A 144,179-nucleotide genomic window follows, 5' to 3' on the forward strand; every position below is an offset into this window, starting at 1 on the left:
AGTGCCCACTTGTCTGCATACCAGCAGTGCTTGCCAGTACCCACCTGTCTGCATACCAGCCGTGCCTGCCAATACCCACCTGCCTGTATGCCAGTCTAACCTGCCTGTTCCTGCATTCCCCGGTGTGGGGCAACAACTGTGACCGGGGTCTGACCTGGAGTAGCACCTGGTCACTCTGCTCGGTTTCTCCTTGGTTCACGGAGTGACTGAGCCGCCGTGTGATCTTGGTCGGAATGGGTTGATACTTAGTTACGCCCCTCCAGGCACTCCTCGGTTCATGGTACAGTGGGATCACTAATCACGCTCACGCCAGTCAGTCAAGGCGCGAGCGTAACAGTAGTTATATTCTTGTACATAGGAGCAGTATTATAGTAGTTATATTCTTGCACATAGGGGGCAGTATTATAGTAGTTATATTCTTGTGCATAGGAGGCAGTATTATAGTAGTTATATTCTTGTACATAAGGGCAGTATTATAGTAGTTATATTCTTGTACATAGGAGCAGTATTATAGTAGTTATATTCTTGTACATAGGAGCAGTATTATAGTAGTTATATTCTTGTGCATAGGAGGCAGTATTATAGTAGTTATATTCTTGTGCATAGGAGGCAGTATTATAGTAGTTATATTCTTGTACATAAGGGCAGTATTATAGTAGTTATATTCTTGTACATAGGGGCAGTATTATAGTAGTTATATTCTTGTACATAGGAGGCAGTATTATAGTAGTTATATTCTTGTACATAGGAGCAGTATTATAGTAGTTATATTCTTGTACATAGGAGCAGTATTATAGTAGTTATATTCTTGTATATAGGGACAGTATTATAGTAGTTATATTCTTGTACATAGGAGCAGTATTATATTATATTCTTGTACATAGGGGGCAGTATTATAGTAGTTATATTCTTGTACATAGGGGTAGTATTATAGTAGTTATATTCTTGTACATAGGAGCAGTATTATAGTGGTTATATTCTTGTACATAGGGGGTAGTATTATAGTAGTTATATTCTTGTACATAAGAGCAGTATTATAGTAGTCATATTCTTGTATATAGGGGCAGAATTATAGTAGTTATATTCTTGTACATAGGGAGCAGTATTATAGTAGTTATATTCTTGTACATAGGAGCAGTATTATAGTAGTTATATTCTTGTATATAAGGGCAGTATTATAGTAGTTATATTCTTGTACATAGGGAGCAGTATTATAGTAGTTATATTCTTGTACATAGGAGCAGTATTATAGTAGTCATATTCTTGTATATAGGGGCAGTATTATAGTAGTTATATTCTTGTACATAGGAGCAGTATTATACTATATTCTTGTACATAGGAGCAGTATTATAGTAGTCATATTCTTGTATATAGGGGCAGTATTATATTAGTTATATTCTTGTACATAGGGAGCAGTATTATAGTAGTTATATTCTTGTACATAGGAGCAGTATTATAGTAGTTATATTCTTGTACATAGGAGCAGTATTATAGTAGTCATATTCTTCTACATAGGAGCAGTATTATAGTAGTTATATTTTTGTACATAGGAGCAGTATTATAGTAGTCATATTCTTGTACATAGGAGCAGTATTATAGTAGTTATATTCTTGCACATAGGAGCAGTATTATAGTAGTTATATTCTTATACATAGGGGGCAGTATTATAGTAGTTATATTCTTGTATATAGGGGCAGTATTATAGCAGTTATATCCTTGTACATAGGGGGCAGTATTATAGTAGTTATATTCTTGTACATAGGGGCAGTATTATAGTAGTTATATTCTTGTACATAGGAGAAGTATTATAGTATATTCTTGTACATAGGGGGCAGTATTATAGTAGTTATATTCTTGTACACAGGGGGCAGTATTATAGTAGTCATATTCTTGTACATATGGGCAGTATTATAGTATATTCTTGTACATAGGGGGCAGTATTATAGTAGTTATATTCTTGTACATAGGAGCAGTATTATAGTAGTCATATTCTTGTACATAGGAGCAGTATTATAGTAGTTATATTCTTGTACATAGGAGCAGTATTATAGTAGTCATATTCTTGCACATAGGAGCAGTATTATAGTAGTTATATTCTTGTACATAGGAGCAGTATTATAGTAGTTATATTCTTGTACATAGGAGCAGTATTATAGTAGTTATATTCTTGTACATAGGGACAGTATTATAGTAGTTATATTCTTGTACATAAGGGCAGTATTATAGTAGTTATATTCTTGTACATAAGGGCAGTATTATAGTAGTTATATTCTTGCACATAGGGGGCAGTATTATAGTAGTTATATTCTTGCACATAGGGGGCAGTATTATAGTAGTTATATTCTTGTGCATAGGAGGCAGTATTATAGTAGTTATATTCTTGTATATAGGGGCAGTATTATAGTAGTTATATTCTTGTACATAAGGGCAGTATTATAGTAGTTATATTCTTGTACATAGGAGCAGTATTATAGTAGTTATATTCTTGTACATAGGAGCAGTATTATAGTAGTTATATTCTTGTATATAGGGACAGTATTATAGTAGTTATATTCTTGTACATAGGAGCAGTATTATACTATATTCTTGTACATAGGGGGCAGTATTATAGTAGTTATATTCTTGTACATAGGGGTAGTATTATAGTAGTTATATTCTTGTACATAGGAGCAGTATTATAGTGGTTATATTCTTGTACATAGGGGGTAGTATTATAGTAGTTATATTCTTGTACATAAGAGCAGTATTATAGTAGTCATATTCTTGTATATAGGGGCAGAATTATAGTAGTTATATTCTTGTACATAGGGAGCAGTATTATAGTAGTTATATTCTTGTACATAGGAGCAGTATTATAGTAGTTATATTCTTGTACATAGGAGCAGTATTATAGTAGTCATATTCTTGTATATAGGGGCAGTATTATAGTAGTTATATTCTTGTACATAGGAGCAGTATTATACTATATTCTTGTACATAGGAGCAGTATTATAGTAGTCATATTCTTGTACATAGGGGCAGTATTATAGTAGTTATATTCTTGTACATAGGGAGCAGTATTATAGTAGTTATATTCTTGTACATAGGAGCAGTCTTATAGTAGTTATATTCTTGTACATAGGAGCAGTATTATAGTAGTCATATTCTTGTACATAGGAGCAGTATTATAGTAGTTATATTTTTGTACATAGGAGCAGTATTATAGTAGTCATATTCTTGTACATAGGAGCAGTATTATAGTAGTTATATTCTTGCACATAGGAGCAGTATTATAGTAGTTATATTCTTATACATAGGGGGCAGTATTATAGTAGTTATATTCTTGTATATAGTGGCAGTATTATAGCAGTTATATCCTTGTACATAGGGGGCAGTATGATAGTAGTTATATTCTTGTACATAGGGGCAGTATTATAGTAGTTATATTCTTGTACATAGGAGCAGTATTATAGTATGTTCTTGTACATAGGGGGCAGTATTATAGTAGTTATATTCTTGTACACAGGAGGCAGTATTATAGTAGTCATATTCTTGTACATATGGGCAGTATTATAGTATATTCTTGTACATAGGGGGCAGTATTATAGTAGTTATATTCTTGTACATAGGAGCAGTATTATAGTAGTCATATTCTTGTACATAGGAGCAGTATTATAGTAGTTATATTCTTGTACATAGGAGCAGTATTATAGTAGTCATATTCTTGCACATAGGAGCAGTATTATAGTAGTTATATTCTTGTACATAGGAGCAGTATTATAGTAGTTATATTCTTATACATAGGGGGCAGTATTATAGTAGTTATATTCTTGTATATAGGGGCAGTATTATAGTAGTTATATCCTTGTACATAGGGGGCAGTATTATAGTAGTTATATTCTTGTACATAGGGGCAGTATTATAGTAGTTATATTCTTGTACATAGGAGCAGTATTATAGTATATTCTTGTACATAGGGGGCAGTATTATAGTAGTTATATTCTTGTACATAGGGAGCAGTATTATAGTTGTTATATTCTTGTACATAGGAGCAGTATTATAGTAGTTATATTCTTGTACATAGGAGCAGTATTATAGTAGTCATATTCTTGTACATAGGAGCAGTATTATAGTAGTTATATTCTTGTACATAGGAGCAGTATTATAGTAGTCTTATTCTTGTACATAGGAGCAGTATTATAGTAGTTATATTCTTGTACATAGGAGCAGTATTATAGTAGTTATATTCTTGTACATAGGAGCAGTATTATAGTAGTTATATTCTTGTATATAGGGACAGTATTATAGTAGTTATATTCTTGTACATAGGAGCAGTATTATATTATATTCTTGTACATAGGGGGCAGTATTATAGTAGTTATATTCTTGTACATAGGGGTAGTATTATAGTAGTTATATTCTTGTACATAGGAGCAGTATTATAGTGGTTATATTCTTGTACATAGGGGGTAGTATTATAGTAGTTATATTCTTGTACATAAGAGCAGTATTATAGTAGTCATATTCTTGTATATAGGGGCAGAATTATAGTAGTTATATTCTTGTACATAGGGAGCAGTATTATAGTAGTTATATTCTTGTACATAGGAGCAGTATTATAGTAGTTATATTCTTGTATATAGGGGCAGTATTATAGTAGTTATATTCTTGTACATAGGGAGCAGTATTATAGTAGTTATATTCTTGTACATAGGAGCAGTATTATAGTAGTCATATTCTTGTATATAGGGGCAGTATTATAGTAGTTATATTCTTGTACATAGGAGCAGTATTATACTATATTCTTGTACATAGGAGCAGTATTATAGTAGTCATATTCTTGTATATAGGGGCAGTATTATATTAGTTATATTCTTGTACATAGGGAGCAGTATTATAGTAGTTATATTCTTGTACATAGGAGCAGTATTATAGTAGTTATATTCTTGTACATAGGAGCAGTATTATAGTAGTCATATTCTTCTACATAGGAGCAGTATTATAGTAGTTATATGTTTGTACATAGGAGCAGTATTATAGTAGTCATATTCTTGTACATAGGAGCAGTATTATAGTAGTTATATTCTTGCACATAGGAGCAGTATTATAGTAGTTATATTCTTATACATAGGGGGCAGTATTATAGTAGTTATATTCTTGTATATAGGGGCAGTATTATAGCAATTATATCCTTGTACATAGGGGGCAGTATTATAGTAGTTATATTCTTGTACATAGGGGCAGTATTATAGTAGTTATATTCTTGTACATAGGAGCAGTATTATAGTATATTCTTGTACATAGGGGGCAGTATTATAGTAGTTATATTCTTGTACACAGGGGGCAGTATTATAGTAGTCATATTCTTGTACATATGGGCAGTATTATAGTATATTCTTGTACATAGGGGGCAGTATTATAGTAGTTATATTCTTGTACATAGGAGCAGTATTATAGTAGTCATATTCTTGTACATAGGAGCAGTATTATAGTAGTTATATTCTTGTACATAGGAGCAGTATTATAGTAGTCATATTCTTGCACATAGGAGCAGTATTATAGTAGTTATATTCTTGTACATAGGAGCAGTATTATAGTAGTTATATTCTTGTACATAGGAGCAGTATTATAGTAGTTATATTCTTGTACATAGGGACAGTATTATAGTAGTTATATTCTTGTACATAAGGGCAGTATTATAGTAGTTATATTCTTGTACATAAGGGCAGTATTATAGTAGTTATATTCTTGCACATAGGGGGCAGTATTATAGTAGTTATATTCTTGCACATAGGGGGCAGTATTATAGTAGTTATATTCTTGTGCATAGGAGGCAGTATTATAGTAGTTATATTCTTGTATATAGGGGCAGTATTATAGTAGTTATATTCTTGTACATAAGGGCAGTATTATAGTAGTTATATTCTTGTACATAGGAGCAGTATTATAGTAGTTATATTCTTGTACATAGGAGCAGTATTATAGTAGTTATATTCTTGTATATAGGGACAGTATTATAGTAGTTATATTCTTGTACATAGGAGCAGTATTATACTATATTCTTGTACATAGGGGGCAGTATTATAGTAGTTATATTCTTGTACATAGGGGTAGTATTATAGTAGTTATATTCTTGTACATAGGAGCAGTATTATAGTGGTTATATTCTTGTACATAGGGGGTAGTATTATAGTAGTTATATTCTTGTACATAAGAGCAGTATTATAGTAGTCATATTCTTGTATATAGGGGCAGAATTATAGTAGTTATATTCTTGTACATAGGGAGCAGTATTATAGTAGTTATATTCTTGTACATAGGAGCAGTATTATAGTAGTTATATTCTTGTACATAGGAGCAGTATTATAGTAGTCATATTCTTGTATATAGGGGCAGTATTACAGTAGTTATATTCTTGTACATAGGAGCAGTATTATACTATATTCTTGTACATAGGAGCAGTATTATAGTAGTCATATTCTTGTATATAGGGGCAGTATTATAGTAGTTATATTCTTGTACATAGGGAGCAGTATTATAGTAGTTATATTCTTGTACATAGGAGCAGTATTATAGTAGTTATATTCTTGTACATAGGAGCAGTATTATAGTAGTCATATTCTTGTACATAGGAGCAGTATTATAGTAGTTATATTTTTGTACATAGGAGCAGTATTATAGTAGTCATATTCTTGTACATAGGAGCAGTATTATAGTAGTTATATTCTTGCACATAGGAGCAGTATTATAGTAGTTATATTCTTATACATAGGGGGCAGTATTATAGTAGTTATATTCTTGTATATAGGGGCAGTATTATAGCAGTTATATCCTTGTACATAGGGGGCAGTATTATAGTAGTTATATTCTTGTACATAGGGGCAGTATTATAGTAGTTATATTCTTGTACATAGGAGCAGTATTATAGTATATTCTTGTACATAGGGGGCAGTATTATAGTAGTTATATTCTTGTACACAGGGGGCAGTATTATAGTAGTCATATTCTTGTACATATGGGCAGTATTATAGTATATTCTTGTACATAGGGGGCAGTATTATAGTAGTTATATTCTTGTACATAGGAGCAGTATTATAGTAGTCATATTCTTGTACATAGGAGCAGTATTATAGTAGTTATATTCTTGTACATAGGAGCAGTATTATAGTAGTCATATTCTTGCACATAGGAGCAGTATTATAGTAGTTATATTCTTGTACATAGGAGCAGTATTATAGTAGTTATATTCTTATACATAGGGGGCAGTATTATAGTAGTTATATTCTTGTATATAGGGGCAGTATTATAGTAGTTATATCCTTGTACATAGGGGGCAGTATTATAGTAGTTATATTCTTGTACATAGGGGCAGTATTATAGTAGTTATATTCTTGTACATAGGAGCAGTATTATAGTATATTCTTGTACATAGGGGGCAGTATTATAGTAGTTATATTCTTGTACATAGGGAGCAGTATTATAGTTGTTATATTCTTGTACATAGGAGCAGTATTATAGTAGTTATATTCTTGTACATAGGAGCAGTATTATAGTAGTCATATTCTTGTACATAGGAGCAGTATTATAGTAGTTATATTCTTGTACATAGGAGCAGTATTATAGTAGTCTTATTCTTGTACATAGGAGCAGTATTATAGTAGTTATATTCTTGTACATAGGAGCAGTATTATAGTAGTTATATTCTTATACATAGGGGGCAGTATTACAGTAGTTATATTCTTGTATATAGGGGCAGTATTATAGTAGTTATATTCTTGTACATAGGGGCAGTATTATAGTAGTTATATTCTTGTACATAGGAGCAGTATTATAGTATATTCTTGTACATAGGGAGCAGTATTATAGTAGTTATATTCTTGTATATAGGGGCAGTATTATAGTAGTTATATTCTTGTATATAGGGGCAGTATTATAGTAGTTATTTTCTTGTATATAGGGGCAGTATTATAGTAGTCATATCCTTGTACATAGGGGGCAGTATTATAGTAGTTATATTCTTGTACATAGGGGCAGTATATTCTTGTTTGTCTCTATGTCCGTACCTTCCCTTTTATTGCAGTGTCTGAACCTGCACCTAACTCCAACTCGTTGTCTCTGTACTTCTGTTTGTGAGTTTTGTGTCCACTCGCTACTTCATAGTAAGTACCTTGTGTGTATCTGGTTCTGCTTGCCCCTTTTCCCTTCCTCCGTATCTACCTCCTGTGTTCTAGCCATCTTCCTGTATTTTCCAGTCTCTTCCATGTGAACAGAGTTCTGTCCTCTCTGCCTGCACCTCCAGCCCCGTTCGGCTCTGCTTGCTCACCGCGCCAGCGGTTTCCCTCTGCTCTGCCTTATCCACCGCTCCGGCGGTTTTGCTCTGCTCTGCCTTGTCCACCGCACCTGCGGTTTCGCTCTGCTCTGCCTTGTCCACCGCTCCGACGGTTTCGCTCTGCTCTGCCTTGTCCACCGCACCTGCGGTTTCGCTCTGCTCTGCCTTGTCCACCGCACCTGCGGTTTCGCTCTGCTCTGCCTTGTCCACCGCACCTGCGGTTTCGCTCTGCTCTGCCTTGTCCACCGCACCTGCGGTTTCACTCTGCTCTGCCTTGTCCACCACACCTGCGGTTTCGCTCTGCTCTGCCTTGTCCACCGCACCGGCGGTTTCGCTCTCCTCTCTGCTCTGCCTTGTCCACCGCTCCGGCGGTTCCGCTCTGCTCTGCCTTGACCACCGCTCCGGCGGTTCCTCTCTGCTCTGCCTTGCCCACCGCACCAGCGGTTCCTCTCTGCTCTGCCTTGTCCTCCGCTCCAGCAGTTTCGCTTTACTCTGCTTGTCTACCGCATCTGCGGCTCTGTTCCTGTCTCCCAGTCTCTACTGGACCCTATCCAGCCTGTGCTCCAACCTGCCAGTATCTCCCTGTCTGCACTCCAGCCGTGCTTGCCAGTGCCCACCTGTCTGCATACCAGCCGTGTTTGCCAGTGCACACCTGTCTGCATACCAGCCGTGCTTGCCAGTACCCACCTGTCTGCATACCAGCCGTGCCTGCCAATACCCACCTGCCTGTATGCCAGTCTAACCTGCCTGTTCCTGCATTCCCCGGTGTGGGGCAACAGCTGTGACCGGGGTCTGACCTGGAGTAGCACCTGGTCACTCTGCTCAGTTCCTCCTTGGTTCACGGAGTGACTGAGCCGCCGTGCGATCTTGGTCGGAATGGGTTGATACTTAGTTACGCCCCTCCAGGCACTCCTCGGTTCATGGTACAGTGGGATCACTAATCACGCTCACGCCAGTCAGTCCAGGCGCGAGCGTAACAGTAGTTATATTCTTGTACATAGGAGAAGTATTATAGTAGTTATATTCTTGTACATAGGGGCAGTATTATAGTAGTTATATTCTTGTACATGGGGCAGTATTATAATAGTTATATTCTTGTACATAGGAGCAGTATTATAGTAGTTATATTCTTGTACATAGGAGCAGTATTATAGTAGTTATATTCTTGTACATAGAGCAGTATTATAGTAGTTGTATTCTTGTACATAGGGGCAGTATTATAGTAGTTATATTCTTGTACATAGAGGGCAGTATAATAGTAGTTATATTCTTGTACATAGGGGTAGTATTATAGTAGTTATATTCTTGTACATAGGGGGCAGTAATATAGTAGTTATATTCTTGTACATAGGGGGCAGTATTATAGTAGTTATATTCTTGTACATAGTGAACAGTATTATAGTAGATATATTCTTGTACATAGGAGCAGTATTATAGTAGTTATATTCTTGTACATAGAGGGCAGTGTTATAGTAGTTATATTCTTGCACATAGGGGGCAGTATTATAGTAGTTATATTCTTGTACATAGGGGGCAGTATTACAGTAGTTATATTCTTGTACATAGGAGCAGTATTACAGTAGTTATATTTTTGCATATAGGGGCAGTATTATAGTGTTTGCATTGAATATTAGAGCCATAGACAGGAGTGTTGCGATGTCTGGATAATACCAGCAGATCCCTGTCTTTATTTCTGGAGATGATACAATCCCGTATATATTGATGATGAGAATCATTCGGTGCGGCCTCCTTCTTTTCTTCGTCCTCCTGTGACTCCTCTGTCATGTTCTGGTCGTTCTTCATGTCTCTGTTTCTGTGTTGCAGTCGCTCGTCCTCTTTCTCCTCTCTCGGTGCAGGACTCTGTAGCATTTCCCCTGCAGCGTGTGGATGGTGTTGGCCTGTTCTCTGCCCTCTTCGTGCGGCTATGCGTCGTCTCCAGACCACAACTGTTCTGTGCAGTAAGGTCATTGGCTTTAAATAGGATCCTGTGCCGTTTCTCAGTGAAACCCAAACCAGTGTTTAAGGGATGTAACGTTCCATCCTAAAATATCCATCCTGGGCCGCCACCGCCCTGACCCCTCCGCCCGGCATCCCACCACTGCCCGAGCTCAGCTGCTCTGAGTGCACAGTTGTAGCAGAGTTGTTCAGGATGAAGGTCGGAGCCGCTTCTCTCGTTGCTGGCTTGATCGGAGGTCTCGGGGTCCTTTTGTTCCTTGTTGCATTCGCAACGGACTATTGGCTCCTGGCGACGGAGAACTGCGGCGTTAGCGGAGGACTCTCATATCTGGCGCAGGTAACAATGTTGCAGCATCGAGGTGATACAAGTTTTGATACAACTTATCACACATGATAGACGGTTTCCTCTTCTTCATGGGACTTCATGGCCGCACTTTTTACATTAATATTCTGTACAAATAATACTTTGGAGCATTTACGACTCCTCGTAGCCGCGGCACATTTACACTTTATAAACCTGTCGACAAAGTTTTAAAAATGGTGTCAAGTGTCAGATTCCCAGGAAAGTTGTGTAGGGAGCTGAGGCCGGCGGCTTGGGAAACTCGCTGCTATCTGGAGTCTGGTGGAGTCCGGAGCTTCCACCTCCTCAGTGCTGGCAACAGGTGCGGCATAATGGGGGTTGTTGTCTTCAGTAGTCATGTAGTAACTCCGCAGATGAAGATGACCACGATTGTGCTCAGATGGTTGAGAAGATGATACCAGTGCCGCAACACACAACACTGAATATACAACAACAATGTAATATACAACACATAACATAGAATATAAAACACAGAACACATAATATACAACACATAATATACAACACGTAATATACAACACACAACACATAATATACAACACACAACACTGAATATACAACAACAATGTAATATACAACACACAACATAGAATATAAAACACACAACACGTAATATACAACACGTAATATACAACACACAACATAGAATATAAAACACACAACACGTAATATACAACACGTAATATACAACACACAACATAGAATATAAAACACACAACACGTAATATACAACAACAATGTAATATACAACACACAACACTGAATATACAACACGTAATATACAACACATAACCTAGAATATAAAACACACAACACTGAATATACAACACGTAATATACAACACATAACATAGAATATAAAACACACAACACTGAATATACAACACGTAATATACAACACATAACATAGAATATAAAACACACAACACATAATATACAACACGTAATATACAACACGTAATATACAACACACAACATAGAATATAAAACACACAACACGTAATATACAACACATAACATAGAATATAAAACACAGAACACATAATATACAACACATAATATACAACACGTAATATACAACACACAATACATAATATACAACACACAACACTGAATATACAACAACAATGTAATATACAACACACAACATAGAATATAAAACACACAACACATAATATACAACACGTAATATAAAACATACAGTATAATATACAACATAAAATATACAACACACAACATGTAATGTACGATTCACAAAATATATCATGTAATATACAATACAGAATGGATAACATACAAGTCATACCACATATAATATGGAAAACCCAACACAAAGTATGTAGTGTAGTATACAACATATCCACTGCGATTGATGAATACATGAACTCCAATATTGCTGCAAACGTTAAAACCATAAAGTACTTGGGAAACCCAACATGAAGCATGTAATATACAATGTACAAAATACGACAAATAACGTGAAACATGTATCATATATCACCATACAATACAATACATACAATACAGCTACACAACAGCCAGGATACAATATACAACAGAAATCAGGCACCAGATAAGGTCATCATTACAAAACTCATCACAATGTGTCTATTAAAGTAACAAACACAGCAGACGACACCCAACATTATATACTGCACCCAAACACCAAGCAACAGAGCACCAGATAATCAGTATAAGGCCACGGCCCCACTATCAGTATTCGGTCAGTATTTTCTCTCAGTAGTGGGAGACAAAACCAGGTGAGGAACAATCAGAGAAAAAGTATAATAGAAACAAGTCACCAATTCTGCATTTATCACCCACTCCTGAGAAAGAATACTGACCGAATACTGATAGTGGGGCCGTGGCTTAAAGGGTCTCTACATAACAGGCAACAAATAACACAGCAAGTGATATACAACATCCAATACACGGGAAGCAACAACATATTACATATACAGCACACAATGAGGAACAGGCAGCTACATGCACTATGGAGAAAAGTATGTGCCCCCCACATCCACCTCCAGGGGCTTCTCTGTCCTCATCTACATCCATAGACATTAATATGGAGAAAAGTATGTGCCCCCCACATCCACCTCCAGGGGCTTCTCTGTCCTCATTTACATCCATAGACATTATATATGGAGAAAGGTATGTGCCCCCCACATCCACCTCCAGGGGCTTCTCTGTCCTCATCTACATTCATATACATTAATATGGAGAAAAGTATGTGCCCCCCACATCCACCTCCAGGGGCTTCTCTGTCCTCATTTACATCCATAGACATTAATATGGAGAAAAGTATGTGCCCCCCACATCCACCTCCAGGGGCTTCTCTGTCCTCATCTACATCCATAGACATTAATATAGAGAAAAGTATGTGCCCCCCACATCCACCTCCAGGGGCTTCTCTGTCCTCATCTACATCCATAGACATTATATATGGAGAAAGGTATGTGCCCCCCACATCCACTTCCGGGGGCTTCTCTGTCCTCATTTACATCCATAGACATTAATATGGAGAAAAGTATGTGCCCCCCACATCCACCTCCAGGGGCTTCTCTGTCCTCATCTACATTCATAGACATTATATATGGAGAAAGGTATGTGCCCCCCACATCCACCTCCAGGGGCTTCTCTGCCCTCATCTACATTCATAGACATTATATATGGAGAAAGGTATGTGCCCCCCACATCCACTTCCAGGGGCTTCTCTGTCCTCATTTACATCCATAGACATTAATATGGAGAAAAGTATGTGCCCCCCACATCCACCTCCAGGGGCTTCTCTGTCCTCATCTACATTCATAGACATTATATATGGAGAAAGGTATGTGCCCCCCACATCCACCTCCAGGGGCTTCTCTGCCCTCATCTACATTCATAGACATTATATATGGAGAAAGGTATGTGCCCCCCACATCCACCTCCGGGGGCTTCTCTGTCCTCATCTACATCCATAGACATTAATATGGAGAAAAGTATGTGCCCCCCACATCCACCTCCAGGGGCTTCTCTGTCCTCATCTACATTCATAGACATTAATATGGAGAAAAGTATGTGCCCCCCACATCCACCTCCGGGGGCTTCTCTGTCCTCATCTACATCCATAGACATTAATATGGAGAAAAGTATGTGCCCCCCACATCCACCTCCAGGGGCTTCTCTGTCCTCATTTACATCCATAGACATTATATATGGAGAAAGGTATGTGCCCCCCACATCCACATCCGGGGGCTTCTCTGTCCTCATCTACATCCATAGACATTAATATGGAGGAAAGTATGTGCCCCCCACATCCACCTCCAGGGGCTTCTCTGTCCTCATCTACATCCATAGACATTAATATGGAGGAAAGTATGTGCCCCCCACATCCACCTCCGGGGGCTTCTCTGTCCTCATCTACATTCATAGACATTAATATGGAGAAAAGTATGTGCCCCCCACATCCACCTCCAGGGGCTTCTCTGTCCTCATCTACATCCATAGACATTAATATGGAGAAAAGTATGTGCCCCCCACATCCACCTCCAGGGGCTTCTCTGTCCTCATCTACATCCATAGACATTATATATGGAGAAAGGTATGTGCCCCCCACATCCACATCCGGGGGCTTCTCTATCCTCATCTACATCCATAGACATTAATATGGAGGAAAGTATGTGCCCCCCACATCCACCTCCAGGGGCTTCTCTGTCCTCATCTACATCCATAGACATTAATATGGAGGAAAGTATGTGCCCCCCACATCCACCTCCAGGGGCTTCTCTGTCCTCATTTACATCCATAGACATTAATATGGAGGAAAGTATGTGCCCCCCACATCCACCTCCGGGGGCTTCTCTGTCCTCATCCACATCCATAGACATTAATATGGAGGAAAGTATGTGCCCCCCACATCCACCTCCAGGGGCTTCTCTGTCCTCATCTACATTCATAGACATTATATATGGAGAAAGGCATGTGCCCCCCACATCCACTTCCGGGGGCTTCTCTGTCCTCATCTACATTCATAGACATTAATATGGAGAAAAGTATGTGCCCCCCACATCCACATCCGGGGGCTTCTCTGTCCTCATCTACATCCATAGACATTAATATGGAGGAAAGTATGTGCCCCCCACATCCACCTCCAGGGGCTTCTCTGTCCTCATCTACATCCATAGACATTAATATGGAGGAAAGTATGTGCCCCCCACATCCACCTCCAGGGGCTTCTCTGTCCTCATCTACATTCATAGACATTATATATGGAGAAAGGTATGTGCCCCCCACATCCACTTCCGGGGGCTTCTCTGCCCTCATCTACATCCATAGACATTAATATAGAGAAAAGTATGTGCCCCCCACATCCACTTACGGGGGCTTCTCTGCCCTCATCTACATCCATAGACATTAATATAGAGAAAAGTATGTGCCCCCCACATCCACCTCCGGGGGCTTCTCTGTCCTCAACTACATCCATAGACATTAAAAATGGAGTTGCCCCTCTGCACATATGTAGCACCCTGAGGACTCGGCTGCTACAGGGGTATTGCACCTCACTCCAGAGGTGTGGTATTCCACTCCCGGGTAAGGATGGAGTGTGGAACTGAGCTCAGTTAGCTGCATACACTACATACATCCCATTTCCGGGGGACAGATCGACGGTACTCCCACTAGTTTATGTGCAGGTACGATAGTGTTTGTCCCTGGCTGGAGTGGGAGGGGGGTGGAACATCCCAGTAGTGTAGGGGCAGATAGGGGGAGCAGTCTGGGTAAGGCTAGGAGCTCATTGGGTGCTGGTCACCTGAGCTCACACATAGAGGGAGTATATAAGGTGGGCACCATCTTAGGACAGGGTCTTTTGTAGAGTGAGTCAGTCTGTCAGAGTTGAGTCAGAGGAGCAGAGCAGAGAAGCTCAGCCAGAAGGGCTGACAGGGAGTTGTGGTTCCGGCTGGGCCCAGCTCCAAGGCCAAGAGAGAGAGAGAGAGGAGTCAGAAGGACCCAGAGAGAAGGAGAAGGAACCCCAAGACCCCAGAATACAAGCAACAGGGTGAAGGGTTGGCACCTAGGGTACCGGATCCCAAGCTGGCAGAGAGAAAAGCACACCTTAGCCAGAGACCGGAGGTCGTGGGCAGGATCTGCCACGACCCTCACCAAATCCACCAGGAAGGCAGACCAAGTATAGGGTCAGGGAACCCAGAAGAGGTGTACCCACCAAGAGACCCGAGGGAGCCGGACATAGGTGGATCCCTGGTGAGAACGGCCAGAAGAGAGGGAAAGTCAGACAGGAGCTCAGGACCACGCTCCAGAACTGCCTGGGGGTTAGCCGAGTCCAGGACCTGGTGGACGCAGCACGGCTCGGGTGGTCGCTTCAGGCCAGAGTGACCATAAGAACACCCGTAAGTAAAAACCCCTGAACTGCACAGCCCGACTCTGAGTCTTCTTGCTTGATCATCCTGCACCTTCACTACCACCACCCTCTACAACTGACCCCCTGAGGCTATACCCCTCCCGTTGGGGGTTATACTACCCGAAGCTGCACACACACCACCAGCCTCAGCGGACCCTTCTGCAGCGGCGGCCTTGTGACCGCAAATCAACGGGTGGCGTAGTCGACATTAAGGACCTTTAACAACATCAGTAAGGACTGCCACACACTGAGTTTGACACCCTGGGCACGGACCGGGTCACCGCCACTCGGAGACTACAACCCCCATCTGATCCGGCTCCGGGTAATCCCCAAACAGCACTGGCCCAGGGGGCGCGTCACATACAACAGCTCCGCTCTTGGGAATTTTCGTCCCTTCATCCAGTAGAGCATTTGTGGGGTCAGGCCCTGATGTTGGGGGTCCGGGCTCACAATCTTCATTATAGGTGTTGGATGAGGCTGAGGTCCAGGCTCTGTGCGGTCGCACATGTTTTTCTACAAACTCCCCCTCCATGTCTTTATGGACCTTGTGCAACAGTCATGGGGAATAGAAAATGGTGTTGCCCAAACTGATGGCTTTACGCTCGGCATTGTGCTTGGTGATGTACGGCTCCATGCAGCTGCTCGGCCATAAAGCTCCCGGTGGGGGGCGCAGTGTTTTTGCTGATACCACAGTGGGTCTGGACTCTGCAGTTATGGGGTCAGCAGAGCGGTGGTGATTTGGTGTTATTTACAGCGGTCACAGGAGAAAAGACAACCGCCATTGTTATGTAAAGAGACTGTAGTCACTGTACAGACCTGGCTGTTTAGTACTGACTGCAGATGTGTGAAGTGAGATGATGGGGGTCTTCATGCTGTCGCTCCATCAGGTGGGGGGGTGACTCTTGTTTAAAAGTGAATTTAGCAATGTCTGTATTTCCTTTGTGCTGTGTCGCTGTCATTCGTATATTACTGCCATATAGTGCAGATATGTATCACCCTAAAGGTGCAGAAGTAGCTGTTCTGTTATACAGCTGATGTCGATGTCTGTATTAATCATTGGGATCTGAGTCTGACACTTTATAACATCACGGAGCTGATAAAAAAAAATGCCAGAGCTCATTACTGATGGTGATGATGGTGGTGTCATGGTCGCACCTGGTGGTGTGGATTGGCTAAGCCTTGGGTCTGGGTGAGCAGTACAGAACGTAGATGGTGATGCATTAGCTGGTGGTGCCGGATGGTACGTGGATGAGCAGAGCTGGAATAGCAGAGCAGAATAGCAGAGCCGAGTGTGCAGACAGCACTGTGGAGCGGCAGAGGGGTTTTTGTCAGGAGACACGCTTGGTACAGCTGCTGCAGAGCCCAGCAATAGCAGAGATGGGTTAGTCAAGTGTTTAGTGCCAGGAATGCACATGATAGCAGAGAGAACTGGTTATAGGGGAAGAGGAACATGGACCGGCGCTGGAGCCAGGACAGGTGAGGAACGGTACGGGAAGATGGCAGCTGACTCTCCCTCTATCTCTGATTGCAGAACAGCACAGACGTCCCCCCCACCCCGGCCGCACCCCTGTACTTTCACCATGAGGGTTTCTTCTGGAGATGTTGGTTCAATGGGGAAGATTTCCGGGAGACAATCTGGAACTTCTGGTTCAGTGAGTAAAGTTCTCTTATCTGTGATCCAGTCCATTCACACATGTTCTTCTCATTGTCATCATCGCCCCCTCCTGGCACCAGGTAACATGGTAATATCCCTGCTCTGGCTGGGGACTTTATAGAGGCTGGAGGGGTCGATCACCATATACAGAGGCCGGAGGGGTGGGTCATTATATACAGAGGCCGGAGGGGTGGGTCATTATATACAGGGACCGGAGGGTGGGTCACTATATACAGAGGCCGGAGGGGTGGGTCATTATATACAGGGACCGGAGGGTGGGTCACTATATACAGAGGCCGGAGAGGTGGGTCACCATATACAGAGGCCGGAGGGGTGGGTCATTATATACAGAGGCCGGAGGGCTGGGTCACTATATACAAAGGCTGGAGGGGTGGGCCACTAAATACAAAGGCTGAAGGGGTGGGCCACTATATACAGAGGCTCAAGGAGTGGGTCATTATATACAGGGGCCGGAGGGTGGGTCACTATATACAGATGCCGGAGGGTGGGTCATTATATACAGAGGCCGGAGGGGTGGGTCACTATATACAAAGGCCGGAGGGGTGAACCACTATATACAGAGGCTGAAGGGGTGGGTCACTATATACAGAGGCCGGAGGATGGGTCATTATATACAGAGGCCGAAGGGGTGGGTCACTATATACAGAGGTCGGAGGGTGGGTCATTATATACAGAGGCCGGAGGGGTGGACCACTATATACAGAAGCTGGAGGGGTGGGTCATTATATACAGAGGCCGGAGGGGTGGGTCACTATATACAGAGGTCGGAGGGTGGGTCATTATATACAGAGGCCGGAGGGGTGGACCACTATATACAGAGGCTGAAGGGGTGGGTCACTATATACAGAGGCCGGAGGGTGGGTTATTATATACAGAGGCCGGAGGGGTGGGTCACTATATACAGAGGTCGGAGGGTGGGTCATTATATACAGAGGCCGGAGGGGTGGACCACTATATACAGAAGCTGGAGGGGTGGGTCACTATATACAGAGGTCGGAGGGTGGGTCATTATATACAGAGGCCGGAGGGGTGGACCACTATATACAGAGGCTGGAGGGGTGGGTCACTATATACAGAGGCCGGAGAGGTGGGTCATTATATACAGAGGCTGGAGGGTGGGTCACTATATACAAAGGCCGGAGGGGTGGGTCACTATATACAGAGTCCAGAGGGTTGGGTCACTATATACAGAGGCCGGAGGAGTGGGTCTCTATATACAGAGGCTGGAGGGGTGGGTCACTATATACTGAGGCCGGAGGGTGGGTCACTATATACAGAGGCCGGAGGGTGGGTCATTATATACAGAGGCTAGAGGGGTGGGTCGTTATATACAGAGGCCGGAGGGGTGGGTCATTATATACAGAAGCCAGAGGGGTGGCTCTTTATATACTGAGGCCAGAGGGGTGGGTCACTATATACAGAGGCCGCAGGGGTGGGTCACTATATACAGAGGCCGGAGAGGTGGGTCATTATATGCTGAGGTCGGAGGGGTGGGCCACTATATACTGAGGCCAGAGCGAATGGTCACTATATATAGAGGCCGGAGGGGTGGGCCACTATATATAGAGGCTGGAGGGGTGGGCCACTATATACAGAGGCCAGAGGGGTGGGTCATTATATAAAGAGGCCAGAGGGGTGGTCATTATATACAGAGGCTGAAGGGGTGGGTCATTATATACAGAGGCCGGAGGGCTGGGTCATTATATACAGAGGCCGGAGGGTTGGGTCACTATATACAAAGGCCGGAGGGGTGGACCACTATATACAGAGGCTGGAGGGGTGGGTCACTATATACAGAGGCTGGAGGGGTGGGTCATTATATACAGAGGCCGGAGAGTGGGTCACTATATACTGAGGCCGGAGAGGTGGGTCATTATATACAGAGGCCGGAGGGGTGGGTCACTATATACAGAGGCCGGAGGGTTGGGTCATTATATACAGAGGCCGGAGGGCTGGGTCATTATATACAGAGGCCGGAGGGTTGGGTCATTATATACAGAGGCCGGAGGGCTGGGTCATTATATACAGAGGCCGGAGGGTTGGGTCACTATATACAAAGGCCGGAGGGGTGGGTCATTATATACAGAGGCTGGAGGGCTGGGTCATTATATACAGAGGCCGGAGGGTTGGGTCACTATATACAAAGGCCGGAGGGGTGGACCACTATATACAGAGGCTGGAGGGGTGGGTCACTATATACAGAGGCTGGAGGGGTGGGTCACTATATACAGAGGCCGGAGGGGTGGGTCATTATATACAGAGGCCGGAGGGTTGGGTCACTATATACAAAGGCCGGAGGGGTGGACCACTATATACAGAGGCTGGAGGGGTGGGTCACTATATACAGAGGCTGGAGGGGTGGGTCACTATATACAGAGGCTGGAGGGGTGGGTCACTATATACAGAGGCTGGATGGGTGGGTCACTATATACAGAGGCCGGAGGGGTGGGTCACTATATACAGAGGCCGGAGGTTTGGGTCATTATATACAGAGGCCGGAGGTTTGGGTCATTATATACAGAGGCCGGAGGGGTGGGTCACTATATACAGAGGCTGGAGGGGTGGGTCACTATATACAGAGGCTGGATGGGTGGGTCACTATATACAGAGGCCGGAGGGGTGGGTCACTATATACAGAGGCCGGAGGTTTGGGTCATTATATACAGAGGCCGGAGGGGTGGGTCATTATATACAGGGGCCGGAGGGGTGGGTCATTATATACAGGGGCCGGAGGGGTGGGTCTCCCCCTGGGGAGACTGGAGTCAGTGTGACTGGGAAGATGGCTTGTGTTTAGATTGTGACCTGTGTGTGTTGTTGAGTTAACCCTTAGCTTGTATCCAATCCCCTCATATACATATTTCACTACAGTGGGTCATTATATACGGAGGCCGGAGGGGTGGGTCATTATATACGGAGGCCGGAGGGGTGGGTCACTATATACTGAGGCCGGAGGGTGGGTCACTATATGCAAAGGCCAGAGGGGTGGGTCATTATATACAGAGGCCCGAGGGGTGGGTCACTATATACAGAGGCCGGAGGGGTGGGTCACTATATACAGAGGCCGGAGGGTGGGTCACTATATGCAAAGGCCAGAGGGGTGGGTCATTATATACAGAGGCCGGAGGGTGGGTCATTATATACTGAGGCCAGAGGGGTGGGTCACTATATACAGAGGCTGGAGGGGTGGGTCACTATATACAGAGGCTGGAGAGGTGGGTCACTATAGGCTGGAGGGGTGGGTCACTATATACAGAGGCTGGAGGGATGGGTCACTATATACAGAGGCCGGAGGGGTGGGTCACTATATACAGAGGCTGGAGAGGTGAGTCCCTATATACAGAGGCCGGAGGGGTGGGTCACTATATACAGAGGCCGGAGGGGTGGGTCACTATATACAGAGGCCGGAGGTTTGGGTCATTATATACAGAGGCCGGAGGGGTGGGTCACTATATACAGAGGCTGCAGGGATGGGTCACTATCTGCAAAGGCCAGAGGGGTGGGTCATTATATACAGAGGCCAGAGGGGTGGGTCACTATATACAGAGGCCGGAGGGGTGGTCAATATATACAGAGGCCGGAGGGGTGGGTCATTATATACAGAGGCCAGAGGGGTGGGTCACTATATACAGAGGCCGCAGGGATGGGTCACTATATGCAAAGGCCTGAGGGGTGGGTCATTATATACAGAGGCTGGAGGGTGGGTCACTATATACAAAGGCCGGAGGGGTGGGTCACTATATACAGAGTCCAGAGGGTTGGGTCACTATATACAGAGGCCGGAGGGGTGGGTCATTATATACAGAGGCCGGAGGGGTGGGTCACTATATACAGAGGCCAGAGGGGTGGGTCATTATATACAGAGGCCGGAGGGGTGGGTCACTATATACAGAGGCCGGAGGGGTGGTCAATATATACAGAGGCCGGAGGGGTGGGTCATTATATACAGAGGCCAGAGGGGTGGGTCACTATATACAGAGGCCGCAGGGATGGGTCACTATATGCAAAGGCCTGAGGGGTGGGTCATTATATACAGAGGCTGGAGGGTGGGTCACTATATACAAAGGCCGGAGGGGTGGGTCACTATATACAGAGTCCAGAGGGTTGGGTCACTATATACAGAGGCCGGAGGGTGGGTCACTATATACTGAGGCCGGAGGGCGGGTCACTATATACAGAGGCCGGAGGGTGGGTCATTATATACAGAGGCTAGAGGGGTGGCTCTTTATATACTGAGGCCAGAGGGGTGGGTCACTATATACAGAGGCCGCAGGGGTGGGTCATTATATACAGAAGCCAGAGGGGTGGCTCTTTATATACTGAGGCCAGAGGGGTGGGTCACTATATACAGAGGCCGCAGGGGTGGGTCACTATATACAGAGGCCGGAGAGGTGGGTCATTATATGCTGAGGTCGGAGGGGTGGGCCACTATATACTGAGGCCAGAGCGGATGGTCACTATATATAGAGGCCGGAGGGGTGGGCCACTATATATAGAGGCTGGAGGGGTGGGCCACTATATACAGAGGCCGGAGGGGTGGGTCATTATATAAAGAGGCCAGAGGGGTGGTCATTATATACAGAGGCTGAAGGGGTGGGTCATTATATACAGAGGCCGGAGGGCTGGGTCATTATATACAGAGGCCGGAGGGTTGGGTCACTATATACAAAGGCCGGAGGGGTGGACCACTATATACAGAGGCTGGAGGGGTGGGTCACTATATACAGAGGCTGGAGGGGTGGGTCATTATATACAGAGGCCGGAGAGTGGGTCACTATATACTGAGGCCGGAGAGGTGGGTCATTATATACAGAGGCCGGAGGGGTGGGTCACTATATACAGAGGCCGGAGGGGTGGGCCACTAAATACAAAGGCTGAAGGGGTGGGTCACTATATACAGAGGCTGGAGGGGTGGCTCATTATATACAGAGGCCGGAGAGGTGGGTCATTATATACAGAGGCCGGAGGGCTGGGTCATTATATACAGAGGCCGGAGGGTTGGGTCACTATATACAAAGGCCAGGGGAGTGGACCACTATATACAGAGGCTGGAGGGGTGGGTCACTATATACAGAGGCTGGAGGGGTGGGTCACTATATACAGAGGCCGGAGGGGTGGGTCACTATATACAGAGGCCGGAGGTTTGGGTCATTATATACAGAGGCCGGAGGGGTGGACCACTATATACAGAGGCTGGAGGGGTGGGTCACTATATACAGAGGCTGGAGGGGTGGGTCACTATATACAGAGGCTGGAGGGGTGGGTCACTATATACAGAGGCCGGAGGGGTGGGTCACTATATACAGAGGCCGGAGGGGTGGGTCATTATATACAGGGGCCGGAGGGGTGGGTCTCCCCCTGGGGAGACTGGAGTCAGTGTGACTGGGAAGATGGCTTGTGCTTAGATTGTGACCTGTGTGTGTTGTTGAGTTAACCCTTAGCTTGTATCCAATCCCCTCATATACATATTTCACTACAGTGGGTCATTATATACGGAGACCGGAGGGGTGGGTCATTATATACGGAGGCCGGAGGGGTGGGTCACTATATACTGAGGCCGGAGGGTGGGTCACTATATGCAAAGGCCAGAGGGGTGGGTCATTATATACAGAGGCCGGAGGGGTGGGTCACTATATACAGAGGCCGGAGGGGTGGGTCACTATATACAGAGGCCGGAGGGTGGGTCACTATATGCAAAGGCCAGAGGGGTGGGTCATTATATACAGAGGCCGGAGGGTGGGTCATTATATACAGAGGCCAGAGGGGTGGGTCACTATATACAGAGGCCGGAGGGATGGGTCACTATATACAGAGGCTGGAGAGGTGAGTCCCTATATACAGAGGCCGGAGGAGTGGGTCACTATATACAGAGGCCGGAGGGGTGGGTCACTATATACAGAGGCCGGAGGTTTGGGTCATTATATACAGAGGCCGGAGGGGTGGGTCACTATATACAGAGGCTGCAGGGATGGGTCACTATATGCAAAGGCCAGAGGGGTGGGTCATTATATACAGAGGCCTGAGGGGTGGGTCATTATATACAGAGGCCGGAGGGGTGGGTCACAATATACAGAGGCCGGAGGGGTGGGTCATTATATACAGAGGCCAGAGGGGTGGGTCACTATATACAGAGGCCGCAGGGATGGGTCACTATATGCAAAGGCCTGAGGGGTGGGTCATTATATACAGAGGCCGGAGGGGTGGGTCATTATATACAGAGGCCGGAGGGTGGGTCATTTTATATAGAGGCCAGAGGGGTGGGTCTCTATATACAGAGACCTCACGGCTGGGTCACCATATACAGGGGCCGGAGGGTGGGTCACTATATACAGAGGCCGGAGGGGTGGGCCACTATATACAGAGGCCGGAGGGGTGGGTCACTATACATAGAGGCCGGAGGGGTGGGGCACTATATACAGAGGCTGGAGGGGTGCATCATTATATACAGAGGCTGGAGGGGTGGGTCACTATGTTCAAAGGCCGGAGGGGTGGGTCATTATATACAGAGGCCGGAGGGGTGGGCCACTATATACAGAGGCCAGAGGGGTGGGTCATTATATGCAGAGGCCGGAGGGGTGGGTCACTATATACAAAGGCCGTAGGGGTGGGTCACTATATACAGAGGCCGGAGGGCTGCTCTTTTTATAAAGAGGCCGGAAGGCTGGGTCATTATATACAGAGGCCGGATAGGTGGGTCACTATATACAGAGGTTGGAGGGGTGGGTCGCTATATACAGAGGCCGGAGGGGTGGGTCACTATATACAGAGGCCGGAGGGGTGGGTCACTATATACAGAGGCCGGAGGGGTGGGCCACTATAAACAGAGGCTGGAGGGTGGGTCATTATATACAAAGGCCGGCGGAGGAGTGGGTCATTATATACAGAGGCCGGATAGGTGGGTCACTATATACAGAGGTTGGAGGGGTGGGTCGCTATATACAGAGGCCGGAGGGGTGGGTCTCTATATACAGAGGCCGGAGGGGTGGGTCACTATATACAGAGGCCGGAGGGGTGGGTCATTATATACAGAGGCCGGAGGGGTGGGTCACTATATACAGGGGCCGGAGGGGTGGGTCATTATATACAGAGGCCGGAGGGGTGGGTCATTATATACAGAGGCCGGAGGGGTGGGTCATTATATACAGAGGCCGGAGTGGTGAGTCCCTATATACAGAGGCCGGAGGGGTGGGTCTCTATATACAGAGGCTGGAGGGGTGGGTCATCATATACAGATGCCGGAGGGGTGGGTCACTATATACAGAGGCCGGAGGGGTGGGTCTCCATATACAGATGCCGGAGGGGTGGGTCACTATATACAGAGGCCGGAGGGGTGGGTCACTATATACAGAGGCTGGAGGGGTGGGTCTCCATATACAGAGGCCGGAGGAGTGGGTCTCCATATACAGAGGCCGGAGGGGTGGGTCATTATATACAGATGCCGGAGGGTGGGTCTCCATATGCAGAGGCTGGAGGGTGGGTCTCCATATACAGAGGCCGGAGGAGTGGGTCTCCATATACAGAGGCCGGAGGGGTGGGTCATTATATACAGATGCCGGAGGGTGGGTCTCCATATGCAGAGGCTGGAGGGTGGGTCTCCATATATAGAGGCCGGAGGAGTGGGTCTCCATATACCGTCCCTATGAGTCCAGTCCAGTCAGACGTTTCCATCCTCCGGCCATGCTGCCTGGTTTGTACTTGCTTGTGTGGGGGCTTTAGTATTAACTCCTGGTGGCCTGGTGAGTATACAAATAGCAGCGCTCACCCACATTTATAAATGCTTTTACACCTTTACTCTAAAATAATTTCCAATCTGCTATGGGACGGATTTATTAAACGTCTGAGCCAGAATTTAGAGTCGTTGGTGCCGTGAACATCGGTGAATACTCCAGATTTGCTGCTTAGATGGAAATCACAGGATTTTAAGCTGACAAAATAGCAAAAAAAGATTCCAATTATTTGCGGTAATGTAACACGGTGTGCACCCCCAGGCCTGGGGAAGGGATGTAAGTCTTCTCTGGATTCCCAGGACATCCATTATCCCTACTAATGCAAATTTTCTAAACTTTCTCTCCAGCCAGTCAAGCACACCCCAAGCACTGCATCCAGGGGTACCTGTTCCCCATGCCGATAGCGCCTGGACCCGTCCCTCATCCGTCTTATGATCCCACAGCAGGTAAGTCGCAGACAAGCCCAGAACATCGCTCTCCCGGGGATTTACGGTACAGTCCTATTTTACAATTGATCTCCGTTGCAATCATAGAATCATAGAATGGTAGAGTTGGAGGGGACCTCCAGGGTCCTCGTGTCCAACCCCCGGCTCAATACAGGAGTCACTAAACCATCTCAGACAGATGTCTGTCCAGCCTCTGTTTGAAGACGTCCATTGAAGGGGAACTCACCACCACTCGTGGCCGCCTGTTCCACTCATTGATCACCCTCACTGTCAAAAAGTTTTTTCTAATATCTAATCTGTATCTTCTCCCTTTCAGTTTTTTTCCATTGCTTCTCGTGTTTCCATGTGTAAATGAGAATAAAGCTGATTCCTCTACACTGTAACAGCCCTTCAGATATTTGTAGACAGCTATTAAGTCTCCTCTCAGTCTTCTTTTTTGCAAGCTAAACATTCCCAGATCCTCTAATTGTTCCTCGTAGGACATAGTTTGCAGACTGGTCATCATTCTGGTCGCTCTTCTCTGAACTTGCTACAGTTTCTTCATGTCTTTTTTAAAATGTGGTGTCCAGAACTGGACACAGTATTCCAGATGAGGCCTGACCAAGGAGGATAAATACTTCACGTGATCTAGACTCTATGTGTCTCTTAATACATCACAGAACTGTATTTGCCTTCTTTGCTGCTGCATCACACTGTTGACTCATGTGCCGTCTGTGATCTATTAGTATACCCAAGTCTTTTTCACACGTGCTGTTGCTTAGTTCTATTCTTCCCATTCTGTAGATGTAATTTTTGTTTTTCTTGCCCAGATGTAGAATCTTGCATGTCTCCCTATTAAATCCCATTCTATTAGTCGCTGACCATTGTTCAAGCTTATTTAGATTCTTCTGAATCCTTTCTCTGCCTTCTCTAGTGTTAGCTATGCCTCCTAGCTTTTTATCGTCTGCAGATTTGATTAGTTTACCTTCAGTTCTCTTATCTAGATCCTTTATAAAAATGTTGAACAACACTGGGGCCAGGACAGAGCCTTGTGGTACCCCACTTGAAACATTTTTCCGATTGTATGTGCAACCATTTATTACCACTCTTTTAGTCACTGAGCCAGTTATGGATCCACTTACCATAGCCTTGTCAATCCCATACTGATTTTTTCAATAAGGATAGTATGAGCTACTTTGTCAAATGCTTTGATGAAGTCGAGATATACTATAAATACCGCATTTCCCTGATCCACCCAGTCAGTGATTCCATCATAGAAGAAAATTAGATTAGTCTGGCGTGACTTGTTTGTTACAAACCCATGCTGGCTCTGTTTAATTACTGTATTCTTAGCCAAGTACTTATATACAGTGAAGGAAATAATTATTTGATCCCTTGCTGTTTTTGTAAGTTTGCCCACTGACAAAGACATGAACAGTCTATAATTTTAAGGGTAGGTTAATTTTAACATTGAGAGATAGAATATCCAAAAAAATCAAGAAAATCACATTGTATAAATTAGATAAATTTACTTGTATTTTGCAGTGAGAAATAAGTATTTGATCCCTCTGGCAAACAACACTTAATACTTGGTGGCAAAACTCTTTTTGGCAAGCACAGCAGTCAGACGTTGTTTGTAGTTGATGATGAGGGTTGCGCACATGTCAGGAGGAGTTTTGGTCCACTTCTCTTTGCAGATCATCTCTAAATCATTAAGATTTTGAGGCTGTCACTTGGCAACTCGGAGCTTTAACTCCCTCCATAAGTTTTCTATGGGATTAAGGTCCTGAGACTGGCTAGGCCACTCCATGACCTTACTGTGCTACTTTTTGAGCCACTCCTTTGTTGCCTTGGCTGTATGTTTTGGGGCATTGTCTTGCTGGAAGACCCAGCGACGACCCATTTTTAATGTCCTGGCGGAGAGAAGGAGGTTGTCACTCAGGATTTTACGGTACATGGCTCCATCCATTCTCCCATTGATGCAGTGAAGTAGTCCTGTGCCCATAGCAGAGAAACACCCCTAAAACATAATGTTTCCACCTCCATGCTTGACAGTGGGGATGGTGTTCTTTGGGTCATAAGCAGCATTTCTCTTCCTCCAAACGTGGCGAGTTGAGTTAATGCCAAAGAGCTAAATTTTTGTCTCATCTGACCACAGCACCTTCTCCCAATAACTCACAGAATCTTCCAGGTGTTAAATGGCAAACTTCAGTCGGGCCTGCACATGTGCCTTCTTGAGCATTGGTTTTCTTGGTGACTGTGGTGCCAGCTCCCTTGAGATCATTAACAATTTTCCCCCGTGTAGTTTTAGGCTGATCTCTCACCTTCCCTATGATCAAGGATACCCCACTTATGGTTTTGTAGCCCATTCCAGCTTTGTGCAGGTCTATGATCTTGTCCCTGACATCCTTAGAAAGCTCTTTGGTCTTGCCCATGTTGTAGAGGTTAGAGTCTGACTGATTAATTGAGTCTGTAGACAGGAGTCTTTATACAGGTGACTATGTAATACAGCTGTCTGTAATGCAGGTAACGAGTTGAAAAGGAGGATCTAACTGGTCTGTAGGAGCCAGAACTCATAATGGTTTGTAGGGGATCAAATACTTATTTTTCACTGCAAAATGCAAATAAATTTATCTAATTTATACAATGTGATTTTCTTGATTTTTTGGGGGGATATTCTATCTCTCAATGTTAAAATTAACCTACCCTTAAAATTATAGTGTTGATGTCTTTGTCAGTGGGCAAACTTACAAAAACAGCAAGGGATCAAATAATTATTTCCTTCACTGTACATGCTGTTTAATAATTTGTTCAAAAATCTTTCCTGGTATAGAAGTAAGGCTCACTGGCCTGTAATTTCCCGACTCCATCTTCTTTCCTTTTTTTGAAGATAGGGACAACATTTGCACTTCTCCACTCTACTGGGACTTTTCCTGTTCTCCAGGATTTTTCAAAGATTCTGGCTAGTGGTTCTGCATTTTCCTCTGCTATCTCCTTAAGTACCCTAGAATGTAATTTCCATTTGATATACATGTCTTTCTTCCTTTTTAACAAGTATTTAAGTTCTGTGTTCATCCATCCTGGTCTCTTTAAATGCTTGAAATTCTTCTTTCTTTTTGGTATTGTTACTGATTGTGCAGTGAGAATTTCATTTAGGAAAATCTCCCATCCTTCTTGGACATTTCTGTCCTTTAGAACATCCGGCTATTGGACCTTTCCAACCCTCTTTCTGAGTCCATTAAAATCTGCCTTTCCGAAGTCCAACCTTAACCCCTTCACCCCAAAGCCTGTTTTCACCTTCCTGACAAGTCCAATTTTTTGAATTCGGACCAGTCCAATTTTTTGAATTCTGACCAGTGTCACTTTATGAGGTATTAACTCTGGAACGCTTCAATGGATCCCGGTGATTCTGAGACTGTTTTTTAATGACGTATTGTACTTCATGATAGTGGTAACATTTCTTTGATACAACTTATGTTTATTTGTGAAAAAAACTGAAATTTGGAAAAAAAAGTCTGAAAATTTTGCAATTTTCAAACTTTTAATTTTTATGCCCTTAAATCAGAGAGTCATGCCACACAAAATAGTGTTTTTTGTTAGGAAGTTATAAGGGTTAAAAGTTGACCTGAGATCTCTAATTTTTACAGCAAAATATACAAAACCATTTTTTTTAGAGACCACATCACACTTGAAGTGACTTGAAAGGGTCTATACGACAGAAAATACACAAATGTGACACCATTCTAAAAAACTGCACCCCTCAAGGTGCTCAAAACCATGTTTAAGAAGTTTATTAACCCTTCAGGTGCTTTACAGGAATTAATGGAATGTGGAAGGAAAAAATAAATATTTAACTTTTTTTCACAAAAATTTTACTTCAGACCCAATATTATTTACTTTTACAAGGGTAACAGGAGAAAATGGACCCAAAATTTGTTGTGCGAATTCTCCTGAGCACACTGATACCCAATATGTGGGGGAAAATAACTGTTTGGGTGCACAGCAGGGTTCGGAAGGGAACGTGCGCCGTTTGACTTTTTGAATGTAAAATTTGCTGGAATAATTAGCGGACGCCATGTTGCGTTTGGAGAGCCCTTGATGTGCCTAAACAGTGGAAACCCCCCACAAGTGACACCATTTTGGAAAATAGACCCCTCAAGGAACTTCTCTAGATGTGTGGTGAGCACTTTCAACCCCCAGGTGCTTTACAGAAGTTTTTAACGTTGAGCCATCAAAATAAAAACAATCACATTTTCCCGCAAGAATGTTTTTTAGCCCCAAATTTTGCATTTTCCCAAAGGTAACAGGAGAAAATGGACCCCAAAATTTGTTGTGAAATTTCTCCTGAGTATGCCAATACCCCATATGTGATTGAAAACTACTTTTGAGGCATAGTGCAAAGCTCAAAAGGGAAGAAACGCCATGTTGGAGTTCAGATTTTGCTGGACGCGTTTGAGGGTGCCATGTCACATTGGTAGGGCACCTGAGGTACCAGGTCAGCCGATTCCCCCCATAAGTGACCCCATTTTACAAACTATACCTCTCAATAAATTCATCTAAGGGTGCAGTGATCATATTGACACCACAAGTGGGACACATCATTTTATACCATTGGGCAGTGAAGAAAAAATAATTACATCTTTACCATCAAAATTTTTTTTTAGCCCCAGATTTTACATTTTCACCCTAGGAAATAGGGAATAATGGCACCAAAATTTGTCTCACAATTTCTGCTGAATGTAGAAATACCCCATATGTGGCTGTACAGTACTGCTTAGCCACATGGTGAGACTCGGGAGAGAATGAGCGCTTTTTGCCTCCTGGAGCACAGATTTTCCTAGAATAGGTTGCGGACTCCATACACAGAGCCCCTACATGCTAGAAGAGCAGAATCCCCCCCCCCCACCAAGCGACCCATTTTGGAAATTATACCTCTTTGTGAATTTATCTACAGGTGTAGTGACGATCTTGACTCCATGGATGAAACAAGCAGCAGTGGATGTTGCTAAGTGAAGATTGTAAACTGCCGTTGTAGTGACCACTACATTGTAGGGACCAGTACGTTGTAGTGACCTGTACGTTATGCCCAGCTCATAATTCTGGAGACACGCACCCGTAAATTAGGCGAGCTGTCATCGCTACAGGAATGCCAAACATGTGGACGCTAACTGTGGTTTAGGCACACTGTGGAGCTCAGAAGGGAGGGGGACATTTGGATTTTGTAGCACAGAATTCGCTGGATTTCTTTTGGAGGGCGAGGACCCATTTAGATTTTCCAGAGTCTTTGTGCTACCAGTAACGAAGCCCCCTATATTTTCGTTAACAGATGACGGACCTGAATGGGAACTTTTTTGTGAATGGAGTTGCAGCTTTTTTATTGGGAACATTTTACATAACATTTGGGATCACATTTATCCTGTGCTCTACGCTGAGCACTTATATCAGGGGTTTCCATCTAAACCTCTGAGTGACATGATTCAGATGAAACCCCCGAGGGATCCATTCACTATAATGAGGCAGCAGAGTTACTCTGGACTCCATCTGGCCTCTGTTCAGAGTCGTCCTTCTTTTCAGAAGTGCACAAACCTGTGGCGAACGGCATTTTTATGCACGCCTAATAAAAAGATGGACACCACTGGATCACAGGCCAGATGGCATCCACGGTGCTTCCACCTGCCTCATTATAGGAAATCTTCCTCCGGGGGGTTCGTTTGACTCGCATATTTCAGAGATTTACATGGAAACCCCGGAATAAGCGCTCAGCGTAGAGTGCAGGATAAATGTGAGCCGAGCCTTACTGCGATCTTTGGGAGGCAGAATGAACAAATCAACAGCAAGTGAAGAATTGATTTTATTTATGTTTTACGCCGTTCCTTGTGCGGTATAAGTGATTAGGTGACTTTCTTCTTTGGGTCGGTGCGATTACAGCGATACCAGATTTATATCGGGTTTTTGTGTTTGGCAGCTGTCACACACTAAAAGACACTTTTTATTGTAAACACAAGTTTTTGCATTGCCATATTCTGAGCTATAATTTTTACATATTTCTGCCTACAGAGTCATGTGATGGCTTGTTTCTTGCGGGACAAGTTGATGTTTTTATTGGTACCATTTCCGGGCTCATGACATCTTTTGATCATTTTCTATTCCATTTTTTGGGAGGCAGAATGAACAAAAAACAGCAATTCAGGAATTGTTTTTTGGGAATTTTTTTCATGCCATTCCCCATGTGGTAAAATTGATAATGCAGGTTTATTCTTCGGGTCAGTACGATTACAGCGATACCACATTTATATTGTTTTGTTATGTTTTGATGCTTTTACACAATAAAAACTTATAGAAAAAATAATTATTTTTGCATTGCCTTATTCTGAGAGCTATAACTTTATTTTTCGGCTGATGGAGCTGTATGGCAGCTTGTTTTTTTGCGGGACAAAATGACGTTTTTTTTATTTACATTCTTTTTGATCGTGTTTTATTTCACTTTTTGTTCAGTGGTAAGATGATAAAGCATAGTTTTTTGCCTTGTTTTTCATTTATTTTTTTACAGTGTTCACTGAAGTGTATAACTAGTGGGGCAGTTTTATAGGTCGGGTCGTTCTGGAAGCGGCGATACCAAATATGTGTACTTTTTTATTTATTTATTTTTTTACACAGATAAATGTATTTATTGGATTAATATATATATATATTTTTTGTTCTTTATTTTGTGATTATTATTTTTTTTTTTTAATAATTTTTCTTACCTTTTTTTTACTGTTTCACATTGTCCCACTATGGGATATCAACTTTCTCTGCCCTGATCTTATACTCTGCAATGCTTCTGCACTGCAGAGCATCAGATCAGGGTCTGACAGGCAGGAAAGAGGAGTCTCAGCTCCTGCTCTCTGAATAGGCACTGACAGGCCACCTTCTTGCAGGAACCTGAAGGCCCCCGTGGCCATCTTGGGACCGGGGGTCACCATGAAGACCATCAGCACAACGTGATCGCATCGCGTTGTGCTGATGGAAGCACAGAGGGAGCTCACTCCCTCTGCGATGCCCTGCTGCGATGCTCACTATTGACAGCAGCATCACAGGGGTTAAATGGCCGCGATTGGCGCTAGCACGTTACTGCAGAGTGTCAGCTCTCACATAGAGCTCACACCCAAACTCGATCGTGGCGGCGCTCAATATGAGCCCACATGAGCGCAGCGCCGTATATATATGGCGCTTTGCTGGAACGGTATACGGCGCATGTTGGGAAGAGGTTAAAGTCCTCACAGGTCTTCCTCCTCTTGTGATCCAAAATTCGAGGACAGCATGAGCTACCTTTACTTCCTCAACCATTTCCTCCCTGTTAGTAAGAATTAGGTCCAAGATGGCAGATCCTCTTGTTCTCTCTTCTACCTTTTGAAAGATAAAGTTGTCTGCAAGAGAAGATAAACATTTTCTGGACCTATTACTTTTGCCTGAGAGAGATTCCCAACAAATATCTGGAGAGTTAAAATCTCCCATGAACACTATGCCATACTTTTTTGAGAACAAAGACATTGGATGTAAAAAGAGTTCATCCATATCTTCAGTCTGTCCGGGTTGCCTACAATAGAGTCCTTTCTGTTCTTCTCTCCTTGTATTTTTCCCCAAACAGTTTCTACAGAGCTACCATTCTCTGAAGCTTGGATCTCTGTTGAGGTATACGCTTTCCTAACATACAATGTAACACCTCCTCCCCTCTTGTTAAGCCTGTTTCTAATAAATAAGTTGTATCCTTCAAACCTTGTATTCCAATCATATGTATCATCCTACCAAGTTCCAGTGATGCCTACTGTCAGGATTGACAGTGACGACACCGGGGAGATCACACGATATCCCACCGCTGCCGTCACTTTGTCAGGGATTCACACGCACACTATCCCGATTGTTCACTACGTAGCTATTGGCAAGTGAGCAGACAGCGTATGGCGTACACACCTCCAGATTCCAACGCATGGAATATGTGTATACGCCCCCGTACAGTCGCTGCCAGCTTCACAATAGCTCGATTACGATTATTCGCTGCCACCACTGATCAATTATAAAATACAATACAGGCCTGATCGGACGCCTGCTTTCTGGTAGTGTATATGGCTTCGGGGGAGGAACGATTACAGCACAAAAGAAACAGGACTATTACATTTTATATTTAATCCAAAAGGGAAGCAGTGCTTAGGAAAAATATACAAAAGGTTTTACAAAGGGAGTCATTACAATACAGAATATACAGTTACACAAATAAAATGGGATTAAAGAAGAACTTACTAAAAAGATCACAGAGACGATACAGTTTAGCTGGAGGGAAGCGCTCCAATGCCCGTTCAGCGAATGTGACCAGTGTTACACATAAATATGTGTTACGCTCGTGCCCGGACTGACTGGCGTGAGCTTGATTAGTGATCCCACTGGACCATGAACCGAGGAGTGTCTGGAGGGGCGTAACTAAGTATCAACTCGGTCCGACCAAGGTCACACAGCGGCTCAGTCGACTCCGTGAACCAGGGAGGAACCGAGCAGAGGGACCAGGTGCTACTCCAGGTCAGACCCCGGTCACAGCTGTTGACCCACACCGGGGAATTTAGGAACAGGCAGGTTAGGCTGGCATACAGAGAGGTGGGTCCTGGCAGGCACGGCTGGCATGCAGACAGGCGGGTACTGGCAGGTAGGAACGCAGGCAGGATAGGGACCAGTACAGACTGGGACACAGGAACGGAGCCGCAGGTGCGGCGGACTAGCAGAGCAGAACTGCAGGCACGGAGGACAAGCAGGGCAGAGCAGAGCGAAACCGCAGGTGCGGTGGACAGCAGAGAAGAGCAAAACCGCTTATGTGGTGAAAAAGCAGAGCTGAGCGAAACCGCCAATGCGGTGAACAACCAGAGCAGAGCGAAACTGCCGGTGCGGTGAACAAGCAGAGCAGAGCAAAACCGCCGGTGCGGTGGACAAGCAGAGCAGAGAGAAACCGCAGGTGCGGTGAACAAGCAGAGCAGAGCAAAACCGCAGATGCGGTAGACAAGCAGAGCAGAGCAAAACCCGCAGATGCGGTAGACAAGCAGAGCAGAGCAAAACACGCAGATGCAGTAGACAAGCAGAGCAGAGCAAGGCCCGCAGGTGCGGTAGACAAGCAGAGCAGAGCAAAGTTCGCAGGTGCGGTAGACAAGCAGAGCAGAGCAACGCCCGCAGGTGTGGTAAACAAGCAGAGCAGAGCAAAACCCGCAGGTGTGGTAAACAAGCAGAGCAGAGCAAAACCCGCAGGTGCGGTAGACAAGCAGAGCAGAGCAAAACCCGCAGGTGTGGTAAACAAGCAGAGCAGAGCAAAACCCGCAGGTGAGGTAGACAATCAGAGCAGAGCAAAACCCGCAGATGCAGTAGACAAGCAGAGCAGAGCAAAACCCGCAAATGCGGTAGACAAGCAGAGCAGAGCAAACCCCGCAGATGCGGTAGACAAGCAGAGCAGCGCAAAACCCGCAGATGCGGTAAACAAGCAGAGCAGAGTAAAACCAGCAGGTGCAGTAAACAAGCAGAGCAGAGCAAATCCCGCAGGTGTGGTGAACAAGCTGAGCAGAGTGAAACCGCAGGTGTGGTGAACAAGCTGAGAAGAGCGAAACCGCAGGTGCGGTGAACAAGCAGAGCGAAACCGCCGGTGCGGTAGACAAGCAGAGCGGAGCGAAACCGCAGGTGCAGTGAACAAGCAGAGCAGAGCAAAACCGCAGGTGCGGTGAACAAGCAGAACGAAACCGCAGGTGCGGTGAACAAGCAGAGCAGAGTGAAACCACAGGTGCAGTGAACAAGCAGGGCGGAGCAAAACTGCACGTGCGGTGAACAAGCAGAACCAGATACAGACAAGGTACTTACAATGAAGTAGCGAGTGTATACAAAACTCACAAACAGAAGTTCAGAGACAATGAGTAGGAGTTAGGTGCAGGTTCAGACACTGCAGGAAAAGTGAAGGTTCGGAGATAGAGAGAAACAGGTAACGGGCTAGGACACAGTTCAGACAGGAACTGAACCAGTAATAAGATACAGGAGCGAGCCTGGGAACTCAGCCCCCAGGGAGGCGGAGACAGACTAGAAGTCACAGATACAGGTAACAGGCCTGGGTTTACAGCCCCCAGGGGCGGAAAACAGACAAGATACAGTACAGGACCTGGCAACTCAGTTGCACAGAACACACTGAAAGAAAGTGTTGCTCAGGCACCCCCTACTGGGTGGAGGGGGTTTAAGTATCCAGTGACTCACAGCAATAGGCTGGGGGGGCATTAGGAGTGCGCACACAGTAACTATAAGAATCAGGCAGTAGCCGCGCCGCCACCCTAAGCAATCAGACAAGAGACACAGCAGGTACTGGAGCAAAGTGTGCAGCCTGGATTGATAGGTAAGATGGCGGTCTTGCATGGTGGGAGGTGGTAAGCCATGCCAGCACGCCGCCAGGGATGTTACAATATGTAACTTCCAACATGAGTGCTGACCCATCCTCGGCTGGGTCTTTTATGTCGAAGGGGAGACCTGCCCACACATCCTCTGTGATGACATCACGTGGGCTTGGCTCCAGCCTTTATATTTTTATTAATATATCTAACTTCCGCGATAACTTATCACTGGTTGATCGCAGAAGCTTTCAAGTGACGCCATATTCTTTATTACGAATTTACCTTTCCTTAGAGACTACACATGGCATAGCTGCGGTCCGTTATTCTGGTACTTTTGCGCCACAACCATTATTATCCGAAGTATATAACTTCCGATATTCAATATTTCGTGTCAGTGCCGGTGAGACTGTAGATTTCTGTTGAGTAAAGGGGGGATGCCCTGGGGGTGAGAGAGAATTCTTTTGAAGCGAGGAACTACATCCTTCTCACCTAGGTGTATATTTATCACAGGCCGGTGCCACTAGAAAATATACTTGTATGTTAATTGGGTTAGTAGCTCCCTTTGTACTAGCATTTGCCGATTAGCCACTTCTCCTGTGTGTGCTAATTTGCATAGACAGCTCCGTAGATTGCCAGATTATCTACTCTGACAAATAGTATAGAGGAGGGGGAATGAGGGGTTTGGAGAAATCCTTAATATCTTCTATGACACCTATGACATCATATCTCTCTTCCTGTGTTAGCAGCTTCAATTCTCCTTGTTTCCCATGCTCTGTGCATTTGTATAGAAACACTTTACTTTTTAGACGGTTTCTCTTGCTCCTCTATGTTCATTCAGAATTTGTTCCTTTTGCTCTTTATTTCCTCTTCTAATAGCAGGTTCTCAAAACAATTCATTAGCTGCATACTTGTTCAGGCCTTATATTTCCCATCCCATATTGCTCCAGTTTAAAGCTCTCCTGATGAGTGTAGCAAGGTGTCTACCAAATTTGTGTTTTCCTGTTTTTGTAAGATGCAGCCAGGGGTGGATTAAGAGTAGTCAGGGCCCAGGGCGGTAGCCCAGATTGCCCTCATTATAATCCGCCTATGGATGCAGCCCATCTCTAGCAAGGAGCCCATCATACAAGTAATTCACTCCATGGTCAAAAAAAACAAAACATTGCTCATGGCTCCATCGACGTAGCCAGTTGTTCACCTGTAGAATCCTGCTCAATCTCCTTGGTCCATGTCCATCCACTGAGAAGATGGATGAGAAGACGAGCTGCGCTCCCAGTTTTTTCACCTTCTGGCCTAGGTCTCTCACATGATCGCACATACAGATCGTTCATGGGCTTCTCTCCGGGGGGAGTTCCTTCTTTTATCCCATAGTTTTCCTTCATCCTAATTCCCAGCCCCTCTGAATGTCTTCCCAGCAGCGCTCTCCTCCCTCCCTATATCTGCTGCATTACTGACTCCCGCTGACCCCTCATCTTCTCCCAGCGAATAAATGACTTTTCTTCGTCTCCTAACGAGACAATTATGCTCAGAATATGGCGGTAATTATTTTAATGCTGGTGTTGGAGATCCCCCTGTAATTGTCGAGGTCGTGCAGCTCAGGTCATTACCACTAGGGGGGGGAGAGTGCTCTGCCGGCTGCTTCTTGATTGGTCAAGGCATCTATCAATTTCTTTCATATTTTTCCAGCAGGGGGCACTCAACATCTCAGAAAATACTGGGAGAAATAAAAGTAGTTTTTTTCCCTAAAAGCCAATATCCCCAGGACCGGCCCCTGTGCAATCCAGTGCCGAGGGGCAGAATTACACCCACAAAACGCAGGGTCACATGACACAATATGTGAGACCCTCTACCTGACACCCTACACATAGAATGCCAAAGAGAAGGGGCTGATGGCGGGACAGGTGGATACAATCTATTGTCCCCTGTTATCAGCCACATCACACTAAGCAGAGAGGATGGCTGTAGGACAAGTCAGTAGGATGCATTGCTCCCTGTTATCAGCTGTTCCAGGCTGGGCAGAGGATGGCTCTAGCGCAGGCCACAGAGCGGTGACGGGAAGCTCGTGGACCCCAATGTAAAATGTCCAACAAAGCCCCCAACTATCATGGATCTTTAATAGTGTTGGTTCTTCATATGGAGCAGAGACCTTGTGGCCCCCTAAGCTCCAGGGCCCAGGAGCGACTGCAACGACTGCACCCACTATAGTTACACTCTTGGCCATACACAGCAGATAGTTGTCAGCAGAAGACTCATTCACCTGTGGATTGTGTGCAGGATGTGTAGTATTTGTAGTCCGTGCAGTGTGGAATATGTGTAATGGGCAGGATCTGAAGTGTGTGTGATATGGAGTGTGTGTGATATGTGTATTGTGTGTACAGTGTGAGTAGTATGTGTAATGTGTGCAGTGTATGGAGTGTGTGTGCGCTGCATATGGTATTTCTAGTGTGTATTGTATGTGCAGAGTGTGTAGTAATTGTAGTATGTATGGTTAGTATCTGTGCAGTTTGTGTACTATGTCTAGTGTATAATGTGTAGTGTGTGAACTATGTGTAATATGTGTATACTACTGTATGTGTAATATGTGTAGTGTGCGTACTATAACTAGTGTGTATAATGTGTAGTATGTATACTATGTGTGTAACTTGTACATTATGTGTAGTGTGTACTATGTTTAGCGTTTGTATACTATGTATAGTGTGTACTACGTTTAGCATGTGTGTAGTTTGTGTACTATGTGTGTAGTGTGTGGACTGTGTAGTGTGTGCTATTTATAGTATGTGTGGTTTGTGTATTGTGTTGTCTGTGTAGTATGTGTGCACTATGTGTAGTGTGTACTATATATATTATGTGTCTAATTTGTGTAGTGTGTATAAAGTGTATACTGTGTGTAATGTGCGTATTATGTGTGGTCTGTGCACTATGTATAGTTTGTACCATATATACTGTGTATAGTATGTGTGTAGTGTGTATTATATACTGTGTGTAGTGTGTACTATATACTGTGTGTAGTGTGTATTATATACTGTGTGTAGTGTGTATTATATACTGTGTGTTGTGTGTACTATATACTGTGTGTAGCGTGTACTATATACTGTGTGTAGTGTGTATTATATACTGTGTGTAGTGTGTATTATATACTGTGTGTAGTGTGTACTATATACTGTGTGTACTGTGTATTATATTCTGTGTGTAGTGTGTATTATATACTGTGTGTAGTGTGTACTATATACTGTGTGTAGTGTGTATTATATACTGTGTGTAGTGTGTACCCTATATACTGTGTGTAATGTGTACTATATACTGTGTGTAGTGTGTACTATATACTGTGTGTAGTGTGTACTATATACTGTGTGTAGTGTGTATTATATACTGTGTGTAGTGTGTACTATATACTGTGTGTAGTGTGTATTATATACTGTGTGTAGTGTGTACTATATACTGTGTGTAGTGTGTATTATATACTGTGTGTATTATATACTGTGTGTAGTGTGTACTATATACTGCGTGTAGTGTGTACTATATACTGTGTGTAGTGTGTACTATATACTGTGAGTAGTGTGTACTATATACTGTGTGTAGTGTGTATTATATACTGTGTGTAGTGTGTATTATATACTGTGTGTAGTGTGTACTATATACTGTGTGTAGTGTGTATTATATACTGTGTGTAGTGTGTATTATATACTGTGTGTAGTGTGTACTATATACTGTGTGTAGTGTGTACTATATACTGTGTGTAGTGTGTATTATATACTGTGTGTATTATATACTGTGTGTAGTGTGTACTATATACTGTGAGTAGTGTGTATTATATACTGTGTGTAGTGTGTATTATATACTGTGTGTAGTGTGTATTATATACTGTGTGTAGTGTGTGTCAGGAAAAAGGTATTTTTTCCCGAATTTTAAAAATGAGAGATGTTTTAAAAAAGAAAACCCCCCACCCCCTATCCGTTTGTAAGAAGACATAGAACTGCAGTGCTGGCCCCCACCCTAAGAATTTTTATTAGCGTCGTAAACCCTCAGTGTAGCGCAGCTTCTAGCTAAAACTAGATTATTCCCTCCAAAATTCCCATTGTTTTAAAGCTTGTACAGTTAATGTAGAATTTAAAAACGCACATGACGGTCACTAACCTAGGGACCAGATTTTTGGAATGTTCACATTTTCCTGGTTACAATGATGTATTTTTCATAACTGGGATACCCCCAGAAATCGAGGAATTGGTCTCTTAGCTTCTGAGCATCATAGAGAGGTCCTGTTTAATATCCATCTGCATGAAAATTAGTGACGGCCAACATGATGTCTCCATCTTGGATGTGGGACCCCCCCACACCAAGATATGAAGCATGAAGGTTTTTATGTTCTATGCAGCTGGGTGGTCTCACAAAGCCGAGCACCCCTTGTGAGGTAAATAATGGGTGTCTCCCAGAGTTTTGGCTGCTTTTCAAGCTGACCGAGAGGCTGCTGAGCGACAAGCTGACCGACAACACCAGCTGGAGCTAGCCCGGATTCAGAAGAAGTCGCACTCTACGCAGACCCGTGAGTCCAACAGTGCCAGCTGCTTTAAACCTCGTCCTGAGCACTTCCCTGTGATGGAAAAGGATGGGGACTTGGACACATTTCTGCGAGGCTTTGAAAAGGCCTGCAGGCGGTATCAGCTGCCCACCGACCAATGGGCAAGATATTTAACTCCAGGGCTCCGAGGAAAAGCCTTGGAGGTGTTCGCTTCCCTCCCTCGAGAACAAGATGGAGACTATGAGGCCGTCAAGCAGACCCTGATAAAAAAGTACCAGCTGACTCCGGAGGTTTACCGGAAAAAGTTCAGAGCCCTCCAACGTGGACCACATGACACCTACAGCGATGTGGTAGACGGGCTCAGAACCAACTTTGAGCAGTGGATCCAAGGACTGTCAGCGACCACCTTTGAGCAGCTAAAGGATCTGATGGTGAAAGACCAGTTCCTGCATCTGTGTCCGACTGAGGTACGCCAGTTCGTGATGGATCGGGAGCCACCAGATGCCAATAAAGCAGCGCAGATCGCAGACACCTAAGAGGCCAACCGGAGACCAGAGGTGCGGAAGCCGGTCGTCGCCAGCTGGAAAGGGGGTAAGCCATCAACCACCATCCCTGCCCCTGCCAGCCGACCTTCCGGAGGCCTTTCTCCCGTTACCAATGCCCGGCCTTCATCTGATGCCCGCAGGTGTTATTTCTGCAACCAGACTGGTCATCTCAGCGCCACTTGCCCAGAGAAGCAGAGGAAGAATCCCCCATCCAAGGCCCCAGGGCCTAATGCCTCAGTTCTTTTGGTGGGTGGGCCGGTTGGGAGGGCCTGTGAAAACTTTCAGTCAGTCAGGGTGGGGGACACTCTCACTGTAGGCCGCAAGGACACTGGGGCCGAACGAACCCTCATCCGACCCGAACTGGTGTCCACTGAAGAGCTTATTCCGGGAAAGACCCTGACTGTCACCGGGATTGGGGGCGTCCGATGCCCCTTGCCCATGGCCCGGGTTTTTATTGATTGGGGTGCGGGGTGTGGGGTGAAGGAAGTGGGAGTATCCAAAAACCTACCTGCAAATGTTTTGTTGGGAACTGATTTGGGGAGGATGCTTGCTTATTATGTCCCTAACACCCCTCCCCGATCTGATACGGTTGGTAAGGTTAATGCTGATACTGTGAATGTCAATGCTTTACATGATGATGATGATGATGATGATGATGATGATGATGATGATGATGATGATGATGATGATGATGATGTTGTATTGGAAGGTGCAGGAGAACTCAGCCATGTCACTCTGCGGGGTGATGTTGCTGAGGATCCCCTAGCAGGAGCAAAGGTCAGTACCAAGGGTAATGGGGAGAGGCACGAGGACCATGACGCAGGTGGTGCTGTGCCAGCGACCAGTGTCACAACAGAAGGTGACCTGGCTGATAGTCGCTGCCCCATACGTAGCCCTGTTCCAGAGGTAATGGAGGAGGATGGGGAAGTAGTTCTCATGGCCTCGCAGGTTAATGAGACGGTGTTATTCCCCGGGGAGACGGCCTATATAGCCGCTGTTACCCGCAGTCAGAGTGCCCAGAACGCAAGTAACACCCTGCCTTCTGGACCCTCCTCAGACAGAGGAATAACAGGATCAGGTATGGACCCAGAGCCGGTCCCAGAGGGTCCCAGTGAGGACGTGGCCTTAACCTCACTTCTGGCTTCCTCCAGCCAGAAGTTTCAGGCAGCTCTGCACTCAGATGCTAGCCTGGAGACGTTAAGGAGCCTCGCTGAGAAACCCACCTCCGAGTCGGATAAGGAGAGGGTATTCTGGGACCAAGGGAGGTTGTACCGGGAGACAGTTCCCTGTACACCCCAACAGGAGTGGCTGAGGGAAAGACAGCTGGTCGTCCCCTACCAATTCAGGGATGAGTTGTTGCGGATCGCCCATGGAATTCCACTCGCTGGACACTTCGGGGTCAGCAAAACCAAGGCCCGGCTGTCTCATCACTTTTATTGGCCCAAAATGAGGACAGATGTGGTGAACTACTGTCGCTCCTGTACCACGTGTCAAAGAGTGGGAAAGTCAGGGCCGGCCCCCAAAGCCTCCCTGATCTCTTTGCCAGTGATAGAGGAGCCTTTCCAGAGGATTGCTGTGGATATTGTGGGACCACTGGCCATGCCCAGCAGCTCTGGAAAACGTTTCATCCTTACCGTGGTAGACTATGCTACCCGGTATCCGGAGGCAGTAGCCCTGTCCTCAATTAGGGCGGATAAGGTGGTGGACGCCCTCTTGGCCATCTTTTCGCGAGTAGGATTTCCCAGGGAGATGCTTACCGACCAGGGGACTCAGTTCATGTCACGCTTAATGGAGGCTCTATGTAAGAAAATGCAGGTGCAGCATTTGGTATCGAGCGTGTATCACCCACAGACCAATGGTTTGTGTGAGCGATTCAACGGTACCCTCAAACAGATGTTAAAAATGCTGGTTGAAACCCAGGGTCGCGACTGGGAACGTTACCTCCCACACCTGCTATTTGCTTACAGAGAGGTTCCACAGGCCTCGACGGGGTTCTCCCCCTTTGAGCTCCTGTATGGCAGGCGTTTCCGAGGACCCCTTGGGTTGATAAGGGAATTCTGGGAAGAAGAGCCGAGCTCCCCAGGAGTGTCCATCGTGGAGTATGTCGTGCGCTTCCGTGACAAGATGCAGACCTTGACGCAGTTGGTGCATGACAACATGGCGCAAGCCCAGGCTGACCAGAAGCATTGGTACGACCAGAACGCCCGAGAACGGACCTACCAGGTGGGTCAGAAGGTGTGGGTGCTGGTCCTCGTACCAAAGGACAAGCTTCAGGCGGCCTGGGAAGGCCCCTACGTCATTCACCAACAGCTCAACCCGGTCACCTACGTGATCACACTTGACCACGAGCGGGGTAGGCGGAAGGCGTTTCACGTTAATATGATGAAGGCTCATCAAGAACGTGGAACTTGTGTCCTACCGGTCTGCAACCTGCCCGAGGATGGGGAGGATGAGCCCCTCTTGGACATGCTCGCCCAAGCGAAGGCCAGCAGGTTCCTAGAGGATGTAGAGATAAGCGACTTGCTATCCGCAGACCAGAGGTCTCAGCTGCGAGCAGTGCTGAAACCCTTCCAAGCAGTGTTCACCAACATGCCTGGCAGGACTGAGGCGGCGGTCCATGAAGTGGACACCGGGAATCATGCCCCACTCCGGTGGACAGCCTATCGAATCTCCGACGAGGTGCAGCATGTCATGCGCCAGGAGGTCGAGGAGATGCTGCAGTTGGGGGTGATTAAGCGGTCCAAGAGCGCGTGGGCCTCATCTGTAGTCCTGGTGCCAAAGAAGGACCGGACCACCCGGTTCTGTGTGGACTACAGGGGGCTCAACGCTATCACAGCCTCTGATGCACAACCAATGGCACGCATTGAGGAGCTGCTGGAGCGGTTAGCCAGTGCGAGCTATCTCTCCATTATGGATTTGAGTCGGGGATATTGGCAGATTCCCTTGAGCCCCGGGGCCCAGGAGAAGTCCGCCTTTATCACCCCCTTCGGACTGTATGAATCCACGGTCATGCCTTTCGGCATGAAAAATGCCCCTGCCACGTTCCAGCGAATGGTCAACCACCTGCTCCAGGGACTGGAGAGGTACGCAGTGGCGTACCTGGATGACATTGCCATCTTCAGTCCCACCTGGGAGGATCACCTCGAGCATCTGCAGCAGGTGCTCGGGCGCATTCACCAGGCGGGCTTGACCATCAAGCCGGGAAAGTGCCAGATGGGCATGAACGAGGTCCACTACCTGGGGCACCGGGTAGGTGGGGGTACTCTGAAGCCAGAGCCTGGAAAGGTGGACGCTATCGTGTCCTGGCCCACCCCCAGGACCAAGAAGCAGTTGCAGTCCTTCTTGGGCACCGCAGGGTACTATAGACGCTTTGTACAAGACTATAGTAGCCTTGCGAAGCCCTTGACAGACCTCACCAGGAAGAGCCTACCCCATTCCGTCAAATGGACGAATGAATGCGAGGTGGCCTTTAGGGCTTTGAAGACTGCCTTGAGCAGATCCCCTGTGCTAAAGGCGGTCGACGGCACACGGCCACTCTTAGTACAGACCGACGCCAGTGAGTTTGGCCTCGGTGCTGTACTCAGCCAGGTAGACTCGGGAAACCAAGAACACCCCGTGTTGTACCTAAGCCGGAAACTGCTGCCGAGGGAAGTGGCCTACTCCACCATAGAGAAGGAGTGCCTGGCCATTGTATGGGCCCTCAACCGCTTACAGCCTTACTTGTACGGGCGCACCTTCACTGTCGTGACTGACCACAACCCCCTGAGTTGGCTGCACACCATGTCAGGTGCCAACGGAAGGTTGTTATGCTGGAGCCTCACCCTCCAGCTGTACGACTTTACCGTTCAACACCGCAAGGGCAGCGAGCATGGCAATGCCGATGGGTTGTCCCGGCGAGGGGAGCCTCCAGACATACGCTTGGAGGAGTACCAGAAGGTCCTACCTCCATAGCGCAGTCTAAAAGGGGGAGGTGTCAGGCAAAAGGTATTTTTTCCCGAATTTTAAAAATGAGAGATGTTTTAAAAAAGAAAACGCCCCACCCCCTATCCGTTTGTAAGAAGACATAGAACTGCAGTGCTGGCCCCGACCCTAAGAATTTTTATTAGCGTCGTAAACCCTCAGTGTAGCGCAGCTTCTAGCTCAAACTAGATTATTCCCTCCAAAATTCCCATTGTTTAAAAGCTTGTACAGTTAATGTAGAATTTAAAAACGCACATGACGGTCACTAACCCAGGGACCAGATTTTTGGAATGTTCACATTTTCCTGGTTACAATGATGTATTTTTCATAACTGGGATACCCCCAGAAATCGAGGAATTGGTCTCTTAGCTTCTGAGCATCATAGAGAGGTCCTGTTTAATATCCATCTGCATGAAAATTAGTGACGGCCAACATGATGTCTACATCTTGGATGTGGGACCCCCCCACACCGAGATATGAAACATGAAGGTTTTTATGTTCTATGCAGCTGGGTGGTCTCACAAAGCCAAGCCCCCCTTGTGAGGTAAATAATGGGTGTCTCCCAGAGTTTGGGCTGCTTTTCAAAAAAAGCAAATCGGCCATTTTCAGGTCATTCTTCTCAGGGACATCAGACGCACGCACACCACGCTGCGTAGAGGAATCACATCTAATTTCCGGGGAGCTGTTCCCCCCACAGAATCTGAGACCATCACCTTGTGAAGCAGGTTTTGCTATTACTTATCCCTTTTATTTTAATAACTGTTTTATGCATACATGTAAATTGTCTCCTTTATAATATCTTGTATATATTTTGTAAACACTGCCCCCCTTTTGGGAGTAAATCATTAATTATTTACCAGTTTCGTCCTTCTTGTCCTATGTCGAGCAAACACGTTCCTCACCCGCTAATTCACGTTACCTACCAGGTACCCGATCCACTTGTTAAGCGATCGGTGGTGACAGCATACCAGTATTTATGTGATATTGTGGTTTGAGGGTGGCTGGTCGGAGGTATATATATGTTCCTGGAAGGAACTGGTGGTATATATACGTCCAGTCACATCACGTGCCGCAATAGAAGACATAAACTAGAGCAGCTGCACCCGTGCTTATCCTCGGTCAATACCGTGTGTGACCAGTAGGATAAGGGGGCGCCAGAGAGCTGCAAGGTCTGACCCAACAGTGGGTGTTGTTTTCGTGACAGTACTATAGTGTGTACTATATACTGTGTGTAGTGTATACTATATACTGTGTGTAGTGTGTACTATATACTGTGTGTAGTGTGTACTATATACTGTGTGTAGTGTGTATTATATACTGGGTGTAGTGTGTACTATATACTGTGTGTAGTGTGTATTATATACTGTGTGTAGTGTGTACTATATACTGTGTGTAATGTGTACTATGTACTGTGTGTACTATGTACTGTGTGTAGTGTGTACTATATACTGTGTGTAGTGTGTACTATATACTGTGTGTAGTGTGTATTATCTACTGTGTGTAGTGTGTACTATATACTGTGTGTAGTGTGTATTATATACTGGGTGTAGTGTGTACTATATACTGTGTGTGGTGTGTACTATATACTGTGTGTAGTGTGTACTATATACTGTGTGTAGTGTGTACTATGTACTGTGTGTACTATGTACTGTGTGTAGTGTGTACTATATACTGTGTGTAGTGTGTACTATATACTGTGTGTAGTGTGTATTATCTACTGTGTGTAGTGTGTACTATATACTGTGTGTAGTGTGTATTATATACTGGGTGTAGTGTGTACTATATACTGTGTGTAGTGTGTACTATATACTGTGTGTAGTGTGTACTATGTAGTGTGTACTATGTACTGTGTGTAGAGTGTACTATATACTGTGTGTAGTGTGTATTATATACTGTGTGTAGTGTGTATTATATACTGTGTGTAGTGTGTACTATATACTATGTGTAGTGTGTACTATATACTGTGTGTAGTGTGTATTATATACTGTGGGTAGTGTGTACTATATACTGTGTGTAGTGTGTACTATATACTGTGTGTAGTGTGTATTATATACTGTGTGTAGTGTGTACTATATACTGTGTGTAGTGTGTATTATATATTGTGTGTAGTGTGTATTATATACTGTGTGTAGTGTGTACTATATACTGTGTGTAGTGTGTATTATATACTGTGTGTAGTGAGTGTTATATACTGTGTGTAGTGTTTGTTATATACTGTGTGTAGTGTGTACTATATACTGTGTGTAGTGTGTACTATATACTGTGTGTAGTGTGTATTATATACTGTGTGTAGTGTGTGTTATATACTGTGTGTAGTGTGTGTTATATACTGTGTGTAGTGTGTATTATATACTGTGTGTCAGGAAAACGACACCCACTTTTGGGTCAGACCTTGCAACTCTCTGGCGCCCCCTTATTCTGCTGGTCAAACACAGTATTGACCGAGGATAAGCACGGGTGCAGTTGCTCTAATTTATGTCGACTATTGCGGCACGTGATGTGACAGAACGTATATATACCACCAGTTCCTTCCAGGAACGTATATATACCTCCGACCAGCCACCCTCAAACCAAAATATCACATAAATACTGGTATACTGCCACCACCGATCGCTTAACAGGTGGATCGGGTACCTGGTAGGTAACGTGAATTAGCGGGTGAGGAACGTGTTTGCTCGACATAGGACAAGAAGGACGAAACTGGTAAATAATTAATGATTTACTCCCAAAAGGGGGGCAGTGTTTACAAAATATATACAAGATATTATAAAGGAGACAATTTACATGTATGCATAAACAGTTATTAAAATAAAAGGGATAAGTAATAGCAAAACCTGCTTCACAAGGTGATGGTCTCAGATTCTGTCGGGGGGGACAGCTCCCCGGAAATTAGATGTGATTCCTCTACGCAGCGTGGTGTGCGTGCGTCTGATGTCCCTGAGAAGAATGACCTGAAAATGGCCGATTTGCTTTTTAGTAACAGGGCCAAATTATTAGGAACTACCCATTTTGTCTACCTCACACGGGGGCTCGGTTTTATGAAACCACCCAGCTGCGTAGAACATAGAAACCTTCAGATTTCATATCTTGGTGTGGGGGGGGGGTCCCACATCCAAGATGGAGACATCATGTTGGCCGTCACAAATTTTCATGCAGATGGATATTAAACTGGACCTCTCTATGATGCTCAGAAGCTAAGAAACCAATTCCTCGATATCTGGGAGTATCCCAGTTATGAAAAATATATCATTGTAACCAGGAAAATGTGAACATTCCAAAAATCTGGTCCCTGGGTTAGTGACCGTCATGTGCGTTTTTAAATTCTACATTAACTGTACAAGCTTTTAAACAATGGGAATTTTGGAGGGAATAATCTAGTTTGAGCTAGAAGCTGCTCTACACTGAGGGTTTACGACGCTAATAAAGATTCTTAGGGTGGGGGCCAGCACTGCAGTTCTATGTCTTCTTACAAACGGATAGGGGGTGGGGGGGTTTTCTTTTTTAAAACATCTCTCATTTTTAAAATTCGGGAAAAAATTACATTTTCCTGACACTGTGTGTAGTGTGTATTATATACTGTGTGTAGTGTGTACTATAAACTGTGTGTACTGTGTACTATATACTGTATGTAGTGTGTATTATCTACTGTGTGTAGTGTGTATTATATACTGTGTGTAGTGTGTACTATATACTGTGTGTAGTGTGTACTATACACGGTGTGTAGTGTGTATTATATACTGTGTGTAGTGTGTACTATATACTGTGTGTAGTGTGTACTATATACTGTGTGTAGTGTGTATTATATACCGTGTGTAGTGTGTATATATATTTTGTGTAGTGTGTACTATATACTGTGTGTAGTGTGTACTATACATTGTGTGTAGTGTGTATTATGTACTGTGTGTAGTGTGTATTATATACTGTGTGTAGTGTGTATTATATACTGTGTATAGTGTGTAGTATATACTGTGTGTAATGTGTACTATATATTGTGTGTAGTGTGTATTATATACTGTGTGTAGTGTGTACTATATACTGTGTGTAGTGTGTTCTATATACTGTGTGTAGTGTGTATTATATACTGTGTGTAGTGTGTACTATATACTGTGTGTAGTGTGTTCTATATACTGTGTGTAGTGTGTATTATATACTGTGTGTAGTGTGTACTATATAGTGTGTGTAGTGTGTACTATATACTGTGTGTAGTGTGTACTATATACTGTGTGTAGTGTGTATTATATACTGTGTGTAGTGTGTATTATATACTGCGTGTAGTGTGTACTATATACTGTGTGTAGTGTGTACTATATACTGTGTGTAGTGTGTATTATATACTGTGTGTAGTGTGTACTATATACTGTGTGTAGTGTGTACTATATACTGTGTGTAGTGTGTATTATATGCTGTGTGTAGTGTGTATTATATACTGTGTGTAGTGTGTATTATATACTGTGTGTAGTGTGTACTATATACTGTGTGTAGTGTGTATTATATGCTGTGTGTAGTGTGTATTGTATACTGTGAGTAGTGTGTATTATATACTGTGTGTAGTGTGTACTATATACTGTGTGTAGTGTGTATTATATGCTATGTGTAGTGTGTATTATATATTGTGTGTAGTGTGTACTATATACTGTGTGTAGTGTGTACTATATACTGTGTGTAGTGTGTATTATATACTGTGTGTAGTGTGTACTATATACTGTGTGTAGTGTGTACTATATACTGTGTGTAGTGTGTATTATATGCTGTGTGTAGTGTGTATTATATACTGTGTGTAGTGTGTATTATATACTGTGTGTAGTGTGTACTATATACTGTGTGTAGTGTGTATTATATGCTGTGTGTAGTGTGTATTGTATACTGTGAGTAGTGTGTACTATATACTGTGTGTAGTGTGTACTATATACTGTGTGTAGTGTGTATTATATACTGTGTGTAGTGTGTACTATATGCTATGTGTAGTGTGTATTATATACTGTGTGTAGTGTGTATTTTATACTGTGTGTAGTGTGTACTATATATTGTGTGTAGTGTGTATTATATACTGTGTGTAGTGTGTATTATATACTGTGTGTAATGTGTACTATATACTGTGTGTAGTGTGTATTATATACTGTGTGTAGTGTGTACTACTATATACTGTGTGTAGTATGTATTATATACTGTGTGTAGTGTATTATATACTGTGTGTAGTGTGTATTATATACCGTGTGTAGTGTGTATTATATACTGTGTGTAGTGTGTACTATATGCTGTGTGGAGTATGTATTATATACTGTGTGTAGTGTATTATATACTGTGTGTAGTGTGTATTATATACTGTGTGTAGTGTGTATTATATGCTGTGTGTAGTGTGTATTATATGCTGTGTGTAGTATGTATTATATACTGTGTGTACTGTATTATATACTGTGTGTAGTGTGTATTATATACTGTGTGTAGTGTGTATTATATACTGTGTGTAGTGTGTACTATATACTGTGTGTAGTGTGTACTATATACTGTGTGTAGTGTGTATTATATACTGTGTGTAGTGTGTACTATATGCTATGTGTAGTGTGTATTATATACTGTGTGTAGTGTGTATTTTATACTGTGTGTAGTGTGTACTATATATTGTGTGTAGTGTGTATTATATACTGTGTGTAGTGTGTATTATATACTGTGTGTAATGTGTACTATATACTGTGTGTAGTGTGTATTATATACTGTGTGTAGTGTGTACTACTATATACTGTGTGTAGTGTGTATTATATACTGTGTGTAGTGTATTATATACTGTGTGTAGTGTGTATTATATACCGTGTGTAGTGTGTATTATATACTGTGTGTAGTGTGTACTATATGCTGTGTGGAGTATGTATTATATACTGTGTGTAGTGTATTATATACTGTGTGTAGTGTGTATTATATACTGTGTGTAGTGTGTATTATATGCTGTGTGTAGTGTGTATTATATGCTGTGTGTAGTATGTATTATATACTGTGTGTACTGTATTATATACTGTGTGTAGTGTGTATTATATACTGTGTGTAGTGTGTATTATATACTGTGTGTAATGTGTATTATATACTGTGTGTAGTGTGTATTATATACTGTGTGTAGTGTGTAATATATACTGTGTGTAGTGTGTATTATATACTGTGTGTAGTGTGTATTATATACTGTGTAGTGTGTACTATATGCTGTGTGTAGTGTGTATTATATACTGTGTAGTGTGTACTATATGCTGTGTGTAGTGTGTATTATATGCTGTGTGTAGTGTGTATTATATACTGTGTGTAGTGTGTATTATATACTGTGTGTAGTGTGTAATATATACTGTGTGTAGTGTGTATTATATACTGTGTGTAGTGTGTACTATATACTGTATGTAGTGTGTATTATCTACTGTGTGTAGTGTGTATTATATACTGTGTGTAGTGTGTACTGTATACTGTGTGTAGTGTGTACTATACACGGTGTGTAGTGTGTATTATATACTGTGTGTAGTGTGTATTATATACTGTGTGTAGTGTGTATTATATACCGTGTGTAGTGTGTATATATATTTTGTGTAGTGTGTATTATATACTGTATGTAGTGTGTATTATCTACTGTGTGTAGTGTGTATTATATACTGTGTGTAGTGTGTACTGTATACTGTGTGTAGTGTGTACTATACACGGTGTGTAGTGTGTATTATATACTGTGTGTAGTGTGTATTATATACTGTGTATAGTGTGTACTATACATTGTGTGTAGTGTGTATTATGTACTGTGTGTAGTGTGTATTATATACTGTGTGTAGTGTGTATTATATACTGTGTATAGTGTGTAGTATATACTGTGTGTAATGTGTACTATATATTGTGTGTAGTGTGTATTATATACTGTGTGTAGTGTGTACTATATACTGTGTGTAGTGTGTTCTATATACTGTGTGTAGTGTGTATTATATACTGTGTGTAGTGTGTACTATATAGTGTGTGTAGTGTGTACTATATACTGTGTGTAGTGTGTACTATATACTGTGTGTAGTGTGTATTATATACTGTGTGTAGTGTGTACTATATGCTATGTGTAGTGTGTATTATATATTGTGTGTAGTGTGTACTATATACTGTGTGTAGTGTGTACTATATACTGTGTGTAGTGTGTATTATATATTGTGTGTAGTGTGTAATATATACTGTGTGTAGTGTGTATTATATACTGTGTGTAGTGTGTATTATATACTGTGTGTAGTGTGTACTATATACTGTGTGTAGTGTGTTATATACTGTGTGTAGTGTGTTATATACTGTGTGTAGTGTGTATTATATACTGTGTGTAGTGTGTATTATATACTGTGTGTAGTGTGTACTATATACTGTGTGTAGTGTGTTATATACTGTGTGTAGTGTGTTATATACTGTGTGTAGTGTGTATTATATACTGTGTGTAGTGTGTACTATATACTGTGTGTAGTGTGTACTATATACTGTGTGTAGTGTGTATTATATGCTGTGTGTAGTGTGTATTATATACTGTGTGTAGTGTGTATTATATGCTGTGTGTAGTGTGTATTATATACTGTGTGTAGTGTGTATTATATACTGTGTGTAGTGTGTACTATATACTGTGTGTAGTGTGTATTATATGCTGTGTGTAGTGTGTATTATATACCTGTGAGTAGTGTGTACTATATACTGTGTGTAGTGTGTACTATATACTGTGTGTAGTGTGTATTATATACTGTTTGTAGTGTGTACTATATGCTATGTGTAGTGTGTATTATATACTGTGTGTAGTGTGTATTTTATACTGTGTGTAGTGTGTACTATATATTGTGTGTAGTGTGTATTATATACTGTGTGTAGTGTGTATTATATACTGTGTGTAATGTGTACTATATACTGTGTGTAGTGTGTATTATATACTGTGTGTAGTGTGTACTACTATATACTGTGTGTAGTATGTATTATATACTGTGTGTAGTGTATTATATACTGTGTGTAGTGTGTATTATATACCGTGTGTAGTGTGTATTATATACTGTGTGTAGTGTGTACTATATGCTGTGTGGAGTATGTATTATATACTGTGTGTAGTGTATTATATACTGTGTGTAGTGTGTATTATATACTGTGTGTAGTGTGTATTATATGCTGTGTGTAGTGTGTATTATATGCTGTGTGTAGTATGTATTATATACTGTGTGTACTGTATTATATACTGTGTGTAGTGTGTATTATATACTGTGTGTAGTGTGTATTATATACTGTGTGTAATGTGTATTATATACTGTGTGTAGTGTGTATTATATACTGTGTGTAGTGTGTAATATATACTGTGTGTAGTGTGTATTATATACTGTGTGTAGTGTGTATTATATACTGTGTAGTGTGTACTATATGCTGTGTGTAGTGTGTATTATATACTGTGTAGTGTGTACTATATGCTGTGTGTAGTGTGTATTATATGCTGTGTGTAGTGTGTATTATATACTGTGTGTAGTGTGTATTATATACTGTGTGTAGTGTGTAATATATACTGTGTGTAGTGTGTATTATATACTGTGTGTAGTGTGTATTATATACTATGTGTAGTGTGTATTATATACTGTGTGCAGTGTGTATTATATACTGTGTGTAGTGTGTACTATATACTGTGTGTAGTGTGTACTATACACTGTGTGTAGTGTGTATTATATACTGTGTGTAGTGTGTATTATATACTGTGTGTAGTGTGTACTATATACTGTGTGTAATGTGTATTATATACTGTGTGTAGTGTGTATTATATACTGTGTGTAGTGTGTAATATATACTGTGTGTAGTGTGTATTATATACTGTGTGTAGTGTGTATTATATACTGTGTAGTGTGTACTATATGCTGTGTGTAGTGTGTATTATATACTGTGTAGTGTGTACTATATGCTGTGTGTAGTGTGTATTATATGCTGTGTGTAGTGTGTATTATATACTGTGTGTAGTGTGTAATATATACTGTGTGTAGTGTGTATTATATACTGTGTGTAGTGTGTATTATATACTGTGTGTAGTGTGTATTATATACTGTGTGTAGTGTGTACTATATACTGTGTGTAGTGTGTATTATATACTGTGTGTAGTGTGTACTATATACTGTGTGTAGTGTGTACTATACACTGTGTGTAGTGTGTATTATATACTGTGTGTAGTGTGTATTATATACTGTGTGTAGTGTGTACTATATACTGTGTGTAGTGTGTATTATATACTGTGTGTAGTGTGTATTATATACTGTGTGTAGTGTGTACTACATACTGTGTGTAGTGTGTATTATATACTGTGTGTAGTGTGTACTATATACTGCGTGTAGTGTGTATTATATACTGCGTGTAGTGTGTACTATATACTGCGTGTAGTGTGTATTATATACTGCGTGTAGTGTGTACTATATACTGCGTGTAGTGTGTATTATATACTGTGTGTAGTGTGTACTATATACTGCGTGTAGTGTGTACTATATACTGTGTGTAGTGTGTATTATATACTGTGTGTAGTGTGTACTATATACTGTGTGTAGTGTGTATTATATACTGCGTGTAGTGTGTACTATATGCTATGTGTAGTGTGTATTATATACTGTGTGTAGTGTGTATTTTATACTGTGTGTAGTGTGTACTATATTTTGTGTGTAGTGTGTATTATATACTGTGTGTAGTGTGTATTATATACTGTGTGTAATGTGTACTATATACTGTGTGTAGTGTGTATTATATACTGTGTGTAGTGTGTACTACTATATACTGTGTGTAGTATGTATTATATACTGTGTGTAGTGTATTATATACTGTGTGTAGTGTGTATTATATACCGTGTGTAGTGTGTATTATATACTGTGTGTAGTGTGTACTATATGCTGTGTGTAGTATGTATTATATACTGTGTGTAGTGTATTATATACTGTGTGTAGTGTGTGTTATATACTGTGTGTAGTGTGTATTATATGCTGTGTGTAGTGTGTATTATATACTGTGTGTAGTGTGTATTATATACTGTGTGTAGTGTGTAATATATACTGTGTGTAGTGTGTATTATATACTGTGTGTAGTGTGTATTATATACTGTGTGTAGTGTGTATTATATACTGTGTGTAGTGTGTACTATATACTGTGTGTAGTGTGTATTATATACTGTGTGTAGTGTGTACTATATACTGTGTGTAGTGTTTACTATACACTGTGTGTAGTGTGTATTATATACTGTGTGTAGTGTGTATTATATACTGTGTGTAGTGTGTACTATATACTGTGTGTAGTGTGTATTATATACTGTGTGTAGTGTGTATTATATACTGTGTGTAGTGTGTACTACATACTGTGTGTAGTGTGTATTATATACTGTGTGTAGTGTGTAATATATACTGTGTGTAGTGTGTATTATATACTGTGTGTAGTGTGTATTATATACTGTGTAGTGTGTACTATATGCTGTGTGTAGTGTGTATTATATACTGTGTAGTGTGTACTATATACTGCGTGCAGTGTGTATTATATAATGCGTGTAGTGGGTACTATATACTGCGTGTAGTGTGTATTATATACTGCGTGTAGTGTGTACTATATACTGCGTGTAGTGTGTATTATATACTGCGTGTAGTGTGTACTATATACTGCGTGTAGTGTGTACTATATACTGCGTGTAGTGTGTATTATATACTGCGTGTAGTGTGTACTATATACTGCGTGTAGTGTGTACTATATACTGCGTGTAGTGTGTACTATATACTGCGTGTAGTGTGTATTATATACTGCGTATAGTGTGTATTATATACTGCGTGTAGTGTGTATTATATACTGCGTGTAGTGTGTACTATATACTGCGTGTAGTGTGTATTATATACTGCGTGTAGTGTGTATTATATACTGAGTGTAGTGTGTACTATATACTGCGTGTAGTGTGTACTATATACTGCGTGTAGTGTGTATTATATACTGCGTGTAGTGTGTATTATATACTGCGTGTAGTGTGTGCTATATACTGCGTGTAGTGTGTATTATATACTGTGTGTATTATATACTGCGTGTAGTGTGTACTATATACTGCGTGTAGTGTGTATTATATACTGCGTGTAGTGTGTACTATATACTGCGTGTAGTGTGTACTATATACTGCGTGTAGTGTGTACTATATACTGCGTGTAGTGTGTACTATATACTGTGTGTAGTGTGTACTATATACTGCGTGTAGTGTGTGTTATATACTGTGTGTAGTGTGTATTATATACTGAGTGTAGTGTGTACTATATACTGCGTGTAGTGTGTATTATATACTGTGTGTATTATACTGCGTGTAGTGTGTACTATATACTGCGTGTAGTGTGTACTATATACTGCGTGTAGTGTGTATTATATACTGCGTGTAGTGTGTATTATATACTGCGTGTAGTGTGTACTATATACTGCGTGTAGTGTGTATTATATACTGCGTGTAGTGTGTATTATATACTGCGTGTAGTGTGTATTATATACTGCGTGTTGTGTGCACTATATACTGCGTGTAGTGTGTATTATATACTGCGGGTAGTGTGTACTATATACTGCGGGTAGTGTGTATTATATACTGCGTGTAGTGTGCACTATATACTGCATGTAGTGTGTATTATATACTGCGGGTAGTGTGCACTATATACTGGGTGTAGTGTGTACTATATACTGCGTGTAGTGTGTACTATATACTGCGTGTAGTGTGTATTATATACTGCGTGTAGTGTGTACTATATACTGCGTGTAGTGTGTATTATATACTGCGTGTAGTGTGTACTATATACTGCGTGTAGTGTGTATTATATACTGCGTGTAGTGTGTATTATATACTGCGTGTAGTGTGTACTATATACTGCGTGTAGTGTGTATTATATACTGCGTGTAGTGTGTATTATATACTGCGTGTAGTGTGTATTATATACTGCGTGTAGTGTGTACTATATACTGCGTGTAGTGTGTATTATATACTGCGTGTAGTGTGTATTATATACTGCGTGTAGTGTGTATTATATACTGCGTGTAGTGTGCACTATATACTGCGTGTAGTGTGTATTATATACTGCGGGTAGTGTGTACTATATACTGCGGGTAGTGTGTATTATATACTGCGTGTAGTGTGCACTATATACTGCATGTAGTGTGTATTATATACTGCGTGTAGTGTGTACTATATACTGCGTGTAGTGTGTATTATATACTGCGTGTAGTGTGTATTATATACTGCGTGTAGTGTGTACTATATACTGCGTGTAGTGTGTATTATATACTGCGTGTAGTGTGTATTATATACTGCGTGTAGTGTGTATTATATACTGCGTGTAGTGTGTACTATATACTGCGTGTAGTGTGTATTATATACTGCGTGTAGTGTGTATTATATACTGCGTGTAGTGTGTATTATATACTGCGTGTAGTGTGCACTATATACTGCGTGTAGTGTGTATTATATACTGCGGGTAGTGTGTACTATATACTGCGGGTAGTGTGTATTATATACTGCGTGTAGTGTGCACTATATACTGCGTGTAGTGTGTACTATATACTGCGTGTAGTGTGTACTATATACTGCGTGTAGTGTGTATTATATACTGCGTGTAGTGTGCACTATATACTGCGTGTAGTGTGTACTATATACTGCGTGTAGTGTGTACTATATACTGCGTGTAGTGTGCACTATATACTGCGTGTAGTGTGTACTATATACTGCGTGTAGTGTGTACTATATACTGCGGGTAGTGTGTACTATATACTGCGTGTAGTGTGTATTATATACTGCGTGTAGTGTGTACTATATACTGCGTGTAGTGTGTACTATATACTGCGTGTAGTGTGTACTATATACTGCGTGTAGTGTGTACTATATACTGCATTCAGTGTGTATTATATACTGCTTGTAGTGTGTACTATATACTGCGTTCAGTGTGTATTATATACTGCGTGTAGTGTGTATTATATACTGTGTGTAGTGTGTACTATATACTGCATTCAGTGTGTATTATATACTGCGTGTAGTGTGTACTATATACTGCATTCAGTGTGTATTATATACTGCGTGTAGTGTGTACTATATACTGCGTTCAGTGTGTATTATATACTGCGTGTAGTGTGTACTATATACTGCGTGTAGTGTGTACTATATACTGCGTGTAGTGTGTATTATATACTGCGTGTAGTGTGTACTATATACTGCGTGTAGTGTGTACTATATACTGCGTGTAGTGTGTACTATATACTGCGTGTAGTGTGTACTATATACTGCGTGTAGTGTGTACTATATACTGCGTGTAGTGTGTATTATATACTGCGTGTAGTGTGTATTATATACTGCGTGTAGTGTGTACTATATACTGCGTGTAGTGTGTACTATATACTGTGTGTAGTGTGTATTATATACTGAGTGTAGTGTGTACTATATACTGTGTGTAATGTGTACTATATACTGCGTGTAGTGTGTACTATATACTGCGTGTAGTGTGTATTATATACTGCGTGTAGTGTGTACTATATACTGCGTGTAGTGTGTACTACATACTGCGTGTAGTGTGTATTATATACTGCGTGTAGTGTGTACTATATACTGCGTGTAGTGTGTACTATATACTGCGTGTAGTGTGTACTATATACTGCGTGTAGTGTGTATTATATAATGCGTATAGTGTGTATTATATACTGCGTGTAGTGTGTATTATATACTGCGTGTAGTGTGTACTATATACTGCGTGTAGTGTGTACTATATACTGCGTGTAGTGTGTATTATATAATGAGTGTAGTGTGTACTATATACTGCGTGTAGTGTGTACTATATACTGCGTTTAGTGTGTATTATATACTGTGTGTAGTGTGTACTATATACTGCGTGTAGTGTGTATTATATACTGTGTGTATTATATACTGCGTGTAGTGTGTACTATATACTGCGTGTAGTGTGTACTATATACTGCGTGTAGTGTGTATTATATACTGTGTGTATTATATACTGCGTGTAGTGTGTACTATATACTGCGTGTAGTGTGTACTATATACTGCGTGTAGTGTGTACTATATACTGCGTGTAGAGTGTATTATATACTGTGTGTAGTGTGTACTATATACTGCGTGTAATGTGTACTATATATTGCGTGTAGTGTGTACTATATACTGCGTGTAGTGTGTACTATATACTGCGTGTAGTGTGTATTATATACTGTGTGTATTATATACTGCGTGTGGTGTGTACTATATACTGCGTGTAGTGTGTACTATATACTGCGTGTAGTGTGTACTATATACTGCGTGTAGTGTGTACTATATACTGCGTATAGTGTGTATTATATACTGCGTGTAGTGTGTATTATATACTGCGTGTAGTGTGTATTATATACTGCGTGTAGTGTGTACTATATACTGCGTGTAGTGTGTACCATATACTGCGTGTAGTGTGTATTATATACTGAGTGTAGTGTGTACTATATACTGCGTGTAATGTGTACTATATACTGCGTGTAGTGTGTACTATATGCTGCGTGTAGTGTGTATTATATACTGCGTGTAGTGTGTATTATATACTGCGTGTAGTGTGTACTATATATTGCGTGTAGTGTGTACTATATACTGCGTGTAGTGTGTATTATATACTGCGTGTAGTGTGTACTATATACTGCGTGTAGTGTGTACTATATACTGCGTGTAGTGTGTATTATATACTGCGTGTAGTGTGTATTATATACTGCGTGTAGTGTGTACTATATACTGCGTGTAGTGTGTACTATATACTGCGTGTAGTGTGTATTATATACTGAGTGTAGTGTGTACTATATACTGCGTGTAATGTGTACTATATACTGCGTGTAGTGTGTACTATATACTGCGTGTAGTGTGTATTATATACTGCGTGTAGTGTGTACTATATACTGCGTGTAGTGTGTACTATATACTGCGTGTAGTGTGTATTATATACTGTGTGTATTATATACTGCGTGTAGTGTGTACTATATACTGCGTGTAGTGTGTACTATATACTGTGTGTAGTGTGTATTATATACTGCGTGTAGTGTGTACTATATACTGCGTGTAGTGTGTACTATATACTGCGTGTAGAGTGTATTATATACTGCGTGTAGTGTGTACTATATACTGTGTGTAGTGTGTACTATATACTGCGTGTAGTGTGTATTATATACTGCGTGTAGTGTGTATTATATACTGCGTGCAGTGTGTACTATATACTGCGTGTAGTGTGTATTATATACTGCGTGTAGTGTGTATTATATACTGCGTGCAGTGTGTACTATATACTGCGTGCAGTGTGTATTATATACTGCGTGTAGTGTGTATTATATACTGCGTGTAGTGTGTACTATATACTGCGTGTAGAGTGTATTATATACTGCGTGTAGTGTGTACTATATACTGCGTGTAGTGTGTATTATATACTGCGTGTAGTGTGTATTATATACTGCGTGTAGTGTGTACTATATACTGCGTGTAGTGTGTACTATATACTGCGTGTAGTGTGTAATATATACTGCGTGTAGTGTGTACTATGTACTGCGTGTAGTGTGTACTATATACTGCGTGTAGTGTGTACTATATACTGCGTGTAGTGTGTACTATATGCTGCGTGTAGAGTGTATTATATACTGAGTGTAGTGTGTAGTATATACTGCGTGTAGTGTGTATTATATACTGCGTGTAGTGTGTACTATATACTGCGTGTAGTGTGTAATATATACTGCGTGTAGTGAGTACTATATACTGCGTGTAGTGTGTATTATATACTGCGTGTAGTGTGTACTATATACTGCGTGTAGTGTGCACTATATACTGCGTGTAGTGTGCACTATATACTGCGTGTAGTGTGTACTATATACTGCGTGTAGTGTGTATTATATACTGCGTGTAGTGTGTACTATATACTGCGTGTAGTGTGTAATATATACTGCGTGTAGTGTGTACTATATACTGCGTGTAGTGTGTACTATATACTGCGTGTAGTGTGTATTATATACTGCGTGTAGTGTGTACTATATACTGCGTGTAGTGTGCACTATATACTGCGTGTAGTGTGCACTATATACTGCGTGTAGTGTGTACTATATACTGTGTGTAGTGTGTGTTATATACTGTGTGTAGTGTGTGTTATATACTGTGTGTAGTGTGTACTATATAGTGTGTGTAGTGTGTTCTATATACTGTGTGTAGTGTGTACTATATACTGTGTGTAGTGTGTATTATATACTGTGTGTAGTGTGTACTATATACTGCGTGTAGTGTGTACTATATACTGCGTGTAGTGTGTACTATATACTGCGTGTAGTGTGCACTATATACTGCGTGTAGTGTGTACTATATACTGTGTGTAGTGTGTGTTATATACTGTGTGTAGTGTGTTCTATATACTGTGTGTAGTGTGCACTATATACTGCGTGTAGTGTGCACTATATACTGCGTGTAGTGTGTACTATATACTGTGTGTAGTGTGTGTTATATACTGTGTGTAGTGTGTGTTATATACTGTGTGTAGTGTGTACTATATAGTGTGTGTAGTGTGTTCTATATACTGTGTGTAGTGTGTACTATATACTGTGTGTAGTGTGTATTATATACTGTGTGTAGTGTGTACTATATACTGTGTGTAGTGTGTACTATATAGTGTGTGTAGTGTGTTCTATATACTGTGTGTAGTGTGTACTATATACTGTGTGTAGTGTGTATTATATACTGTGTGTAGTGTGTACTATATACTGCGTGTAGTGTGTACTATATACTGTGTGTAGTGTGTTCTATATACTGTGTGTAGTGTGTACTATATACTGTGTGTAGTGTGTATTATATACTGTGTGTAGTGTGTACTATATATTGCGTGTAGTGTGTATTATATACTGCGTGTAGTGTGTATTATATACTGCTTGTAGTGTGTACTATATACTGCGTTCAGTGTGTATTATATACTGCGTGTAGTGTGTACTATATACTGCGTTCAGTGTGTATTATATACTGCGTGTAGTGTGTACTATATACTGCGTGTAGTGTGTATTATATACTGCGTGTAGTGTGTATTATATACTGTGTGTAGTGTGTATTATATACTGTGTGTAGTGTGTACTATATACGGCATTCAGTGTGTATTATATACTGCGTGTAGTGTGTATTATATACTGCATTCAGTGTGTATTATATACTGCGTGTAGTGTGTACTATATACTGCGTTCAGTGTGTATTATATACTGCGTGTAGTGTGTACTATATACTGCGTGTAGTGCGTATTATATACTGCGTGTAGTGTGTATTATATACTGTGTGTAGTGTGTATTATATACTGCGTGTAGTGTGTATTATATACTGTGTGTAGTGTGTACTATATACTGCATTCAGTGTGTATTATATACTGCGTGTAGTGTGTACTATATACTGCATTCAGTGTGTATTATATACTGCGTGTAGTGTGTATTATATACTGCGTGTAGTGTGTATTATATACTGCGTGAAGTGTGTACTATATACTGCGTGTAGTGTGTACTATATACTGCGTTCAGTGTGTATTATATACTGCGTGTAGTGTGTACTATATACTGCGTGTAGTGTGTACTATATACTGCGTGTAGTGTGTATTATATACTGCGTGTAGTGTGTACTATATACTGCGTGTAGTGTGTACTATATACTGCGTGTAGTGTGTACTATATACTGCGTGTAGTGTGTACTATATACTGCGTGTAGTGTGTATTATATACTGCGTGTAGTGTGTATTATATACTGCGTGTAGTGTGTATTATATACTGCGTGTAGTGTGTACTATATACTGCGTGTAGTGTGTACTATATACTGCGTGTAGTGTGTATTATATACTGAGTGTAGTGTGTACTATATACTGCGTGTAATGTGTACTATATACTGCGTGTAGTGTGTACTATATACTGCGTGTAGTGTGTATTATATACTGCGTGTAGTGTGTATTATATACTGCGTGTAGTGTGTACTATATACTACGTGTAGTGTGTACTATATACTGCGTGTAGTGTGTATTATATACTGCGTGTAGTGTTTACTATATACTGCGTGTAGTGTGTACTATATACTGCGTGTAGTGTGTACTATATACTGCGTGTAGTGTGTATTATATACTGCGTATAGTGTGTATTATATACTGCGTGTAGTGTGTATTATACACTGCGTGTAGTGTGTATTATATACTGCGTGTAGTGTGTACTATATACTGCGTGTAGTGTGTACTATATACTGCGTGTAGTGTGTATTATATAATGAGTGTAGTGTGTACTATATACTGCGTGTAGTGTGTACTATATACTGCGTTTAGTGTGTATTATATACTGCGTGTAGTATGTATTATATACTGCGTGTAGTGTGTACTATATACTGCGTGTAGTGTGTATTATATACTGTGTGTATTATATACTGCGTGTAGTGTGTATTATATACTGCGTGTAGTGTGTACTATATACTGCGTGTAGTGTGTACTATATACTGCGTGTAGTGTGTACTATATACTGCGTGTAGAGTGTATTATATACTGTGTGTAGTGTGTACTATATACTGCGTGTAATGTGTACTATATACTGCGTGTAGTGTGTACTATATACTGCGTGTAGTGTGTATTATATACTGCGTGTAGTGTGTATTATATACTGCGTGTAGTGTGTACTATATACTGCCTGTAGTGTGTATTATATACTGTGTGTATTATATACTGCGTGTAGTGTGTACTATATACTGCGTGTAGTGTGTACTATATACTGCGTGTAGTGTGTACTATATACTGCGTGTAGTGTGTACTATATACTGCGTATAGTGTGTATTATATACTGCGTGTAGTGTGTATTATATACTGCGTGTAGTGTGTACTATATACTGCGTGTATTGTGTACCATATACTGCGTGTAGTGTGTATTATATACTGAGTGTAGTGTGTACTATATACTGCGTGTAGTGTGTACTATATGCTGCGTGTAGTGTGTATTATATACTGCGTGTAGTGTGTACTATATACTGCGTGTAGTGTGTACTATATACTGCGTGTAGTGTGTACTATATACTGTGTGTAGTGTGTACTATATGCTGCGTGTAGAGTGTATTATATACTGCGTGTAGTGTGTACTATATACTGCGTGTAGTGTGTATTATATACTGCGTGTAGTGTGTACTATATACTGCGTGTAGTGTGTACTATATACTGCGTGTAGTGTGTATTATATACTGCGTGTAGTGTGTATTATATACTGCGTGTAGTGTGTACTATATACTGCGTGTAGTGTGTACTATATACTGCGTGTAGTGTGTATTATATACTGAGTGTAGTGTGTACTATATACTGCGTGTAATGTGTACTATATACTGCGTGTAGTGTGTACTATATACTGCGTGTAGTGTGTATTATATACTGCGTGTAGTGTGTATTATATACTGCGTGTAGTGTGTACTATATACTGCGTGTAGTGTGTATTATATACTGTGTGTATTATATACTGCGTGTAGTATGTACTATATACTGCGTATAGTGTGTACTATATACTGCGTGTAGTGTGTATTATATACTGCGTGTAGTGTGTACTATATACTGCGTGTAGTGTGTACTATATACTGCGTGTAGAGTGTATTATATACTGCGTGTAGTGTGTATTATATACTGCGTGTAGTGTGTACTATATACTGCGTGTAGTGTGTACTATATACTGCGTGTAGTGTGTATTATATACTGCGTGTAGTGTGTATTATATACTGCGTGCAGTGTGTACTATATACTGCGTGCAGTGTGTATTATATACTGCGTGTAGTGTGTATTATATACTGCGTGTAGTGTGTACTATATACTGCGTGTAGAGTGTATTATATACTGCGTGTAGTGTGTACTATATACTGCGTGTAGTGTGTATTATATACTGCGTGTAGTGTGTATTATATACTGTGTGTAGTGTGTACTATATACTGCGTGTAGTGTGTAATATATACTGCGTGTAGTGTGTACTATGTACTGCGTGTAGTGTGTACTATATACTGCGTGTAGTGTGTACTATATACTGTGTGTAGTGTGTACTATATGCTGCGTGTAGAGTGTATTATATACTGCGTGTAGTGTGTACTATATACTGCGTGTAGTGTGTATTATATACTGCGTGTAGTGTGTACTATATACTGCGTGTAGTGTGTAATATATACTGCGTGTAGTGTGTACTATATACTGCGTGTAGTGTGTACTTTATACTGCGTGTAGTGTGTATTATATACTGCGTGTAGTGTGTACTGTATACTGCGTGTAGTGTGCACTATATACTGCGTGTAGTGTGCACTATATACTGCGTGTAGTGTGTACTATATACTGTGTGTAGTGTGTGTTATATACTGTGTGTAGTGTGTGTTATATACTGTGTGTAGTGTGTACTATATACTGTGTGTGGTGTGTTCTATATACTGTGTGTAGTGTGTACTATATACTGTGTGTAGTGTGTATTATATACTGTGTGTAGTGTGTACTATATACTGTGTGGTGTGTACTATATACTGCGTGTAGTGTGTACTATATACTGCGTGTAGTGTGTATTATATACTGCGTGTAGTGTGTGTTATATACTGCGTGTAGTGTGTGTTATATACTGCGTGTAGTGTGTATTATATACTGCGTGTAGTGTGTACTATATACTGCGTGTAGTGTGTACTATATACTGCGTGTAGTGTGTATTATATACTGCGTGTAGTGTGTACTATATACTGCGTGTAGTGTGTACTATATACTGCGTGTAGTGTGTACTATATACTGCGTGTAGTGTGTACTATATACTGCGTGTAGTGTGTATTATATACTGCGTGTAGTGTGTACTATATACTGCGTGTAGTGTGTATTATATACTGCGTATAGTGTGTACTATATACTGCGTGTAGTGTGTACTATATACTGCGTGTAGTGTGTACTATATACTGCGTTCAGTGTGTATTATATACTGCGTGTAGTGTGTACTATATACTGCGTTCAGTGTGTATTATATACTGCGTGAACTGTGTATTATATACTGTGTGTAGTGTGTACTATATACTGCGTGTAGTGTTTATTATATACTGTGTGTAGTGTGTACTATATACTGCGTGTAATGTGTATTATATACTGCGTGTAGTGTGTATTATATACTGCGTGTAGTGTGTACTATATACTGCGTGTAGTGTGTACTATATACTGCGTGTAGTGTGTATTATATACTGCGTGTAGTGTGTATTATATACTGCGTGTAGTGTGTACTATATACTGCGTGTAGTGTGTATTATATACTGCGTGTAGTGTGTACTATATACTGCGTGTAGTGTGTATTATATACTGCGTGTAGTGTGGATTATATACTGTGTGTAGTGTGTACTATATACTGCGTGTAGTGTGTACTATATACTGTGTGTAGTGTGTACTATATACTGCGTGTAATGTGTACTATATACTGTGTGTAGTGTGTATTATATACTGCGTGTAGTGTGTATTATATACTGCGTGTAGTGTGTATTATATACTGCGTGTAGTGTGTACTATATACTGTGTGTAGTGTGTATTATATACTGCGTGTAGTGTGTACTATATACTGCGTGTAGTGTGTATTATATACTGCGTGTAGTGTGTATTATATACTGCGTGTAGTGTGTATTATATACTGTGTGTAGTGTGTATTATATACTGTGTGTAGTGTGTATTATATACTGCGTGTAGTGTGCACTATATACTGCGTGTAGTGTGCATTATATACTGCGGGTAGTGTGTACTATATACTGCGGGTAGTGTGTATTATATACTGCGTGTAGTGTGCACTATATACTGTGTGTAGTGTGTATTATATACTGCGGGTAGTGTGTACTATATACTGCGTGTAGTGTGTATTATATACTGCGTGTAGTGTGCAATATATACTGCGTGTAGTGTGTACTATATACTGCGTGTAGTGTGTACTATATACTGCGTGTAGTGTGTACTATATACTGCGTGTAGTGTGTACTATATACTGCATTCAGTGTGTATTATATACTGCGTGTATTGTGTACTATATACTGCGTTCAGTGTGTATTATATACTGCGTGTAGTGTGTATTATATACTGTCTGTAGTGTGTATTATATACTGTGTGTAGTGTGTATTATATACTGCGTGTAGTGTGTATTATATACTGTGTGTAGTGTGTACTATATACTGCATTCAGTGTGTATTCTATACTGCGTGTAGTGTGTACTATATACTGCATTCAGTGTGTATTATATACTGCGTGTAGTGTGTACTATATACTGCGTTCAGTGTATATTATATACTGCGTGTAGTGTGTATTATATACTGCGTGTAGTGTGTACTATATACTGTGTGTAGTGTGTACGATATACTGTGTGTAGTGTGTACTATATACTGCGTGTAGTGTGTATTATATACTGCGTGTAGTGTGTATTATATACTGCGTGTAGTGTGTACTATATACTGCGTGCAGTGTGTACTATATACTGCGTGTAGTGTGTATTATATACTGCGTGTAGTGTATACTATATACTGCGTGTAGTGTGTACTATATACTGCGTGCAGTGTGTACTATATACTGCGTGTAGTGTGTATTATATACTGCGTGTAGTGTATACTATATACTGCGTGTAGTGTGTACTATATACTGCGTGTAGTGTGTACTATATACTGCGTGTAGTGTGTACTATATACTGCGTGTAGTGTGTATTATATACTGTGTGTAGTGCGTATTATATACTGTGTGTAGTGCGTGTTATATACTGTGTGTAGAGTGTGTTATATACTGTGTGTATTATATGCTGTGTGTAGTGTGTATTATATACTGTGTGTAGTGTGTATTATATACTGTGTGTAGTGTGTATTATATATTGTGTGTAGTGTGTATTATATACTGTGTGTAGTGTGTACTATATACTGTGTGTAGTGTGTATTATATACTGTGTGTAGTGTGTATTATATATTGTGTGTAGTGTGTATTATATACTGTTTGTAGTGTGTACTATATACTGTGTAGTGTGTATTATATACTGTGTGTAGTGTGTATTATATACTGTGTGTAGTGTGTACTATATACTGTGTAGTGTGTATTATATACTGTGTGTAGTGTGTATTATATACTGTGTGTAGTGTGTATTATATACTGTGTGTAGTGTGTTATATACTGTGTGTAGTGTGTACTATATACTGTGTAGTGTGTATTATATACTGTGTGTAGTGTGTATTATATACTGTGTGTAGTGTGTATTATATACTGTGTGTAGTGTGTATTATATATTGTGTGTAGTGTGTACTATATACTGTGTAGTGTGTATTATATACTGTGTGTAGTGTGTATTATATACTGTGTAGTGTGTACTATATACTGTGTGTAGTGTGTATTATATTCTGTGTGTAGTGTGTACTATATACTGTGTGTAGTGTGTTATATACTGTGTGTAGTGTGTATTATATACTGTGTGTAGTGTGTATTATATACTGTGTGTAGTGTGTACTATATACTGTGTGTAGTGTGTATTATATACTGTGTGTAGTGTGTGTTATATACTGTGCGTAGTGTGTATTATATATTGTGTGTAGTGTGTATTATATACTGTGTGTAGTGTGTACTATATACTGTGTGTAGTGTATTATATACTGTGTGTAGTGTGTATTATATACTGTGTGTAGTGTGTATTATATACTGTGTGTAGTGTGCACTATATACTGTGTGCAGTATGTTTGTAGTGTGTATTATATACTGTGTGTAGTGTATTATATACTGTGTGTAGTGTGTATTATATACTGTGTGTAGTGTGTACTATATACTGTGTGCAGTATGTTTGTAGTGTGTATTATATACTGTGTGTAGTGTGTACTATATACTGTGTGTAGTGTGTGTTATATACTGTGTGTAGTGTGTACTATATACTGTGTGTAGTGTGTGCTATATACTGTGTGTAGTGTGTGTTATATACTGTGTGTAGTGTGTATTATATACTGTGTGTAGTGTGTATTATATACTGTGTAGTGTGTACTATATACTGTGTGTAGTGTGTGTTATATACTGTGTGTAGTGTGTACTATATACTGTGTGTAGTGTGTGTTATATACTTTGTGTAGTGTGTACTATATACTGTGTGTAGTGTGTGTTATATACTGTGTGTAGTGTGTATTATATACTGTGTGTAGTGTGTATTATATACTGTGTAGTGTGTATTATATACTGTGTGTAGTGTGTACTATATACTGTGTGTAGTGTGTACTATATACTGTGTGTAGTGTGTACTATATACTGTGTGGTGTGTACTATATACTGTGTGTAGTGTGTACTATATACCGTGTGTAGTGTGTACTATATACTGTGTGTAGCGTGTATTATATACTGTGTGTAGTGTGTATTATATACTGTGTGTAGTGTGTACTATATACTGTGTGTAGTGTGTATTATATACTGTGTGTAGTGTGTATTATATACTGTGTGTAGTGTGTACTATATACTGTGTGGTGTGTACTATATACTGTGTGTAGTGTGTACTATATACTGTGTGTAGTGTGTATTATATACTGTGTGTAGTGTGTGTTATATACTGTGTGTAGTGTGTGTTATATACTGTGTGTAGTGTGTACTATATACTGTGCGTAGTGTGTATTATATACTGTGTGTAGTGTGTACTATATACTGTGCGTAGTGTGTATTATATACTGTGTGTAGTGTGTATTATATACTGTGTAGAGTGTATTATATACTGTGTGTAGTGTGTACTATATACTGTGTGTAGTGTGTACCATATATACTGTGTGTAGAGTGTATTATATACTCTGTGTAGTGTGTATTATATACTGTGTGTAGTGTGTACTATATACTGTGTTTAGTGTGTATTATATACTGTGTGTAGTGTGTATTATATACTGTGTAGAGTGTATTATATACTGTGTGTAGTGTGTATTATATACTGTATGTAGTGTGTACTATGTACTGTGTGTAGTGTGTACTATATACTGTGTTTAGTGTGTATTATATACTGTGTGTAGTGTGTATTATATACTGTGTAGAGTGTATTATATACTGTGTGTAGTGTGTATTATATACTGTATGTAGTGTGTACTATGTACTGTGTGTAGTGTGTACTATATACTGTGTTTAGTGTGTGTTATATACTGTGTGTAGTGTGTATTATATACTGTGTGTAGTGTGTACTATATACTGTGTTTAGTGTGTGTTATATACTGTGTGTAGTGTGTATTATATACTGCGTGTAGTGTGTACTATATACTGTGAGTAGTGTGTACTATATACTGTGAGTAGTGTGTATTATATACTGTGTGTAGTGTGTACTATATACTGTGTGTAGTGTGTATTATATACTGTGTGTAGTGTGTATTATATACTGTGTGTAGTGTGTACTATATACTGTGTGTAGTGTGTGTTATATACTGTGTGTAATGTGTACTATATACTGTGTGTAGTGTGTATTATATACTGTGTGTAGTGTGTACTATATACTGTGTGTAGTGTGTATTATATACTGTGTGTAGTGTGTGTTATATACTGTGTGCAGTGTGTATTATATACTGTGTGTAGTGTGTATTATATACTATGTGTAGTATGTGTGTAGTGTGTACTATATACTGTGTGTAGTGTGTACTATATACTGTGTGTAGTGTGTGTTATATACTGTGTGTGTAGTCTGTGTTATATACTGTGTGTAGTGTGTACTATATACTGTGTGTAGTGTGTATTATATACTGTGTGTAGTGTGTATTATATACTGTGTGTAGTGTGTGTGTTATATAGTGTGTGTAGTGTGTATTATATACTGTGTGTAGTGTGTATTATATACTGTGTGTAGTATGTATTATATACTGTGTGTAGTGTGTACTATATACTGTGTGTAGTGTGTATTATATACTGTGTGTAGTCTGTGTTATATACTGTGTGTAGTGTGTACTATATACTGTGTGTAGTGTGTACTATATACTGTGTGTAGTGTGTACTATATACTGTGTGTAGTGTGTATTATATACTGTGTGTAGTGTGTATTATATACTGTGTGTAGTGTGTGTTATATACTGTGTGTAGTGTGTACTATATACTGTGTGTAGTGTGTACTATATACTGTGTGTAGTGTGTACTATATACTGTGTGTAGTGTGTATTATATACTGTGTGTAGTGTGTGTGTTATATAGTGTGTGTAGTGTGTATTATATACTGTGTGTAGTGTGTATTATATACTGTGTGTAGTCTGTGTTATATACTGTGTGTAGTGTGTACTATATACTGTGTGTAGTGTGTACTATATACTGTGTGTAGTGTGTACTATATACTGTGTGTAGTGTGTATTATATACTGTGTGTAGTGTGTATTATATACTGTGTGTAGTGTGTGTTATATACTGTGTGTAGTGTGTACTATATACTGTGTGTAGTGTGTGTTATATATTGTGTGTAGTGTGTATTATATACTGTGTGTAGTGTGTATTATATACTGTGTGTGGTGTGTACTATATACTGTGTGTAGTGTGTATTATATACTGTGTGTAGTGTGTATTATATACTGTGTGTATTATATACTGTGTAGTGTGTATTATATACTGTGTGTAGTGTGTATTATATACTGTGTGTAGTTTGTACTATATACTGTGTGTAGTGTGTACTATATACTGTGTGTAGTGTGTATTATATACTGTGTGTATTATATACTGTGTGTAGTGTGTATTATATACTGTGTGTAGTGTGTACTATATACTGTGTGTAGTGTGTATTATATACTGTGTGTAGTGTGTATTATATACTGTGTGTAGTGTGTATTATATTCTGTGTGTAGTGTGTATTATATACTGTGTGTAGTGTGTACTATATACTGTGTGTAGTGTGTATTATATACTGTGTGTAGTGTGTATTATATACTGTGTGTAGTGTGTACTATATACTGTGTGTAGTGTATATTATATACTGTGTGTAGTGTGTACTATATACTGTGTGTAGTGTGAATTATATACTGTGTGTAGTGTGTACTATATACTGTGTGTAGTGTGTATTATATACTGTGTGTAGTGTGTACTATATACTGTGTATAGTGTGTATTATATACTGTGTGTAGTGTGTACTATATACTGTGTGTAGTGTGTATTATATTCTGTGTAGTGTGTATTATATACTGTGTGTAGTGTGTACTATATACTGTGTGTAGTGTGTATTATATACTGTGTGTAGTGTGTATTATATACTGTGTGTAGTGTGTATTATATACTGTGTGTAGTGTATATTATATACTGTGTGTAGTGTGTACTATATACTGTGTGTAGTGTGAATTATATACTGTGTGTAGTGTGTACTATATACTGTGTGTAGTGTGTATTATATACTTTGTGTAGTGTGTACTATATACTGTGTGTAGTGTGTATTATATACTGTGTGTAGTGTGTACTATATACTGTGTGTAGTGTGTATTATATATTGTGTGTAGTGTGTATTATATACTGTGTGTAGTGTGTATTATATACTGTGTGTAGTGTGTACTATATACTGTGTGTAGTGTGTATTATATATTGTGTGTAGTGTGTGTTATATACTGTGTGTAGTGTGTGTTATATACTGTGTGTAGTGTGTATTATATACTTCGTGTAGTGTGTACTATATACTGTGAGTAGTGTTATGTTCTGCTACCAGAGCTAAGGAAAGAGAGGAAATCTGTCCCTACGATAGAACTCAGCTGAATCCCTACGATGTAACAGGGAACCTGATCCTGCGATCAGACCTGCTAAAGTCCTAAGCTAGTCTGTACGGAGACCTATAGATGTGGGGAAGGAATCCCTACAAGTACTAAGGACTGGGAGGAAAATGGGACACCTCCTAACAGAAATAGTAGCAGACAGACAAACAGACAAAATATATAGAACACTGAGGTCCGTAGACCAAGCAAACTAACAGAGTTAGATACAGAGCACAGGCTAGCTAGAAAGTAGTTATACAATGAAGTCCAGCCTGCAAATTCTCTAAGGAAAGATTTTTCTGTTCCATCATGGTGTCGGTTCAGGATTTGGCTCATCGCCTGCAGGGACTCTCTCTGGAGGTGGCCGAGCTCCGTCAGCACGTGAGTAACTGTCCTGGAGCACATTTCTTGGAGCCTAAGGTATGTTTGCCGGATTTATTTTTTGGTGAACACCGAGAATTTTTTTCATTTAAAAATGCTTGCTTATTGTATTTTCGTTTGAGACCCAAGTCCTCTGGGGATGAATCCCAGCGCATAGGGTTCATAATGTCACTTTTGCGCAAAGAGCCTCAGGAGTGGGCCTTTTCTTTGCAGCCTAGTGATACATGCTTCAGATCAGTGGATAGTTTTTTTTCTGCTTTGGGACTATTATATGATGATCCTGACCGTGTCGCATCAGCTGAGACTGAGTTAAGACGTTTGAGACAGGGATCAGGTAATGTGGAAAAATATTGTACTCATTTCCGTCGTTGGTCTACTCAAACAGGGTGGAACGATTCTGCTCTGAAAAGTCTATTTCTGGCTGGACTTACTGTTATGTTCTGCTACAAGAGCTAAGGAAAGAGAGGAAATCTGTCCCTACGATAGAACTCAGCTGAATCCCTACGATGTAACAGGGAACCTGATCCTGCGATCAGACCTGCTAAAGTCCTAAGCTAGTCTGTACGGAGACCTATAGATGTGGGGAAGGAATCCCTACAAGTACTTAGGACTAGGAGGAAAATGGGACACCTCCTAACAGAAATAGTAGCAGACAGACAAACAAACAAAATATATAGAACACTGAGGTCCGTAGACCAAGCAAACTAACAGAGTTAGATACAGAGCACAGGCTAGCTAGAAAGTAGTTATACAATGAAGTCCAGCAAAGCCAGAAGGGCGGAGCAGGATTAAATAGGCCAACAAGGTCATGTGACCAGCAAAGGAAAAAACCTAAGAGCAAGGTTCTAACAAGTAGTGTGTACTATATACTGTGTGTAGTGTGTACTATATACTGTGTGTAGTGTGTATTATATACTGTGTGTAGTGTGTACTATATACTGTGTGTAGTGTGTACTATATACTGTGTGTAGTGTGTATTATATACTGTGTGTAGTGTGTATTATATACTGTGTGTAGTGTGTATTATATACTGTGTGTAGTGTGTATTATATACTGTGTGCAGTGTGTATTATATACTGTGTGTAGTGTGTATTATACACTATGTGTAGTATGTGTGTAGTGTGTATTATATACTGTGTGTAGTGTGTACTATATACTGTGTGTAGTGTGTTATATACTGTGTGTAGTGTGTACTATATACTGTGTGTAGTGTGTATTATATACTGTGTGTAGTGTGTATTATATACTGTGTGTAGTGTGTATTATATACTGTGTGTAGTATGTATTATATACAGTGTAGTGTGTACTATATACTGTGTGTAGTATGTACTATATACTGTGTGTAGTGTGTACTATATAATGTGTGTAGTGTGTAATATATACTGTGTGTAGTATGTATTATATACTGTGTAGTGTGTATTATATACTGTGTGTAGTGTGTATTATATACTGTGTGTAGTGTGTATTATATACTGTGTGCAGTGTGTATTATATACTGTGTGTAGTGTGTATTATACACTATGTGTAGTATGTGTGTAGTGTGTATTATATACTGTGTGTAGTGTGTACTATATACTGTGTGTAGTGTGTTATATACTGTGTGTAGTGTGTACTATATACTGTGTGTAGTGTGTATTATATACTGTGTGTAGTGTGTATTATATACTGTGTGTAGTGTGTATTATATACTGTGTGTAGTATGTATTATATACAGTGTAGTGTGTACTATATACTGTGTGTAGTATGTACTATATACTGTGTGTAGTGTGTACTATATAATGTGTGTAGTGTGTAATATATACTGTGTGTAGTATGTATTATATACTGTGTAGTGTGTATTATATACAGTGTGTAGTGTGTATTATATACTGTGTGTAGTGTGTACTATATACTGTGTGTAGTGTGTACTATATACTGTGTGTAGTGTGTATTATATACTGTGTGTATTATATACTGTGTGTAGTGTGTATTATATACTGTGTGTAGTGTGTATTATATTCTGTGTGTAGTGTGTATTATATACTGTGTGTATTATATACTGTGTGTAGTGTGTATTATATACTGTGTGTAGTGTGTACTATATACTGTGTGTAGTGTGTACTATATACTGTGTGTAGTGTGTATTATATACTGTGTGTAGTGTGTATTATATACTGTGTGTAGTGTGTACTATATACTGTGTGTAGTGTGTACTATATACTATGTGTAGTGTGTATTATATACTGTGTGTAGTGTGTGTTATATACTGTGTGTAGTGTGTACTATATACTGTGTGTAGTGTGTATTATATACTGTGTGTAGTGTGTACTATATACTGTGTGTAGTGTGAATTATATACTGTGTGTAGTGTGTACTATATACTGTGTGTAGTGTGTATTATATACTGTGTGTAGTGTGTATTATATACTTTGTGTAGCGTGTATTGTATACTGTGTGTAGTGTGTATTATATACTGTGTGTAGTGTGTATTATATTCTGTGTGTAGTGTGTATTATATACTGTGTGTATTATATACTGTGTGTAGTGTGTATTATATACTGTGTGTAGTGTGTACTATATACTGTGTGTAGTGTGTACTATATACTGTGTGTAGTGTGTATTATATACTGTGTGTAGTGTGTATTATATACTGTGTGTAGTGTGTACTATATACTGTGTGTAGTGTGTACTATATACTATGTGTAGTGTGTATTATATACTGTGTGTAGTGTGTGTTATATACTGTGTGTAGTGTGTACTATATACTGTGTGTAGTGTGTATTATATACTGTGTGTAGTGTGTACTATATACTGTGTGTAGTGTGAATTATATACTGTGTGTAGTGTGTACTATATACTGTGTGTAGTGTGTATTATATACTGTGTGTAGTGTGTATTATATACTTTGTGTAGCGTGTATTATATACTGTGTGTAGTGTGTATTATATACTGTGTGTAGTGTGTATTATATACTGTGTGTAGTGTGTATTATATACTGTGTGTAGTGTGTGTTATATACTGTGTGTAGTGTGTACTATATACTGTGTGTAGTGTGTACTATATACTGTGTGTAGTGTGTATTATATACTGTGTGTAGTGTGTGTTATATACTGTGTGTAGTGTGTATTATATACTGTGTGTAGTGTGTACTATATACTGTGTGTAGTGTGTATTATATACTGTGTGTAGTGTGTGTTACATACTGTGTGTAGTGTGTACTATATACTGTGTGTAGTGTGTACTATATACTGTGTGTAGTGTGTGTTATATACTGTGTGTAGTGTGTACTATATACTGTGTGTAGTGTGTATTATATACTGTGTGTAGTGTGTGTTATATACTGTGTGTAGTGTGTATTATATACTGTGTGTAGTGTGTGTTATATACTGTGTGTAGTGTGTACTATATACTGTGTGTAGTGTGTACTATATACTGTGTGTAGTGTGTATTATATACTGGGTGTAGTGTGTACTATATACTGGGTGTAGTGTGTACTATATACTGTGTGTAGTGTGTATTATATACTGTGTGTAGTGTGTATTATATACTGTGTGTAGTGTGTGTTATATACTGTGTGTAGTGTGTATTATATACTGTGTGTAGTGTGTGTTATATACTGTGTGTAGTGTGTATTATATACTGTGTGTAGTGTGTATTATATACTGTGTGTCAGGAAAACGACACCCACTTTTGGTTCAGACCTTGGAGCTCTCTGGTGCCCCCTTATCCTGCTGGTCAAACACGGTATTGACCGAGGATAAGCACGGGTGCAGCTGCTCTAGTTTATGTCGACTATTGCGGCACGTGATGTGACAGGGCGTATATATACCACCAGTTCCTTCCAGGAACGTATATATACCTCCGACAAGCCACCCTCAACCCACAATATCACATAAATACTGATATACTGCCACCACCGATCGCTTAACAGGTGGATCGGGTACCTGGTAGGTAACGTGAATTAGCTGGTGAGGAACGTGTTTGCTCGACATAGGACAAGAAGGACGAAACTGGTAAATAATTAATGATTTACTCCCAAAAGGGGGGCAGTGTTTACAAAATATATACAAGATATTATAAAGGAGACAATTTACATGTATGCATAAACAGTTATTAAAATAAAAGGGATAAGTAATAGCAAAACCTGCTTCACAAGGTGATGGTCTCAGATTCTGTGAGGGGGACAGCTCCCCGGAAATTAGACGTGATTCTTCCGCGCAGCGTGGGGTGCGTGCGTCTGGCGTCCCTGAGAAGAATGACCTGAAAATGGCCGATTTGCTTTTTTGAAAAGCAGCCAAAACTCTGGGAGACACCCATTATTTACCTCACAAGGGGGGCTCGGCTTTGTGAGACCACCAGCTGCATAGAACATAAAAGCCTTCATGTTTCATATCTTGGTGTGGGGGGGTCCCACATCCAAGATGGAGACATCATGTTGGCCGTCACTAATTTTCATGCAGATGGATATTAAACAGGACCTCTCTATGATGCTCAGAAGCTAAGAGACCAATTCCTCAATTTCTGGGGGTATCCCAGTTATGAAAAATATATCATTGTAACCAGGAAAATGTGAACATTCCAAAAATCTGGTCCCTGGGTTAGTGACCGTCATGTGCGTTTTTAAATTCTACATTAACTGTACAATCTTTTAAACAATGGGAATTTTGGAGGGAATAATTTAGTTTGAGCTAGAAGCTGCGCTACACTGAGGGTTTACGACGCTAATAAAAATTCTTAGGGTGGGGGCCAGCATTGCAGTTCTATGTCTTCTTACAAACGGATAGGGTGTGGGGGGGGTTTCTTTTTTAAAACATCTCTCATTTTTAAAATTCGGGAAAAAATACCTTTTGCCTGACACCTCCCCCTTTTAGACTGCGCTATGGAGGTAGGACCTTCTGGTACTCCTCCAAGCGTATGTCTGGAGGCTCCCCTCGCCGGGACAACCCATCAGCATTGCCATGCTCGCTGCCCTTGCGGTGTTGAACGGTAAAGTCGTACTGCTGGAGGGTGAGGCTCCAGCTTAACAACCTTCCGTTGGCACCTGACATGGTGTGCAGCCAACTCAGGGGGTTGTGGTCAGTCACGAAAGTGAAGGGGCGCCCGTACAAGTAAGGCTGTAAGCGGTTGAGGGCCCATACAATGGCCAGGCACTCCTTCTCTATGGTGGAATAGGCCACTTCCCTCGGCAGCAGTTTCCGGCTTAGGTACAACACGGGGTGTTCTTGGTTCCCCGAGTCGACCTGGCTGAGTACAGCACCGAGGCCAAACTCACTGGCGTCGGTCTGTACTAAGAGTGGCCGTGTGCCGTCGACCGCCTTTAGCACAGGGGATCTGCTCAAGGCAGTCTTCAACGCCCTAAAGGCCACCTCGCATTCATCTGTCCATTTGAAGGAATGGGGTAGGCTCTTCCTGATGAGGTCTGTCAAGGGCTTCGCAAGGCTACTATAGTCCTGTACAAAGCGTCTATAGTACCCTGCGGTGCCCAAGAAGGACTGCACCTGCTTCTTGGTCCTGGGGGTGGGCCAGGACACGATAGCGTCCACCTTTCCAGGCTCTGGCTTCAGAGTACCCCCACCTACCCGGTGCCCCAGGTAGTGGACCTCGTTCATGCCCATCTGGCACTTTCCCGGCTTGATGGTCAAGCCCGCCTGGTGAATGCGCCCGAGCACCTGCTGCAGATGCTCGAGGTGATCCTCCCAGGTGGGACTGAAGATGGCAATGTCATCCAGGTACGCCACTGCGTACCTCTCCAGTCCCTGGAGCAGGTGGTTGACCATTCGCTGGAACGTGGCAGGGGCATTTTTCATGCCGAAAGGCATGACCGTGGATTCATACAATCCGAAGGGGGTGATAAAGGCGGACTTCTCTTGGGCCCCGGGGCTCAAGGGAATCTGCCAATATCCCCGACTCAAATCCATAATGGAGAGATAGCTCGCACTGGCTAACCGCACCAGCAGCTCCTCAATGCGTGGCATTGGTTGTGCATCAGAGGCTGTGATAGCGTTGAGCCCCCTGTAGTCCACACAGAACCGGGTGGTCCGGTCCTTCTTTGGCACCAGGACTACAGGTGAGGCCCACGCGCCCTTGGACCGCTTAATCACCCCCAACTGCAGCATCTCCTCGACCTCCTGGCGCATGACATGCTGCACCTCGTCGAAGATTCGATAGGCTGTCCGCCGGAGTGGGGCATGATTCCCGGTGTCCACTTCATGGACCGCCACTTCAGTCCTGCCAGGCAGGTTGGTGAACACTGCTTGGAAGGGTTTCAGCACTGCTTGCATCTGAGACCTCTGGTCTGCGGATAGCAAGTCGCTTAGCTCTACATCCTCTAGGGACCCGCTGGCCTTCGCTTGGGCGAGCATGTCCAAAAGGGGGTCATCCTCCCCATCCTCGGGCAGGTTGCAGACCGGTAGGACGCAGGTTCCACGTTCCTGATGAGCCTTCATCATATTAACGTGAAACGCCTACCCCGCTCGTGGTCAAGTGTGATCACATAGGTGACCGGGTTGAGCTGTTGGTGAATGACGTACGGGCCTTCCCAGACCGCCTGAAGCTTGTCCTTTGGTACGGGGACCAGCACCCACACCTTTTGACCCACCTGGTAGGTCCGTTCTCGGGCGTTCTGGTCGTACCAATGCTTCTGGTCAGCCTGGGCTTGCGCCATGTTGTTATGCACAAACTGCGTCAAGGTCTGCATCTTGTCACGGAAGCGCATGACATACTCCACAATGGGCACTCCTGGGGAGCTCGGCTCTTCTTCCCAGAATTCCCTTATCAACCCAAGGGGTCCTCGGACACGCCTGCCATACAGGAGCTCAAAGGGGGAGAACCCCGTCGAGGCCTGTGGAACCTCTCTGTAAGCAAATAGCAGGTGTGGGAGGTAACGCTCCCAGTCGCGACCCTGGGTTTCAACCAGCATTTTTAACATCTGTTTGAGGGTACCGTTGAATCGCTCACACAAACCATTGGTCTGTGGGTGATACGCGCTCAATACCTGCATTTTCTTACATAGGGCCTCCATTAAGCGTGACATGAACTGAGTCCCCTGGTAGGTAAGCATCTCCCTGGGAAATCCTACTCGTGAAAAGATGGCCAAGAGGGCGTCCGCCACCTTATCCGCCCTAATTGAGGACAGGGCTACTGCCTCCGGATACCGGGTAGCATAGTCTACCACGGTAAGGATGAAAAGTTTTCCAGAGCTGCTGGGCATGGACAGTGGTCCCACAATGTCCACAGCAATCCTCTGGAAAGGCTCCTCTATCACTGGCAAAGAGATCAGGGGGGCTTTGGGGGCCGGCCCTGACTTTCCCACTCTTTGACACGTGGTACAGGAGCGACAGTAGTTCACAACATCTGTCCTCATTTTGGGCCAATAAAAGTGATGGGACAGCTGGGCCTTGGTTTTGCTGACCCCCAAGTGTCCAGCGAGTGGAATTTTATGGGCGATCCGCAACAACTCGTCCCTGAATTGGAAGGGGACGACCAGCTGTCTTTCCCTCAGCCACTCCTGTTGGGGTGTACAGGGAACTGTCTCCCGGTACAACCTTCCTTGGTCCCAGAATACCCTCTCATTATCCGACTCGGAGGTGGGTTTCTCCGTGAGGTTCCTTAACGTCTCCAGGCTAGCATCTGAGTGCAGAGCTGCCTGAAACTCCTGGCTGGAGGAAGCCAGAAGTGAGGTTAAGGCCACGTCCTCACTGGGACCCTCTGGGACCGGCTCTGGGTCCATACATGATCCGGTTATTCCTCTGTCGGAGGAGGGTCCAGAAGGCAGGGCGTTACTTGCGTTCTGGGCACTCTGACTGCGGGTAACAGCGGCTATATAGGCCGTCTCCCCGGGGAATAACACCGTCTCATTAGCCTGCGAGGCCATGAGAACTACTTCTCCATCATCCTCCATTACCTCAGGCACAGTGCTACGTATGGGGCAGCGACTATCAGCCAAGTCACCTTCTGTTGTGACACTGGTCGCTGGCACAGCACCACCTGCGTCATGGTCCTCGTGCCTCTCCCCATTACCCTTGGTACTGATCTTTGCTCCTGCTAGGGGATCCTTAGCAACATCACCCCGCAGAGTGACATGGCTGAGTTCTCCTGCACCTTCCAATACAACATCATCATCATCATCATCATCATGTAAAGCATTGACATTCACAGTATCAGCATTAACCTTACCAACCGTATCAGATCGGGGAGGGGTGTTAGGGACATAATAAGCAAGCATCCTCCCCAAATCAGTTCCCAACAAAACATTTGCAGGTAGGTTTTTGGATACTCCCACTTCCTTCACCCCACACCCCGCACCCCAATCAATAAAAACCCGGGCCATGGGCAAGGGGCATCGGACGCCCCCAATCCCGGTGACAGTCAGGGTCTTTCCCGGAATAAGCTCTTCAGTGGACACCAGTTCGGGTCGGATGAGGGTTCATTCGGCCCCAGTGTCCTTGAGGCCTACAGTGAGAGTGTCCCCCACCCTGACAGACTGAAAGTTTTCACAGGCCCTCCCAACCGGCCCACCAACCAAAAGAACTGATGCCTTAGGCCCTGGGGCCTTGGATGGGGGGTTCTTCCTCTGCTTCTCTGGGCAAGTGGCGCTGAGATGACCAGTCTGGTTGCAGGAATAACACCTGCGGGCATCAGATGCAGGCAGGGCCTTGGTAACGGGAAAAAGGCCTCCGGAAGGTCGGCTGGCAGGGGCAGGGTTGGTGGTTGATGACTTGCCCCCTTTCCAGCTGGCGACGACCGGCTTCCGCACCTCTGGTCTCCGGTTAGCCTCGTAGGTGTCTGCGATCTGCGCTGCTTTATTGGCATCTGGTGGCTCCCGATCCATCACGAACTGCCGTACCTCCGTCGGACACAGATGCAGGAACTGGTCTTTCACCATCAGATCCTTTAGCTGCTCAAAGGTGGTCGCTGACAGTCCTTGGATCCACTGCTCAAAGTTGCTTCTGAGCCCGTCTACCACATCGCTGTAGGTGTCATGTGGTCCACGTTGGAGGGCTCTGAACTTTTTCCGGTAAACCTCCGGAGTCAGCTGGTACTTTTTTATCAGGGCCTGCTTAACGGCCTCATAGTCTCCATCTTGTTCTCGAGGGAGGGAAGCGAACACCTCCAAGGCTTTTCCTCGGAGCCCTGGAGTTAAATATCTTGCCCATTGGTCGGTGGGCAGCTGATACTGCCTGCAGGCCTTTTCAAAGCCTCGCAGAAATGTGTCCAAGTCCCCCTCCTTTTCCATCAAAGGGAAGTGCTCAGGACGAGGTTTAAAGCAGTTGGCACTGTTGGACTCACGGGTCTGCGTAGAGGGCGACTTCTTCTGAATCCGGGCTAGCTCCAGCTGGTGTTGTCGGTCAGCTTGTCGCTCAGCAGCCTCTCGGTCAGCTTGGGCTTGTCGCTCTGCTCGCTCCTGGAATTTCAGGATCAGCTGCAGTCGTCCATCACGATCGTCTGCAGCGAGCTCCTCCAAGGCCATCTGCAGGTGGGGGTCCACACTACCCTGGTTGCGGGTATGGCTGGCAATCACAGGTTGGACCCCTGCAGCAGCGCCATCCGGGCCTTGGCTGGCCGCCCCCTCATCAGGGCTCTGCTGTCGGACGGGCTCTGCAGCATCTTGTAACAGTTCAGCAATCATTTGTTCTCTGCTTTTGCCGTGGGGGTCAATGCCTTTGGTTATACATATTCCAATAAGAGTGTCCTTTTTCTGCTGGCTGTACCAGGACTCCCCAACTACGACCATGATCACCAAAATAAAAATAGAAAAGAAAAAACGAAGAAGGGTAGGGGTAACTGCTACACATACAGTATTGTCTCAGATCTAATAAACACTGAGTTCGATCTTAAAAACTTTCGTGCAGGGTCCAGGTAAGAACCGTGCAAGCTTTTAGTGAGAGGAATGATTGCTCAAACCCGATCACTAATGTCCTATGATCCCACCGCTTGCCACCAATTTGTCAGGAAAACGACACCCACTTTTGGGTCAGACCTTGCAGCTCTCTGGCGCCCCCTTATCCTGCTGGTCAAACACTGTATTGACCGAGGATAAGCACGGGTGCAGCTCCTCTAGTTTATGTCGACTATTGCGGCACGTGATGTGACAGGACGTATATATACCACCAGTTCCTTCCAGGAACGTATATATACCTCCGACCAGCCACCCTCAACCCACAATATCACATAAATACTGGTATACTGCCACCACCGATCGCTTAACAAGTGGATCGGGTACCTGGTAGGTAACGTGAATTAGCTGGTGAGGAACGTGTTTGCTCGACATAGGACAAGAAGGACGAAACTGGTAAATAATTAATGATTTACTCCCAAAAGGGGGGCAGTGTTTACAAAATATATACAAGATATTATAAAGGAGACAATTTACATGTATGCATAAACAGTTATTAAAATAAAAGAGATAAGTAATAGCAACACCTGCGCCACGAGGTGATGGTCTCAGATTCTGTGGGGGGGACGGCTCCCCGGAAATTAGACGTGATTCTTCCGCGCAGCGTGGTGTGCGTGCGTCTGGCGTCCCTGAGAAGAATGACCTGAAAATGGCCGATTTGCTTTTTTGAAAAGCAGCCAAAACTCTGGGAGACACCCATTATCTACCTCTCAAGGGGGGCTCGGCTTTGTGAGACCACCCAGCTGCATAGAACATAAAAACCTTCATGTTTCATATCTTGGTGTGGGGGGGTCCCACATCCAAGATGAAGACATCATGTTGGCCGTCACTAATTTTCATGCAGATGGATATTAAACAGGACCTCTCTATGATGCTCAGAAGCTAAGAGACCAATTCCTCGATTTCTGGGGGTATCCCAGTTATGAAAAATATATCATTGTAACCAGGAAAATTTGAACATTCCAAAAATCTGGTCCCTGGGTTAGTGACCGTCATGTGCGTTTTTAAATTCTACATTAACTGCACAAGCTTTTAAACAATGGGAATTTTGGAGGGAATAATCTAGTTTGAGCTAGAAGCTGCGCTACACTGAGAGTTTACGACGCTAATAAAAATTCTTAGGGTGGGGGCCAGCACTGCAGTTCTATGTCTTCTTACAAACGGATAGGGGGTGGGGGGTTTTCTTTTTTAAAACATCTCTCATTTTTAAAATTCGGGAAAAAATACCTTTTGCCTGACACTGTGTAGTGTGTACTATATACTGTGTGTAATGTGTACTATATACTGTGTGTAGTGTGTACTATATACTGTGTGTAGTGTGTATTATATACTGTGTGTAGTGTGTATTATATACTGTGTGTAGTGTGTATTATATACTGTATGTAGTGTGTATTATATACTGTATGTAGTGTGTATTATATACTGTGTGTAGTGTGTATTATATACTGTATGTAGTGTGTACTATATACTGTGTGTAGTGTGTGTTATATACTGTGTGTAGTGTGTATTATATACTGTGTGTATTATATACTGTGTGTAGTGTGTATTATATACTGTGTGTAGTGTGTATTATATACTGTGTGTATTATATACTGTGTGTAGTGTGTGTTATATACTGTGTGTAGTGTGTATTATATACTGTGTGTAGTGTGTGTTATATACTGTGTGTAGTGTGTATTATATACTGTGTGTAGTGTGTGTTATGTGTAGTTGGCGCGCACAGGGAGGCCAGGCATTAATCTGTGCGGTTTTCTTGCAGTGTACAGAGGCTTCTGGACGGCGTTTATCATCCTCGCAGTGGCCGCCAGTGTGATGGGGGGGCTCCTGCTGGTCTGTGCTGTTCCCTTTGCCGCCGCTCGGCTCTATAGGGTGGGCGGCGGATTCCTCATCACTGCGGGTAAGATGCCAAGTCAGGTAATTAGAAGCGCTGATGCCACAATCGCCAAATCTCATGTCTGAAAGTAAAAAATAATCCAAGAGCAAAGCCGAGAAATCAGCGCAGGAAGAAAAGCCCCAGACCAGCCGCCGCACGGTCCCCTGCCGCCTTGTGTGCAGGAGAGCAAAGGACCTTTATATCCAGAGTGAGACTGAGCTACAGGAATCCAACTAATCCCGACATCTGCTAATCCGGCACCGAGCAGAGACTGTGCTGGACCGGACGAGCTGCTCGTCAATAGTCAGACACCCGCACTGCACTCACCATACCAGCTGTGAAATATCAGGTTCAATGAGATTCATCTCTGTAGAAATGAAAAGTTCTACAACTTCTAGAATTTTTGTTTCTATTCCTCCCCATTTACAAGATCTCACCTTGCTGTCAGTGAATGAGGACGCTCTTGCTTCCTTCAGGTAATCCTGCCCATTGCTGTCCTGGCTGAGAAGTGGATACAATGTATCAGTGTTGTGCTCTGTCCTCCCCAGACTGATACATTGTAGCAGAGGTTTCTGCAGCAGCTGTGATGCGTTTAGCTGGACTACACTGGATACAATTGTATCCACTTCTGGGGTCAGGACTGGCCATGTACAGGATCACTGCCTCTAAATCACACATGTCAAACTCTGGGCCACAAAACAAACCTGCCCCTCAGGGTGATTATATTTGGCCCACGAAGCTGGAATTGGCCCCCGGCCCAGCGTCACACTCCACTGTATCGGCATCCTAGATGCCAATACAGTTGAAAGCAATGATGGAGGAGGCAGCCAAGAGATGATGCTCTCTCCGCCATCATTCTCCCTCTGCGTCTGACGTCTCAGCGCGGCGCATGTGTGTCACCCTGCCTGGATGCCACAAGTGTAATTAAAGCTGTGTCTGAGAGCAAGGGGGAGGTTCTCTAGTCAGGGGAACATTAGCATGCAATGCCTCCTGTCTCAGGCCAGTAGGGGGAGCTGGCTGCCCCTATAAAAGCTGGTGCTGGGGGCAGGGTTAGAGAGAACTGGATGGCCTGTCTCAGCACTGAGACGAGTCCCAGAGTGGAGCAGGGACAGAAAGTTGCATTGTAACCTAAGAGGAAGTGTGGCAGGAGGAGAGAGCCACAAGCCAGAGACAAGAGGCGAAGAGAGCCTGTCTTGGCAGAGAAAGACTTAGCTTTACCAGACTTTGGTGTCTGAGGCTGGAAGGATTCCACATCCCCCAGCAGAGAACCAGCCCGCAAGGGACTGTACATTCCTTGGCCTAAGAAGCCTGGAGGCCCTGCCACAACCGAAGGGACCAGTAAAGCCGTACAAGGCTGGGAGCAGAAAGGAACCCACGTTGCAGGCCATACAGGCGAGAAAGCACGGAAAGCTCGGAAACGTGGGCTGTTACCCTATCAGGAGGAGATAGCCAGAAGGAGCGCAGAAAGCACGGTAGGCCTACACCCTCACCCTGACCAGGGCCAATTTCCCCGTTGCTCTCAGACATCCAGGTCCCCTCCTAGCCGGGACTGTTTGTGGGTCAATTTACCTGTTTTAGTAAAGACCCCTGGACTGCAACCTGTTGTCTGTGTGCTCCTTGCTCCTCCAGCACTATCAGCACTGGGACTCTCACTACCATCACTCCCACCATCCACTATACTGCCCTGGGGCCGCACTCTTCCCGTGGGGAGTCACACTACCATAGCTGCACACCTCATCAGCCCCAGCGGTCTGCATGCAGCGGCGGTTCCTAATAACCGCAAATCCACGGGTGGCGTAGTCGGACATTATCAGCAGGACATAGCAGACTACCATTGGCCTGACCACCCTGAGCCACGGAACCGGGTTGCCACTACTACTCCCATCGTTCCCCCTATTGCCCGGATCCGAGTGCCCCACGGCCCAGGGGGCGAGTCAGCTTTGGCGTAGTCGGCAGGATCATTAACACATAACGGACTACCACTGGCCTGACCACCCTGAGCCACGGAACCGGGTTGCCACTACTACTCCCATCGTTTCCCCCTATTGCCCGGATCCGAGTGCCCCACGGCCCAGGGGGCGAGTCAGCTTTGGCGTAGTCGGCAGGATTTCGTGTCCGTAACCACCGGGTACTGCGTGCCTGAAAAAGACTTTTGTAACTTACCTGTGGCAAAGTTTCCCGCCGTCCGGAGTCGTTTCCCGCCATCCGGAGCCGATTCCCGCCATCAGACGCCATCTTGGAGCGTTTCCCGCCGTCTTCTGCCGTCTTCCCGCCATCCGCAGCTGCTTCCCGCCATCGGACGCCATCTTCAGGACGCCGCGCGGGAAGAAGAGGGGCGTGGACGTCCAAACCGCGCGAGATCCGAAGCTCCGCCCCACGCACCGACGCTGCGCAAGGTCCTGGAAGGGAGAGAGAGCGACGCTGACGTCATCAGGACGCGACGCCAGGTCCTCGTCCATAGCAGCAGCAGCGGAGCCGCGGCCTACAGAAGAGGATCGTCGGAAGGTAGGCCACGCTTGACTAGGGGGGAGGAAGATGTCGGACACAGAGGCGCCCACTACCACCAACGCAGCTGCAGCAGCGGTGATGCCCTTTTCCCTGCCCTACATCCCTGGAGCGGCCTGGCTGCCCAAGTACTCAGGGGAGCCCCATGCCCTAACTGACTTCAAGGAAAGGCTGTACAGTTTGTTCTACGTTTACCCCCTGACAGAGGAACAGAAGGTCAGCATATTAACTGGGCAGTTAACTGGCGCAGCCCAGCGGGAGGTAAAATCATGGCCCACTGAGGAGAAAAGGACTGTGAAGGGTATTCTGGCCCGGCTGCGGGGTACCTTTGACACACGTACCTCCGCTGAAATTAAAATGAGGTTCTATGGATGTAAGCAGCGGGCACAGGACAGCATCAGAGACTATTCCCTAAATTTGCAGGAAGCCTTGAGGGCTATCCAACAAACTGACCCTGGCAGTGTGCAGGAAACGGATAAATTACTAACCGAACAATTCATAGAGGGTCTGCTGTCCAGCGCCCACAGGGCCCAACTGCGCCTCATGTTCTTTCAGAACCCTGATCAGACCTTTGCCCAATTTAAGGACAGGGCCATAAGGGTGCTCCGTGAACCTGCAACCAGTGGCGCTATAAACCCCCGGCGCCCTGCTCTCTCCTACCACCAGGAGGCGGCGCCCTCCTCTATGGACTCCGTGGGGGCTGATGGACAGGCCCTGAACCAAGCCCCGTCGAAAGATCTGCACCACCAAGTCCAGGAGCTGACCAGGAGCGTCACGGCGTTGACCAGGACCGTCCAGGCGTTGCAAGTGGACCCGTCAAGACCCATCGAGCTGGCTTCAAGTCCGAAGGATGTCCCGTGGCGTCGACAGAGGAGGATCCCGTCGTTCCGAGGGAGGCCCACAGACCGCTACGCAGAGGATGGACAGCCCATTTGCCGTCGATGCAACCAGCCCGGACACATTTCCAGGTACTGTAATTTAAACGGGTCCAACCTGGGGCAGAGGGCCAACCCCCAGGCATAAGATCACCAGGCCCTTACAACTGGCGTAATAAGTACTTTGGGGGGCGCCCGGTTTTACCCGTGGTGCTGGACGGTATCCCCATGAGCGCCTTGCTGGATACTGGGTCACAAGTAACCACTATCCCTTATGTACTTTTTAAGCAGTATTGGACTGATGCTGATATCACACGGTATCCAGACAGTAACTTGAGCATCATCGCCAGTAATGGCTTACCCGTGCCGCAGATGGGGTTCAAGGAGATGACCATTAAAATTGGTAAAGTTGAACTGCCGGCACAGGGAGTGATTATTGTGGACATTGACCGTCATGAAAGTCACCCTAAAATAACTGTGGGTACTAACATAATTGAAAATTGTCTTTCAGAGGTAATTGTAATTCTACAACAGGTGGCGGTGAATGCTAGTTCCAGCCAACAGAGGGTCCTCAACAAGGAGATAAAAGCCCTGATGAGACGGCAGCAGGTAGAACTGTCTGGTGGTGAGATCGGTAGCGTAAGACTCAGTGATCCATTCCCCATTTCCATGCCTCCCAAAAGTGAAATGATGATCTGGTGTCGGACTGCAATCGGGTTGAGAGGTAGAGACTACCAAGCCATGGTAGAACCCGTGTACTCAGACAGCAGGCCCACCATTTTGACAGCCCGGGGGGTGGTTGATGTCCGTCATGGGAGGGTGCCCGTCCGCATCCTCAACATTGGGGAGAGGGAGGTACACTTACCCAGGTACGCTACACTCGCCAAACTGTTTGTTGTCGAACACCAAGCTATCAGGGCCGTGGAAACCTTGCCTCCATCTCCTCAGGCGGAGGGTAATGGCTCCCAGAAACAAAAGGAGGACTGGTGCCAGAAACTCCATGTGGGTGCTGACTCCACTCCCTTGCACCAAAAACAAGGAGTCTACCGGGTGGTACAGGAGTACGAGAGAGTCTTTAGTAAACACCCGCTAGACTTCGGCAGAGTAAAAGGGATAGAACACCACATCCCCACAGGGAGCCACCCACCGATAAAAGAAAGACACCGACCTGTACCCCCTGCACATTATCAGAACGCCAAGGGTATGCTAAGAGAAATGAAGGAAGCTGGGGTCATTAGAGACAGCTGTAGCCCCTGGGCAGCCCCCTTGGTTCTGGTCAAAAAGAAAGACGGCAGCATGAGAATGTGCGTCGACTATAGACAAATCAACCGTATCACCCACAAAGACGCATATCCGCTGCCTAGAATAGAAGAGTCTTTAGCCGCACTAAAATCTGCTAACTTCTTTTCTACTTTGGACCTTACTAGCGGGTACTGGCAGGTTCCTGTGGCAGAGGCTGACAAGGAGAAGACCGCCTTCACCACCCCGATGGGACTGAGTGAATTCAACTGTATGCCTTTCGGGCTCTGCAACGCACCAGGGACCTTCCAGCGGCTGATGGAATGCTGTCTAGGGCACCGAAACTTCGAGACGGTCCTCCTTTACCTGGACGACGTGATCGTCTATTCGAAGACCTACGAGGACCATCTCAAGCACCTGGCTGAGGTGTTCGAAGCCCTGGCAGGCTATGGCCTGAAGGTAAAACCATCGAAGTGTCACCTGCTGAAACCAAAGGTCCAGTACCTAGGGCACGTGGTAAGCGCGGAAGGAGTGGCCCCCGACCCTGACAAGGTCACGGCAATCAAGAGCTGGCCAAGCCCCTCGAACATCAAAGAAGTAAGGCAGTTTCTCGGGTTGGTAGGCTACTACCGAAGGTTCATCCCCGGGTTCACTAAGATGGCAGCTCCTATGCAGGACCTCCTGATCGGACAGTCAAAGTCCAGAAGTCAAAAGCCACCCTTCAAGTGGGATAAACCGGAAGAGGAGTCCTTCCGCCAGCTAAAGTTGGCCCTCACGGGGGATGAGATCCTGGCCTACCCTGATTACAGCCAGCCTTTCATTCTCCACACAGATGCCAGTAATGTGGGACTGGGAGCCGTACTGTCCCAAAACCAACAGGGCAGAGAACGGGTGATCGCATACGCCAGCCGGAAGCTGAGGCCCACCGAGAGGAACCCGGAGAATTACAGCTCCTTCAAGCTAGAATTCTTGGCGGTGGTGTGGGCCGTGACGGAACGCTTCAAGCATTACCTGGCCTCTGCAAAGTTCACCGTGTACACGGACAACAACCCGTTGACACACCTGGACAATGCAAGACTGGGTGCCCTGGAACAGCGGTGAAGGGCCCGTCTCTCCAACTATGACTTTGTGATCAAGTACCGGGCAGGCAAAACCAACGCCAACGCGGACGCCCTATCAAGAATGCCTCACTTACGTGAGGGTGACGAAGACCCAGAAGAGCTGGAGGAGGTAGAACTCCCCGCGTTTCACCGGTATGGAGCCGCTCAACACTCTCACCGCGTGAAGGAGGAGGATCTAACAACTGTGATGATGAATCCCCTACCTCACCACAGCTAGGCCGAAACCCAAGATAGTGACCCTGCAGTCCGCCTGGTGAAAGATCTGCTGACCCGGGAAGACGCCCGCCTAGATCCAGATGCCCCAGAGGAAGCCAAGCAGCTATGGAAGGAGAAGAGCAAGCTGTTCCTCTACGAAGGCAAGTTGTGCAGAAGGATTGTCAACCACCGGACGCACGAGCTGACCTGGCAAGTCGTGGTCCCAAGGCGAGATGCAGCTATGGTCCTGGGAGCTTACCATGACAAAGCGGGACACTTCGGTTGGAAGAAACTGGAGTTCCTGCTAAGAGGAAGATTCTTTTGGGTCGGCATGAGAGGAGCTGTAGAAAAGTGGTGCAGAGACTGTGGCCCTTGTCACCTGAGGAGGAAGGACCGCACCAGCCAGAAGACACCCTTGAGGCCCATCGTCACCACGCAGCCTCTTGAGCTGGTAGCTCTGGACCACGTCAAATTGGCTCCAAGCCGGTCAGGATACATCTATGCCCTGACAATCGTGGACCACTATTCCCGTTTTCTAGTGGTGGTCCCGGTAAAGGGCTTGACAGCCCAAACAGCGGCCAGAGCCTTCCAGCAATACTTCTGCCGTCCACACGGGTATCCGGAACAGGTCCTGACAGACCAGGGTCCAGCGTTCGAGGCTGAAATCTTCCAGGAGTTCTGCAACCTCTATGGCTGTAAGAAGATTCGTACAACGCCTTACCACCCCCAAACCAACGGGATGTGTGAGAAGATGAACAATATAGTCATTGATCTCCTGAAGACGTTGCCCCTGGAGGAACGCAGCCTGTGGCCAGAAAAATTGCCGGACCTGATAGACCTATACAACAATATCCCGGTGAATGCTACAAACTGCACCCCGGCTTACCTGATGCGAGCCAGACCGGGTAAGCTGCCCGTAGACCTGGAGATGGGAGTCCTAATACCTGAGGACACCTCCCCGGATGCGGACTGGGATACGGAAAGGCAACTGCAGTACAAGAAGGTACAGGAGAGTGTGGAGAGGAGCCTGGCCCAGGTGAGAGAGAAGCAAGAAAGACTCTTCAATCAACATGCCCCTGCTAGTCCCCTAGAACCTGGTGAGCAAGTCCTAAAGCGAAAAAGAAGGCTACATAAGTTGGACGACCAGTGGGAAAGGGAACCCTACACCGTACTGCAGTCTGACCACGACAACCCAAAGGTGTGCGTAATCACCAAGGACGGAGGAGAAACCACTAGTGTCGTCTCCAGAGACCACCTCAAAAGGTGCCCCGAGCAGCTCCGTAGTGCAGAAGAGGATCAGAGTGACCTTGAACCCGCAGAGGACAAGGAAGAAATGATCAGCACCGTTCTCGGAGAGTTCCCTCAGTCCTGGACTCGCATAAATGATGCCATAGTGGTACCTGTCCTGCATTTCCTGCAACCGGCACAGCAACAACCAACACCAGAGCCGGAAGGTGAAGAGGAGCAAGCGGTTCCAGAGGCAGAAGAGCCTGTACCAGCAGCCCAGGAGAGTCAACCCTCTGCTGACAGTGAGCCTGCCATGCCTGCGGTAAGCCAAAGGACCCGCAGACAGCTGCCTGCCCTACCTGTACACCCAGCTGGTAGCTGTACCCCTAACGCTAGTGGGGAAAGCCAGGTTGGTCCACCACCAGACAGTGGGCTACGTAGGTCAACCAGGAGCACAAAGGGGCAGATACCCGCTCGCTGGAGAATATAGAGTGTACTAAGATTGTAAATAACCCTGTTGCCAAATGTTGAATTGTTTGCCAGAGTTACCTGCATGTTTGGTAATACTCTGTTTCAGTTTCTTGCAGCTACCGTAAGGACTCACAGGTTATGGACTTTTTATAACCGGGACCTTGTATGGACTGCGTTCGGAGCCTGACCAAGGAATGGACTAAGACTGTAAAGGACTTGGGGTAGGACAGACCCCCACCTGGTTAAGGCTACCCGTTGTGCTGGTGATATGGACACCCGGTCACAGACCACACTGTGACCTTAAGAACTCAATTTGTGCGTCGTCTGTCTATTAATGTTTTATTGTTATGCATATTGTCTTTGTTCATTGTTTAGTCCCGGAGTACTAAATTTCACTAGGGGGGAATGTGTCACCCTGCCTGGATGCCACAAGTGTAATTAAAGCTGTGTCTGAGAGCAAGGGGGAGGTTCTCTAGTCAGGGGAACATTAGCATGCAATGCCTCCTGCCTCAGGCCAGTAGGGGGAGCTGGCTGCCCCTATAAAAGCTGGTGCTGAGGGCAGGGTTAGAGAGAACTGGATTGCCTGTCTCAGCACTGAGACGTGTCCCAGAGTGGAGCAGGGACAGAAAGTTGATTGCACCTAAGAGGAAGTGTGGCAGTAGGAGAGAGCCACAAGCCAGAGACAAGAGGCGAAGAGAGCCTGTCTTGGCAGAGAAAGACTTAGCTTTACCAGACTTTGGTGTCTGAGGCTGGAAGGATTCCACATCCCCCAGCAGAGAACCAGTCCGCAAGGGACTGTACATTCCTTGGCCTAAGAAGCCTGGAGGCCCTGCCACAACCGAAGGGACTAGTGAAGCCGTACAAGGCTGGGAGCAGAAAGGAACCCACGTCGCAGGCCATACAGGCGAGAATACACGGAAAGCTCGGAAACGTGGGCTGTTACCCTATCAGGAGGAGATAGCCAGAAGGAGCGCAGAAAGCACGGTAGGCCTACACCCTCACCCTGACCAGGGCCAATTTCCCCGTTGCTCTCAGACATCCAGGTCCCCTCCTAGCCGGGACTGTTTGTGGGTCAATTTACCTGTTTTAGTAAAGACCCCTGGACTGCAACCTGTTGTCTGTGTGCTCCTTGCTCCTCCAGCACTATCAGCACTGGGACTCTCACTACCATCACTCCCACCATCCACTATACTGCCCTGGGGCCGCACTCTTCCCGTGGGGAGTCACACTACCATAGCTGCACACCTCATCAGCCCCAGCGGTCTGCATGCAGCGGCGGTTCCTAATAACCGCAAATCCACGGGTGGCGTAGTCGGACATTATCAGCAGGACATAGCAGACTACCATTGGCCTGACCACCCTGAGCCACGGAACCGGGTTGCCACTACTACTCCCATCGTTCCCCCTATTGCCCGGATCCGAGTGCCCCACGGCCCAGGGGGCGAGTCAGCTTTGGCGTAGTCGGCAGGATCATTAACACATAACGGACTACCACTGGCCTGACCACCCTGAGCCACGGAACCGGGTTGCCACTACTACTCCCATCGTTTCCCCCTATTGCCCGGATCCGAGTGCCCCACGGCCCAGGGGGCGAGTCACATGCTCATTGTGCTAAGAAGTGGAGAGCGGCAGAGCGTGGAGACCGGAGCAGCAGGGGAGCAGGGAGAGGGAAATATTTATTTTTGGAGGACTATGTGGGGCCATTATACTGTATGGAGGACTATGGGTGGCTTATTATACTGTATGGAGAACTATGTGGGGCCATTATACTGCATGGAGGACTATGTGGGGCTTATTATACTGCATGGAGGACTATATGTGGCCATTATATTGTCTGGAGCACCATGTGGGGCCATTATACTGTATGGAGGGCTGTATGAGGCCCATTATACTGTATGAAGCACTATGGGTGGCTGATTACAATGTATGGAGGACTATGCGGGACCATTATACTGTATGGAGGACTATGTGGTGCCCAATATACTGTATGGAGGACTATGTGGAGCCATTATACTGTATGTAGCACTATGTGGGCCCATTATACTGTATTGAGCACTATGTGGGGCCCATTATACTTTATGGAGCACTATATGGGGCCCATTATTCTGTATGGAGGACTATGTGGAGCCATTATTCTGTATGTAGCACTATGTGGGCCCATTATTCTGTATGTAGCACTATGTGGGCCCATTATACTGTATGGAGGACTATGTGGTGCCCATTATACTGTATGGAGGACTATGTGGGGCCCATTATTCTGTATGGCGGACTATGTGGGGCCCATTATTCTGTATGGAGGACTATGTGGGGCCTATTATACTGTATGGAGGACTATGTGGTGCCCATTATACTGTATGGAGGACTATGTGGGGCCCATTATTAGTGTATGGATGACTATGTGGTGCCCATTATACTGTATGGAGGACTATGTGGTACCCATTATACTGCATGGAGGACTATGTTGGGCCCATTATACTGTATGAAGGACTATGTGGTGCCCATTATACTGTGTGGAGGACTATGTGGTGCCCATTATACTGTATGGAGGACTATGTGGGGCCCATTATTAGTGTATGGAGGACTATGTGGTGCCCATTATACTGTATGGAGGACTATGTGGTGCCCATTATACTGTATGGAGGACTATGTGGTGCCCATTATACTGTGTGGAGGACTATGTGGTGCCCATTATACTGTATGGAGGACTATGTGGGGCCTATTATACTGTATGGAGGACTATGTGGTGCCCATTATTCTGTATGGAGGACTGTGGGGCCCATTATACTGTATGGAAGACTATGTGGTGCCCATTATTCTGTATGGAGGACTATGTGGGGCCCATTATTAGTGTATGGAGGACTATGTGGAGCCATTATACTGTATGGAGGACTATGTGGGATCCATTATTCTGTATGGAGGACTATGTGGGGCCCATTATTCTGTATGGAGGACTATGTGGGGCCCATTATACTGTATGGAGGACAATTTGGGGCCATTATACTGTATGGAGGATTATGTGGGCCCATTATTCGGTATGGAGGACCATGTGGGGCCATTATACTGTATGGAGGACTATGTGGTGCCCATTATACTGTATGGAGGACTATGTGGTGCCCATTATACTGTATGGAGGACTATGTGGGGCCCATTATTAGTGTATGGAGGACTATGTGGGGCCCATTATACTGTATGGAGGACTATGTGGGGCCCATTATACTGTATGAAGGACTATGTGGGGCCCATTATACTGTATGGAGGACTATGTGGTGCCCATTATACTGTATGGAGGACTATGTGGTGCCCATTATACTGTATGGAGGACTATGTGGGCCCATTATACTGTATGGAGGACTATGTGGTGCCCATTATTCTGTATGGAGGACTATGTGGTGCCCATTATACTGTATGGAGGACTATGTGAGGCCCATTATACTGTATGGAGGACTATGTGGGGCCCATTATTCTGTATGGAGGACTATGTGGGGCCTATTATACTGTATGGAGGACTATGCGGGGCCTATTATACTGCATGGAGGACTATGTGGGGCCCATTATACTGCATGGAGGACTATGTGGGGCCCATTATTCTGTATGGAGGACTATGTGGGGCCTATTATTCTGTATGGAGGACTATGTGGAGCCTATTATACTGTATGGTGGACTATGTGGGGCCTATAATACTGTATGGAGGACTATGTGGGGCCATTATACTGTATGGAGGACTACGTGGGGCCATTATACTGTATGGAGGACTATACGGGCCCATTATACTGTATGGAGGACTTTTTGTGGCCATTATACTATATGGCGGGCTGTGTGGAGTTCACAGTAGGGTCATTATACTGTGTTTGGGGGCACTTTTGTTGGCATCATACTTTATTATCTGTATTAATTATTAATTCAAGTTTTTTTTTATCCTTTATTACATATTTAAATGATGTCATTGGGCTACCTGCTTTTTACTGCTCTTACATAAGGTATTATATTATTCCAGGACGCCCCATTTGTGATTATGTGTTTATTTTATTCTAAGATCTATTAATTAAAATGCACTTTCCTGGTTGGACGACCCCTTTACTTTTGTTTCCATATGAAAAGGTTCATTAATAATTTTGATGATAAGGAAATACTTCCTTAATCAAAGACTTTTTTTTTATATAAATATCAAGTTTGGCCGCGACCTTGTCCAGGTTTTTAGTTTTGGTCCTCTGTGTCTTTGAGTTTGACGTCTCTGCTCTAAATGAAAACAGAGTCACTGACAGCAAAGCGAGATCTTGGAAATATTAAAGAATTAAAATACAAAGTATTTCACAAACTTTTCATTTATATAAAGATTAGACTAAACCTGTACTAGTATCTGCTCACTTCATCTCATAACACCTGGTATCCCCTCCCCCGGTCCAATGCTGACACCTAGTGATGCCCCATGATCCTGGCGACATGCCCAATCACTGGTCACACGTTGCACGGTCTTTTATTACTGGATGATATATGAGGTGTCATTATATGACTTCAGGTTGGAACGTTACCTAATAGCAGTGATCACCCCAATATACAGTGACCCCCCCCCAGTGACCAGAATTCGTTATCCTCTGTTCATCCTCCGGAGCAGACGTCCCTTTAATGGAACGAGCCCGGAGGGAGACGAGAAGCTTCCTTGTCCGAAGTGATGAACAATCTCCGGGTATTGGAAAACCATCAGATGAGCAACGTCCTAATGAATTAACGGCCCCTTATCACAGGAGGGGACGGTTTAATTTGGCAGCGTCCCGCTGGACGGGGGCCAGACGACATTGCTTTACTGATTTTCCGCTCAGTAGATAAAGAGTTTACACAGGCCGAATTCTGACTACAAGCTCTGACTGTACCAGAGCTGAGATGTAGGGGGCACAAACTTTATGTGGCCTCTCTGCCGATCTGACAACAATGTAAACCATTAACCAAGGCGACCGCATTACTGATCCTGGGTTACATCCTGTTTTATACTCATGAGCTGTATTCACAATTCTGCTGTTTCTTCATGTCTTTTCATATCCTCCAGTTACATCCAGAGCTGCGTTCACCAGTAACTTACCAGAAATGTAAAATATTTTTCCTGGTGTGAATGCCGCTCTACTCTTCAATCTGGGGTTGTGTCATAGAAACGTAACTCCGCTGCCTCCAAAGGTCAGGACAATACGCAACTGACCAACAATTGATGGACGAGGCCGCGGCAGCTTTCATTACTGAGCCGATTATTGGGAAACTCACATTGACCCTATGGTATATACACCACCGACTCCAACAAATGGAATATGTATATGTATATATATATATATATATATATATATATATATATGTATATATATATATATATATATATACACAGTTAGGTCCATATGAATTTTAAACAAAACAATTCAGATGCAGTTGAAGTTCAGACTTTCAGCTTTCATTTGAGGGTATCCACATTAAAATTGGTTGAAGGGTTTAGGAGTTTCAGCTCCTTAACATGTGCCACCCTGTTTTTAAAGGGACCAAAAGTAATTGGACAATTGACTCCAAGGCTATTTCATGGACAGGTGTGGGCAATCCCTTCGTTGTGTCATTCTCAATTAGGCAGATAAAAGGCCTGGAGTTGATTTGAGGTGTGGTGCTTGCATTTGGAAGGTTTTGCTGTGAAGTAAACATGCGGTCAAAGGAGCTCTCCATGCAGGTGAAACAAGCCATCCTTAAACTGCAAAAACAGAAAAATCCGTCCGAGAAATTGCTACAATATTAGGAGTGGCAAAATCTACAGTTTGTTACATCCTGAGAAAGAAAGAAAGCACTGGTGAACTCATCAATGCAAAAAGACCTGGGCGCCCACGGAAGACAACAGTGGTGGATGATCGCAGAATAATCTCCATGGTGAAGAGAAACCCCTTCACAACAGCCAACCAAGTGACCAACACTCTCCAGGAGGTAGGCGTATCAATATCCAAATCTACCATAAAGAGAAGACTGCATGAAAGTAACTACAGAGGGTTCACTGCACGGTGCAAGCCACTCATAAGCATCAAGAATAAAAAGGCTAGACTGGACTTTGCTAAAAAACATCTAAAAAAGCCAGCACAGTTCTGGAAGAACATTCTTTGGACGGATGAAACCAAGATCAACCTCTACCAGAATGATGGAAAGAGAAAAGTATGGCGAAGGCGTGGTACAGCTCATGATCCAAAGCATACCACATCATCTGTAAAACACGGCGGAGGCAGTGTGATGGCGCGGGCATGCATGGCTGCCAGTGGCACTGGGTGACTAGTGTTTATTGATGATGTGACACAGGACAGAAGCAGCCGAATGAATTCTGATGTCTTCAGAGCCATACTGTGTGCTCAGATCCAGCCAAATGCAGCCAAACTGATTGGTCGTCGTTTCATACTACAGATGGACAATGACCCAAAACATAAAGCCAAAGCAACCCAGGAGTTTATTAAAGCAAAGAAGTGGAATATTCTTGAATGGCCAAGTCAGTCACCTGATCTCAACCCAATTGAGCAGCATTTCACTTGTTAAAGACTAAACTTCAGACAGAAAGGCCCACAAACAAACAGCAACTGAAAACCACCGCAGTGAAGGCCTGGCAGAGCATCAAAAAGGAGGAAACACAGCGTCTGGTGATGTCCATGAGTTCAAGACTTCAGGCAGTCATTGCCAACAAAGGGTTTTCAACCCAGTACTAGAAATGAACATTTTATTTACAATTATTTAATCTGTCCAATTACTTTTGGTCCCTTTAAAAACAGGGTGGCACATGTTAAGGAGCTGAAACTCCTAAACCCTTCATCCAATTTTAATGTGGATACCCTCAAATGAAAGCTGAAAGTCTGAACTTCAACTGCATCTGAATTGTTTTGTTTAAAATTCATTGTGGTAATGTCTAGAACCAAAATTAGAAAAATGTTGTCTCTGTCCAAATATATATGGACCTAACTGTATACCCCTGTACGGTCACTGCCAAGCTCCACAATAACCAAAGAAAACTACTAGCTGCCACGACCAATCGCTTTACAGATCGATTGGACACCCGTTACAGGTAGCGTATGGCTTCAGGGTTGCGGTTTACAGAACAAGAGGAACAGAGCTATTACATTTATATATTTAATCTGGAAACATGGGCATTGTTTATAAAAAATATACAAGATGTTACAAAATGGGAACAAACAATACAATATATATAATTGCATAAAATAAAAAGGAATAACGAAAGAAAACTACTAAACCCGTGTAACGGAAATGGCTCAGATTTATGGAGGTAAGAACTCCAGTGAAACGTGGATCAATCCTACACAGCAATGTATCTTCCTGGCATTCAAAGAAGATCATAATTGGCATTGGCTTTTCATTAACACAAGTTACACCCAGATACCTCCCCTCTGGTGACTCACAATAAAGCTGGACTTCAGAGAACTATAGGATGTGCTTTAGTCTTAGAAAATGATGAGATTCCCAACTTTTGCAATAATTTCGCCCCTGGAGGTCCCAGGCGGCAGATATTACCGTCATCTTTCCTATCCCGATTTTATCTGTTCATAGATAAAAGACATGGCATAAATATTGTCATCTATCTGTCCGATATCCATTTGGCAGACCCCGGCCATCGGTCAGTGAAGTGAAACCTTGCTTTGCATTCACCATTTCATCACATTTCTGAAAATATTACTTTCCTATCTATTATATTGATGCAGTTCATAAAACGTCACTTCATAATTTCTATAAAGTAGACAAAGGATTTTACGTTTTCTTTTTAGCTGAAGCTCTTATCTCTACTGATTGTAAATCTGCCCTTCTCTGCATTCCTGTGCATTCAAGCCAAGGTTGGCCTCACATCTGCTAGCCATTAGGATTTTCCTTAATTACCTGTTTCCAAAGGAGGAGGTCGCTGCTTCAAAGGTGGTTTCAATTTGTTTTTCTCTCCCTAGCTATAACTAGTTTCCTCTCTTCTCCCTATGTTCAATGTGAGGTCCTACTTTGAAAGGAGTTTGAAGTGTCAGCTCTTCTCCCTTCTGGAGAGGTCTTATTTTAATTTTCCTATGACAGGTTGTGTTTCTTTTGTTCCTGCTCTATTCTGTTTCTGAGATATTGACCCCCCTTCCCTGTAAATAAATTTAGTCTTTGTAGTCAAGGGGGCGTGGTCCTCAACACTTTTATATTGGCATTTTATTGATTGCCACGCCCCCTTGGCTTCAAAGACCAGATTTATATACAGGGAGGAAAGGTCCATATTTCAGGAACCGAGAGACGCAGGAACAAAAGAAAAACAATGCGGCATTCCGGAGAACAGCAGCATTAACACCGGGTAAACATTTATGTCCTCTGTAAGAACCCTGAAAGCTCAAGACTGCACTACACTGTTGGTAAAGTATTCACACTACAACCAATTCACTCTCAATTAGTGAAGCTTGCAGAATTATGAATGCAGCTCTGGAGGTGAATGTAGTATAAGACATAATGTGTCTGCGCAGCTCTGGATGTGACTAAAGAATTCAACTGAGGTAACAGCAGAACTTCACGGGTTATCCCTTCCACTGAATGCAACAGTTCAGTCTGGGAAGGGGTAAGCTTGAGGTGTTGTAACAATGAAAGAATTAAGAGTGCAGCTCTGGAGGTGAATGGAGTATGAGACATGACACCAGGCAGCTGCAGAATTGATTATTATATATAAAGTGTCTGAGGAGATGATGACTACTCTCTGATCACTACATCTCCTAATAAGTAGTACAGCGATGTAGACTGCACAGATCTGCATTGGGGTCATTGATGCTCCTGTCTTCTCCTTTCAGGGGTGCTGCTCGCCCTCCTCATCGCCCTCTTCGCCCTGTGGAAGGAGTTTGCTGCTGATCTGGAGAAATACATCTTATTGGAGAGAAGCCAGAGTTGCCCACCGGACGCCCACCTTCACGTCTACTATGGGTGGTCCTTCATGTTTGCAGCGGCCGGGGCCCCCCTGGTGCTCCTCTCCGGGCTCCTGTTCCACTGTATCAGCCGCAGTCTCAACCTAGAAGAGAAGTAAATGGAAGGAAGAATCTATAGAGATCTATAGAGATGGACGTATAGCCGCAGACCCTCGTCTTGTGATCTGTCGCTGCGTGCAATAATAAGGGACCCTCCTCGCCCGCTGGGGGCGCACCTGTGTGTGACATGCTCCACTGTGATATATTCCTGCGTGTGACATCTGCTGCTCAACTTTCCTGAAAATGTTTCCAATAAAAAGTTGTAAAATTAGATCGATTCATTTACTGATCTGAGAATGATAAAAAGTGGCCTGGACGCCATGATGGTGAGCGGGGGTCCTTGAATGAAGGTGGGGGGTTCCAGAGCAAAAATGGAGCTTAGGGTCAGATTCATTATTGCATTTGCCGCTTATTCCTTTTTAAAAGTCTATTTGATATGTGCCTGCCTGTTTTTTTTTTTTTTATGGTTGCCATTATGGGCACAGTTTGGGGTTTCCAGATCTTTTGGGCGAATTCAACAACTGCAACTTTTTAGAAAGTCGCACATTTGTTTGTGCAAATGTCCTCCCGTTCCCTCCCTGGAGTGATGTTATGCACACCAGAAATTTTTGCACAAATTTTGTGACATTTTAGCGAAACATGCAAAAATATAAAGCATTTCTGATTTTGAACAAAATTCATGAACTGTCTGAGCCATTTGGAAAAAATGTGGTGCAAAAAAAGTCAACTAAAACCACAAGACAAAAATAAAGAAAAGTGACTTAAAAAATGGTGAACCGATGCACTGCATGGTCCTATGTGGGTAACTTATGGCACTCTTTGGCATGGTTTGGAAGGGTATGCGGGCACTGAATGGCTGTAAGCATTAGAGACTGGGGAAACAATTCAGCCTGTATCTAAATACATATATATATATAATCTGGGCATGGTAAGTATTATATGGACATCATACGTATTATCTGGGCACTGTATGGATGATCTGGACCTAACTTTGCCCAAAATTAATAAAACCACATGCGCCATTTTGAAGAATTTGATGCAAAAAAAGCCACAAATACCACAAGACAAGAGAGAAAATGGACTTAAAAAACCCACAAACGATGTGTCGGGGCCAAAAACCATATAGGTTACAGCCTGGATTCATGATCTGCGGTTTCTTTGAGGTCACTTTTCTTTATTTTTTCGTCTGGTAGTATTCGTTGACATGGATTTTGTACAAAATCGGAAAAAAAATGTTTTTCATTTGGTCTTTTACATGTTTGCAACAAATAGTGCCATGGTCCATTAAAATGGGGCGAACATTGGTGCAAAAAGTTCTGATTTTGTGACTTTTTAAAAAGTTGCAAATAATGAAAGAAACTAAAAACACTGAAAACTTAAAAGAAGAATTTAGCACAAAATAAAAAACGGCCTAACTCTCCCTTCACACATCAGTGTCTCCGGTATGCGTGGTGTCATTTGGTGTCATTTACCGGAGACACGTATACACACAAATAGTATAATCTATGGGGCTGCGTGTGTTCACAGGTAGACATGTTCGTTTTTTTCCAGCAGCACGGATGTCAATACATTCTGCACACGGATGACATTAGGTGTGACATTCGTGTGCACCATCCGCGTGACACATACCGGAATAGAATGCAGAATAGAAATTACACATGTTTAGGTGTTAAAGATGCGCAGATAGATAGATATGGGTAGATAGATTTATAGTGAGATATATAATTAGTGTCTTACTGTACATGTATTAAGCAGATAAATAAATTAAAAAAATTACCTGGGTTCCCCCCTATTTTTGATAACCAGCAAAGGTAAAGCAGACAGCTGAGAGCTTACATTATCAGGCTGGGAAGGTTCCTGGTTAATGGGACCTTTCCAGCCTAAAAATACCAGCCCGCAGCCGCCCCAGAATTGGTGCGTCACATGAGTTGCACCAATTCTCGCGCTTTGTCTTCCCGATTACCCTGGTGCAGTGGTAATCGGGTTAATGGGGTTGGTGTTAGACCACCTCTCCATTACTAACACCATTACTATCAGACACAACCATGACTAACCCAGTAATCAAAAGAAAAAAAAACCCCACACACACAAAAAAAGAATACTTTATTTGAATAAACACTCCAACACTTTCCCTGGTTCAGTAATTTATAAAAAAAAAAATTCAGGTCCGATATAGTTCCAGGAATCCGACGTAATCCACTAATGGAAACCTGAAAAACATAAAAAGAGAGAAAACAAGACACTGTCACCAATTTATTAGAAAAAAATGTTCCCACGCTTCTCACGACATTCCCTGAATCCGGCCCACAGCGACTGTGAAGAGCGGTGATGTCAGTAATGTTACTGCTGTTCACAGTCACCGGGGCCGGATTCGTGGAACGCTGGACTACATCGGAGCTACGGGAGAACATTTTTAGTACTAAATTGGTGAAGGAGGGACAGTGTCTTGTTTTTATTTCTCTCTTTTTATGTTTTTCAGGTTTCCATTTGTGGACTACATCGGATTCTTTTGACTATGTCGGACCTGCATAGGTTTTTATTTAGTAAATTGGTGAACCAGGGAAAGAGTCGGGGAGTGTTTATTCAAATAATTTGTTTTTATTTTTGATTACTGGGTTAGTAATGGGGGTGTCTGATAGTAACAGAGGGGTGTCTATCCCCAGAGGTTGATGGCAGCTGGGATTTTTGACAAATCACAGCTGACATCAAAGCCAACTACCATTACCCTGATTGCCACCGCACCGGGGCAATTGGGCAGAGCGAAGGTGAAGCGCTAGAATAGGAGCATCTCATGTGATGCTCCACTTCTAGGGTGGCCGCGGGCTAGTATTTTTATGCTGAGAAGCGACCGATAACCAGGGCCCTTCCCAGACTGATAATATAAACCCCAGCTGTCTGCTTTACCTTTGCTGGTTATCAAAAATGAGGGAGACCCCACATCATTTTTTCCATTTATTTATTTACTTAATACAAGTACTGTAAACTACACACGCACGCCACTAATTAGATATCTCACGTATATGTAGAGTGGGGAAAATAAGTATTTGATACACTGCCGATTTTGCAAGTTTTCCCACCTACACAGAATGGAGAGGGCTGTAATTTTATCGTTGGTACACTTCAACTGTGAGAGACAGAATCTAAAAATAAAATCCAGAAAATCACATTGTATGATTTTTAAATCATTCAATTGGATTTTATTGCATGAAATAAGTATTTGATCACTGACCAACCAGCAAGAATTCTGTCTCTCACAGACCTGTTAGTTTTTCTTGAAGAAGCCTCCTACTCTGCACTCATTACCTGTATTAATTGTGTTACGGGTCCGGATGGTGGAACCACTGTGCCATGGTACAAGGAGGGACCAGAGGGGCATAACTAAGTGCCTACCCGGACCGACCCTGGCTACACGGTGGCTAAGTCGACTCCGTGAACCAAGGAAGGACCAGGAAAGTGAATCAGATGCCACTCTGGGACTGACCTCGTGTGAGAGCAGACGACACCCACGGGACTGATAGCCGAAGCGGACTGGCACAATAGATGGGCAGACAGATATGCACGGCTGGTAGGCAGACGGACAGAGCTGACTGACGGACAGGCTCGGCTGGCAGGCTGATTGGCAGGCACAGCAGATAGGCAGGCTGGCGGGCACGGTTGAAAGACAGAATGGCGGACAGCACTGGGACCTGAGGGCTGGAGAGAGTGTTAACACACAAACTACAACATTGCACAGGCACCTCCATTTTGGAGGAGGTGCCTAAAATATCAGCTGTCCTCTGGCCATTGGCCAGGGACATATTAGGACGGCGTGCACGGCCCCTTTAAGAAGCAGGGAGCGCACGCCCTAAGCACAGTGCCAGGGGATCTGCACGTGATGCGCGCACCCCAGGAACACCAAGCAGGTAAGCGAAGGACACTGGACCGGGACTGCGACGATGAGGGGGTCGGCGCCTCTGCCAGGCAGAAGGCGGAGATGCCAGCGCTACACTACCTCCCCCTTTACACCTCCTCTTCTTCAAGCCTGCAAGAAATCTTTCCAGAAGAAGAGGAGCATTAATGTTCTCCCTGGGCTCCCATGACCTCTCCTCGGGACCAAACCCCTTCCAATCCACAAGAAAGAAAGTTTTTCCTCTTACCCTCTTGAAGGCCAAAATGCTCTCTACCTCAAACACGTCCTCACTCCTCAGCGCTGACTGGAGCTGGAACGGTACCTGGATCATCAAAGAAAGAATTGAGGACAACAGGCTTAAGGAGAGACACATGGAAGGAATTGGGGATCCATAACGAGGCAGGGAATTTCAACTTGTACGCCACTGGATTAATTTGGCTTAGAATCTCAAACGGACCAATGAACCTCGGACCCAACTTGTAAGAAGGCATCTTGAGACGGACATACTTGGAGGAAAGCCAGACCTTGTCCCCTGGACAGAATAGAGGTGGGTCCAGACGTCTCTTGTCAGCATGTCTCCTCATCCGCTCAGAGGATTGTAGCAATACCATTTTAGTGTCCTCCCAAATCACCAAAAAGTTTCTGATGAGAGACTCGGCAGCAGGATTGTCCACCGAAGAAGAAACAGGAAACGGAATATTGGGATGCTGCCCATACACCACTAAGAATGGAGATTTGGCTGAGGATTCACTCACATGGTTATTGTAGGAAAATTCAGCCCAATGTAGGAACTCCACCCAGTCACTATGGTGAGAGCTGACGAAATGCTGAAGAAAACTAGTGAGGATCTGATTTATACGCTCAACCTGACCATTGGACTGAGGATGATAGGCCGAAGAGAAGTCCAAAGCGACATTCAGCAGCTTACATGTGGCTCTCCAGAAGCGTGAAGTAAACTGAACTCCTCTATCCGAGACAATATGGAGAGGTAGGCCGTGGAGACGGAAGATGTGAAGGATGAAGTCTTTGGCTAGCACTGGCGCAGAAGGAAGACTTGGCAAGGAAATGAAGTGAGCCATCTTGGAGAAGCGGTCAGCGACCACCCAAATGACAGTACAACCAGCCGATACAGGAAGATCCGTGATGAAATCCATCGCGATGTGTTGCCATGGAGCAGAAGGCACGGGAGGAGGAAGAAGACGGCCAGTCGAAAGATGCCTAGGCATCTTGTTACGGCCACAGGAAGAACAAGCAGAGACAAAATCCGTAACGTCCTTGTGCAGAGTCGGCCACCAGTAATGTCAGGAAATTAACAGAAGCGTCTTCCTCTGACCAAAAAGTCCAGCCAGTTTGAAAGAATGACCCCAGAGTAAGACCCTCCTTCTATCTGAAGCTGCCACAAAGGTCTTACCAGGAGGAAGATGAGACAGATCAAATGGGGCGACAGTCATTATTCTGGAGGGATCAATGATGTGCAGAGGCTCCTCTTCTTGATCGGTAGAGAGGAAGGAACGGGAGAGTGCGTCTGCCTTAATATCCTTGTCTGATGGACGGAAATGAAGGGTGAAGTTGAAGCGAGCAAAGAACAGGGACCATCTGGCCTGACGAGGATTGAGTCGCTGAGCAGATTGCAAGTAGAGAGATTCTTGTGATCCGTATAGATGACCACAGGGTGCAGAGCCCCCTCTAGCAAGAACCGCCATTCCTCCAATGCCAGTTTAATAACAAGCAGTTCTCGATCACCAATGGACTAATTGCGCTCCGAGGGAGAGAAGAGTTTGGAAAAGAAGCCACAGGTTACCATTTGCCCGGATGAGGACTTCTGGTTGAGAACTGCTCCGGTCCCAGAGGAAGAGGCGTCAACCTCCAGGAAGACCTGCTTGTTACAGTCAGGACGATGCAGCCCCGAAGCAGAGGAGAAAGCTTGTTTCAAGGATATGAAGACGTTTTCCGCAGCGGGAGTCAATTCCTTGGGGATACTCCCTTTGCGGGTCAGAGCAGAGATGGGAGCTGTCCGGGAGGAAAGTGAGGGATGAACATGCGGTAATAATTAGCGAACCCCAAAAACCGCTGAATAGCCTTCAACCCCTCCAGTCTGGGCCATTTTAGAATGGCAGACACCTTTTCAGGATCCATCTTAAGCCCGGTGTCCGAGATTATGTATCCCAGGAAGCGAAGAGATGTCTGTTCAAAGACGCATTTCTCGAATTTTGCATAAAGACAATTCTTCCTGAGCCCCTGCAGTATCTGTCGAACATCTCTACGATGCAAGGGCAGATCAGAAAAGAACAACAGGATGTTGTCCAGATACACTACAACGCATGAGTACAGTAGATCTTGGAAGATATCATTCAGCAATTTTTGGAAGACTGCTGGTGCGTTGCAGGGTCCGAAGGGCATCACGTGGTACTCCTAGTGGCCATCCCGGGTGTTGAATGCCGTCTTCCACACATCACCTTGGTGAATCCGGATAAGATTGTATGCGCCACGGAGATCGAGCTTAGTAAAGACCTTGGCGCCCTTGAGGCAGTCAAACAACTTGGAGATGAGAGGCAGAGGATATTTATTTTTGATAGTGATTTGATTTAGGCCCCTATAGTCAATACATGTGCAAAGAGAGCCATCCTTCTTCTTGAAGAAGAAGAATCCTGCTCCTGCCGGAGAGGTGGATTTCTGGATAAATCCCCTAGCAATATTCTCCTCGATGTATTCAGATATGGCTCTGGTCTCGGTCACCGACAGGGGGTAAATTCGACCTCGGGGAGGTGAAGCACCAGCAATGAGGTCAACAGGACAGTCATACGGCCTATGTGGTGGTAGGGTCTCAGCCTCCTTCTTGTCAAAGACGTCAGCGTATGACCAGTAGGGTGCCGGCAAGCCGGGCAAATTAGCTGGAGAGGACGGAGGTCGAGCAGGACAGACAGGTCCTGTGACACTCCTGACCTGAAGAACTACAGGCTTGGTGACGAACAAGATGGATTCAGAATGAAGCTTTCCATCCACGGAGGAGACCGCTAACAGATCCGCAAGACGTTGGATAGGGATCTGATACTGCTCCACAATGGCCTGTTGGAGAAGATTCCCAGTGGCACCGGAATCCAGGTAGGCAGTCTCGAAGAAGTGTTTCTTACCGCAGGTGATCGATACTAGTGTTGAGCCACCCCCGTAGTGTTCGAGTTCGGTTCGGTTCGTCGAACACCCGTGTGTTCGCCGAACTGTTCGTCGAACTGTTCGTCGAACACCTTCGAACACCGTTAAAAACAATGGCAGGCAAACAAAAACACATAGAAACACATAGAAAACACCTTCAAAGGTGTCCAAAAGCTGACAAACTGCTCAGAAGACACAACTAACACATGGAAAAGTGACAAGTACATATAGTCATGCGAAAAGAAAAGAGGTGGAGGAGTAAAAGGAGGGGGAGACACAGATATAGGCATGTCATGCCCTTCTAAAATCCAAAAAGTGAGAAGCCGACACGGCCAGTCCGCTCCTGCCCGTGCCACCTCCGTGTCGCCGGGTTTGTGCCAGAGCCGCGGTGAACCCTGACGGCCAGCCCCCCTCTCCCAATACTGGTGCCTGTCCGCTGGTGGGTCGAGAGAGCCCCCCTGTGGTGGAGGCAGCTCTAAGCTTTTTAATTTAAATTGTCCCTCTAATTTGAATGAATACACTTTAAATCCATTTACAAGGATCTATTGGAGGGCAAGTCTCATGCCAGCAGCCGCGTAATTCCAGCTCCAGTAGCGTCCACTAAAGCTGCTGCAGTTAAAAAGCTTTTATAAGGATCGAGCTCGGCTGTCCACCGCAAGGCATCCTAGTGCCAGTCCCAGCCCCTATGCCTTGGGGTGCCTCCTGATGCTCTTCACTAAGTATCCCGTGGTCCCGAAGCATTTCCTTTGAAAAAATTAAGTGTCCAAACTACAGGTGGTGTAGCTTGCTTAACAGCCGGGATAATCCGCTGACTAGCAGACACTGCTACTAGGCACAAAGTATTTCCTGGGCTAGATGCAGTTAAAAATTTGTAAGTAGATACTCTCGTTGGATGCTGAGAAAGCATTCCATAGAGTCTCCTGGCACGCCATATATGATTCTCTTAAAAAGCTTGGGGTAGGGGTCTAGGGGACCCTTTTATAGCCAAAATCACGGCCCTGTATCACAATACGTCACCTAGGCTGAAGATAAATGGAACTGTAGCACCGAGGGCTCGGTTGCTACAGACGTATTGCACCTCACCCAGAGGTGTGATATCTCACTCTCAGATAAGGATGGAGTGTGGATCAGGACCCGACACCTGCATGCATTACACCACATTGCCGTGGGGCAGGGCGACCAATATGCCCCTGAGATGGGCACGACAGTCCCTGTCCCTGGCTGGAGTGGGGGGAGGGAACACTGAGGAAGGGGAACCCTGCAGTGCAGGAGCAGGGAGGAAGCAGTTCCTGGGTGCATTGAGAAGGGAGTATAAAAGGTGGGCACCATCTTAGTTCAGTGCAGAGAAGTCTGAGCAGAAGTGGCAGGGAGCAGGGGCTCTGCATGAGCTCTGCTCCGGAGGCGGGCCTAGTAACAGAGGCCCAGGCCTGCAAGAGGGAGAAGGAAGGAAGAGGAGCGGAGAAGGCTCCAGGAACGAGGAATGAAGGGATCCCAGGGGTGCGGACGGGCGAGTCGCCACCGCACGCCCGAATCCACCTGCGTGGAGGGGTCAGGCCAAAGGGGGAGACCGGTCCCCGAACTAGTGGAGGCAGGAAACGACCCTCAGCTAGAAACCGGAGGCTCTGACATTTTATGTGGCGCAGCCCCTTGCTCCACCCGCTAGGAAGGCACCACATAGGGTCAGGGAAACTGGCGCCAAGTTTACCAAGAGGAGGCCCGAGGCAGCCGGACAGAAGTGTTGGTAAGAAAGGCCAGACAAAGGACACACAAAGGGGGTCCTGTGAAGCGCTCCAAAGTTATCTGGGAGTTGTCTGAGCCCCTCACCTGGTGAGCACAGTACGACGTGGGCAGCCGTTACCTGCAGACGTGGTCTGGATAATAAGAACTGTGAGTAAAGGCCCTGAACTGCATCACTGACTCCGTGTCGTTACTGCTGCTGCCCTGCACCATCACCCCCATCCTCCGCATACACTGCCCTGAGGCTATACTCCTCCCGTGGGGAGTTATGCTACGCTCTGCTGCACCCACAACACCAGCCTTAGCGGTCTGCCCTGTAGCGGCGGTTCACTCTGACCGCAATCCACGGGTGGCGTAGTCGGACATTTAAACATCAAAACCACATAAATAGTTCCGCCACTGGTTTGACCGCCCTGAGCCACGGAACCGGATCGCCGCCACGAAGACTACAACCACCAGCATCCACCAAAAAGGGTCCGGCTCCGGGTGTCCCAAGGCCCAGGGGGTGCGTCAGAACATTTTCATCACCTTTCACAATCACCAATGGGACAAGGCAGTGATGTCCTCTGTCCCCTCTCTTATACATCCTAGTGACGGAGCACCTGCTCTCATCAATTCGCCATAACCCCAATATTAGGTGGATTGAGGTGGGAGGCACCGAGTACAAGTGCTCTCTATTTGCTGATGATGTCCTAGTATATATCACTCAATCACATATATCCATCCATGCTGTTATGGCTGAAATAGATCACTTTGTTACATGGTAAAATTTTAAAATCAATGCAGCGAAGTCTGAGGCCCTCGATGTCTCCCTCCCTAAATCCATATAGGATTCCATCCAGTCCAACTTTCCCTTTGCCTGGCCCTCACAGGGTATCAAATACTTAGGAATTCCTATTCATAGAGACCTCTCCCATCTATGTTATCTTAATTTTGGGCCCTTTATTGAACAATTCCATACAGACCACGGTTGGCAAGTTAGAACTGTAAGATTCACTACGTGAACCGCTGGTGTTTTGTGGAAAAGCACATGTACACCGCGTTCCAAATTATTATGCAAAAAGTGTTTAGGAGTGATAAGGGAAGAATTTGTTTGTTTGTCAGTTAAACTCATTGATGGTGATGTGTGTCAGGGCTCTTTATATCACTGTAAGCAATTGCAGACACCTGTGCTAATTAGTTTGGCAGGTGTGTCCAATGAAAGGCAAGACTACTTAAGAAGGCTCTCTCACATTATTAAGCAGCCTACATTTTCTGCCAAAATGGGAAAGAAAAAGGATGTGTCGGCTGCTGAGAAGCAACAAATTGTGGAGTGTTTAGGTCAAGGCATGACTACAATCAACATTGTGCGATGATCAGGATGAAGTGTCTTGGCAATCAAGAAGTATGTAGCTGATTCACAGTACACACGTGTGCGTGCTGATAAGGGCAAATTGAGGACTCTTTCCTACAGGCAATTACGTCAGGTTGAAAGAGCAGCGGCAAAAAAGCCTTGTCATAGCAGCAGACAAGTTTTTGAAGCTGCTTGTGCCTCCAACGTCCCCCGAACAACAAGATGCAGGGTCCTTCAGAGGTTTGCAGCTGTGCATACGCCATCCTGTCGACCTCCTCTATCCACTTCACACAAGCAGAAACGGCTCCAGTGGGCCAAACATTACATGAAGACTGATTTCAAAACTGTTTTGCTCACGGATGAGTGCCGTGCAGCGCTCGATGGTCCAGATGAATGGAGTGGAGGATGGCTGGTTGATGGACACCCCACGCAAACACGGCTACAGCGCCAACAAGGAGGAGGTGGAGTAATGTTTTGGGCTGGAATCATGGGGAGAGAGATTGTCGGCCCCTTTAGGATCCCTGAAGGCGCTAAAGATGAACTCCATAATGTATGTGGATTTTCTCAAACAGCACTTCCTGCCATGGTTCAAGAAGAAGAACCGTGTATTTCACAGCAAGATCATTTTTCTGCATGATAATGCACCATCTCATGCTGCACATAAAACATCTGCATCTCTGGCTGATATGGGCATAAAAGGGGACAAACTTATGGTGTGACCCCCATGCTCCCCTGACCTCTACCCCATTCAGAACCTTTGGAGCATCATTAAAAGGAGTGTCTATGATGGCGGGAGGCAGTTCACATCTAAGCAACAGCTCTGGGAGGGTATTCTGTCCTCATGCAAAACAATTGAAGCAGAAACCATCCAAAACCTGACAAATTCAATGGACGAGAGAGTTCAGAAGCTCCTTTCGAACAAGGGGTCCTATGTGAAAATGTAACATCACCTAGAATAAAGTTTTGAGTTGAAAACTGTTTGATTTTAGTTTCTAACAACCTGCTAATGCTTATAATTTCAAAAATGACCATTTTTTTGGTCTTTATTAAAATGAAAAGGTTGATCGAAAAGTTTGGGGGATCTAAGAGTGTGGCAACCCAGTAGTCATGATTACTTCGAATTCTGACAATATGAGGGTCATGCTGCAGGTAGTGCAGCAAGAAGGCACTTATGTGTCTTGCGCATCTCGGAGCCCCAAAATTATTTTCCGGGCTAGATGCAGCTAAAAATTATTTTTAATTTTAAATCTGGTGAAGCTTATTATAGATGGCCTAATAGGATCAGTGCTGCACACTGCTACAAAGCCCAAATTATTTTCCAGTCAAGATACAGATAAACATGATTAGTAATTTGAAAGCTTAAAACGGTTGGTAGGGTGATTTTAACCAATCATCAAGCTTTTACTCTCCCCAGGATGACACAGGGGTAGAAAAGTCGTTTCGGATCCATGATTTGTTCATCTTTATGAACGTGAGTCTGTCTACATTATCAGTGGAGAGCCGCGTGCGCTTATCTGTCAGCACACCACCAGCAGCGCTGAACACACGTTCAGACAGAACGCTGGCTGCGGGGCATGACAAGATCTCCAAGGCGTAAGTGGCTAGCTCCGGCCATTTATCCAGATTGGAAGCCCAAAAAGAGCAAGGGTCCAGTGACACAGTCGTGGCTTCAATGTTTACTTGGAGATACTCCTGTACCATCGTCTCTAGGCGTTGACTATGTGTCAGACTTCTTGTCTCCTGTGGCCTTGCAAAGGATGGGCTAAAAAAGTGGTGAAATGATTCCGCAAAATTGATGTTACCAGCAGATACTGTGGTTCTGTTACGGTTTGAGTGCTGAACACTTGACGGTCCCACGGTTGGCAAGTTGGAACTGTGAGATTCACTACGTGCACCACTGGTATTTTGTGGAAAAGCACATGTAAGATTCTGCAACAGTCTCTGCTCATACTCCTGCATGCGTGCATCCCTTTCTATGGCAGGAATAATTTCTGCAAATTTACTTTTGTACCGGGGATCTAACAGTGTGGCAACCCAGTAGTCAGGATTATTTCTAATTCTCACAATTCGAGGGTCATGTTGCAGGTAGTGCAGCAAGAAGGCACTCATGTGTGTTGCGCATCCAGGAGCACCAAGTCCCTGTTGTGTTGGTGGCGAGGTAACAATCATGCTTCCTTCCTCTGTCCTCTCCCCCCAACCTCGCACAACAGAAATGTGATCAAGGTCTCCCTCATCTGATGAGTCTTCCATCAGTTCGTCCTCCACTTCTTCCTGGGCTCCTGCACCTTCCTCACTAGTTTGGCTGCTACCATGCGCCCTGGTAAAATCATCTCCCCCACCCTCACATGCCTGCCGCCTTGGTGCTGCCGACCGTCTGGACCTTGCAGATGTTAGCCCTTCCGCATACAACTCCTCCTCCTCTACTTCCTCCACCTCCTCTTGTGCCACCACCTGACTCCGAATTCTGTTTAACATGTGCTCCAGCATGTAAATCACCGGAATAGTCATGCTGATAATGGCATCGTCAGCACTAAACATCTTCGTCGCCATTTCAAAACTGTGCAGAAGGGTGCATAGGTCCCTGATCTGAGACCACTCCTCCAGCGTGATTTGCCCCACCTCTGAATCTCGTTGGCCCAGGCTATACGTCAGAACGTATTGCACCAGGGCTTGTCGGTGCTGCCACAGTCGCTGCAACATGTGCAGAGTTGAATTCCACCGGGTAGGCACATCGCATTTTAGCCGGTGAAGTGGCAGGCCCAACGACTTCTGTAGAGATGTAAGTCGCTGAGCTGCGGGATGCGAACGGCGGAAGTGAGCACACAGCGACCGTGCCCTCTGCAGAAGGCCATCTAGTCTGGGATAGTGGGCTAAAAATTGCTGGACAACCAGGTTCAACACGTGAGCCATACAAGGCACGTGTGTGACATTGCCCCGGCGAAGGGCCGCACCCAGGTTTGCAGCATTGTCGCACACGGCCTTCCCTGGTTTCAGGTCCAGTGGAGACAACCATTCATGAAATTGGTTCTCCAGAGCTGACCACAACTCCTCAGCTGTGTGACTCACATTTCCCAGACATTTCAATGTAAAAACCACCTGATGACGTTGAGCCCTACTGCCAGCATAGTAAGGAGGTGTGCAGGATTCCTTCTGCGCAGTTAGAAAGCTTGTGGCATGACCAGACAGGCTTTGGGTGCAGGTGGAAGACCGAGAGGAGGTTGAGGAGGCAGAAGCAGTGGAGGAAAAATGACATAAAGAGGATTGACGCACAACTCGTGGGGACGGCAAGACTTGGACAGCAGCCCCTTGTCCTGCTGTCACCATAGTTACCCAGTGCCCAGTCAGCGACATGTAACGCCCCTGTCCATGCCTACTCGTCCAAGTGTCTGTGGTGAAATGCACCCTGTCACACACAGAGTTTCTCAAAGAAGCGGTGATGTTGTGTGCGACATGCTGGTGGAGCGCAGGCACACCTTTCTTTGAGAAGTAGTGCCGACTGGGCATCTGGTACTGGGGCACTGTGACGGACATAAGGTCTCGAAAATCCTCTGTGTCCACCAGGCGGAAAGGCAGCATTTCTGTAGCCAAGAGCTTGCAGATGGTGAAATTCAACCTCTTAGCTTTCTCATGGCTAGGAGGAAATGGTCTTTTACTTGTCCACATCTGAGGGACCGAGGGCTGGCTATTGTGCTTAGACGGGGTTGATAAGGGTGTCCCCGGCAAACTGCCGGTCTGTGAGGAAGATGCAGGCGGACATGTTAGGTTGCCTTGATCCAAAGGTGGTGCTATCGATGTCGGACAGCGCTCAAGACCAGCTGGTGTTACCACCTCCAAAGAAAATGATGACCTGCCAATCACGCTGGCTGTTGCGGGTAAAGAGGTGGCAGGTCTGCGCCCCAAAACAGGTGTGACTGCTGTCCCCCCAGTCACAGAGGATGAAGAGGCCGCGGATGCACAAGATATGGCAGACGGTGGTTGGCCCGGCCGGCTAGACCGCATTGTAGCACACTGAGCTTCCCACTGCAACTTATGCTTCATGTCCATGTGCCGGTTCATGCATGAAGTACTCAAACTATGTATTTTTTGGCCTCTACTTAGCTTTTGCTGACAAATGTTACAGATAACACGAGTTGGGTCATCTTTATCGATCTGAAAAAATGCCCAGGCTATGCAAGGCTTAGCACCCATGCGACCTGAAGAGCCACCACGACTTGTGGTGAGAGGCAGAGTTGTGTTTGAGGATGCAGTTGTTGACGTGCTTCCAGTACTACGTCTCTGTCCAGGAAGGCGCAACCTGACCTCGTCGTCACTAGCATCTTCTTCCACCTCCTCTGCTGACCTCATCTCTTGGCTGACTGTGGGTTGACAGTAAGTGGGATCTCCGACCTCATCATCATCACCCTGTGCGTTATCACACCCGTCGTCCTCAGAGCCAACCTGTTCCTGCCCTGACAAAAAACTAAAGTTGTCGCTCCAATCAGGTATTTGAGTCTTATCATCGTCTTCCTCATTGTCTCCACCAACAGGAGTTACAGTTTGGGAATGAGGGTCTACATTATGGTCAGAACCTTCTGCGTCTGGTCCTGGATCCGACTCATAAAGATTCTGGGCATCAGTGCAGATCATTTCCTCGTCTGGATTCACAGAAGCGCTGGAGTCGACCTCTGATTCCCAGGCTATAGTATGAGTAAACAGCTCTGCAGACTCAACCATCTGTTCTACCTCATACTCAGACGGGCAGCTGGAGATTTGGGAGCTGTGAGGAAGCAAGTGCGATTTGGGTGACACCTTTGAGGACTGGAGTATTTGTGATGTTGAAGTTGATGTGGAGGAGAGCCCACTTAAAGGAGCACTTGATATCCGTTGAAGCACCTGCTGTTTTTGTGCCTCATCTGGAATTTGTAGCGATTGGCGTGGCCGTAAGAAAGGGATCTTATCACATTGTCCGCTAAAAGAAGTAGACATTTTAGTTTGGCTGGAAGATGGTCTTTCTTCTGCACCTACCCCACGGACACAACCTTTTTTCCCCTTCCCAACACGCCTATTCCCCTTTCCACCAGCAGCAGGCCTTTTTCCACTCATTTTGGTGGTTAACTAATTCACAACTCTGGAGTTGTTTGCACAAAAAAACAATGGATGGTAACCGAGCAGAGCTGAGTGGCCAAACTGTGGTATTAGGCCAAAACTATTGGCTGGGTTAGATGCAGAAAAAAAATTATTTTTAATTTGCAACCTGATGGAGGTCAGTATAGATGGACTAATAGACCAAGTCCCACACACCGCTAGAAGCCCAAATATTTTTTCAGAGCTAGATGCAGAACATTTTTTTATTCAATTTGCAACCTGATGGAGGTCAGTATAGATGGACTAATAGACCAAGTCCCACACACCGCTAGAAGCCCAAATATTTTTTCAGAGCTAGATGCAGAAAAAAATTATTTTTAATTTGCAACCTGATGGAGGTCAGTATAGATGGACTAATAGACCAAGTCCCACACACCGCTAGAAGCCCAAATATTTTTTCAGAGCTAGATGCAGAAAAAAATTATATTCAATTTGCAACCTGCTGGAGGTCAGTATAGAAGGACTAATAGAACAAGTCCCACACACTGCTAGAAGCCCAAATATTTTTTCAGAGCTAAATGAAGAAAAAAATTATTTTTAATTTGCAACCTGATGGAGGTCAGTATAGATGGACTAATAGACCAAGTCCCACACACTGCTAGAAGCCCAAATATTTTTTCAGAGCTAGATGCAGAAAAAAATTATTTTTAATTTGCAACCTGATGGAGGTCAGTATAGATGGACTAATAGACCAAGTCCCACACACCGCTAGAAGCCCAAATATTTTTTCAGAGCTAGATGCAGAAAAAAATTATATTCAATTTGCAACCTGCTGGACGTCAGTATAGAAGGACTAATAGAACAAGTCCCACACACTGCTAGAAGCCCAAATATTTTTTCAGAGCTAAATGAAGAAAAAAATTATTTTTAATTTGCAACCTGATGGAGGTCAGTATAGATGGACTAATAGACCAAGTCCCACACACTGCTAGAAGCCCAAATATTTTTTCAGAGCTAGATGCAGAAAAAAATTATTTTTAATTTGCAACCTGATGGAGGTCAGTATAGATGGACTAATAGACCAAGTCCCACACACCGCTAGAAGCCCAAATATTTTTTCAGAGCTAGATGCAGAAAATTTTTCTATTCAATTTGCAACCTGATGGAGGTCAGTATAGATGGACTAATAGACCAAGTCCCACACACTGCTAGAAGCCCAAATATTTTTTCAGAGCTAGATGCAGAAAAAAATTATTTTTAATTTGCAACCTGATGGAGGTCAGTATAGATGGACTAATAGAACAAGTCCCACACGCTGCTAGAAGCCCAAATATTTTTTCAGAGATAAATGAAGAAAAAAATTATTTTTAATTTGCAACCTGATGGAGGTCAGTATAGATGGACTAATAGACCAAGTCCCACACACTGCTAGAAGCCCAAATATTTTTTCAGAGCTAGATGCAGAAAAAAATTATTTTTAATTTGCAACCTGATGGAGGTCAGTATAGATGGACTAATAGAATGATGCTATGCCCAAAAGATTTTACTTCACTAGGTGCAGTAAAAAAATTGGTATTCTATACACAGGTGGTATATCTTGCAACACAGATAGGCTACTCCACTGACTAACACACTCTGCAATAGGCCAAAAAGGATTAGCTTTGCTAGATTCAGCCAAATGCTGTGAAAAAAACTTGCACAGCACTGGCACAGACCTGCCTGGCAAAAACTGATAGGAACTGATGTAACCTAGTCCTGAAAAGGACTGCAATTACAATTAGTCTTTACTCCCACAATCTATCTATTTAAGAGCACAGACCTGCCTGATAAAAGTCGTAGGAAATGCTGTAACCTAGTCCTTAAAAGGACTGCAATCACAACTATTCCCTACTCCCAAGCTATCTGTATATTTGTGCGAAAATTGGCTTGAAATTAACAAGGTATAGCGCACACAGCAACAGCGGTGCCGTCTAACACGCAGCTGCAGCAGTGAGAAAATGGTGGCGACGGGGAAAATGGCTTGGTCTCATAGGGCAAGGACATGTGACATACACTGCCAATCACACATGCCCTTGCTTGTGTGAAAAAAAGCACTTCGCTCCGTGTGTGCGCTGCTGATAGGCTGACAGATTGCACCTCCCCACTGCAAATGCGGGAAAGAGAAAAAAAAATGGAGATCTTCATTGTTCCTGCAGAGATCCATCCCCTGCCCCTCCCCCCGCCCCGCTGTACACTCAAACTGCGTATTAACATTAATTTTCATCATTACTGAGAAAAAATCCAGTTATGATTTTGGTGCACGAACAGTTATCGAACATAACCTCGAACAGCCGAATTTTTCTCAAATTGTTCGTGTTCGCCGACCGGCTCGAACACCGCCCAAAACAGCTCGAATTTGAGATTGGCGAACAGTTCGAGTAGAACAACGCTCATCTCTAATCGATACAGACAGAGTCAGGAATTTTTGCCTAGGACGACCTCTCCAAGTGATCCTAGACACTGGAGTTTCCCAGTCTCACTGGACACGAATGGATTAGATGCTCAGTACTGCCACAGTAAAAGCAACTTCCCTCGCCGTGGCGGACCTCAAAGTGCAGCGTGCACTTGTTGACGAAGCCCTGACATAGAGCGGGATCACCGCCAAAACATGGAGGAGCAGATAGTCGGGGTCCAATGCTGGGTGCCACACTGCTGCTGGGAAGAGGTGCCGCCGGAGCGGATGCCGCTTGGTTAGAGACGGACACAGCCAGGGTGGACAGTGCATCCAGACGGGAGTATACAGTCCACAGGTAGGACAGGATAGTATCCTGTTGAGATCTCTGGCGGGAGACCTCGATACAGGTCTGAAAGCGAGGGAACCTGGGAGCCACCGGATTCCATGGCCTGTGCAAACTGTTAAGGGTCCGGATGGTGGAACTACTGTGCCGTGTTACTCGGAGGGACCAGAGGTGCGTAACTAAGTGCCTACCCGGACCGACCCTGGCTACACGGTGGCTTAGTCGACTCCGTGAACCAAGGAGGGACCGGGAATGTGAACCAGGTGCCACTATGGGACCGACCTCGTATGAGAGCAGGCGACTCCCACGGGGCTGATAGCCGAAGCGGACTGGAACTGCAGATGGCCAGACAGAGGCAGACGGACGGAGCTGACTGACGGACAGGCTCGGCTGGCAGGCTGACTGGTGGGCACGGCAGATAGACAGGCTGGCGGACAGCACTGGGACCTGAGGGCTGGAGAGAGTGATAACACACAAACTACAACATTGCACAGGCACCTCCATTTTGGAGGAGGTGCCTAAAATATCAGCTGTCCTCTGGCCATTGGCCAGGCACATATTAGGACGGCGCGTGCGGCCCCTTTAAGAAGCAGGGAGCGCGCACGCACCCTAAGCACAGTGCCCGGGGATAGGCGCGCGGTGCGCGCACCCCAGGCGCACGCAGACAGGGGAGCGGAGGATGCCAGAGCAGAGCTGCGGCGGTAAGGGGATCGGCGTCTCTGCCGGGCAGGAGGCAGAGACTCCGGCGCTACAAATTGCACCTGTTTTAACTCGTTACTTGTATAAAATACACCTGTCCACACAATCAATCACACTCTAACCTCTCCACCATGGCTAAGACCAAAGAGCTGTCTAAGGACACCAGGGACAAAATTGTAGACCTGCACAAGGCTGGGATGGGCTACAGGACAATAGGCAAGCAGTTTGATGAGAAGGCAACAACTGTTTGCGCAATTATTAGAAAATGGAAAAAACACAAGACGACTGACAATCTTCCCCGGTCTGGGGCTCCATGCAAGATCTCGCCTCGTGGGGTAAGGATGATTCTGAAAAAGCTCAGGAATTAGCCCAGAACTACACGGGAGGACCTGGTCAATGACCTGAAGAGAGCTGGGACCACAGTCTCAAACATTGCGGTTAGTAACACGCTACACCGTTGTGGCGCCCCTGAGGGTTCAGTCGCCACAGGGGTACTGCACCTCAGATAGAGGTGTGGTATCTCCTCTTCCAGGTAAGGATGGAGCATTTCTCAGGACCCTACTTTACCACTCAACACTACACCACTCCTGTCCTGTAGGGGGCCTAAATGCACCAGGGTGCTGCCCCAGCCCGGGATAGAGGAGATGGGGGAACCAAAGATAGGGGGAACCATGTAGTGGGTGAGGGTGGAGGACACACTTTTAGGATGCACTTGTGGCACCCCAGGGGTCTGGTTGCCACAGTAATAGAAATATCATGTCTGAGAGGAAGTGGGAGGTTTCTCTGGTCAGGAGCCCTAAGCATGCAACACTGCCCGCCCAGACCTGGGAGGGGAGGAATCTGCCCTTATAAACTGGGTCTGGGGCGGGATTAGTGAGTGAAGTCCCAGACAGAGACGCAGTCAGGTCTGGAGGACAGCAGACACAGGGAAAGCAAGAACTAGGAGCTCTGTAGGAGCAGGAGCGAGTGCCAGAGGCTGGAAGCTAGAAAGCTTGCCTTGGTTGAAGACACTAAACCCAGACACGGAGTCCGAGGCTGTGGGGACATCCAGGTCCAGCAGCAGAATCCAACCGGCAGGGGATTCCATGTCCTCTGGCCATAGAAGCCCTGAGGCACGGTCACAAGCAAGGGACCAGCACCGCCATCGTGAAGCGGAGGCTAACGGAAGGCCCCAAGTCACCGGCCATACGGGTGAGCACCACACGGTATACTCAGGGACGTGGGCTACTTCTACCCGCATAGAGCAAGGTAGCCAGGAAAGAGTGCAGATAGTCGGGGAGGCCTACAACTCCACCTGGCCAGGGGAGATCCTACTTGCTTACAGACTGACCAGGCCCCTACTGCTGACCAGTACTCCCGGGAGAGTCTGCGTTATTCCATCAGTAAAGACCCTGAACTGCACCACACGTCTCTGAGTTTCATCGCCGTACCAGCACCATCAGTACTGGAACGCTCACACCATCACTCCCATCATCCACACTAGCTGCCCTGAGGCAATACTTCTCCCGTGGGGAGTTATCCCATACTTGGCTGCGCATACAACATCAGCCTCAGCGGTCTGCAGCGCAGCGGCGGTCCCCACTGACCGCAATCCACGGGTGGCGTAGTCAGACATTTGTTATCACACTCAGACTGCCACTGGTTTGACCGCCCTGGGCACGGACCGGGTCACAGCCACGGAGGACTACAACCCCCAGTGATCCGGCTCCGGGTATCCCCTGCACAGCACAGGCGGCGCGTCAACTTTGGAGTAGTCGGCGGGATTTCGTGCCCGCAACCACCAGACTTTTATAATTACCTGTGGTGAAGTTTCCCGCCGATCGGAGCCGTTTCCCGCCATCGGACGCCATCTTGGGTCGTTTCCCGCCGTCTTCTGCCGTCTTCCCGCCATCCGCAGCTGCTTCCCGCCTTCGGACGCCATCTTCGGGACGCCGCACGGGAAGAAGAGGGGCGTGGACGCCGAAAGCGCGCGAGATCCGAAGCTTCGCCCCACGCACTGACGCTGCGCAAGGTCCTGGAAGGGAGGAAGAGCGACGCTGACGTCATCGGAGCGCGACGCCAGGTCCTCTACCCCGACGATTGACTGCGGAGCCACGGCCTACGGAAGAAGAGCATCGCAAGGTAGGCCACGGTCCACTAGGGGAGTAGAAGGATGCCGGATACCGAGGGGAGCTCCACCGCCACACCGGCCGCCAGCGCAACCGCTGCTGCGGTCATGCCATTCACCATGCCCTATATCCCGGGGGCGACCTGGCTACCCCACTACTCAGGGGAGTCACATAGTCTAAGTGACTTTAGGGAAAAACTGGATAGCCTCTTCCAGGTATACCGTCTCACGGAAGAGCAAAAAGTAAGCATCCTGGTGGCCCAGTTAATCGGGGCAGCCCAAAGGGAGGTAAAGTCCTGGTCACCTGGGAAGAAGAGTACTGTCAGAGAAATACTAGCCCGGCTGAAAGACACATTTGACACCCGCACCTCAGCCGAAATAAAGCTCAGATTTTACGGGAGCAAACAACGGGCACACGAAAGTATAAGAGACTATGCTCTAAACCTACAAGAGGCCCTGAGAGCCATTAAGCAGGCAGACCCTGACAGCGTGGGGAATGAAGACAAGCTGTTGACCGAACAATTTATTGAGGGTCTACTGTGCAATGCCCACCGAACCCAGTTGCGGGCAATGGCCTTACAGGACCCTGACCTGGACTTTGCACAGTTCAAGGACAGAGCCATCCGGGTGCTCCGAGAACCGGCACCAGGTGGCGCTGTGACCCACAGGCCCCCTGCTATCACTTATTACTAGGACGCGGCGCCCTTGTCTGCAGGGCCTGTGGGAGCTGATGCGCAGGCTTTGAACAATGACCCGGCTACAGACCTGCACCATCAGGTCCAAGAGCTGACTAAGAGCGTTGCCGCGCTAACCAGAACTGTGCAGTCTTTACAGGTCCCTTCTCCAGGAAAGATCCAGCTGGCATCCGGACCGGAGGACGTCCCGTGGCGCCGACTGAGGAGGACCCCACCGGCCAGAGGAAGACCCAGCGACCGATACAACGAGGACGGACGACCCATCTGCCGCCGCTGCAATCAACCCGGACATATGGCAAGGTACTGTCATTTAAACGGGCACAACCTGGGGTAGAGGGCCAACCCCCAGGCATAAGATCATCAGGCCCATCGAACTGGCGTGATAAATACGTAGGGGGACGTCCGGTCTTGCCTGTGGTACTGGATGGCATTCCTATGAGTGCCCTACTAGACACCGGGTCACAGGTCACCACCATCCCGTACGTGCTCTTCAAGCGGTACTGGAATGACTCGGACATAACCCGCTACCCAGATGACGACCTGAGCATTATCGCCAGCAATGGTCAGCCCGTGGCCCAGATAGGATTTAAAGAGGTGACCATCAAGGTCGGTAAAGTTGAACTGCCGGCACAAGGACTGATCATTGTGGACATTGACCGTCGCGATAGTCACCCAAAAATAACCCTAGGTACTAACGTAATTGAAAACTGTCTTGCAGAGGTGATTGTTATTTTGCAACAGGTTGCCAAGAGCGCCAGTTCCAGCCAGCAGCGTGTCCTCCAAAAAGAGATCCGGGCACTGATGAAGCGGCAACAAGTGGAACTATCTGGTGGTGAGATAGGTAGCGTGAGAATGTGTGACCCGTTCCCTATTGCCATGCCCCCAAAAAGTGAGATGATGATTTGGTGCCGGGCAGCTATTGGTCTAAGAGGTAGAGACTACCAAGCAATGGTAGAACCCGTCTAATCAGACAGTAGGCCCACCATTTTGACAGCACGGGGGGTGGTCGATGTACGTCATGGGAGGGTGCCCGTCCGCATCATAAATATCGGGGAGAGAGAAGTATACCTGTGTAGCGCCGGCGTCCCTGCCCTCTGCTAGGCAGGGACGCTGTTCCCCTCACCTCTCTGCTCCGTGCCCGGCGTCCTCCTCCCGCTCTGCTGGCAGCGCGCGCTCCTTCCCGGCCACTGTGCTTAGGGCGCGCGCGCGCTCTCCCTCCCTCTTAAAGGGAACCCTTGCCTCCATCTCAACCAGAGGAAGGTAACGGCTCTAAGAAACCAATGGAGGACTGGTGTCAGCAACTGCATTTGGGTACTGACTCCACTCCCTCACACCAAAAACAGGGAGTCTATCGGGTGGTCCAAGAGTACGAGAGAGTGTTTAGTAAACACCCGCTGGACTTTGGGCGAGTAAAGGGGGTAGAACATCACATCCCCACGGGAGACCATCCTCCCATAAAGGAGAGATACCGACCCGTACCCCCTGCACACTATCAACACGCCAAGGGGATGCTAAAAGACATGAAGGAGGCTGGAGTAATTAGGGACAGCTGTAGCCCCTGGGCAGCTCCACTAGTCTTAGTGAAAAAGAAAGACAACACCATGAGAATGTGTGTAGACTACAGGAAGGTCAACCGTATCACACACAAAGATGCGTACCCGTTACCAAGGATAGAAGAGTCCTTAGCTGCATTAAAATCTGCTAACTTCTTCTCTACTTTGGATCTCACTAGCGGGTACTGGCAGGTTCCTGTAGCAGAGGCGGACCGGGAGAAAACCGCATTCACCACCCCGATGGGACTCAGCGAATTTAACTGTATGCCGTTCGGGCTCTGCAACGCACCAGGAACCTTCCAACGGTTGATGGAATGCTGTCTGGGACACCGGAACTTCGAGACGGTCCTATTATACCTGGACGATGTCATCGTTTATTCCAAGACCTATGAGGACCATCTGGAACACCTGGCAGAAGTGTTTGAAGCCCTGGCAAACTATGGCCTAAAGGTAAAACCCTCAAAGTGTCATCTACTGAAGCCAAAGGTACAGTACCTGGGACACGTGGTGAGTGCTGACGGAGTAGCCCCCGACCCTGACAAGATCACCGTGATTAAGGACTGGCCAAGACCATCCAGCATAAAGGAAGTGCGGCAGTTCCTCGGGTTGGTAGGCTACTACCAAAGATTCATTCCCGGTTTTACCAAGAAGGCAGCTCCTATGCAGGACCTCCTGATAGGCCAGTCCAGGAAGGCCAAAAACCAGAAGCCACCCTTCAAATGGGAAAAGCTGGAAGAGGAGTCCTTCCGCCAGCTGAAGATGGCCCTCACGGGGGATGAAATCCTGGCGTACCCTGATTACAGCCAGCCCTTTATCCTCCACACGGACGCAAGCAACATCAGGCTAGGAGCCGTACTGTCCCAGATCCAGCAGGGGAGAGAACGGGTAATTGCTTACACCAGCCGAAAACTGCTACCCACGGAAAGAAACCCTGAGAATTACAGCTCGTTCAAGCTAGAGTTCCTGGCAGTGGTGTGGGCAGTAACCGAACGTTTCAAGCATTACCTTGCCTCTTCCAGGTTCACCGTGTACACGGACAACAACCCGTTGACACACCTGGACACAGCAAGACTGGGTGCCCTGGAGCAGAGATGGATGGCCCGCCTGTCCAATTATGAGTTCACAATCAAATACCGGGCAGGGCGCTCCAATGCCAACGCGGACGCCCTGTCCAGGATGCCAAACCTACCGGATGAAGGAGAGGATCCGGAAGAATTGGAAGAGATCGAACTCCCTGCGTTTCACCGTCATGGGATTACCCAGTATTCCCACCGTGTGAGGGGCCAGCGATCCGCTACGTTCAACCCCTTACCCCACTACAACTGGGCAGAGACGCAAGACAGTGACCCCGCAGTCCGTCTGGTGAAGGAGATGCTGACCCAGGCTGACACCCGCCTGGACCCAGACGCTCCGGAAGAGACCAAGCAACTGTGGACGGAGAAGAGAAGACTGTTTCTCTACAAGGAGAAGTTGTGCCGCAGAATGGTCAATTCCCGGACACATGAACTGATCTGGCAGGTTGTGGTACTGAGACGGGATGCAGCTATGGTGCTGGAGGCCTACCACAATGGGGCAGGGCACTTCGGATGGAAGAAGCTGGAGTTCCTGCTGCGTGAACGGTTCTACTGGATAGGCATGAGAGGAGCCATTGAGAGGTGGTGTAGAGACTGTGGTCCGTGCAATCTAAGAAGAAGGGACCGTGCCAGCCAGAGGACTCCCCTGCAGCCCATCATCACCAGGCAGCCACTGGAACTGGTCGCTCTGGACCATGTTGAACTGGCTCCAAGCAGAAGCGGGTATGCTTACGCCCTAACCATCGTGGATCACTACTCCCAGTTCCTGGTGGTGGTCCCTGTCAAAGACCTGACAGCTCAGACAGCAGCCAGAGCCTTCCAGCTGCACTTCTGCCGCCCACACGGGTACCCGGACCAAGTGCTGACGGACCAGGGACCAGCCTTCGAAGCGGAGGTCTTCCAGGAGTTCTGCAACCTGTACGACTGCCGGAAGATAAGAACAACGCCCTATCACCGCCAAACCAATGGACTCTGCGAGAAGATGAACCAGGTGGTGATAGATCTGCTAAAATCAATGCCCCTGGAAGAACGCAGTCTGTGGCCTGAGAAACTGCCCGATCTGGTGGACCTGTATAACCACATCCCGGTAGGTTCCACCAACTGTACCCCGGCTTACCTAATACGAGCAAGACCTGGTAAGCTGCCTGTTGACCTGGATATGGGAGTCCTGATGCCCGAGGACACCTCGCCAGAGGCAGACTGGGATACAGAACGGCAGCAGCAGTACCGGAAAGTACAGGAGAGCGTCGAGCGAAGTCTCTGTCAATCAAGAGAAAGGCAGGAGAGGACTTATAACCAACATGCTCCCGCTGTTCCCCTGGTACCTGGAGAGCAGGTCTTGAAAAGAAAAAGGCGGCTCCATAAGTTGCACGACCAGTGGGAAAAGGACCCGTACACCATACTGCCCTCAAGCCACAATAATCCAAAGGTGTACGTCATCAGCAAGGATGGAGGAGAGACCACAGCCACTGTCTCCAGAGACCACCTGAAAAAGTGCCCCGAGAAGTTGCAAAGCACGGATGAAGATCAGGAAGACCCTCAACCCGTAGAGGAAAAGGAGGAAATGATCAGCACCGTACTCGGAGACTTTCCCCGGTCCTGGACACAAGTAAACAACGCTATCGTGGTGTCCGTCCTCACCTTTCTCCAGCCAGCCCCTCAAGTGCCTACAGAAGACCAGGTAGAGCTGGAAGAGCAGCCGGCCCAGGAAGCAGAAGAGTCCACACCAGCAGCACAGGAGGATCAACCCTCTGCTAGTAGTGAGCCTGCCGTGCCCCTAGTGAGCCAAAGAGTGCGCAGACAGCTGCCCAGCTTACCCATAACACCTCCTACACCCTGTAGTGCAGAACCAGTTAGTGAGCTCCGTAGGTCCACTAGAGTCACTAGAGGTCAGATGCCTGCTCGCTGGAAAATCTAAACTAATGCACTGTGAATTTATCTGTTTAACTGTTTATGGTTTTTGTTGTTGCCTGTTATTAATTATGTTTCTCAGTTACCCTGCAGATTTCTATGGACTAACAGGTTATGGACGCTGGATAACCGGAACAATTCTTGTAGATAGTTGCACATTGTGCCTCTTGCGAAGACCGCCGCGGAAGAGAAAACCTGTCTGGCGTGGCCTCCTTGCGGCCCAAAGTAGTTAGCTTCAGCCTTGCAGCCACGCCCAGGGCCAACGCAAGGGGTTTGCTTTGGACAGGTCCCCTACTTCGCTTAAAACTTCACCTTGGGTGATATGGACACCCGGCTGCGGACACGCCGTGACCTTTAAAGAACTAAAGCTTCTTGTAAATATGTTATTGTGTTATTGTTATACCCTGCATTTATGTTTCTTTAAAAATGTGTTTAGTCCCGGAGTACTAAAATTTACTAGGGGGGAATGTGGCACCCCAGGGGTCTGGTTGCCACAGTAATAGAAATATTATGTCTGAGAGCAAGTGGGAGGTTTCTCTGGTCAGGAGCCCTAAGCATGCAACACTGCCCGCCCAGACCTGGGAGGGGAGGAATCAGCCCTTATAAACTGGGTCTGGGGCGGGATTAGGTCAGTCAGAGCCTAGTGAGTGAAGTCCCAGACAGAGACGCAGTCAGGTCTGGAGGACAGCAGACACAGGGAAAGCAAGAACTAGGAGCTCTGTAGGAGCAGGAGCGAGTGCCAGAGGCTGGAAGCTAGAAAGCTTGCCTTGGCTGAAGACACTAAACCCGGACACAGAGTCCGAGGCTGTGGGGACATCCAGGTCCAGCAGCAGAATCCAACCAGCAGGGGATTCCATGTCCTCTGGCCATAGAAGCCCTGAGGCACGGTCACAAGCAAGGGACCAGCACCACCATCGTGAAGCGGAGGCTAACGGAAGGCCCCAAGTCACCGGCCATACAGGTGAGCACCACACGGTATACTCAGGGACGTGGGCTACTTCTACCCGCATAGAGCAAGGTAGCCAGGAAAGAGTGCAGATAGTCGGGGAGGCCTACAACTCCACCTGGCCAGGGGAGATCCTACTTGCTTACAGACTGACCAGGCCCCTACTGCTGACCAGTACTCCCGGGAGGGTCTGCGTTATTCCATCAGTAAAGACCCTGAACTGCACCACACGTCTCTGTGTTTCATCGCCGTACCAGCACCATCAGTACTGGGACGCTCACACCATCACTCCCATCATCCACACTAGCTGCCCTGAGGCAATACTTCTCCCGTGCGGAGTTATCCCATACTTGGCTGCGCATACAACATCAGCCTCAGCGGTCTGCAGCGCAGCGGCGGTCCCCACTGACCGCAATCCACGGGTGGCGTAGTCGGACATTTGTTATCACACTCAGACTGCCACTGGTTTGACCGCCCTGGGCACGGACCGGGTCACAGCCACGGAGGACTACAACCCCCAGCGATCCGGCTCCGGGTATCCCCTGCACAGCACAGGCCCAGGGGGAGCGTCACACTTATAGATTCATATAAAACCAACAGCCATCTTAAGTTCAAGGTCTTTGATTGTGATCTTCGTCTTTTGATTGTGGTCTTCTGTCAGGGTCCAGCAAGAGTCTGTAGCTGGCTGAAGATTCACGGTCCTCATTCTCAGGCCTTGAGGCGAGGAGCGGGTCAGAGTTAACCAGTGTCTCTGCCCGGTCAGGGTCCCGTTCTAAGAAGGCCTTGGAGGGGAGCAGAGGAGACAAGCTCCACAGGCAAAAGGATCCCAGGGGATACGGATGGAGCGGAGTCGCCACCTGTATACCTCACTCTGGCCTAGTCAGAGGGATTCCTGCTGTAAGAGGGTGACCGGCCCCCGATATCTGACTTTGTTACTTCACGTCTCAGTGAGAAAAGCCCGGAGGCTTAGTGGATCTCAGGGGGATACGGACGGAGCGGCATACGCCACCTGTATCTCTTACACTGCGTTTATCCTGTGGGACCCGGCCTTACACCACGTTCATTCCACACACAGTCAGGAGAAGATTTAGTGGGAGAACTTACCAAGGAGAGGAACACACATCAGAAGGGTCTCGACAGGTGCTCCTGATCTACCTGGGAAGTGCTGAACCCCCTTCCTGGTGGCCGCAGTACGCCACGAGAAGCAGAGGGAAGCTTTGCTGCTAAAGTTCATCAAAAGTGAGTAAAGAACTGGATGACTTCACACACCGCCTCAGCCTGTTTTTCCTGCGCGGCACTGCACCCACCATTCCTTCTCACACTGCCCTGAGGCCCGCTCCGCCTGTGGGGAGCCGTCCCATCTTAGCTGCCCATAACACTAGCCTCAGTGGACTGTTGCAGCGCTGGTGGCCCTCACCAGACACCACAGGTGGCGTAGTCGAAATACCACTCATCCTAAAAGAAGCCCATTATTTTTATGTGACAGCCCTGGGCACGGAACGGGTCTAGGCCACGACTGCATCCCCTCAACATCAGCAAGAGGCCCAGCTCCGAGTACCCCCATTTCCCAGGGAGGGCTAGTGCGTCACACAGTCATGGATTAAAATCCTGCAGGGCACGCAAGGTCCACCTGCTCATGAAAACACATGTCCAGGCCAGTTTGAAGTTCACCAGTGACCATCTGGATGACCCAGAGGAGGCATGGGAGAAGGTCATGTGGTCATCACAGTGTTTGAAGGAAGAAGGATGAGTACAATCCCAAGAACACCGTCCCAACCGTGAAGCATGGTGGGGGAAACATCATACTTTGGGGGTGCATATCTGACAAGGCGGACAGGAGGACTGCACCGTATTGAAGGGAGAAGCATTTCAAGGTCCTGGAGTGGCCTAGCCAGTCTCCAGACCTGAACCCAATAGAAAATCTTAGGAGGGAGCTGAAACTCAATGTTGCCCAGCGACAGCCCCAAAACCTGAAAGATCTGGAGAAGATCGGTATGGAGGAGGGGGCCAAAATCCCTGCTGCATTGTGTGCAAACCTGGTCAAGAACTGCTGGAAACGTCTGACCTCTGGAATTGTAACAAAGGTTTCAGTACTGAATATTAAGTTCTGTTTTTTTATTGTATCAAATACTTATTTCATGCAATAAAATGCAAATTAATTATGTAAAAATCATATAAGACTGTGAAGTGACCTATGATAAAAATTACAGCCCTCTCCATTCTTTGTAGGTGGGAAAACTGGCAAAATCGGCAGAGTATCAAATACTTATTTTGCCCACTGTATCTATCTATCTATCTTCGACACATAAATATCTGTAATTTCTATTCCGCATTCTATTCCGGTACGTGTCACACGGATGCCGCACACGTACCACAAATATTTCACACGGACACGCAACCCTGATAACATCAGTACTGATTTTTCCAGTGCGAAGGAGGCCTTAAAGCAGGAAAAACTGGACAAAAAAATTGGTTCAAATGCACTCTTGAATCAGGCCCTATAGGTTGTGTCAGTCTCCACTGTGGTTTTTTTATTCTATTCCTGAATCAGGAGGCTCAGGATGAACAGAGCATTACGTTCTCACCCAAAAAGAATAAAGCCAGGTCTTGCATGTGGCGGCCATTACTGATGAGGTCTCGGTGAGAGGGATCTATGGGGTTAAATCCGCCTCCTCATTTTCCGGCTGGTGGAAGGCGTCGCGCAGATTGTTATTACAGGGTCGGATTCTGTGCAAACGGTGCGATTGTCACTATGAGAAAAGAAGACGAACTTCCCCCGATGTCACATTGCAGATCTATCACGCGGTAATTGCTAATTAAAGCCGATAGTTCAGCGATCAGACGCGTCTATAATGATCGGTCTCACCGCGAGCAGCAGCCAATCATCTGCTGAGAAATATTGTGACTGACGAGATCTCCAGGAATACAACACCAGGCAGGAGGGAACAGGGTCTCCAGCCCTGAACACAAGGGGCTCATGGCACTGATGTGAGCATAGGCCCAGAGCCGGAGGCAGCACCACTGACAGCATGCCATGTATCTAAGCATATTGTGTGAAACTGTCTGCTGAGCCATGTATCTAATCCTATCCTGTGTGATACTGTCTGCTGAGCTGTGTATCTAATCCTATCCTGTGTGATACTGTCTGCTGAGCCGTGTATCTAATCCTATCCTGTGTGATACTGTCTGCTGAGCTGTGTATCTAATCCTATCCTGTATGATACTGTCTGCTGAGCTGTGTATCTAATCCTATCCTGTGTGATACTGTCTGTTGAGCCATGTATCTAATCCTCTCCTGTGTGATACTGTCTGCTGAGCCGTGTATCATAGAGTTTGCTCAAAAACACATGAAGGACTCCCAGACTATGAGAAATAAGATTCTCTGGTCTGATGAGATGAAGATAGAACTTTTTGGTGATAATTCTAAGCGGTATGTGTGGAGAAAACCAGGCACTGCTCATCACCTGCCCAATACAATCCCAACAGTGAAACATGGTGGTAGCAGCGTCATGCTATGGGGGTGTTTTTTAGCTGCAGGGAGAGGACCACTGGTTGCAATTGAAGGAAACACAAATACGGCCAAGTGCAGAGATATCCTGGATGAAAACCTCTTCCAGAGTGCTCTGGACCTCAGACTTGGCTGAAGGTTCACCTTCCAACAAGACAATGACCCTAAGCACACAGCTAAAATAACAAAGTAGTGGCTTCAGAACAACTCTGTGACCAGTCTTGACTGGCCTAGCCAGAGCGCTGACCAAAACCCAATTGAGCATCTCTGGAGAGACCTGAAAATGGCTGTCCACCAACGTTCACCATCCAACCTGACGGAACTGGAGAGGATCTGCAAGGAGGAATGGCAAAGGATCCCTAAATCCAGGGGTGAAAACTTGTTGCATCATTCCCAAGAAGACTCATGGCTGTACTAGCTCAAAAGGGGGGCTTCTACTCAATACTGAGCAAAGGGTCTGAATACTTATGACCATGTGATATTTCAGTTTTTCTTTTTTAATAAATTTGCAAAAATTTCTACATTTCTGTTTTTTTTCAGTCAAGATGGGGTGCAGAGTGGACTTTAATGAGAAAAAAATGAACTTTTTAGAATTTACCAAATGGCTGCAATGAAACAAAGAGTGAAAAATTTAAAGGGGTCTGAATACTTTCCGTACCCGCTGTATATGAAAAAAAGGGATAAAAAATAAAGTCCTTACAGATTAGATCCGTGAGCGATTCTCTACAGAGGACTCACTGCAGAAACTGCGAGAGATCTACTATTCTAGTTGTTCTCCTTGATTTAGCAATGAGTTTCTGTATGCGATATGATAAGGGTCTCATCCACACCCTCACCCTCCTGCTGGTCAGGTGGGAGGAGGACGGCTGTATCTACGGGAAATCTGTTGCCTCCACTCCCCTCTATCATGACTATTGTCACCACTGTCACCTTTGTATCCACCATCACTAACTACACTACACTCCTGTCACCCGTCAATACTGTGACTATTACCCCTAATATCACCATTGTTCCTTCTGTCGCCACTATCCATACCACCATGCACCATGTGCAATACTGGGGACTGCCGGTGGCCAAGGGACTTCAGGACGTCCGGGTGTCAGGACCCAGGTGTCACCGCTATGTCCGCACCCCTATAGCTGTGTCACTCCTAGTGCAGTATGTGATATAACATCATCATCCATTAAAATCAGCAGAGTCATCATCCTCTATCATCAACCTCTCCTCCCTAGTTGTCACTCTCATCCTTTTCCAGTATCATCATCATCCTCCATAGTCATTATGTCAGATCACTCTGTAATTGTGGGTCATTTTGGGGGTCTCATTTTGTCCACTTAAGGCTTTGGATTCCTCTGGCTCTAATCCCAGGAACTTCAGTCTCCAACAAATGGTGAAATTCAGGAATTAGCAACCCTTAATAATACATCTCACAGTCTGACATCAGCAGCACTCCGCAGGGTGGGCACTAGGGAGATGGGTTCATGTTACTCACCTGTCCTGGTTCCAGCTCCGGGCTTTGCTCCCCTCTCCTATGACTGTCTCTGTACTAGTCCACACTGGTTTACTCTAGTAACCAGAAAGCACCTTTGATGTCATTGCTCAAGGAATCTTAAGGCAGTTATCTATGTGTGCCTGAGTATTCAGGAAAGTACAGCACCTTACTTCACCATACTTTTGCAAGAGTTAGCCTCATTATTCACTAAACTTTTCTCTAGCCAGGTGGCTAATTATCCTCTCTGCAACTCTTACCTGTTTTTGAGAATCCAGCTACTACAATTTAGCCCAGTTAATCCTGTTGATATAGTTTTCTCACCTCCAAAAAATCAAGTTATAAGTTACAAACTAATTTCTGCGATCGGGATACCTGATAGCATACAGTCTCTGCTATTCCTGTGGTTAACTGTATCCCTGCTGCAAGATCCTATTATTTGCATATATGTCTTTGTTATTCCTGTGGTTAACGACAGTCCTGCTTATCGTTATTGGCACCATGAAGTTTAAGTACATAATGTGAAATATCACTTGAAAAAAAATGAATCAAGTGAAACTGTTTTTTTGTATCGAGACTCATGTTAAATACAAAAGAGCAAATAATAAGCAATAATTTAAAACAAAAAAACAATGGGAGAGAAAAACCTAAAGCTGCTGTCACTGGTATTGGCACCTTTACATTAATTTAGCATGGAAGCACATTTTTACTCGCCTGTAGTAAATCATCCATGTGACATGAATTAGCCAATGAATGATGACTTCAGTGTTTTTAAAAGCCATATAGTAGGCCCTGTTCTTTTGTCACAATGGTGAAGACAAAGGAGCTGTCTGAGGACATCACAACTGCTATTATTAGCAAACACAAGACTTCCAAAGGGTATAAGGCCATCTCCAAAGACCTTTGTATCCCAGTTTCAACAGTGTGCAATGTAAGTAAGAAGTTTTCCAAGCATGAAACCGTCAAGAACCTCCCTGGACGTGGGGGAAAGAGGAAAATTGACAAGAGATGTTTTCAAAGGTTGGTGAAAATGGTGGAAAAAACGCCACGTCAAACATCCAAAGACCTGAAGGCCAACCTGCAACAGTCTGGGGTAATAGTTTCAACAAGTACCATAAGCCGCACACTAAGCCAAGCAGAGCTTTATGAGGGAAGGCCAAGGAAGAAACCATTGTTGAAGAAAATACATAAAAGGAATGACTGATCTTTGCCAAAGAGTACCTTGACAAACCACAATCCTTCTGGGAAAATGTTCTGTGGACAGATGACACAAAAATAGAGCTTTTTGGCAATCAAAAACAACAGTTTGTTGTGCAATGAAGCTTATAAGGAAAAGATCATCTTACCAACAGTTAAGCATGGTGGAGGATCTATAATGCTGTGGGGTTGCTTTGCTGTGTTTGGTACTGGAGGCCTTGACCTTATCACGGAATCATGAAATCACAGAATTATCAAGAGATTTTTGAGCGAAACGTCCTACCCAGTGTAAGAAACTTGGTTTGAGTTGAAGATCATGGGTCCTCCAGCAAGACAATGACCCAAAGCACACATCCAAAAGTACACAGGAATGGTTGAAAAGAAAAAATAGACTGTTTTAAAATGGCCAGCAATGTGTGCTCACCTCAATCCCATTGAAAATCTTTGGGGTGAGCTGGAATCTGCCATTGGGAAAAAGAACCTGCAAAGATTCAAGAGCTCGAACAAACCGCAAAGGAAGATGGGAGAAAACTGCAGCTGAGAAGTGCAAGAAGCTTATAGATGGCTACAAGAAACGTCTGGAGGCTGCCAGCAATGCCAAAGGGTGTGCAACCAAGTATTAATTAGGGGGGCAACCAAGTATTAATTAGGGGGGCAACCAAGTATTAATTAGGGGGCCTTTATTGCTGCACATACTGTTTATTCTGTTTTTTCTTTGAAATTGAAACATGGAAGTTGAAAAATCAATGTTTTATTGTTGTATTACTTTGGACCACTAATTAAAAAATCCTGAAGATATAACTTTGGTACATTTCCATTTATTTCTGAAGATATTGTACAGTCTATGAAAAAAATTAAGCTGTGTCAATAATGTTGAGCAGCACTTTATATCTGCAATCAGGTTTCTTGCACTAAGGACATGTCTCAGTTACTATTAGTTGATTAACTTTATTACTGCTGCAAGTTCCTGATTCCATATATGTGTCTTGTGTTCCTGTTGTTAACTGTATGAATGCTGCAAGTTCCTGATTGCACATAAGTCTCTGTTATTTCTATTGTTAACTGCATCCCTGCTGCAAGAAACCTGATTGCACATACATCTCTGCTGTTCCTATGTGTGACTGCTCTATAGCAGCATCTACTGCTTCCAGCTTTGCTTGCCCATCCGTTGTCCTGCATACCCTGCACTCCTGGTCCTTGCTGATCCTCCTGCAGTCCATTTCTGCTGAATCTTCCCCTCTGGGCCATGCTGCTAACTCTGACATACAGCTTAAAGAATTCACCTCACCAGATGAGCCCTTAACAGGTAAATTGGTGTGTCCCCTGGATATTTGCAGCTTTCCGCAGCTGTGCGAGGGTCCTCTGGGACATTAACCATGTATGACTGCAGTATAAGAGCAACTGGCAGCTGTACTGACCGCAACCTTCATCTCCTAACAGGGGTCAGGAACCTTCAGCTGTTGGGAGCATGTTGGGAGTTGTAGTTTCACAACTGGAGTGCTGCAGATTGACCCTCTGCCAATATGCTTGTAGCTGCAGGTACAGTCTACGTCTCCCCTATTATCAGGCTAAAGTCACAAACTTTATTTTATGTGACCTGGAGTTGCTCCAGTCACCACCCAATCTGCAGTGATCTATATGGAGTGCGTCTCTAGATCGTCTCTGCATATAAGGAGTATTAATGTTTTTTTTCGCCAAGTTTCTGAAATAAAACCGGCGTCGGGCGAGCAGTAATGAGCGGAGCCTACCTCGGAATCAATGCTTAAACGTGGCGATTTTCCACACTCTTTTAGTCCGTGGTCCTGGAGCTAATGTGCAGCGCCTCCGATAAGACGGTGGCGTGTGAGGGACGGCACCACCACCATGAAGAAAGGGAATGAAAGTGACACAGATAATTGTGCTGTAGAAAGGGCTCGGCTGCACCTTCCGATCACTGACAATTTCCATATCTTAGAGAAACCTTTGTCAGCGTCTGTCACCGCGCCGCTATTATCCGCCTTTCTGGATAATTACCAGTTAATGTGAAAAAGCAGATGGAGGAAAAAACCTTGAAATTCCTGATAGCGAATCCTCAAACCTTTCGCCTTATCTGCGCTCAGCAGCCGCCACATTTCAAAAGAACTTTCAAAACCTTTGTTAGCGAATGTCCCCGATTCCCAGTGTGAACGGAGCGCGTGACATTCAGCCGCCATTGTTCCCGTCTCTTCTCACAATTAAATGCTATTATGGTGAACTGTCAACGTGAAAAAGTCGCTCTTAACTAATGAGTCTGATGTCAGCGCAGAAGGCGGAGCCTAACAGTACAGGACGAGTGCAGCTCTAGAGTATAATACAGCATGTGACTCAGGATCAGTAATCTATGTACACAGTGACTTCACCGGCAGAATAGTGAGTGCAGCTCTGGAGTATAATACAGGATGTAACTCAGGATCAGTAATGTAATGTATGTACACAGTGACTGCACCAGCAGAATAATGAGTGCAGCTCTGGAGTATAATGCAGGATGTAACTCAGGATCAGTACAGGATCAGTAATGTCATGTATGTGCACAGTGACTGCACCAGCAGAATAGTGAGTGCAGCTCTGGAGTATAATACAGGATGTAACTCAGGATCAGTAGTGTCATGTATGTACATGGTGACTGCACCAGCAGAATAGTTCAGCTCTGATCAGCTGTTGCTCAGTGTGCTGATTAGGGGTGTGGTGGCTGCAGATCCTGCTGTGTGCTCCAGCTCTCCTGGGAACAAACACCTCTCCAACTGGGGATCTGCTCTCTCTCCTACCCAGGGAGGGAGTGGGTTTCCTGGGATGAATGATGGAGCCAAGTCCTAGGCTTCTGCTTCCCGAACCAGGCCGGCGGGGGGCAGGAGAAACCAGCAACCGGCCTGCACATCGGAGGACTTGGGGGTGAGACGCTCCACCAGGAGTTGCAGCAATATGGCTCCTACTCCCCCCCAGGACTGTGGAGATTCCTAGAAGCCGCAAGGCTTCCAGCATGGAGGAAAAGCCTGACAGCGTGCATGATGGCGCTCCTTCCGGAGGAAAGCTGAGTGCTCACGGAGGTGAGGCCGACTTTACTGAGGAAGGTTGGGCACTGCAGAGACCCCGGGAGTCTGTGTCCACCTATGCCTCCCGGGTCATGAGCCGCCTCCGTGAGTATGAAGATGCCAGTAAGCTCATCAGGAGGCTCCGGAAGGAGCTTCGCTGCACAAACGCTAAAGCTGTGGGGGACTCCAAACCGAGGAAGGCCAAACTCCAGGCGGAGGTAAAGAGGCTCCTGAGATTAATGTGCTGGAACTAAGGAAAGCTACCATCAGAGAGCAGAGTGGCCCTTTTAAGGAAAAACTGATAAATGAAGACCGATTCAGAGAAATCGCTGATAACAGAGAGCAAAGGCAGATGGGGCTGCAGCCTGCGAGCAAGGTGGATGATGAGAGTGATGATGACCAGCAGAAAGCTCCACCTGGCAGCCTGCAAAGTCACCCGCAGGCCACGTGCAGCGAGCTCCCTGCAGGACAGGCGACAGTGACATCTGGTCACAGTTCTGCCGGCTCTGGGGAGGACAGTGACAGCAGCGGCCAGGGAGGGGCGCTAATGGCGGAAATAAAGCTCCTGGAGTCTCCAGTGTGCCTCCAAAACTTCCATCTTGGTGACGATCTACCAGAAGAGGCACCTGGGGGCCAGAAAAAGGCTAAGAAGAACAAGCCAAAGCTGCAGGAAGCGGTAAGATACGTGTATGCCCCCCTCCCTGTACCCCCTGAGTCGGCGGCAGGTTCAGCTCGCTGTATAAGCCCCGTTGCCCAGCCCATCCCGGGTTCTGCTGTGGATCTGGTGCAAAGGCGCGGGGAGATTACAGAGCGTGGTAGTGAGGCGCAGAGCTCCGTCTCTGCTTGTAGTAGCGGGGACGCAGCAGGAGGTGCATCAGCCGAGAGGCTGGACAGTGAGGGCGGCCCGGCGGCGGGCGTTCGGTCAGGCCACGATGCTGTGGTGCGCTCCTCAGTGGGAGGGGGGAGCAGCCCGGTGTCGGGAGCAGCTCCGGTAGCCTCGGCTACTCTGAATGCTGTTGCCGCTGATCACTTAGTTGAGAAGCAGCGGCAGTGTGAGGGGGCTGTCGGGGCTGAGTGTTCCAGTCTTCCCACGAAAGTGCTATTTTGTGTTGGCGTCGCTGGTCCGGAGGATCCTGATGCTAGAGATCAGCAGCGCCTCACAGGAGCTAAAGATCAGCGGGCATTATACCGAATGCCAAACAGAAATTACCGACTGCTGATGTGGAGGGCACTCATAAGACCAGGGGTGAGGTCGCCTCCAGTTCTATGGAGGGGACTGAGCCCCTTGTGCCTGATGCAGAGGTCAAAATGTCATCCACCATTGTCCCTGGTCCAGCAGGAATGAATGTGGTGGTGGGTGTGAATGAGGCCAATTCATTGTCTAGTGGTGTGGTTGCTGGTTTGGTGGAGGGTGAGATGGAGGTGGGTAATAGTGATGCTGTTGGGGCTGATGTAGTCATTGGTCCGGTTGCCCCCCTGGTGGTGGCAACGCCTGTCCAGAGTTATGCCAGTGTCACCTCCGGGGAAAATAGGGCATCCTCCTCCTCCTCGTCTCCGGGCTTTGGTGACGGCATGTTGCAATGGCGCCTTCTGGAGGCTCTAAAGAAGGGGGAGAGATCACTAGTGGCAGAGGGTCGAGAGGTTGATCTATTCTTCTGGATAGAGAGGCATGGCCTCGGGGCCTTCCGAGTGCAAAAAGGGGGGGTGATACAGTGTGGTCCCTCCCAACAGCCGGGCCAGGCAGTGTGTGTAGGAATGTGGTCAGTCTTCGGTGGAGGGGCAATGATGCATGTCCTCCAAGGTATAAAGTTGTGGAGCTCCTGCTGAGGATGGGCTTCAAGGCGGTTGACATTTATGCCTTGATACATCCCTATTCCACGCCTGAGTTTGATGTCAGCTTTGTTTGGCTGGAGGAACTTGAGCTCTTCTGGACGAATTATGAGTTGGCAAAAAAATGAGCCTGGCTGGCGAGACTTTGTCATTCAGGCAGTGTCTCGCCAAAACCAAATCAAGAAAGTGACCGTGATGACTCGTAACGAGTCGCTTTCTTGTTATGACATCATGACGTGGCTTGGTCGGTATGGAGAGGTGGTGGAGATGCCAAAGAGAAACCGTGATGAGTTTGGTATCTGGTCAGGGGCCTGAACGTTTATGATAAAACTTAAGCGTTCAGGTAGTACGGTTGCCCACATTCCATCATCTGCCTTCCTGGGTAGGGATCGTATCCTGGTCTTCTACCAGGGGCAACCAAAGCTCTGTCACAGGTGCGGCGACCCCACACACTTCAGTGCAAACTGCACTGTGCAGAAATGTGCGTTGTGTGGGGGTGTCGGCCATCTTGCTGCAACTTGTGTGGAGAATAGGTGCCACCTGTGTGGTGAGTTAGGTCACCCATTCAGCCGTTGTCCTCGCTCCTTCGCTAATGCAGGCGAGACCCTGGTGGGAGAAAGCCATGAGGCGGATTCTGCTGGGGAGGGGACTAGCAGGGGTGGGGGAGCCGAGGGGCCAGGGACGAAAAGCAATAAAAAGACGTCTGCCCAGTTGAGGCGTCTAGACAAGCGCAGACAGGAGAGGGAGCGGGGCGAGCCCCGGGCTACTGGGGCAGCCCCTGTCCTGGATGCCAGCCTTGCTGCTGAGGCCCCGAGGGATGATGAGTTGGATGAGGAGGTCAGGAGGATCCACAGAGAGGAAACCGCCTCTGCCTCAGAATCCTCCCATTAAGAAAGTATGGATGAGGATAATAAGCGGTGGCTAGAGGACAAGCGTAGGCTGGGCACCAAAAAGAAGAAAAAGAAGGGAGATAAAACATCTTCTCCCGCTCTGACCAAGGTACCTAAGGAAGGTAAAACTGACTCCCCTCTAGTTGGTCTTTCTAACCGGTTCCAAGTCCTTGATAACATCTCTTCCTCTGAAGAGGAGGCTCAGGGTGAGGTTCTGGCTTCAGCGGAGCTTACAGGGGGCGCCGAGTCTCCTTCTCCTGGGGTTGCAAGGTCCTTGGGGGGAGGGACTGGCCCAGAGTCCGGAGACAAGGACGAAAAAAGAAGGAAAAATGTGGGAATCGACACCTCTGTGTCATTAAAGAGGGGGAACGATTCCTCGTCTGAGGCAGAGGATAAGGGGAGTGGGAAGAAAAAAGCCACCCAACTCGATCACCAATGATGGCGGTACTCACTCCGTTGACACTGGCGTCCATTAGTGTGGCCAGCATTAAGTCAAATATGGCTAGATTTGCGGCCTTTGATTTTCTCAGCCGGGTTGAAGCTGACATTTTCTTTTTGCAAGAGACCAGGCTGCCAAACATGGCAGAGGAGTTTAAAGCAAAGAGGGAGTGGAGACTCGGGCCCTCCTATTGGTCTCTTGTGGCCGAGCCGTATAGCGGAGTGGCGGTCCTTTTTACCGCACCGGTAGAGTGCCGATGGGTTATTGAGTTAGAAATGGGGAGCTGCCTGATATTAGATGTTCTCATGAAGGGGACCGGAAGTGTCTCTTTATGAGGATCAAGCCCTACCTTTTTACGAGCCGGCAGGTCGACTTTGGAGGAGACTTCAACACTGTCACGAGGCCCCGGGATAGAGGAGGTTCCAGAGACAAGCTGACTTATGATAGCGTCGCCCTTAATAGTATAGCTAGTGAGGCTCGCCTGGTGGATGTCCACATCCGGCACACCCCAGGCCACGAGGGGTTCACCTATCATAGAGATAACTGTAAGTCCAGGATAGACAGGTTTTATTTAAAGGAGGAAGCCGTCTCTTCAGCAGTATCTGTTGTTGAGGTGCAGTTCTCCGATCACTGTATGATTTTGTTTTCCCTGAATGTTACAGAGACCCCCCCGGATGGGAAGAGGCTTTTGGAGGCTCAATTCGTCTCTCTTGGAAGAAGCGGAGATAAGACAGTCCTTTGAAGATTTTCTTCAGAGCCAGGTACCCTTACTGGATCTTTGTAGTAGTAAGTCAGAGTGGTGGGAGATGTTCAAGAAAAGGGCGGCGAGATTCTTCCACCAGCTCTCGAGCCTCAGGAGCCTGGACAGGTATCGCCTGTATCAGGGCCTGAGGAGGAAACTCGAGCATCTTGTCTCAACTGGAGGTAGTCGCGAGGAGATCTCCAGAGTGAAATCCTTGCTAATGAGGTGTCAGTATGATAGACACGCATCTTTGGTTTTTGAGAGGGATTACGGGAAGTACCGCTCGCCCGACCCTTACAGAAACTGCAAGATGTCAGTGAATAGTAAAGTTGTTACAGGACTGGTTGACACTGCGGGTTCCCAGAAAAGATCCAGATCAGGGATCCTGGAGGTCATCAGATCCTTCTACTCGCACCTCTTGGGGAAGAGGGATCTGAATTGGGATGAGATGTCGGCTTTTCTGCTGAGCCGTCCCCGAACCAGGGGTAGACCCCTCTCTTGGCATTTTGACAGAGATGATCAGGGAAGAGGAAGTTAAGTTGGCGATTGAAGGGCTTTCCCTGAAGAAATCTCCCGGTCCAGATGGCTTAACATCTGAATTCTATAAGACCTTTATGGATGCCTTGGTTCCCCTCTTGACTGAGGTATTCAATGAGTGTCTTTCCTCGGGCACTCTGCCAAAGTCAATGAGGAGGTCTGCCCTGATCATCTTGTCAAAGGGTAAGGACCCATCTTGCATTGAGATTTGGCGTCCCATAGCGCTTCTCAATGCAGACGGGAAGGTTTTGGCAAAGGTGCTGTTTAATCGGCTGGTGAAATTTGTGCCCCGACTCTTTTCGGGAGCCCAGCATTGCTCTGTTCTGGGCCGCAGTACGATTAGTGCTGTACTCTGTGTCCAAGAGGCGGTGGAGCAGGGTAGGGCTGGTCACTGGAAGGGGTGCATGCTGTCATTGGACCAGGCAAAAGCGTTTGATTGGGTTAATCATGAGTACCTCTGGTCTGTCCTTCTGAGTTATGGCCTGCCGGGGGAGTTTGTCGATTGGCTTAAGACCTTGTACGCTGGGGCAGAGAGTTTCCCGCTTGTGAACGGTTGGATTGGCAGCTCTTTTGAGGTTGGGTGTGGTGTTCGCCAGGGTTGTCCCTTGAGCCCGCTGCTGTACAGGTTGGCGATTGACCCACTTCTTAGGAGGGTGGAGCGTGGACCGTTGGCTGGGATCGAGATGGACCGGGCAGCACCGGAAGCCCCTCTGAGAGTTGTGGCGTATGCCGATGACATCACCGCTTTTGTTTCCTCTGATGAGGAGGCAGAATGGCTGATGTCAGAGGTAAATCGCTACTCCGAGGCATCCGGGTCTAAGATCAACCGGGATAAGTGTGAGAGTCTCTGGTTGGGAGGAGGAGATCCTGGTTTTGATCTCCCGGACACCCTTCCAGAACCCAAAGTCTCTGCAAAAGTTCTTGGCATCGAATTTGGCCAGGGGGATTACCCCAAACAAAATTGGGACAGCAGGCTAGAGATCGCCACTCAGAAGGTGAACCAATGGAAGGGTTGGTCTTTGACCCTAAGGGAAAGGGTAAACCTGATTAAAACTTACCTGCTCCCTTTGCTGATCTATCTGGGCAGTGTGTGCATCTTGCCGGAGCCTCTCTGGATTCGGGTCTACAGTTTGTTCTTCCAAGTGTTATGGGGGAATAGACTGAACCTGGTCAACAGGGAGGTTACTTACCGTACGAGGAGACTAGGAGGGTTGGGTATGGTCAACCCTGTGGTATTCCTTGTGAATACCTTCATTAAGATCAATATTGCAAACCTCTGGAAAGAGAGGGCTCCTCCGTGGGTATTCTCCTGTAAGGGATGGTTTCAGCCTTTCTTCCAGGAATGGGAGACAGGAGGGCAAGTGAAGGATCTACGCACACCGCATGGACATCTCCCGGATTACGCTACCCTGGTTCTGAAGGTAATTCGCCGGTGGGGTCTGGGAATGTGGGAGGTCAGGACTCTGCCAAGGAAACTCCTTAAGGGTTCTGTTGACCCATTTTCAGAGGCCTCTGGTGCTCAGGGATTGCCCAAGTCAGGATCATGGGGTGGGTCTGCATCTTTTGAATTCTATCAGGATCCCCTCGAAGTTTTGGGACTTGGCTTCCATGGAAAACTGTGTGTGAGGGACAATCTGAAGTGTAGGAGCTCTGAGGACAGGAACTGTCCTCGGGAGCATTGTGGTACCATGCTTGAAAGCATGGACCACTTCCTGCTTCGTTGTCCCTTTAACACAGAGGTGTACAATAGGGTGGGCGCCTCCATTGGCTGGCCCCGGCTGGCCGGTCTCTCTTATGCGGAATGGGCCTATGGAGCATTCGGAGACCTGGGTGGTCGGGACCGCTGCACCTTATTTCTAGTTAGCGCAGTGGTTAGGTATCACACGTGGAACGCCCGGTGCTTAGTATCGACGCAACGGAAAATCCT

The 144,179-nt window shown here is 45.2% G+C and overlaps 1 protein-coding gene across 2 annotated transcripts; it reads left to right on the forward strand.

Moving 5' to 3' along the window:
* The first annotated feature begins 10,387 nt into the window (after window positions 1-10,387).
* LOC141153342 (transmembrane protein 182-like) lies at window positions 10,388-101,910 on the forward strand. 2 transcript variants are annotated; one of them, XM_073638057.1, is made up of 5 exons: window positions 10,389-10,601; window positions 17,554-17,674; window positions 25,769-25,867; window positions 84,918-85,055; window positions 101,469-101,910. In XM_073638057.1, the coding sequence occupies exons 1-5, from the start codon at window positions 10,458-10,460 to the stop codon at window positions 101,696-101,698; spliced, it is 732 nt and encodes a 243-aa protein (XP_073494158.1). In that variant the 5' UTR covers window positions 10,389-10,457; the 3' UTR covers window positions 101,699-101,910. The 2 variants fall into 2 exon arrangements, with proteins under 2 accessions (XP_073494159.1, XP_073494158.1); XM_073638058.1 differs by lacking the exon at window positions 84,918-85,055 and having other exon boundaries at window positions 10,388-10,601.
* Window positions 101,911-144,179: the final 42,269 nt, after the last annotated feature.

The sequence above is a fragment of the Phyllobates terribilis genome, unplaced genomic scaffold, assembly GCF_046119375.1.
Source record: "Phyllobates terribilis strain yellow unplaced genomic scaffold, ASM4611937v1 Scaffold_7__3_contigs__length_470593459, whole genome shotgun sequence".
NCBI classification, from domain to species: Eukaryota; Metazoa; Chordata; class Amphibia; order Anura; family Dendrobatidae; genus Phyllobates; species Phyllobates terribilis.

Bases quoted from the DNA above. Each gene is read 5' to 3' on its own strand.
- LOC141153342 (XM_073638057.1), top strand. From the start codon at position 10,458: ATGAAGGTCGGAGCCGCTTCTCTCGTTGCTGGCTTGATCGGAGGTCTC. The intron at 17,675-25,768 runs GTGAGTAAAGTT...CTTTCTCTCCAG, and splicing joins AATCTGGAACTTCTGGTTCA to CCAGTCAAGCACACCCCAAG. The intron at 25,868-84,917 runs GTAAGTCGCAGA...GTTTTCTTGCAG, and splicing joins GTCTTATGATCCCACAGCAG to TGTACAGAGGCTTCTGGACG.